The sequence below is a fragment of the Oncorhynchus mykiss genome, chromosome 12 (assembly GCF_057628025.1).
Source record: "Oncorhynchus mykiss isolate SJ-2025 chromosome 12, ASM5762802v1, whole genome shotgun sequence".
Taxonomy (NCBI): Eukaryota; Metazoa; Chordata; class Actinopteri; order Salmoniformes; family Salmonidae; genus Oncorhynchus; species Oncorhynchus mykiss.
Genome location: NC_143033.1, coordinates 45,746,320 through 45,868,215, shown reverse-complemented (window position 1 = coordinate 45,868,215; position 121,896 = coordinate 45,746,320). Strand labels below are relative to the sequence as shown.

General features: G+C 42.3%; 4 protein-coding genes across 19 annotated transcripts; 2 read left to right on the top strand and 2 right to left on the bottom strand.

Moving 5' to 3' along the window:
• Nucleotides 1–436: 436 nt before the first annotated feature.
• Nucleotides 437–13,964, bottom strand: slc35f2 (solute carrier family 35 member F2). 5 transcript variants are annotated; one of them, XR_016485091.1, is made up of 10 exons: nucleotides 11,138–11,264; nucleotides 10,715–10,824; nucleotides 9,423–9,546; nucleotides 9,125–9,297; nucleotides 8,337–8,464; nucleotides 6,269–6,428; nucleotides 4,328–4,581; nucleotides 3,837–3,889; nucleotides 1,700–1,854; nucleotides 437–1,320 (listed from the first exon to the last, which is right to left on the bottom strand). XR_016485091.1 is itself a non-coding variant. In XM_021623894.3 (10 exons), the coding sequence occupies exons 2-10, from the start codon at nucleotides 10,737–10,739 to the stop codon at nucleotides 1,195–1,197; spliced, it is 1,101 nt and encodes a 366-aa protein (XP_021479569.2). In that variant the 5' UTR covers nucleotides 10,740–10,824; nucleotides 11,138–11,287; the 3' UTR covers nucleotides 437–1,194. The 5 variants fall into 5 exon arrangements, 3 of the variants coding, with proteins under 3 accessions (XP_021479569.2, XP_021479570.2, XP_021479567.2); XM_021623894.3 differs by having other exon boundaries at nucleotides 4,425–4,581; nucleotides 11,138–11,287; XR_016485090.1 differs by lacking the exon at nucleotides 10,715–10,824 and having other exon boundaries at nucleotides 11,138–11,273.
• Nucleotides 13,943–57,160, top strand: LOC110537671 (cullin-5). 12 transcript variants are annotated; one of them, XM_021623889.3, is made up of 19 exons: nucleotides 13,943–14,376; nucleotides 15,555–15,664; nucleotides 16,091–16,190; nucleotides 16,478–16,654; nucleotides 17,136–17,277; nucleotides 17,712–17,857; nucleotides 18,531–18,611; nucleotides 22,622–22,715; nucleotides 23,343–23,473; nucleotides 23,630–23,737; nucleotides 23,900–23,964; nucleotides 24,237–24,369; nucleotides 27,390–27,521; nucleotides 29,342–29,465; nucleotides 39,836–40,011; nucleotides 41,679–41,840; nucleotides 51,646–51,764; nucleotides 54,957–55,080; nucleotides 55,314–57,160. In XM_021623889.3, the coding sequence occupies exons 1-19, from the start codon at nucleotides 14,335–14,337 to the stop codon at nucleotides 55,506–55,508; spliced, it is 2,361 nt and encodes a 786-aa protein (XP_021479564.2). In that variant the 5' UTR covers nucleotides 13,943–14,334; the 3' UTR covers nucleotides 55,509–57,160. The 12 variants fall into 12 exon arrangements, with proteins under 12 accessions (XP_021479564.2, XP_090048695.1, XP_090048694.1 ...); XM_090192569.1 differs by having other exon boundaries at nucleotides 13,974–14,376; nucleotides 16,428–16,654; XM_090192568.1 differs by having other exon boundaries at nucleotides 13,974–14,376; nucleotides 16,428–16,654; nucleotides 29,342–29,474.
• Nucleotides 57,161–65,967: 8,807 nt separating this feature from the next.
• Nucleotides 65,968–109,929, top strand: LOC110537669 (calpain-5). Its single transcript, XM_021623883.3, has 13 exons — nucleotides 65,968–66,124; nucleotides 82,863–83,035; nucleotides 90,014–90,145; nucleotides 99,704–99,912; nucleotides 100,585–100,777; nucleotides 103,840–104,033; nucleotides 105,332–105,409; nucleotides 105,687–105,882; nucleotides 106,061–106,183; nucleotides 106,628–106,824; nucleotides 107,313–107,434; nucleotides 108,532–108,668; nucleotides 108,848–109,929. Exons 2-13 carry the CDS (start codon nucleotides 82,871–82,873, stop codon nucleotides 109,028–109,030), a joined length of 1,929 nt encoding a protein of 642 aa, XP_021479558.2. The 5' UTR covers nucleotides 65,968–66,124; nucleotides 82,863–82,870; the 3' UTR covers nucleotides 109,031–109,929.
• Nucleotides 94,891–98,020, bottom strand: LOC110537670 (olfactory marker protein-like). Its single transcript, XM_021623885.3, has one exon. The coding sequence runs from the start codon at nucleotides 96,254–96,256 to the stop codon at nucleotides 95,765–95,767; it is 492 nt and encodes a 163-aa protein (XP_021479560.1). The 5' UTR covers nucleotides 96,257–98,020; the 3' UTR covers nucleotides 94,891–95,764.
• Nucleotides 109,930–121,896: the final 11,967 nt, after the last annotated feature.

Genomic DNA, 121,896 nt, shown 5'->3' with positions numbered 1-121,896 from the left:
TGCAGCCTTTGTCCTTAACTTGTCCAAATTCTAATTGTGCACACATTTGACAATAAATCCATATTTTACAACGATATCTGTAAATTAATTTGAATACAGGGAAGCACCAGCTAATCTGTTCACAATGTGGACAGATAAGACACATTTTACCATGTGTAGATGCAACGGCTATAATGTGGCCATAATCAGAATGTGGATAGGATCAGAAACACGGTATGCATGTTAGCACCACGTACAAATGAGGCATGAGTGGCAATATAAGATAATAGGGACCATTTATAAGGCTATATTTACCTCTTGGGTGCTTGAGCACGCACCTTAAGGTTCTAAATGATTTTTGGTTGACAAAAACTTAAAATAATCAAGACAGTCACTGAGGGATCTAGCACAATAATGATAACAACATCCTCATAGAAAAGAAGAGCCATGACAGATGTAACCAGAAACAAGAGAATATAAAACTTTATCATCAATATACAAAAACACTTTGGCAAAGGCATAATTTCGGCAGACAAACACCGCAAATGTTTCATTTACCTATTAGTTTTCAGAAGACCTGCTGCAAAAAAACAAAAAATACATTGACCATTGTGTATTAGTAGGCTACTATAGCAACCTGGAATCGCACAAATAAATACTGTTTGGAGGAAGTGTCTTTTTGAATGTGCTTTGCAAATACATTGTCCTCGTGGGGAAGAAATATAGTAATCAACACACCATACACTGATTAGTTTAAAAAGGAGGCAGAACACAATGTAAGCCTTTGATAAAATATAATCTAAAATATATAGATTGTCAACCCAATAGCAGAAAAATATTGTGAGGTTGCATACTAGCTTGTCTAATAAAGCAAACTAATGAGCCATATTGTTGGGTACATAGTAGCGGGTAGCTCGCTTTGTACCATGCAGTCTGTCGCACCAGGGTACTTGGCAGCACCTAGGCTTCTATACACCTATACAACTACAGAAAACCCCGTCATCTATGTAGTTGTTGAAAGAATAACTTAAACATAATCTAGTTGGCTACATCTTCGTGCTGTGTTCTTCTGTAACGTATGTCACTGCACGCCTGTTGCTCGTCTCTGTCCCCTCTTCCTTGGCCCCCCTCCCCTCTGCTCCCGCTTGGAGCAGGTCTGTGGTGGTCTCTCCTTTCTGGGGGTCTTTTTCTCCCTCAACAAAGGCAGCAGGGTCGTCAAACTTCGTCGTCCTCCTCGCCGGCGGAGTCCGACTCGGGAACGGGCGTGTAGGTGGGCACAGCGTTGAACATGACGAAGCCCACGGTGATCACCACAAACGACACAATGTACAGGCCTGAGAACTGTGGGTCAGAGGTAGATGTTTTGATTGATCCATTTCACAGACCCTGGATCAGCAGCTATAGTTGCTCTGTATAACTAATTTGTAACACATTTGTGAGAAGGTGCTAGTTAAACATTATGGAAGTCAGTATTTACCTCAAAGATTGGCTTGAGTTGGCTGTATGTTTCATATACACATGACAATGTACATTTCTTTATCTAATCAAACCACAGAATCCTTCTCATTAAACAACAGAAACCACCTTAGGCTTACAATATATGCTTTTGCTCATGGGCGTGGGCCCCTTTCTGTCCAATAAAGGAATTTCTGGATAACAATTTTGGGCACCCCCTCTGGCTCAAGAGCAAACCCACAGAAAAATGTTATATTTAACTCACAACAAAGTAGAAGAGGAAGATGCCACAGAAGAGGCTGAAGAGGTCAGCGGTGAGCAGGGAGAGATTCACTGCAGTGGCACTGGTCATCTTGACCACCAGGGGCATGAAACTGTACAGGGCATACATGCAGAAGGCGTAGGCCGCAAACAGTACGACTGTGGAGGGAAACACCAGGGTTCGTGTTCATTAGGCACCAAATGGAAGAAAATGGTCTGAAACAAAGAAGTGGGGAGGGACTGCCTGGACTTGTCTGGTCCAATCATGAAACGCTTATTTAGTGTTTTCCTTTTCAAAGCATTTTGCAACATTGTGTATTACTGAACATGCACCAGGGTTGTGTCCAGTAAAGAAACAAAGAGGAGAAAACATTTGCAACAGATTGAAATGGAGGAGATTGTACTTCCTGGACTTCCTCAATAAGAAATTCAAAGTTTTGTTTTCCGTTTCAAAATGTTCTGCAATATGTGCCCTACTGAATAAGGCCCAGAATCTCAGAAGGGAATTCTACCGGACAAACAAAGCACTTTCTGTAAAACTATTGCACAGAGCAAAATAGCTTTATACAGAGCATATACAGGTAACTGTCAAGAATAATGGAAACATCCACATAAAGTGTCTTAATAGGGCGTTGGGCCACCATGAGCCAGAACAGCTTCAATTCACCTTGGCATAGATTCTACAAGTGTCTGCAACAATATTGGAGGGATGCAACACCATTCTTCCACGATAAACTCAATAATTTGGTGTTTTGCTGATGGTAGTGGAAAAAGCCGTCTCAGGACCCGCTCCAGAATCTCCCATAATTGTTCAATTGGGTTGAGATCTGGTGACTGAGACGGCCATGGCATATGGCTTACATCGTTTTCATGCTAATCAAACCATTCGTACCCTATGGATGGGGGCATTGCCAAGGTAACAAAAATAATGGCATGCCCAGAATTTATACACATGACCCTAAGCATGATGAGATGTTAAATGCTTAATGAACTCAGGAACTACAGCTGTGTGGAAGCACCTGCTTTCCATATACAGTACTTTGTATCCCTAATTTATTCTAGGGTTTCCATTATTTTAGTAGTTACCTGTAACTAGAGTAAAAGAGATTATTACCCAAATGAAAAAAAAAAAAAAAAAAAACTTGGGCATAATCAACATACCGTCATGTCCAAAATTATTTGCACCCTGAAAGATGAGCAAAAATAAATAAATAATGCAAATACTGAGCAATATTGCATGCTCAAAAAAAAAGGTTTTCAATGGGGTTCAAATCTAGATATGCTTCTGTTTTTTACCGTCAAACCCATCACGTGTGTGCGTGCGTGTGTCGTCTGACCATAGCACCGGTTTTATTTCTTTACTTACCCATTATTCACCTAATACATTTTTTTCACCATTGTTTAGAGCTTGTAGGTAACCATTACCTGTTGTATTAGGTGCACGCGACAAATAAACTTTGATATGTTACGGGCTATTTTGCTTCCACTGGTCCTGAGGCCCTTGTTAAGGTCAACGGCATCATGAACTTGACCAAGTACCAGGAAATGTTTGCCAAAAACCTGGTTGCCCCTGCCAGGATGCTGACACTTGGCTGCAAGTGAATCTTCCAGCAACACAAGAACCCTAAACACTAATCAAAATCCAAAAGGAATGGTTACAATATCAACATTTTGCAATGGACTTGAACCCCATTGAAAACCTGTGGTTTGAATTGAAGAGGGCAGTTTATAAGAACAGGCGAATGATATCAAGGATCTGGAAAGATTCTGTATGGAAGAATAGTCTAATATCCTTCCCAATGTGTTCTCTAATCTCAAACAATTTAGAAAACGTCATTATTTTTTACAAGGGGAGAGTGGTAGAGTATTGAAAACAGGGGTGCCAATAACTTTCACCCCCATCTTTTTGAGATTTGTTGTATTACTTTGTTGTATTATGTATTCCTCTGATCAATTGTATTAGTAGAAAATGTAATTTACACATTTTTGGGATAATACAATATACAGTATTCTTATTATTTATTTTAAAGTATTTTTTGCTCATCTTTATCAGGGTTGCCAATAATTATGGACCTGACTGTATATGATTCTGACAATTGAGTAAGGGGGTTATCAAATATGGGGAGAAAATGAATTCTTACTAATTTTCCAGTTCCATTTAATAGCTGCTACTGCACTGGTTTCCAATATGGCTCTGCAACACAGGACAACAGAAGGTAAGATTGCAAACAGGAACTGTGTCGGTCGACAGACTTACAAAGCACCTTCAAGACCATTCTGATGGGTAGATTTTGCCTAAAATAACTGGTCAACTGATGAAAATGTGATGTCTGGATGCTGTGGGGGAAAGTACCATAATAAATACAATATGTACTGACTGATGTAGTGCACCAAACAAAAAGGTAAATGGATAGTTTGCTTTTTGAAGATAAGCTAGTGCCAGGATTCAATCTGATCGCGGGATGTCGACAATGAGGCAGAGGTCATTTCCAATTGAGCCGACATCTGCAGCATTTACTGTGAATGCATTCTCAGTGAACACAGTAACATTGCCTTTAAAAGCTGCATTGTCTACAAACTGGGTTCAGATTGAATCTTGGCCTAAAACAAAAGGAAAGCTAAGTAAGCTTACATTTGTGAAAGTGAACTATCCCTTTAATACTGAGGGGGAGAAAGGCAGGAAAGACTGTCTTTGAACCGGTTCAACCCTGGAGAGAGGAGAGTCTTACAGCTGTATGCCGCTGATCAGGGTGCCAAACAGGCCCATCATACCCAGGAACTCCCCACGGCTCAGGTTCTTCACCGTGTACTCCTGACAAACATTCGACACTGCATACAGTGCAGCACTCACCAGCACCAGACCGTCCCCCAGCAACACATCACTGGCTAGACGGAGAGAGGGAAGGAGGGAGAGAGAGAGAGGAGAGGAGGGAGAGTATGAGATAAATATAAGGTGAGAGAAGGAGAGAGAGAAAAGACTAATGTTATTTTAGTCAAACAGTCTTTGACATGTTAGTTAGGGTAATTTGCAGAGCTAATAATATGAGGAATCAGCTCTAAGGGTTTGTGATGTGAGTTTAATAATGCCTGTTTATCTTTTCCCGTGCAGTGAACCCTAAGGCCTCTCCGGATCAAAATGTATGGAACTGTTTATGTCCCGAGAAAAGACACTGAGGTACATTTAAAGCTGTTATTCCTCTATGGATATGCCTGACTAAGTATAAAAAGGTATGTCTTCTACATCAAAAGAAGTAGAGAAAAGCCTTGTCCTAGACTATAAAGCATATTTATTGGAGATTAAACTGTCTGGAAAACAGGCCCAAAGTGTTATATCAATAAATTACAATAGGTAGTGTTCTCCCTGGATCAAGGGTCTCCTAGCCAGTAGGTTGACCCCCACTCCCAGGAAACACTCAGGGTATAATATATATTCCTGTGTAGACCCTGACAATAATAACATATATAATATGTAAGGGATATACGCAGTTGTCCCTAGTTACCTCGGCCAAAATGTCAAAATTGGTGTGGTTAAGGTTAGGTTTAAAATCAGATTTTAAGAAGAGAAATAGTAGAAATAGGCTGGGTTTATGACTTTGTGGGTGTGGTAACTAGTGACGACCGATAAACGCCAACATTCTCTACATTACGTAAGGGATAATCAATGAGGGTCTATGCGTTCTATGGAAAATATTGAACGGACGTGGATGGTGTGTTCCACGACACGCTGGTGGAACTAACCTTCCACAGAGTTGCATTATTTTCCAGAGTTGATTATCCCTTTTATACCTTGGCTATAATTAAACACATTTGATGCTGTGGTATATTGGCCACAACTGGCTAAGGGCTGTTCTTATGCACGACACAACGCGGAGTGACTGGATACAGCCCTTAGCCGTGGTACATTGGCCACATATCACAACCCCCAGAGGTGCCTTATTGCTATTACAAACTGTTTACCAATGCAATTAGAGCAGTAAAAATGTGTGTTTTTTCATACCCGTGGTATGATATATCACAGCTGTCAGCATTCAGGGCTTGAACCATCCAGTGTATAACAGACATAAACTGGGCGGTTCGAGCTCTGAATGCTGATTGGCTGACAGCCGTGGTATATCAGACTGTATACCACAGGTATGACAAAACACGTATTTTTACTGCTCTAATTACATTGCTAAACAGTTTACAATGGCAATAAGGCACTTCTGGGGTTTGTGATATATGGCCAATAAACCACAGCTAAGGCATTGCGTTGTGCATAAGAACAACCCTTATCCGTGGTATATTGGCCATATACCACACATCCTCGGACCTTATTGCTTAAATATAAACACAGGTATGAAGCAAAACAACAACTACAACACCAAAAAAAAGTATATACATAAAACACATTTTTAAAAATTAAGCTAAATTGCATGTTTACTGTTCTAATTATGTTGGTAACCAGTTTATAATAGCAATAAGGCACCTCCGCGTTGCATCGTGTTTAAGAACAGCCCTCAGCCGTAGTACATGTATATTGGTCATATTGCACACCTCCTCAGGCCTTATTAAATATCATGAGTAGTGTTCTTACTGGATCCCTGGTCTCTCCCAGCCAGTAGGTCGGCCCCAACCATGGCACCCACCCCCAGCAGACAAACGGCCACAGCCACAAAGTGCACCAGGCGATAGCGTGTCTTCAGGAAGAACCAGGAGAGCACCATCAGCACCGGGATCACAAAGCAGTCCAGCAGCTGCAACCAGAACCACATACAGTATTTTTCAGGTGTAAAAAAAAAAGACACTTAGGGCTGGGTGATATGGTGTGGATTTTACCCCCCTTTTCTCCCCAATTTCATGGTATCCAATTGTTTAGTAGCGACGGACGACGCTAGGCCAATCTTGTCTCATCGCAACAACTCCCATACGGGCTCGGGAGAGACGAAGGTTGAAAGTCATGTGTCCTCCGATACACAACCCAACCAAGCCGCACTGCTTCTTAACACAGCGCGCATCCAACCTGGAAGCCAGCCGCACCAATGTGTCGGAGGAAACACTGTGCACCTGGCAACCTTGGTTAGCGCGCACTGCGCCCGGCCCGTCACAGGAGTCGCTGGTGCGCGATGAGACAAGGATATCCCTACAGGCCAAACCCTCCCTAACCCGGACGACGCTAGGCCAATTGTGCGTCGCCCCACGGACCTCCCGGTCGCGGCCGGTTACGACAGAGCCTGGGCGCGAACCCAGAGTCTCTGGTGCCACAGCTTTTAACCGTATTTTATTATTTTGAATAACAAAATGTCTACAATTGCTTTATGAGTAATGCATGACCCTAGGGTGGCAACACATACATTCTAAGTGATTTCTATGGGTATTTCTTCATTCTGATTGTTTCATACTGTTCAATTCAACCCAAAATATTTTCCTCATAACAATTTCCAAATTTCCTGCACTAATTTTAGATAATTTCCACACTAGGGTTACACAATATGGGCAAAAAAATCTTGCCCTTATTTTTAACCAAATGTTGCATTTGTGATTTGACTTGCGATTTAGATCAAAACAATTGGGTGAACTGTTGGAATCTTGGAAATAGAATGCTTGTTCTAATTCTATAGTTAGAATAAATAACACATTGAATACAGTGTTGTTTGACATGTCAACAAATTAAAATGTCAGGGAGGAGTTATTGTGACAGGGTTGAAACCAAAGCATTGGTCAGTGTTTCCTAGGGGACCCTATAATCTTTGGCTACATTAAAAAGTGTCTTCATGTAGCCAATATAGTCATGCTAAGCCTATTCCACTGATTTAGAAGTTACTGTTGCATAAATATGCTGATTTAGGCTTACACCATCAGTGGTATCAGGTTGTATTAGCTAGCTGCGTTTGCTCTGACTCAGTACATTTATTAGCTAGCTAGCTAGACAACTAACTAGCTATTAGCATTAGTGGCTAAAACAATTTAGCTAAAACTTACTAAGAAAATACAAACAAGCTAGCTGTTTACAGATGTAAGAAACAAACTAAGAGTAATTATAGAACGCTTGAGGGTTTATATTAAGAAGCTATGCGGAAACAATATCGTTGACTGAATGTAAGTGTCTCGTGGTCAAGCAACAACATATGCACTCCATAAGTGACAGGGCATGGGGGGAGGGGGAAGAGAGCGAGAGCGAAAGAGAGGAATGACTCAAGTAGCGTGTAAACTATAAAAATTGAGGTTATACACGGCATGTCACATTTAACAAAACAAAACATTAAAATACCGTTATAGAAGGCAAAGGAAAAACCCAAACTGGTCTGTGCATCAATACCGGTACATCAGTGGAGGCTGGTGGGAGGAGCTATAGGAAGACTGGCTTATTGTAATGGAATTAATGGAACAGAGTCAAACGTGTGGTTTCCATATGTTTGATACCATTCCATTCATTCCATTCCAATGAGCCTGTCCTCCTATAGCTCCCCCCACCAGCCTCCACTGTGTACATTGTAAAATATGGTATACCTCCAAGCCCTAAAGGCACTTGAATATTAATTTGTGGCGCACCTGGAAAAACCAGTCAGGTGACTCAATGTATCACCTGGATCCTAGATACATCAATTAGTGAGTCATTCTTCACTCAAAAAACACAGTATGCAACGGTATTAGTAATTTCTTACCTGTATGCTGGTCAACGTTGTAAACTGGTATGCCTTCACCACTGTGTAGTTTGCCTCCACGTCCGTCAGTCCCATAAGTAAATACCGCCACCATTTTGTTTTTAAAATCTGTAATATATTCCCATCACCTGTTAAAACAGCAAAGCGAGAATCCAGAGTGAGACAAAAAATTTAATATTTTATGAGTTAGCAGGACTGTTGTTTTAGTCTCGCTGTGTAGGCCACGGTTGTGTTCATTGGGCACCAAACGGATGAAAACAGTCTAAAACATGAAAAGACTACAAGGACTTAAAAACACACATTTTCATTTCCCTTGCATGCCGTAATAAACACAACCCATATAATAATCACTATTTTTTATCCCAGTAGGTAGGATTCCCAAATATCCCCAATTAGATTCGGAACTATGTGGCTTCACAAACTCTACTGCTAGTGTATGGTCAGGAAGATCAGGGCCTGTTTGAATACCTCCATCCTGCATCCTCCATTCCATCCTCTCTTCCTTGAAGTAATGACTGATCTTAATTGGTTGAATTGGTGAAAGTAATAAGGTGGCATAACCTTGCTTTCACCTTTCAAAGTATGCATAAAAATATGATATCCTCAAGGAATCAACTGTAGGAAGGATGCATTTCTAAAATATTCTAACTGGCCCCTGCAAATAATGACAAAGGTGATGATTCTCACTAATATTAGCATTTTTGGACCAAAAACTAATGCAAATCAATGTACTCAGTCAATGTACTTTAGCATTAGCATGTGTAGAATTCAGGGCGGTGGTTTCTGACCTTTTCTGAGGCTGAGCGAGGCCGTGTAGGTGAGCAGCAGCAGGATGTAGTTGAGGAAGCTCTGGAGCATGGGCGTCTCCACACCCGCTTCCGCTAGGTACTGGCAGCTGACCGCCGTACCGCAAATCAGCATGGACAGGGCCTGGCCCATGGCGATGGTCTTCAGCAGACGCCTGCCAAGGTCATGTTAACATCAATCAATAAATCACTTAAATGTATGTACTGTAGAATAATATGCCCATTTTGTGTCTGTGCATGGTCTGTTGCGTCTGTGCGTTGTTTGTCTTGTTGTGCTCACCATGTGAAGATGCCCTTCAGCTTGTAGTTGCGCAGCCTGGCACAGGCTGTCCAACAGCTCTTTCCATGTCCACAGTCAGAGCTCTCTGCAGGCTCAGAACCATCCATTTCCTTCTGAGGTATCCCTGAGAACCCCACCAAAACAGAAGGGGGGGGGGGGGGGGAGACAGATTAGGGAAAAAGAGAGAGAGGTGAAACAGCAAGAGGGAACTGAACAGTTTTATTAACAATGTCTGCATCAAAGACCCAGACAAGCAGTGTGCAGTAATCTCCCCTGGAATTTAGGCCTCATTATATTGTGCTCAACTAGGCACTCCAAGGAAGGTAACACTGCTAATTATGTTTTTATCTTTTTCATGCCAGATTAGTACTTTTTGAAAAGGAGATTAGGCCTACGTTTTTATAGACTACAGCTCTCAACTATTCCCAGCCCTTTAATACGAAAGGTTTTTAATCAAGGAAGACATTTCATGCAGTAGCCCTGGTGGTGTGATAAAGTGAGCGGGCCTCGCTTGTTTCAATAGCCCAAATCAGATATTTAAATCTGATTTTAATGTTTTTATTAATGGAAAACATTTAGATTTGTGGATGACAACAACACAAATACTATTGTGCATGGTGTGCAATTGCTCCTCTGTAGATGATAGATATTTAATTAAACTAAAAACAGCAAACACAGGATGTTTACTCAACGGGCTGTCACAATCTGAAACATTCATCAACATCCTGTCACAATATGTTGACCACGTTTCCATCCAACCATTTCATGCGAATGATTTACCTGATACATGAAAAAAAAGTCACGATCAGGCTGATGGAAACATGAAATGCCGGTAAAAAATTTTTTTAGAAATTGCCAACATACAATTTGTTCGTTCGACGTAGTGGGATCTGTTTGTGTCTGTAAAATGTAATAATCTAGAAATGGCGGTGGAAACGCCTTTATGAGTAAATACTTCAAGAGAAGAACAGAGCACCTTAGGTACGTTGACTTACTACTTAGATTTTAGCGGAAAGGGTTATTATAGCCATCATATCGAAGTCAATTTAGAGTCACGCGATATGTTGTGTGGTCCTCCCACTACGACACGGGAAAGCTTGCAGTTTGTTAGGCTACAGATGAAATTGATTAACTTCACAGGGTGATGAATGTGCAAGGTGATTAGCTTCATACCCCTCCCTATGCAATACATTACGAGGGTCCTATTCTGCTGACATGATGATCGATGCCGTTTGACAAATACAAATAATATCGCCCTTATCAATAAAAATCTCAATGTAAATAGACTGTACCTGCGAGCTGTTGGCTAGAGCGCATGTGCCCAGACCTGCAAATGCTATGTGTGTACTACAGCATCACGCGCAGCCTTTTATCCGCAAAGGGCAGTTTGATGGAAACATATCTGGTGGGAAAATGTGCATATTGTTTAATACAGACTTTCAAATATTCCAAAGATTGTCTGTCGCAAATTGGATGGAAACCTAGTTACGGTCACACCTTCCTATTAAAACACGTGGCCAAATAAAGTACCGAACACACAATACTAAGACTTTCAGCCACTACAACATTTTAGACTACAAATGTAACGCGACTACAATGATACAAAATTACAATCATATAACACCATACACTCGCGAGCAAATCTTGCGAGGCATCGTCACGCGCGCCACAGACTAAATATCTAGACATTAAATAGAATATGGTAGTTCATCTACCTGCATAGGTTAAAGTCTCCTCGGCGTTCATTTGAAGCTACGGTTAAATCGAGCGCTCAAAAGACATAGCATAACTCTCGTGGCCAAATACATCAGCAGGCACCTCAATGGGTAAATCTAACCCACTGTTTTTTACGACAGGCCCAAAGGACCGCCTCCTCTTCTGAGATTGGCCAAGAGGCTGTTGTGTCACGTCAATCTCTTGATCAAGCCCATGAGCTTGCAACCAAACTATGATGTGGTGCTGAAGGGAGTCCTTTCGGGCGACAGCGGAATGATCCAGACAGTTTTGATATTTGAGCACCTTCAGCACCTCATCATCACCACCAGATTATATAATATTCTTATTTTTGTAGGTATTTTTTTTTAAACGGCATTGTTGGTTGTGGGCTTGTAAGTAAGCATGTCACAGTAAGGTTGTATCTGTTGTATTCGGCTAACGTGACAAATACAATTGTATTTTTATTTGACCAGAATGTTGCAATATTTAGAGTTTAGACAACACCCATGACAGCTAGACTGCAACATCCATCAACTTCGTGAGATATAAGAACTAATACAAAATGTTAACAAATAAAAAAAGTAGTTTGGGGATCTCATTAAGCAGACTGTGGGGTGTTCTGAGTTCGGACCTGCCCTTGCCTGAGAGAGACATATATATATAAACAAAATGATATCCCATGGTGGAATGATAAGAACGCCTATGTTATTGTGTAGAAACTGATATCTTGCCGTCCTTGAAGCATTCAAAACTTTGTCTTGTGTCGATTTCACTCTCCTGCAGTTCTCTGCGCCTGTTGCATCATTTTTAACCCACTGTTGCCAGTTAGCCCACTATGTGATCAGTAGGCTAGACCTAGGGTTTAATAAGATAATTTCCTCTTATACTGTATTATATATACAGTACCAGTCAAAACTTTGGACACACCTACACATTCAATGTTTTTTCTTAATTTGTACTATTTTCTACATTGTAGAAAAAACCCAGATGAAATAACACATGGAATCATGTAGTAACCAAAAAAGTGTTAAACAAATCAAAATATATTTTAGATTCTTCAGTAAGTAACCACCATTTGCCTTGCTAACAGCTTTGCACACTCTTGGCATTCTCTCAACCAGCTTCACCTGGCATTTTCCAACAGTCTTGAAGGAGTTCCCACGTATGCTGAGCACTTGTTGGCTGCTTTTCCTTCACACTGTGGTCCAACTCATCCCAAACCATCTCAATTGGGTTGAGGTCTGGTGATTGTGGAGGCCAGGTCATCTGATGCAGCACTACATCACTCTCCTTCTTGGTCAAATGATAGTCCCACTACGTGCAAACCAGATGGGGTGGCGTATCGCAGCAGAATGCTGTGGTAGCTATGCTGGTTAAGTGTGCCTTCAATTCTAAATAAATCACAGACAGTGTCACCAGCAAAGCACCCCCACAACATCACACCTCCTCCTCCATGCTTCACGGTGGGATCCACACATGCAGATATTATCCGTTTACATACTCTGCATCTCACAAAGACACATCGGTTGGAACCAAAAATCTCAAATTTGGACTCATCTGACCAAAGGACATATTTCCACCGGTCTAATGTCCAATGGCCGTGTTTCTTGGCCCAAGCAAGTCTTCTTGTTGGTGTCCTTTGCGTGAATGCAGCCTTCATGGTCAAATTGCTGCAAAGAAACCACTACTAGTCTCCTCTGAAGAGTTGATGTTGAGATGTGTCTGTTACTTGAACTATGTTAATGTTACTTGGGATGCAATTTCTGAGGCTGGTAACTAATTAACTTATCTTCTGCAGCTAAGGTAACTCTGGGTATTCCTTTCCTGTGGCGGTCCTCATGAGAGCCATTACCATCATAGCGCTTGATGGTTTTTGCGACTGCACTTGAAGAAACATTCAAAGTTCTTGAAATGTTCCAGATTGACTGAACTTTATGTCTTAAAGTAATGATGGAGTGTCGTTTCTCTTTGCTTATTTGAGCGGTTCTTGCCATAATATGAACTTGGTATTTTACCAAATAGGGCTATCTTCTGTATACCAACTCAAACTCATTACGAAGGAAAGAATATACACAAATGAACTTTTAACAAGGCACACCTGTTAATTGAAATGCATTCCATGTGACTACCTCACGAAGCTGGTTGAGAGAATGACAAGAGTGTGCAATGCTGTCATCAAGGCAAAGGGTGGCTACTTTGAAGAATCTCAAATATAAAATATATTTAACACTTTTTTTGGTTACTACATGATTCCATGCGTGTTATTTCATAGTTTTGATATCTTCACTACTATTCTACAATGCAGAAAATAGTAAAAATAAAGAAAAACCCTGGAATGAGTAGCTGTGTCCAAACTTTTGACTGGTACTATATATATATATATATATATAACAATTTGACTATAGGTTATCATCCTTATGAGTGAATACTCCAGAAAGTTAATATTTGATAATTAAGAATTGATGGAAGTTGAATTGTCATGCAATATACTGTAGTGTAGACCTATATATGAATTGTATCACTGCTTTTCCATTAGCCTATAACATTAAGAAACCAAATGGCAAGTGTATATATGAGTTATTGGCATAAGCCTGTAGAACTAAGACACTGTGTCATACTTTTGAAATGAGCATATGTAAAAATGTAAAATGTAAAAAAAATATTTATAAACGTTCATGCCCTTTTAGGTATGATACCGTAACTCTCGCATAGCATAGTAAAGATCCTTACCTGCCTGTTGTATTTTTTCTGTTTGTCCAAAAGTAAAGTTGGTATGTTATTTCGAATGCGTCAGTGCCGAGCGAGACTAGGACTCCAAAATGATCTAATTTCCTCGGTCGCAGCGCACAGGGAGAGATCACCTGTTGATTTTTCGAGCTATTTTAAATTAAATGTTTTAATGAATGTTTAGACACATTTCACTGCACACAATATATTATTACTTTTTTTCCAGTGTTTCATAGTTTTTAGTGGGTGACATTATTTTTTGATAAGTGTATATTATTAGACTATTTCAACATTAATTTTAATTACACGTATGGATTTTGTTTAGTCTAGCTAAAAAAAACTAAAAAACGGAATATGATGATAAACCATCAATCAGGAAACATGCATTTTTTCTCTCCAGATTTTGTTAAAATCCTTTTAGCAACTACAACACCGTAAATATCGCGAGATTGTTCGAGGGAATAAGTTCATGTTCGTAGTCCTGAACATGGCGACGTCTAATTTGCTAAAGGTAGGAGGCTGCTCAATTCAATACATTTGATTAACGTTACATGAATCATTGTCTGTTGCATAGTTGTGGATATCTTACTCCACGTTGCTAAGCGCACATACCTGAAGATGGCCTTGCACTATAGATGATATGAAGTTGTTTGCCTTGCTAGCAATGAAAGACTGCTGTGTACACCTCTCATTGAGGTTCGTTAGCCTGGTGCTAATTAGCTGCACCAGTAGTCCACACGTACCAGTAGTCCACACATAACTAGATTCGTAACAGTTAGCTAACACTATCATTTAACTTTACATGACTATCGTTTACTAAGGAACTCATTAGTTAACGTATTCACAAATGATCGTCTTTTTCATGAAAACACAGTTTGCTGCTTGCTAGCTAGACATCTGGCACTGATGGCACAGTAACTAGCTACGTTAACTTAGTGTCTGCTCATCCCCCCCCCCCCCCCCCCCCGCTAGCGTTATCTCTACTGTATCAGTCTAGCTAGCGAGCTACAGTACTGTAGTTATGTCTGATAAAACACCGAATCACTGCCTAGATTAGATTTTTCGAGACACCAAAGGTAGGCTAAAGCTACTTGCCAGCAACATCCGATAGCTACCTAGCTACGATAACATTATATATCAGGACACACTGGCGCAAAATTGATTCTACATATATTTTTATATATTTTTGTGGGGCTAGCTTACTGATGTGTGATACAATGTAGGCCTATTTGATGAGGACCTATAACTAGTCATGTCTACTACTACATACAACATTCCCTCACATAAGAGCCTACTGTAGACTGGATGCAGTTACACATCCTGGAAAAACAGATGCTAGTAAATCAGGCTTGAAGCACCTTTCAGATAGTGGGTTGATAACTGATGGCATGGCTTGTCTAACGGCACATGTTGTTTCTAATGTTAAAGTAGGCCAACTTGCCTAGTGCCTAAACATAAAAGCAACCACTGGGATGTCAATGATATCAATTGTATGTCCTTGATTTCTCACATCCTCCCTTCTCATGTGCTTCTCAAAGCACATTGGAGCAGAACATCTGAGGTTCTTGACATATGATATTCCGTTTTGAGAAGGAGGATCAAGTAAATACAATTGCGGTTCACTCTGGTGTTGTCATAACTGCTAGGCAGCCTATAGCCAGAGTTGACACTTCTACCCTTCTCACCCAGAACAAAGGCTCCCTCCAGTTCGAGGACAAGTGGGATTTGATGCGTCCCATCGTTCTGAAGCTGCTCCGTCAGGAGTCAGTCACCAAGCAGCAGTGGTTTGACCTCTTCTCGTGAGTATGGCCACGCAGTCCATGTTCATGTGCTCTGTCATACAGAAGTTGTATTCATTAGTGCACACCAAGTTTTGCAACTGCTATTGTAAACAAGTGTTTCTTATTTGACAAGTCCAGGCAGTTCGCTTCTGTTTGGTTCCTAGTGAATATGACCCAAGAGCCTGTTGCAAAACGTTCAAAAACAAATGTATGGTGTAGAACAGATTGCCTTACTGACAGATATATTAAGGAATTGTGGTGTCGGCTCTATCCGTTATTTTTCGATCTTCAACATTCGGAATGTTTCGCATCACTTAAAATCCTGTCATTTTGTTAACTCCAGGCGTTTCCGTTAATGCCTGTCTCAACGGTTAGACTGACAGATGATTTGAACTACATGTCCCTCTCCTCCAAATCCCTCATCCGATCTCTTGGTTTCCATAGAGACGTCCATGCAGTATGCCTATGGGATGACAAGGGACCGGCCAAGATCCACCAGGCCCTGAAGGCGGACATCTTAGACTTCATCAAGCAAGCACAAGTGGTAGGTAGGCCTGCTTGGTCTTGCTACCATTGAATGAACTGTGCTATTTATTCCCTCGCTGAGTACCACTAGTGCTAGCTAGCTATCAAGCTAGCTGTGACAGTAGGCTACCGAATAACCATGCGGTCTACTAACCTACCCCTGAGAACCAACATTTTCAATGCTATATAATCCATAACAATGCCCTCAACTGCTCTCACGTGTTGAGTAACCAAGCAGACTGTCTATTACCCCCAGTTTTTCAACGCCATAAAGTCCATAACAGGGCCCTGCGCTCTCCCCCACAGCGGGTGTTGAGTCACCAGGATGACACGGCACTGCTGAAGGCCTACATCGTGGAGTGGAGGAAGTTCTTCACACAGTGCGACATCCTGCCCAAACCCTTCTGCCAGCTGGAGATCACGCTCATGGGCAAGCAGGGCAGCAACAAGAAGTCTAACGTAGAGGACAGCATCGTACGGAAGGTGAAGAAATGGGGAGGAAGAAATGGGATGGGAATGCGAGAGATGATCACGTGCTAACTGGGTAGCAACAAGAAGTTGAGGGAAAAAGATCACATTGCAAACAGGGCAGCAGCAGTATTTGGTTGTATTTGTAGTGATATAAGAGAATTTCCAGTTGGCATGAGGAAATGTTGCCGCCTATAGATTCCCTCTTTCCCTGCTCATGTATAATGTACTGTATCTTCTATTACCGTGTAGCTTTGGGGTGGCAAGGGGAGTAGAATGTAGTGAGATTTGGTAACATCCGGAGGATTGTCGGTTAAAATCCCGAGATTGACTTGGACAGAATGTCGTAACAGGAGGGATGCTGTTGTCAAATCATGCCATCACCTGCAGTTGTACCCTTGAGCAAGGCACTAGATTAAGCAAAAAGACAAATGGACATTTTTGAGATATATGGACAAAGTAATGTTCTTCTAAACTTCATTTTATATGCCCTCAGCTCATGCTGGACACGTGGAATGAGTCCATCTTCTCTAACATCAAGAACAGGCTGCAGGACAGCGCCATGAAGCTGGTGCACGCCGAGCGCCTGGGGGAGGCCTTCGACTCTCAGCTGGTCATCGGCGTCAGGGAGTCCTACGGTGAGCAAAACATCACTGTCGTCTTTAGCTGTGAGAGAATGGTGTGTAATGAACGCGAGCCAGATCTTTGGTGTATGTAAACCATACCAATGGATTGATTCACCAAATCCCTGTGCCAAATTGGATTCACCTTCAATGTGAATTTTGGTGTGAAACCCCCAATGACAAATGCAGGCTGTACATGAAAATGTGAGGTACTAACATTTTAGAATTTAGCTATGTAGTGTGAATGACAAAAATGTACTCTTAACCCCACTCCACAAAGATGCCTGTAATTCTCCTGGGTTGTGTTCATAACTCACCAAACGGAAGAGAACCTACTGAAACCGGAAGGGACTGATTGGACTCATCCTTTAAGAAATGCTAATTTCTAAAATGTTGCATGCTAATGAACTTGGACCCTGGTCACCTCCATCCCTGTTTTCCCTCTGCAGTGAACCTGTGCTCAAACCCAGACAATAAGTTGCAGATCTACAGGGATAACTTTGAGAAGGCTTACATGGACTCCACTGAGAGATTCTACAGAACACAGGCCCCCTCCTACCTGCAGCAGAACGGAGTACAGAACTACATGAAATATGTGAGTAGTACTAGGATCCTTTAACTTTTCCAGATGGTTTTCCGGAAACTCTATAGTTAAAGGACTCCTGAACTTCCTGCTTATTCTCTCCCTTTTCCAGGAATTTTCCAACTGGGATTTCTGGAAAACCTGGGAATTTTTGTAAATGTGCTCAAATTTTGCCACCCTAAAAAGGCCCCTTGATCATACACCACACGTCAAGTTATAAGCAGAATTCCAAATGGACATGCCAAGTCCAAACCCCTCAGATGCTTATGTATATTTGAAACATTTGCATAGGTGTAAGCCATATGGCGCAAATCCCATGCTGCCTATCAGATGGCAAGGTGAAGCAATGACCACACTGCTTTAACATATCCGATCCTTTCAGGTCTACGTGAGTGGCTAGGGTTTGTTTTGGATTTCAGTGATCACAGTGGTCGGAAACAATCGGTATGAGACAAGTACTGTTTCTGCAGTTCCCTTGTGGTTTCTCAGTAGGGTTACAAAATAATATTTGGCATCAGGAGGGAATAAACAGGAAATTCAGCAATCTTCCAACTGATTTCTTGAAGAGCTGAGAATTTTGAGAAAGTTACTGGAATTTTGCAACTCTATTTCTCAGCAACTGTCTGTAATCTAGGCTATCCATCTGAGGGGGAACCAACATGTGTATCTCTGTGTGTTCTAACAGGCAGACGCCAAGTTGAGAGAGGAGGAGAAACGGGCGTTGCGCTATTTGGAGACGAGACGTGAATGTAACTCTGTACAAGCAGTGAGTAAACTAAACTCTAAAAATCCAAATAACTTCACAAATCTTCATTGTAAAGGGTTTAAACACGGTTTCCCATGCTTGTTCAATGAACCATAAACAATTAATAAACATGCACCTGTAAACGGTCATTAAGACACTTACAGCTTACAGACGGTAGGCAATTAAGGTCACAGTTATGAAAACTTAGGACAACAAAGAGACCTTTCTACTGACTCTGAAAAAACACCAAAAAGAAAGATGCCCAGGGTCCCTGCTCATCTGCGTGAACGTGCCTTCAGCATGCTGCAAGGAGCCATGAGGACTGTAGATGTGGCCAGGGCAATAAAGTGAGATGTCCGTACTGTGAGACGCCTAAGACAGCGCTACAGGACGGACAGCTGATCGTCCTCGCAGTGGCAGACCACGTGTAACAACACCTGCACAGGATCGGTACATCACACCTGCGGGACAGGTACAGGATGGCAACAACAATTGCCCGAGTTACACCAGGAATGCACAATCCCTTCATCAGTGCTCAGACTGTCCACAATTGGCTGAGAGAGGCTGGACTGAGGGCTTATAGGCCTGTTGTAAGGCAGGTCCTCACCAGACATCACCGGAAACAATGTCACCTATGGGCACAAACCCACCATCGCTGGACCAGACAGGACTGGCAAAAAGTGCTCTTCACTGACTAGTCTTGATTTTTATCTCACCAGGGGTGATGGTTGGATTCACGTTAATCGTCGAAGGAATGGGCGTTACACCGAGACCTGTACTCTGGAGCGGGATTGATTTGGAGGTGGAGAGTCCGTCATGGTCTGGGGCGGTGTGTCACAGCATCATCGGGCTGAGCTTGTTGTCATTGCAGGCAATCTCAACGCTGTGTGGTGCAGGGAAGACATCCTCCTCCCTCATGTGGTACCCTTCCTCCCTCATGTGGTACCCTTCCTGCCACCAACCATACTACTCGTTCTGTGCGTTATTTCTTGCAAGATAGGAATGTCAGTGTTCTGCCATGGCCAGCGACGAGCCCAGATCTCAATCCCATTGAGCATGTCTGGGACCTGTTGGATTGGAGGGCTAGGGCCACCCCCCCCCCCCCCCCCTCCCCAGAAATGTCTGGGAACTTGCAGGTGCCTTTCAAGAGTGGGGTAACATCTCACAGCAAGAACTGGCAAATCTGGTGCAGTCCATGAGGAGGAGATGCACTATAGTATTTAATGCAGCTGGTGGCCACACCAGATACTAACTGTTACTTTTGATTTTGACCCACCCTTTATTCAGGGACACGTTATTCAATTTCTGTTAGTCACATGTCTGTGGAGCATGTTCAGTTTGTCTGTTGTTGAACCTTGTTATGTTCATACAAATATTTACGTTAAGTTTGCTTAAAAGAAACACAGATGACAGTGCGAGGACGTCTCTTTTTTTGCTGAGTCTAGGTCTTGGGTTGTAGGGAGCTTGCCCCCGCAACGTACTGGGCCGTACACACTACCCTCTGTAGTGCCTAACAGTCAAATGCCGAGGAGTTGCCATACCAAGCGGTGATGCAACTGGTCAGGATGCTCAATGGTGCAGCTGTAGAATTTTTGGGGAATCTGGGGACCAATGCCAAATCTTTTCAGTCTGCTGAGGGGGGAAGGTGTTGGTGTGTTCAGACCATGATAGCTCGTTGGTTATGTGGACACCAAGGGACTTGAAGCTCTCGACCCGCTCCACTAGAGCCCCGTCGATGTTAATGGGGGCCTGTTCGGCCCGCCTTTCCTCTAGTCCATGATCAGCCCCTTTGTCTTGCTCACATTGAGGTAGAGGTTATTGTGCTGGCACCACACTGGTAGGTCTCTGACCTCCCTATAGGCTGTCTCATCGTTGTCACTGATCAGGCCTACCACTGTGTCGTCAGCAAACTTAATGATGGTGTTGGAGTCGTGTTTGGCTACGGCAGCGTGGGTTAACAGGGTGTGCAGGAGGGGACTAATCACGCACCCCTGAGGGGCCCCAGTGTTGAGGATCAGCGTGGCAGATGTGTTGTTGCCTACCCTTTCCACCTGGGGGCAGCCCGTCAGGATGTCCAGGACCAGTTGCGGAGGGAAGGGTTTATTCCCTTAGTGATGAGCTTTGTGGGCATTATTGTGTTGTAGTCAGTGAACAGCATTCTCACATACGTGTTTATTTTGTCCAGGTTGGAAAGGACAGTGTGGAGTGTGACTGAATCATCTGTTGGGGCGGTATGCGAATTGGAGTTGGTGTAGGGTTTCCGGAATGATGGTGTTGTGAGTCGTAACCAGCCTTTCAAACCACTTCATGGCTACTAACGTGAGTGCTACGGGGCGGAATCATTTAGGCAGGTTAACTTAGTGTTCTTGGGCACAGGGACTATGGTGGTCTTCTTGAAACATGTAGTTATTACAGACTCGGTCAGGGAGAGGTTGTAAATGTCATTGAAGACTCACTTCACAGAACCGTGCAAACTGGCTCTAACCAGAATAGAAAGAGTGGGAGGCCCCGGTGCACAACTGAGCAAAAGGACAAGTTCATTAGTGTCTAGTTTGAGAAACCGATGCCTCACAAGTCCTCAACTGGCAGCTTAATTAAGTGGTACCCGCAAAACACCAGTCTCAATATCAATAGTGACGAGGCGACTCTGGGATGCTGGCCTTCAAGGCAGAGTTCCTCTGTCCAGTGTCTGTGTTATTTTGCCCATCTTAATCTTTTCTTTTTATTGGCCAGTCTGAGATATGGCTTTTTCTTCGCAACTCTTCACTGAGTCGCCTCTTCACTGTTAACTTTGAGACTGGTGTTTTGCGGGTATTATTTAAAGAAGCTGCCAGTTGAGGACTTGTGAGGTGTCTGTTTCTCAAAGTAGACACAATAATGTACTTGTCCTCTTTCTCAGTTGTGCACCGGGGCCTCCCACTCTTTCTATTCTGGTTAGAGACAGTTTGCGCTGTTCTGTGAAGGTAGTACACAGCGTTGTATGAGATCTTCAGTTTCTTGGCAATTTCTCGCATGGAATAGCCTTCATTTCTCAGAACAAGAATAGAGTGATGGGTGTTAGAACGTTCTGTTTCTGTCATTTTGAGCCTGTAATCGAACCCACATGCTGATGCTCCAGATACTCAACTAGTCTAAAGCACAGTTTTATTGCTTTAATCAGAACAACAGTTTTCAGTTGTGTTAACATAATTGCAAAAGCGTTTTCTAATGATCAATTAGCTTTTTTAAAATGATAAACTTGGATTAGTTAACACAACGTTCCGTTGGGACACAGGAGTGATGGTTGCTGATAATGGGCCCCTGTACGCCTATAGATATTCCATCAAATCTGCAGTTTCCAGCTACAATACAACATTAACAATGTCTACACTGTATTTCTGATCAATTTTATATTTTAATGGACCAAAAATGGGCTTTTCTTTCAAAAACAAGGACCTTGCTAAGTGACCCCAAACTTTTGAACGATAGTGTATATAAAATTGAAAAAAGATTTGATTAAACATTGAATTTGGCCTTACTGCTATTAGCCTGTAGAAACACATTGAATTTAAGATAATTCAAAACATGCGTCCTTTGACTGTCTTCTATATCTGAGAGAGAGCTCCAGGGGAATCACCAGTATACCTTTGATGTGGAAATGTATTTTTCGGCCCGGTACTGGGTTACCGTCAGACGAGCCACGTGACATTTGTGGCGGTCGTAGAGCGAAATGGAGAACACTGAGTTTGTGAGTCTCGTATTTTTCATATAAGTTTGTAGCCTAAACCGTTTGGACACTACAGATGTTTCCGTTCAGTGAAAAAACATTACCTCCCTGCTATTGATATGATTGAGCCTGGTTCCCCTCTAGGTTTCTTTATGTTTTTCTTGACATTCTCCTTCTGCTTGCTCTTTGGGTTCTAGGCCGGGTTACTGTAAAACCACTTTGACAACTGCTGATATTAAACATTAAAAAAAGGCCTCAAATCAATTAGATGTTGAAATACGTGATGAAGAGATGAGTGACCCATGGTTTTTCTATTCCCCCTCAGCTGATGGAGTGTTGCGTGAACGCCCTGGTGACGTCCTTCAAGGAGACCATCTTGGCCGAGTGTCCAGGCATGATCAGGCGAAACGAGACAGAGAGTGAGTACGGCCGGAGCACTCCCGGCACCAAAGGCTCGGCCAGCTCAGGTTTGCAAACCAGGAAATGACCTCACCGTCCTCCACTTCCTGTTTCAATTTGTCCTCGTCAACCAACCAAACGCTGCCTTTGCCCATTCCGTGTGTCATTCAACACGTTGTCATCATCACCCCCCCCCCCAAACATCAGTGTCTGACCATAAACCCACCCTGTATTGTGTATGTCCTGATAGTTTTAACCAGGTGTCTACCTACTTATGTGTTACTATTAACCAATGTGTGCCTTTGTGGAGCATCTGTTTGTTTGGTGTATAGCAGTAAGATCTCGAAGTAGGCCTTAGACTTTACAGTCAAACTGACAATATTATACCACCACTGTGATGTTTATAACTTCAAGGGCTGGTATACTGTACATAGATGAAGCATAGTCCTGAACTAAAAAGCATGTTGACTGGAGAATCAGTCAACGGAAACCAACCTCTAAATACTGGTTATTCAAATCTGGCCATCAATTGCTGCTGCGTACCCTTTGTTTGATACTATAATCTAGAAGTAGAAAACTAGAATCTATAGAGTAGCCACAGTATCTTACCATGGACAGTGTTTGACTAGCTGTCCTCCACCTTATAGAGCTCCATCTCATGTTCTCTCTGATGGACAAGGTGCCTAGTGGCATCGAGCCCATGCTGAAGGACTTAGAGGAACACATCATGTCTGCTGGGCTGGCCGACATGGTGGCCTCCGCCGAGACCATCACCTCGGTGAGTGCTACACATACATAAGCTGCTTACACACACACGCACAGATATGTTACACTAACAGAGATATTAAATACATATTACTTTTGTGATGTATTTACTGAAGGGTGACGGGAACAATCCACTAGTCTTTGTATTTTTCTCTGTGTGCGCGCGCAGGACTCTGAGAAGTACGTGGAGCAGCTCCTCACCCTTTTCAACCGCTTCAGTAAGCTGGTTAAAGATGCCTTTCAGGACGACCCTCGCTTCCTCACAGCCCGAGACAAGGTCAGCACAATGTTTTTCCAGCATTGATTCAACATGGCCAATGAATGTAAGTGCAACGTTCCGTAAACGTTTGTCCAACATTGACACAACGTTGTCAATGAATTTATGCGCTGTATTTGCAGTTGTCACTGTATATGTAACACTTTTTTTTTCTCTTCTTAGGCTTACAAAGCAGTTGTGAATGACGCTACTATTTTTAAATTGGAACTTCCGCTGAAGCAGAAAGGGTAAGAGTTCTACTGTATGCGTTAATTGCTTCACTGAATTCAAAATTGGTACCGGCATACTGTTGAAGGCTGCTACAGTATTTATTGATGTTGCACTTGATAAAACTGTGGGAGCATTCAACAGGGTGGGGGGTAGATCTTTCGTGTTTTTCTTGAATACTTCAAACAAACGTTTTTTAAGTTCCACTTCTGAACTGTTAATTGCTTAATTAGTGAATGACTGAACGTGTGAGTTTACGAGTTCTACTTTCTCTGTACTGTCTGTCTGTCAGGGTGGGGCTGAAGACTCAGCCAGAGTCCAAGTGTCCAGAGTTGCTGGCCAACTACTGTGATATGCTGCTGAGGAAAACCCCGCTGAGCAAGAAACTTACATCTGAGGAGATCGAGGCCAAGCTCAAGGAAGTGGTACGTGTGTGCGCGTAATGATTTGATGACTCCAGCAAGCTTTCCTTAAGGCTTCGGGCCACACGTGCGTACTCGGATGAAGTCGTATGTGACGTACATCATTGTTTATTGTCCTTCAGAAGTATATCTCAAGTCAACAATTTTCAGTGTGTTTTTTTTTTTTGTCAGACAATCATCATCTCTTGTCATTCATCCAGCAGCAGATGACTCCCGTTAAAAGCATTGACCCAATCGGTGTGCAAGCAGCCTTGGGCTGAGGACAGCGGGTTGCTTTCACCTTTCCATCGCTCAAGAGTATGTGAGCGAAGCGAGCCCAATTTGACAGGAGCGAGATTCCCAAAGGCTGGAGCGTCCGCCTTCTCACCCGCTCCAATTTCTCTCCCGTTGCGCTCACTTCAGGAGCTCAGGGCATGCCCGGCCCAGTATGCATTTGTAGTCTACTTGTGTGCTGCTAATAGACCCTTGCTTTAGCTACTGTCATGGAGTTTGATAAATATTTTCACAAAGAATAAATAAAACACACAGGTGCTAAATCAACGTGGCTTACAAAGATGAGAACCAAGAGAGGGAGTGCGGTGATGTAGTGTCTGCTGTTATGTGTGAGGCTTGGATGCCACGGTGCTAAACTGTTAGATTATTGACTGGATGGCATTGTTCTTCGCAAGATATGGCGGCAGTTACACGCTGGCTACATGAAACAGCTAAAGAATCATTGTGGAGTCTGAAAAGACACTTCTCCCAAAAGTATGTGCTCATGCTGAAATAACTGTCATTGTAGCAAAGTGTTTATAAACATTTTGTTCTATTATCTATACAATAGGCCATATTCCCACTTTCAATGAGATTTCCGTTTTGATTAGGTTATTTTGCCTAAAACCTTTGTCTGCCTATATAAAAATAAAAAAACTCTGCCTTTCTGCCCAACCTGGCAAGAGTGGCCAAAAAGGGGTGTTTAGCATCTCCAGTGGTTCTGCAAGTGTGGAGAGGATATTTTCCGCTGCTGGCCGGCTCTCCAGGCACCATCGGGCATGAGCCTGAAGTCCCAGACTGGCCAAACTCTTGTTTCTAAAAATGAGTTCCAAAAATTATTTCAAAGACAGTCATTTTTAATTTCATATGTGTTTAATTGTGCAATTTATAGACTATAATGATTTTAATACAATGTTTACAGTGCATTCGGGAATTATTCAGACCCCTTTTTTCCGCATGTTATGTTACAGCCTTGTTCTAAAATTGCTTAAATAATTGTTTCCCCTCATTAATCTACACAATACCCCATAATGACAAAGCAAAACATTTTTTTGCCGATGTAAAAAAAAAAGACATGCCTTATTTACATTGGGGCGGCAGCGTAGCCTAGTGGTTAGAGCGTTGGACTAGTAACTGAAAGGTTGCAAGATCGAATCCCCGAGCTGACAAGGTACAAATCTGTCTTTCTACCCCTGAACAAGGCAGTTAAACCACTGTTCCTTGGCCGCCATTCAAAATAAGAATTTGTTCTTAACTGACTTGCCTAGTAAAATAAAGGTAAAAATAAAAACCTTTGCTATGAGCTCCGGTGAAACCCTGTTTCCATTGAGCATCCTTGATGTTTGTACAACTGTGGCAAATTTTAAATTAATTTATACCTGTAAGGTCCCTCAGTTGACAGTGCATGTCAGAGCCAAAAGCAAGCCATGAGGTCGAAGGAATTGTCCGTAGAGTGCTGAGACAGGATTGTACCAAGGCACGAATCTGGGGAAGGATACCAAAAAATGTGTGCAGCATTGAAGGTCCCCAAGAACACTCCATCATTCTTAAATGGAAGAAGTTTGAAACCACACACTAGAGCTGGCTGCCCAGCCAAACTGAGCAATTGGGGGAGAAGGGCCTTGGTCAGGGAGGTGACCGTGGAGATGGTAGAACCTTCCAGAAGGATAACCATCTCTGCAGCACTCCACCAATCAGGCGTTTATGGTAGTGTGGCCAGACGGAAGCCACTCCTCAGTAAAAGGCACATAACCGCCCGCTTGGACTTTGCCTAAAGGCACCTATAGACTCTGACCATGAGAAACAAGATTCTCTGGTCTGATGTGTAAATGTGGTATTTGAGTTTCTTTTAAAACGATTTAGCGACCATTTCTAAAACGTTTTGCTGTGTCATTTATGGGGTATTGTGTGTAGATTGAGGTGGAAATAATGAGGTGGAAATAATGAATAAGGCTGTAACGTAACAATGTGGAAAAAGTGAAGGGTTCTGAATATGTTCCTAATTAACTCTAAATGCTGCACGCTTTATGTCCCTACCAGACAATTGTGTCGCACTCGCAAAAGCTTCACAATGCATTTCTTTGTAGGCTATAGCCTGGAAATAATTGAAATAATGTAGCTGTAATTGTTCCTCCTTAGGCTCCCTGTCTGGCTCCTGACCTATTTAGTGTTTCTGACGTTTAATACGACACATTTGAAACTGTTCGCTCCTTACATCGATGTTTATTCAAATCCATGTTTCATTTCAATACATTTCAAAACATTTGGGAGGTCCAGGTAGTCACAAAAATAGATGGGTGTTTGTTAATGTGATTTTAATGGAAGAAGCAAATTTGGAGTGGCTTTTTTCTTTTTTTGTGAGCGTGGAGTGGTTTTTAGCGGAGCAGTAGGAAAGGACATGAGCGATGACATCCGTTCACATACAATGCCTCGCTCACCCCCCCCCCCCCCCCCACACACACACACCAAATAAGGGAAAACAAACGAACAAACCTGGGAGAGACTACCTGAACTTGTCCAATAAACTCTTGTTTTAGTTTTTCATTGCAAAACATTTTGTGCTACTGTATGCACTAATGAATGTGGTCCTTTGTAGCTCAGTTGGTAGAACTGTAACGCCAGGGTAGTGGGTTCAATTCCCGGGACCATCCGTATGTGAAATGTGTGCATGCATGACTAAGTCGCTTTGGATAAAAGCGTCTGCTTATTGTCATATATTATTATATATATATGACCCTGATTGCACGGTGGTGTTCTGTGTTCTCCTGCAGTTGCTGGTGTTGAAGTACGTGCAGAACAAAGACGTGTTCATGCGCTACCACAAAGCCCATCTGACCCGACGCCTTATCCTGGACATCTCCGCTGACAGCGAAATCGAGGAGAACATGGTGGAGTGGCTCCGGGTACGACCTGTGGGTGGGTGTAGGGCTGTTACGGTATTACCGGCGGTCACCGGTATTACCGGTACCATATTACCGGCGGTCACCAGTCACGACCTTAGTCAAATTCCATGTGACCGTTTAGTCATTGTAACTAGGCTGCTCTGATGGTCATTATAAGACTACCTCACTTGCTAATTGCCAGTCGCTAATGGCCTGGTACTCGGCACACTATTGTCCCTCTAATCACTGATATCAATGCAAATGCTTAATGAGAGCTCATGTTGCTCAACATTTCTATAGGCTGTGCAATTGCGTGACAACAGAATTGATGGCCTCTTAAAGAGTGTTCCATCAGCTTTCTATAGGCTAGGCCTACTATCTATTTCTAAACATTCCTAATATTAAGCACATTGCTTCACTTTACAACAGGAGTATAGCCTACCTGGCTGGCATGAAAATGAACCATGGGAAAAGTGTCCTCCATAAGTGCAGAAATGACATGTATTTTTTTTTTTCTCCAATGCCCCTGTTCCGATAAATCAAACTAATTTCACACATTTAGTATATATAAAGACCAGATTAAGTTAAGAATAGTCTGCTGGGTGACAATATTATCACTTGTGAATGATGCCCAGCATGTGCACTAAGGCAAGAAACAGCGCATTCCTGTTCCTAAATTATAGTCGCACAAGTCATGTAGCCTAGCCCATAGGCCTATATGGTTTGTATCAACTAAAGTGGCCAAATAACTGCAAACGTAGCCTATAGGCCTAGGACCCCTGGAACACGGTGAGAGCCCAGAGCCTGAATAAAGCTGAATAAAAACAACTTTGTCCATTATAATAGGCTTACGAGAAGGGGAGACACAAATAGAATATGACCTCCATCCAAACTGGAGGTGGAAATGATTGTCCACAAACAAACTTAAGTAGCACTGACCCAACAAAGATGGATAAACCATTTGTTTTCCAAACTGTTTTCCCACAATTTGTATTTTTGAAATATTGCGATATGCCTGGCTTGGCCTCTACTTTTCGGACAGTCGCCACTCGACAATAGTCTGCTCAAATTGCCTTTCCTTCCGACCTATAGCCAAAACAATTAATAAAAAATAAGCTAAATACTCTGACCAAATCCTGCTTTAGTAGTGACTTCAAATATATATTTTTAAATTTATTCCGTGTGTATACAAGCGAAGGCTAATTAGGCAATATAATTAGGGAAAGCTTCCCCTAGCCTTATGGTCGCGCCGCCTATGCTTGCGTATTAAAAACGTTACTGCGTTCGCTATTTGAGTGCAGGCTACGGATTACATCTTTTTTTGTGGGCCACTAATCAACTAATTCCACACATTTGTGCACTCTGCACAGGAAACCGAGTAGAGTTCATGCCTTTCATGCAACTTTTTTCAAATCATCATTAGTCCCATCATGCCGCCTTAGGCTATATAGTCTGCTCTTTAACACATTCTAAATTTTTGAAGTTACATAAATAACTCTAAATTAAGCATATAGGAGGACCTGTTTCTTTGTTAACCGCATGTGCGCACTCCCTCACAAATGTTGGGGAGAAAATGTCCTATTTTATTCAGCTATGTTCAATTGTATTCTTCATACTATAATGCCACGGAATTCTAAGCAAATCTTGTCTGCTAAATGAGTGTAGCGCACATCCATATGGCATAGCCTACCACAGCCCTAGACGGGTACTTGCATGTGTGCCGGTGTCTTATGAGAAGGGAGATACTGTGTGTTTGCACATGCTGCCTGTTTGTGCATTTGTTCCACCTCACATACTTAAAATTATACCACGTCGCCAATGTCCCCTACCCTTGATTGCAGGAGGTAGGTATGCCCGCTGACTACGTGAATAAGCTGGCTCGGATGTTCCAGGACATCAAGGTGTCCGAGGACCTCAACCAGAACTTCAAAGAGTGTCACAAACACAACAAGCTGGCCCTATCAGGTAAACCAGGTAGCTGTATGTAACTAACTAATATAAACTCTATAATTATTATGCCATTTAGCAAATGCTTTTTAACCAAACCGACTTATAACAGTGAGTGCATACATCAGGGTTCCCCAATTGGCGCCCCGTGTACCGATTTTTGGCCCGCGGGTGGTTTAATTGCCCTGATAGGGGGGGCCCCAAGTTTTCTGAGAAAAAATGTAAGCAAGGTTTAAAATCATTGTTTGGGTCAAGTATTATATCTGTTTGGGGTTCTTGCGGTCAAATGATTTGTAATTATGTTCTGGCCCCCGACCATGTGCTCAAGAAAATAATTGTCCCGCGGCTGAATTTAGTTGATGATCCCTGGCATACGTTTTCGTATTGCAGACCTGCTAACCTGCACACATGTTGCATACCATGCACGCAATTTGAGGTCAAAGTAAGCTGGTACGAAAACTACCCTTTAAAATACTCAAATAGGTTTCTATTTGGCACATTGTGTTTGACTCAACCGTCTGAATTTGGAGCTGAACCTATCAGACAACTTAGGAGAGGAGACAATCCTTAGCTCTCCACTGCGGCCCTCGTACTATTTTCCTCCCTCCAGCTGCATGGCAGGAGCTTATTTATTACGGAAACCGTTTACCGTAATGAACGGAAGCAAACCAAGTAAAAGAAGGGTTTCTCTTGGTCAAATTCAGGTAGGTTCCTCCCCATCCCGTTTGCTACCATTTTTAGAAGATTTTTGCAACCGAATCAGCGTAATTATTTCACCCCACCACTCCCCTTCGTCCGCTGATACCACTGATGTTAGGGGAAAAAGGTAGGGAAAATGAACTGTTTGCCAAATACATTTTCTAAAATTGTACAGTGCCTCCAGAAAGTATTCACACCCCTTGACTTTTCCACATTTTGTTGTTGCAGCCTGAATTTAAAATGGATTCAATTTAGTGTTTTTGTCACTGTCCTACACCCACTACCCCCATAATGTCAAAATGGAATTATGTTTTTAGACACTTTTACAAATGTAATGAAAAAGTGGGAATGTCAGTAAGTATTCAACCTCTTTTGTTATGGCAAGCCCACAGATTCAACCACAAAGACAAGGGAGATTTTCCAATACCTCGCAAAGAAGGGCACCATTTGGTAGATGGGTTAAAAAATCAGACATTGAATATTCCTTTGAGCATGGAGAAGTTATTAATTACACTTTGGATGGTGTATCAATACATTGTCACTAGAATGATACAGGCGTCCTTCCTAACTCCGTTGCCAGAGAGGAAGGAAACTGCTCAGGGATTTCACCATGAGGCAAATGGGGAGTTACATTTTTTTTTTTTTTTTTAATTCAACCAGTTAGTGTTAAATGGCTGTGATGGGGAAAAAACTGACACTAGATCGACATTGTAGTTACTCCACAATACTAACCTAATTGATAGAGCGAAAAGAAAGCTTGTACAGAATATTTTTTTTTAAATGTATCCTGTTTGCAACAAGGATTAATGTAATACTGCAAAAAATGGGAATACAAACTGCTGTGTTTGGGGCAAATACAACACATTATGGAGTACTACTCCATATTTTCAAGCATAGTGGTGGCTGCATCATGTTATGGGTAGGATTTTAATTGTTAAGGATGGGAGTTTTTCAGGGTCAGCAATAAACGGAATGGAGCTAAGTACAGGCAAAATCCTAGAGGAAAGCCTGGTTCAGTTCTTGTTCCACGTGACACTGGGAGATTAATTCACGTTTCAGCAAGGCAATCATCTAAAACGCAAGAAGACGGTGAATGTTCCTGAGTGGCCGAGTTAGTTTCGACTTAAATCTATGGCTACAAAATAACAATGGGCAAATGTTGCACAATCCAGATGTGGAAAGCTCTTAGAAAGCTTTTGCCCAGAAAGACTCACAGCTGTATTCACTGCCTAAGGTTATTTCTAACAGGGTCTTCAAAGTGGCACTGCATCGCAGTGCTTGAGGCATCACTACAGCCCCGGGTTCGATCCCAGGCTGTTTTCACTGGGAGACCCATGAAGCGGTGTACAATTGGTCCAGCGTCATCAGTGGGTTTGGCCGGCCGGGATTTCCTTGTCCCATCGCGCTCTAGCAACTTTGTGGCTGGGCTCCTGCAAGTTGACTTTGAACGGCAGTTGGAAGGTGTTTCCTCCGACACATTGGTGTGGCTGGCTTTGGGTTAAGCAAGCAGTGTGTCAAGAAGCAGTGCAGCTTGGCAGGGTCGTGTTTTGGCTTTCAACTTTTGCGTGTGACTAACGTGTTGATTACTTATTTAATCAAGAAACAGTATAGTGTTTCATTTGCATTACTTTAAAAAAAAATAATAATAATAATTTTTACAAATATTAGACAACTTTGACATTTAGTATTTTGTGTAGGTGGTTGACAGAATGAAATCTATTTGAATGCCACTTTAACACAAAGTATTTTGATGTTTGTGCCTTTTTTAGCTAAGGCGTCATTGCGACTAAGGTAGTTAGCTACAACATTTTAGTAAACTAAGCGACAACGCTTTGCCTGCACATGCTTTCATTGCCGCAACAGTAGTAGGTGCAAGCACATTGACGAGCAAGGGAACCTGTGGTGTTGCGGTAGTTCAGTTCGTCACTGTGTGGATGGAAGCAGAGTTGTTCTGCTAATACCTTCCTTCACAGAAAGTTATGTTACACTGTTAAAGATTAGTAGGCCTATGTTAATTTAATCAATTGATCTGTCCTCTTGATATAGAGTGCATTCGGAAAGTATTCAGACCCCTTTTTCCACAAGTATTCAGTACTTTGTTCAAATCACCTTTGGCAGCAATTACAGCCTAGAATCTTGGGTATGACGCTACAAGCTTGGCACACCTGTATTTGGGGACTTTTTCCCGTTCTTCTCTGCAGATCCTCTCAAGCTCTGTCCGGTTGGATGGGGAGCGTCGCTGCACAGCTATTTACAGGTCTCTCCAGAGATGTTCAAGTCCGGGCTCGGGAAGGGCCACTCGAGGACATTCAAAGACTTGTCCTGAAGCTACTCCTGTGTTGTGTTGGCTGTGTGCTTAGGGTCGTTGTCCTGTAGGAAAGTGAACCGTCGCCCCAGACTGATAACCTGCTCCAGAGCACTCAGGACTTCATCAAGGATCACTGTGGGCTTTGCTCTGTTCATCTTTCCCTCGATCCTGACTAGTCTCCCAGTCCCTGCCACTGAAAAACATCCCCACAGCATTATGCTGCCACCGCCATGCTTCACCATAGGGATGGTTTCAGGTTACCTGCCAAGCGTCACGTCTGCATTCAGGCCAAAGAGTTCAGTCTTGGTTTCATCAGACCAGAAGATCTTGTTTCTCTTGGTCTGAGTCTATAAGTGCCTTTTGGCAAACTTCAAGTGGGCTGCTTTTTACTGAAGAATGCCTTCCATCTGGCCACTCGACCATGAAGGCCTGATTTGGTGGAGTGCTGCATCGATGGTTGTCCTTATGGTATGTTCTCCCATCTCCACAGAGGAGCTCTGTCAGTAACCATCAGGTTCTTGGTCACCTCCCTGACCAAGGCCCTTCTCCCCCGATTGCTCAGTTTGGCCGTGGCGGCCAGCTCTTGAAAGATTCTTGGTGGTTCCAAACTTCTTCCATTTAAGAATGATGGAGGCCGCTGTTCTTGGGGACCTTCAATGCTGCACACACTTTTTTTTTGTTGGTACCCTTCCCCAGATCTGTGCCTCAACATAATCCTGTCTCGGAGCTCTATGGCCAATTCCTTTGACATCATGGCTTGGTTTTTGTCTGACATTCACTGTCAACTGTGGGGAACTTTTGATAGACAAGTGTGTGTGCTTTTTTCCAAATCATTTCCAATCAATTGAATTTACCACATGTGGACTCCAATCAAGTTGGAGAAACATCTCAAGGATCAATGGGAACAGGATGCACCTGAGTTCAATTGAGTCATAACAAAGGGTCTGAATACTTTTATGTAAAAGTATTTCAGATTATTTTTTATACATTTGCAAAATATTCTTTAAACCTGTTTTCCCTTGGTCATTATGGGGTATTGTGTGTAGATTAAGGAAAAACAATGTAATCCTTTTTGGAATAGGGATGTGACAAAAAAATGTGGGGTCTGAATACTTTCTGAAAGCACTAGCTGAATGTCAACAGTAGTCTGCTAATGATGTGACAGTCGGTTCACCATTGACGAGGCATATTGAATATGTTGTGTGAATTCTTACACAGGGACACTGAAAGTCGATATTAAATAAATCATAGTTGTCAGCATGTTGGAGAGGTTCCAACTCAATACACCGTAGTACACATGTCAATCAAGAGCTCTGCCTGGGCAGTACAGTTGTATTGTATACGGCAATACACAGACAAGTAGTTATATTTGCGTAATTCATTAATTATTACTGTTTTCTTCATCCATACTGTTTCATAACATGTGACAGACCAATATCTCACGAGGCTTCTTCTCTCTAAGCTGAGACCTTGAAACTGAGATCTTTCGTTTGTTCTCAAAACAAGGTCTGTGCGTACTGCCAAATTGCAGTTACTGATAATGAGGATTTGTACAGTCAGCCACTTGCATGAAAACATACTTTTTTATAGAACAGCACATGAATAGAACACAGAAATGTGTTATAAGAAAAGCGCAAACAAACTGTTCCATTACATTCCATCCTCTTCTCGTGTGTGATAACCATTACATTTTAATGTAAGCATTTAGATTTGAGCTTCTATATCAAAATATTTTACACTCTAAAGTAAGGGAAATTAGAACAGAAAAAAAAGAAATTTCAAACCCTTCATTCTGGGTTGTACAATCCAGTTAGTATGGTAATACTATAATCACAGGAAAGGTTCCATTAATAAAGTAGGAGTGAGTATCAAAAATGTGCATGCATGCACAGCGGATCTGTAGATTGAGGTGAATAAATCTCTGTTAACCATTGTTTCAATTTTTCTTACCACATTCGGGTTGCATTTACCTTTTTGTTTATCATAATTCTGCTAAGATCTTCAAAAGGTTGGTGCTTGCTCATCAGCGCAGTGTTCCACATAATGTAAACAGGTTAAAGGTTTAGATGACCTTACCCTCAACTTGTTAAAAGAGAACCTTCAATCATTACTCATCGTCCCTATCTACAGTGGGAAATGGGGGCTCATCCAGAGTTGCCATCTGTTTCACCATCCTCTGGAGGAACAGAAAACATGATAGCTGTTGAAATCTCATCAGCCAGAGGCACAGATCCCCTTACAGCAAGTTAATACAATTTCACAGGGAAGCGAGAGAACACTTGTTATAACAGTTTCACACCAACCTTGATAAGAATGAGATTGGGGCGAGGTTAGCCCAAGCTACAATCCTGTCTTGTTTTTTAGGGCATAGCTCTGTCTCTAGGGGCCTTGCCTTTTCTAAATCCATAATTATTGATATGTTATGAAAAACACATTTATAACGACAGTGCTTCATGTAGGTTCAATCACTTTTTCATTTTAAGATCCTCACTTTTCTCATCACTTGTGGTAATGACTGATTAGGCTAAGAATGCATTGAGATAAATTACTCTACATTTTGCAGTGTGCAGACCTCCACAATCAACCTGATACCCCAAATAAACAATTTTGGACAAGCCTAAATCAATTACGGGCATGGTTGAACACCTCTCTTCATGGATCTCATTCCTTTTAATGGCACATGTTCAAAGTGGATGCCCCTTGATAATGTCTCTCACCTGATCAACGCCACTGTCCTTTACAGTCATGGTCTTTGTCCATTTTCCTACTAGTACACCAGCAGCATAAGTGTAGTTTGGACTGGATCTCTTTCCATGCTCACTCCACATGGACCCATGTCGCACTCCTGAGAGAAAAAGCATGAGAAGAAGGCAGTTGATAGCTTCGGCTGCTGTGTACAGGTTGCTGGCTTGGACTCAGGTCTCACGGTAGAAGTGAAGGACCATACTGAATGCCATTTTCAGCCGGTTAAAGGGGATGTTGAGGTTCACACTGTTCTCAGCCTAATTATTTTCCATGCATCTAGATCCCATCTGTGGTCACCTTCACCATAACCTTGAGAGAGGACAAACCAGAACAACCGTTTAGTTTAGAATGACAACACACAGTTAGTTGTCTTATACTTCCCTATCATCTTGGTGATCTCACTGCGGCGTTACAGGTCAGGGAGTCAGAGGGCTAAGCCTTATGGAGAAATCCCGATCATCCAGCAGACAATCTGGTGAGATCTGTTATTGAAGTAGGACAAAAATTAAGAAAGGAAAATCAACAGCAAGACATATCCCTCGACGTGGGGAAAACTTCAATGCATTTGAAGTAAATGTCATCCATTACCAACATCTCTTTTTCTCTTTTACAGGCAAGCATGTGAATAATTTTTTTTACCGCATACTGCATATTTACCGAAGGGCCCCAGGGGACTGGTAATTCCCCCTTTTGGACACTTGACTCGCATCGTGATTCATGCATCCAAAAAGAACTGCTGCCTGTTAAATTAAAGTACCAAATCAGATTATTTTGGATTTATCTCTTGATGAATCCCATAAGATAATGGTAAAATAGACTAGTCAGCTCTCTGTCCTTCTCGTGGTCCGACTCGGATAAGACTATTGATGAACTTCTAAATTATTTGTTTTTACATAGCCCATAAAAAAAAATTATCCTGTTTTCCTCGTGAAGGTGATCAGGCCTCACCAGGAAGACGGAGGTCAGAACAGAGGTCAGTCAGCCCTATTAAGTGAGTTTGTTTTCCTGTACCTCAACCATTATTTTTAGACATTTCAAACATTTTGTCTTATCAGGTTTACCTTGGGTTTTTCAGAACATTTCTTTGAATCAATAGAAATGACATGTGTGCAACCAAAACTCTGACAATAGAAATGTTTAATTGGGTACAACATCCTTTCCAACCCATGAAAAACCAAATAAAAAGACCCCACACAGTATTAACCACTAACAAATATTAATTAATAGGTGGGTTCTGTGTGGGTGCTGGCATGTACAGTTGGGCAAAAAAGTATTGTCAGCCACCAATTGTGCAAGTTCTCCCACTTAAAAAGATGAGGCCTGTAATTTTCATCATAGGTACACTTCAACTATGACAAAAATAATTCAGAAATTCACATTGTAGGTTTCTTTTGAATTTATTTGCAAATGATGGTGGAAAATAAGTATTTGGTCAATAACAAAAGTTTCTCAATACTTTTAAATACCCTTTGTTGGCAATAACAGAGGTCAAACGTTTTCTGTAAGTCTTCACAAGGTTTTCACACACTGTTGCTGGTATTTTGGCCCATTCCTCCATGCAGATCTCCTCTAGAGCAGTGATGTTTTGGGGCTGTTGCTGGGCAACACGTTCGCGTTTTGTCCAGTAATCCAAATGCACGGGCACTAAGTCCAGATGAAAAGTTTTTAAAAAGTACAATAAAAGTTAGTAAAAACATGCCAAATGATGTTTAAAATCAATCCTCTGGTTGTTTGTCATAAATAATCAATACTATTTCAACCGGACAAAAGCTTCGTCAATAGGAAAGGAGAAACAAGAAAGGCGCGTTCCCGATCAGGCGCATGGCTGATTGTCTGGAAATTTCCACTGGCCACTGATTGAAAGTGCTGTATCTCCCTCATTTTTCAGCGTAAAAGCCTGAAACAATGCTTAAAGACTGGCCACATGTAGAAGAAGCCATAGAGATCGTGAACTGTGTCCTAAGTCTTTGAATGGTGGATAGGCTTTCAATGGAGAAACAGCCTTTCAAAATAATAGTACTTCCTGGTTGGATTTTCGCCTTCCATATCAGTTCTGTTATACTCAGACATTTTTAACAGTTTTGGAAACTTTAGAGTTTAAAAAAAATCTAAATCTACTAATTATATGCATATCCTAGTTTATGGGCTTGAGTAGCAGGCAGTTTAATTTGGGCACGCTTTTCATCCGGAGGTGAAAATACTGCCCCCTGCCCAAGAGGTTAACAGCTGGTTCCGGGTTCGAGTTAGGCACCTGCCTCAGGAAGCCTTTCAAAGGGAGAGCTACAGAATCATTGATAAACATGAAGAAGAAAAAAACTTGGTAGCGCACATTCCATTGGTCTTGGAAGAAAGAAAATAAACACTCTTTTCACTGCTCCATTTTAATCAGTCCTAAAAATTCTTAATCATCGAGTTTACTGCATCTTGGCCAGGAAGTCTCAAACCCATGCGTGTACAGAATTATACTTCAGACACATCTGATGATACGGTGTCCTGTATAGATGAATTGGGCACCTTCTAAAGTAAACAACTCTCTTGTAATTGTGCTCTTTTTGACATACAATTCTGTACGAACTGTCCCATATTTCCCCACTGTGTGTGTGTCTCACAGCCTGTTCGAGTTCAGTGTGTACTGGCGGCTATCTATTGTTCCACAGGAAGGTTATCTCTAATCCAAACAACAGATGACTTAAACACGAGAGCAGTGGACCAGGCCTTGGAAGAGTGAGCAGCCTCTAATCTAACATCAGTCCCAATGCTCAATTCCTCTCTTACTCTTTCAAATTACTAAAATATTGCATTATTGGATTGCTATCTGAAAGCCAATTACCATTCACTTTGTTACTTTCACTAATCTCAATCTGTTTCCTTCAATAAAATCCTCTTTCCAGCTGAAAAAACACATTCTCAATCACTGCTCCTAATACACATGGATCAATCTTCTGCTTTTCTCTCTACTGCAAGGTTTAAAACAAAAATTACTTTCTCCATATTGGAAGGCAATTTTCTTTTCAGTATACCTTTTTACAGAAGTTACTCTGGTAATAAATATCTATGGATATTCACTTTCTGCTCCAATATTTATTAAATGTGTATTTTTAAGATTCAGACGCAAAGCTTTGGAGGGATCATTATGTATTAACTGGATTGGCACTGTTTTAGTCCTGAGTCGTGCTCCGCCCATAATAAGTCTGGCATCTGAGACAACAGGGAAACATGCCGTCTCCATTTTGCGTATACAAATTAGTTTAGAACGTCATTTGGGGTGTCTAAACTCCATCGGGAGCACAATAAATTGTAGCCTTAAGTTTAGTTAACAGAAAATCATGTTCAAAGGACCACTGAACAGAATACCTTTTACTCCACTTAGTATGTCTACGTTTGGGGGTGCAGGTTGTGGATGTTTCTATTCATGCTTCTCATGATCATAATAACCCATTATACTCAATATTATGTTACTTTATCTCTAGTAACCTATTATGCATTTGTGCTACATCCTCTTATTATCCAAATATCAATCTTCCAGCTTATCCCATATCTCACAATCACACAACTTTCACATTCAAAAGTACCTGCCCCCTTACACTCTAACTGGTTGTGCTACTTTTAGGTGCAATGACTCCAACCAAACATTTCCTGTAGTTGTTGAACGCTCATGTTGCTGTGGAGGAATTTGGCCCCCTCTTCCATGCAGAACTGTTGTAACTCGGCAACATTTTTCGTTTTTCAAGCATTAACTGCTCGTTTCAAGTCCTGCCACAACTCAATTGAGATTAGGTCTGGACTTTGACAAGGCCATGCTTTTTATCAATTTTCATGTAGACTTGATTGTGTATTTTGGATCATTCTTGCTGCATGCTTCACTTCAGCTACAGCTCACAGACCGATGGCCTGACATTGTCCTTTAGAATTCTCTGATACAGAGCAAAATGAATGTCCTCCAGAAAGTTATACTTTTGACTTATCTGTCTATAGAATATTCTTCCAAGAATCTTGATGATCATCCAGGTGCTTTTTGGCAAATTTGAGTCTACCTTTTGGATGACATGGGTCCCATTATGCCTGGCGAAGACCAAACACTGCATTCCACAGTAAGAACCTCATACCAACAGTCAAGGATGATGACGGTTTTGGGATGCTTTGCTACCTCAGGACCTGGACGACTTGCCCTAATTCTATAGAAGAATGTCAGACCATCCATCTGGTGAGGTTGGCAGGTCTTGTATTTCTAGTTCAAGCAGGAATCAGACCTGTGTACCTGTACATCAAACATTATACCCCCAAAATGTATGTGGCTGGATGAGACCTAGTGAAAAGCAATAAAACTACTATTGATACAGTCCTTAATGTTTTTTGAATTTTGCTTGGAGTTTGCACTATTCCACTGGCTCCACTACCAGTACCCCCAAAAAAGCACAGCTCAAGTACTTGAAAGTGTGTTTATTATATAATTAAATAGAAAACTGGAATGGACATGGGCTTTTCATCAACGTATCGAAAAATGACATATCTTGATCAGGGAATCTTTCGTTCTAGAAACTGATCAAATGTGGCAAATATATTGTATAAAACAATGAATTAGTAGTTATACTAGTGTGTGTGTGTGAAATGTAATCCCCTTTGCCCTCTTGTGCAGCGGACTCTGTCAACATCAAGATCCTGAATGCGGGGGCGTGGTCGCGGAGCTCCGAGAAGGTGTTTGTGTCACTGCCCACCGAGCTGGAGGACCTGATCCCTGAGGTGGAGGACTTTTACAAGAAGAACCACAGTGGCAGGAAACTGCACTGGCATCACCTCATGTCCAATGGCATTGTGAGTATAAAGCACCCGACCCCCCCACACACACACACACAAACACAGGAGTGCCTAGGAGGTGGGTCAGCCTCTTGCACCTTCACCCCTCCAGCCTCCTCTCTGTCCAGACCATAGAGTTTAGAGGTCGACCGTTTAATCGGAATGGCCGATTTTAATTAGGGCTGATTTTCAAGTTTTCATAACAATCGGTAACTGGCATTTTTGGACACCGATTATGGCTGATTACATTGCACTCCACGAGGAGACTGCGTGGCAGGCTGACTACCTGTTACCTGAGTGCAGCCAGGAGCCAAGGTAAGTTGCTAGCTAGCATTAAACTTATCTTATAAAAAACAATCAATCTTAACATAATCACTAGTTAACTACACATGGTTGATATTACTAGTTTATCTAGCTTGTCCTGCATTGCATATAATCGATGCGGTGCCTGTTAATTTATCATCGAATCACAGCCTACTTCGCCAAACGGGTGATGATTTAACAAGCGCATTCGCAAATAAAGCACTGTCGGTGCACCAATGTGTACCTAACCGTAAACATCAATGCCTTTCTTAATCAATACACAAGTATATATTTTTAAACCTATATATTTAATATTGCCTGCTAACATGAATTTCTTTTAACGAGGGAAATTGTGTCACTTCTCTTGCGTTCTGTGCAAGCAGAGTCAGGAAATATGCAGCAGTTTGGGTTGCCTGGCTCGTTGCGAGCTGTGTGAAGACCATTTCTTCCTAACAAAGACCATAATGGATTTGCCAGAATTGTACATAATTATGACATAACATTGATGCTTGTGCAATATTTAGACTTAGGGATGCCACGCATTAGATAAAATACTGAACGGTTCCGTATTTCACTGAAAGAATAAACGTTTTGTTTTCGAAATGCTAGTTTCCGGAGTTGACCATATTAATGACCTACGGCTTGTATTTCTGTGAGTTATTATATTATAATTAAGTCTATGATTTGATAGAGCAGTCTGACTGAACGGTGGTAGGCAGCAGCAGGCTCGTAAGCATTCATTCAAACAGCACTTTCCTGCATTTGCCAGCAGCTCTTCGCTGTGCTTCAAGCATTGTGCTGTTTATGACTTCAAGCCAATCAACTCCCGAGATTAGGCTAGCAATACTGTAGTGCCTATAAGAACATCCAATAATCAAAGGTATATGAAATACAAATGGTAAAGAGAGAAATAGTCCTATAATAACTACAACCTAAAACTTCTTACCTGGGAATATTGAAGACTCATGTTAAAAGGAACCACTACCATATGTTCTGAGCAAGGAACTTAAACGTTAGCTTTTTTACATGGCAAATATTGCACTTTTACTTTCTTCTCCAACACTTTGGTTCTGCATTATATAAACCAAATTGAACATGTTTCATTATTTGAGACTAAATTGATTTTATTGATGTATTATATTATATAAGTTAAAATAAGTGTTCATTCAGTATTGTTGTAATTGTCATACCGATATATATATATATATATATATATATATATATATATATATATATATATATATATATATATATATATATATATAAAAACATCGGCCGATTAATCGGGATAGGCTTTTTTTTGGTCCTCCAATAATCGGTATCGGCGTTGAAAAATCCTAGTCGGTCGACCTCTAATAGAGATCCTATGTAATTCTATCCAGATCACATTTAAGAATGAGGTGGGCCAGTACGACCTGGAGGTGACCACATTCCAACTGGCTGTGCTGTTTGCCTGGAACCAGAGGCCTCGGGAGAGGATCAGCTTTGAAAACCTTAAGCTGGCCACGGAGCTGCCTGATGCCGAGCTCCGACGCACCCTCTGGGTAATGCACGGTGTCAAAGGGTAGATGGATGTCAAAGGGTTATCTATCGTAAGGACTAGGGTTGCAAGATTGCTGTAACATTTTCAAAATGACCATGTTTTCCCGAAATCCAAGTAGGATGGTTTCTGGATTGGTGGCATATCCTTGCTCTATTCCGGGTGTCTTCCATCCGGGATTTCAGGAAAACCTGTTTTTTATTGATTTGATATGCTACAAACACTGAAACCTCCCTGCAGTTTCCATGTGACCATAACCATTAGTACTTTCTAAAATGTCTAGCTGTGATGGTTTGACCTTATCGGTTCCGCTTTAAATGACGTTCAGCTTATGAAGTCTTCATAAGCACTATATGTGTTACAAAGCTATAACTGTATGTCATGCTTCATACATGTGGCATAACTTACATAATCACCCATGTGACATAACCCAATATGTCAAATATGATATAAATGTGCTTTATAAAGAGGGGGCATATTGTGCTGATGGATGGCATACGCTCTAAAGTGCAGAGGTCTGGTGGACCAACACATCAAACTTGGGTCTTCATTATTGGTTAGGTTTAAAATACAAATGATGGAAATGTGGAGGGTTTAGCCATAATTTTGACTGTCACAACACAGTCAAAAAATGACATACTTTACCCAGGTCACTCGCACTAAGGCCAACTTTGAATGGTTGATATCCCAGGCTTATGTGTTGTGTGCAATATACCTGGGGACGACATTACACCAAGAAACACTTACCGTGATGAAAGCCCACAACCTAAAGAACTTGAACGTGGCTTTCTTCTGGAACTAAGTTAGATGTTCCTCAGTGCACACAACCTAAACGAGCCATACCGTGCGGTATTGGGCCCAGCCATGTCTTTGACACATTCACCCACTCCCTTGCTGAAAGATCAGCCGCAAAATGTTGCTACAATTCGTATCGGGTTGTCATCAAGCCCCGTCTCCAGCATGGGAACAGAAGAGGAATACCTGGTGCTGTAGTTAGTCTCAGGTCAGATTACTCAAACATTTTGGTTCTGACTCAAACGCAAGCTTTGCAGGTCCATTAACCCATTGAAATACCTACAGTAACCTGTGGATCATGATAACCTTCATAACTCAGCATAACATTTTAAGTAGTATCCTGCAATACTTTCTTTGAAGTGAGGCACCTTTGGTCATTCATAACTCATACATAAAGGCTTAGTGATAATTTGAGTTTACATCACTAACAGCTAAAACAAATAAACATTAAAGACATATTTAAGCCATACTTTTCCTATTTGTAATTTTTTTTAAAGCTACAAATACATTAAGTTTCAAAGTACAGCAATGCAATTACATTCAACATTACACAGGGCTGTGAATAGTGTAGCTTGTCCCTGAGCTGGCAGACAATAATTATTGCGCCTCTGCCTGCTGGAGATACTGCATGTTGGTTCCAACCTTAAACATAACTACAAACAAAGTTAGCAGGTCTGTTAGGAAATGCCTTTGTCACACCATCTGGATAAGACTGTGCTGCAACACAAACTCTAAATGGGGAGAGGGGAAACTCCATCCGATTTTGTATTTTTATATTCCTCTTTCACTTAAAAATCTAATGTGACGGAGATGTGGCTGTATCTAGGAGGATTTTTAATTCGCTGAGCCTGCTATTTATTTAAAATAATGACAGATTGCGTACTGTACAGTAGCTAACTCAACTACTACAAATTACAATAAATAAAGGTTGTGTTTTTCGCTGTCCAGTGGCACCACAAGTGGGCACTGATCATCACATGATCAGCATCTCGTCAACAACACTAAAAAAGTTATTCTGGGTCACGGAATTTCTAAGAATTTCGAAAATAAATGTCCCCCACGTAATAGTAAAGTGTCAACCTGTATTTATTCATGATATATGAAAAATAATTGTCTAAACATTACCAATGATTCATATTTGTTCATCTTTAAGTGACATTTGCATTAAATGTGGGTTTTAAAACATGTTCCAAGGTCACACAAATACCCCCAGTGCGAATCACTGTATATGGAGTACATATGTTTACCAACCGGCTTGATTCGGTCTTATGTTGCAAAATTTGAAATGGTGTTTCATACATTGGATAAAAGTAGAGACTCAACTAGAAAATGGTATTTTATAAAGTGCAGTTGAGGAACAATGGGAATGTCATTTTGCTTTGAAAGTTGATTAACTTGTAACCTCACTTTTTTGAGAAAATGGCCCTTGAATGTTTTCATGACTACTGGAGAGCTCTTCTGTCTACAACCATTCAACATCGTTCACACCCTCTTAATCTTTAGACCTGCCCATCTCTTTAAGAATTCACATGTGAGGCTATGTACTAAATAATCAAATATTTCAACACTAAAGGCTGGCTTATACTAAGCGTGTTTGAATATAATTTGGAGTGCCATAGTGTGCTCTGGGCGTTGTCTGACTGTCCGTTCGTAAATTCAGAGCGCTTCGCTCTGAGCGTTCAGAGTGCACACTGGACGCTCTGGCCGAGGAGTAGAGTTGATCCGAGCGTTCTGACCTAACAGCAGTCAAACACCCAAGCTAACTGGCTAACATTGGCTAGCTACTTCCAGACAAATGAGAGAACCAATCTGACCATTTTACTCACCCTAGCAGAGCTGGTTAGGCTGTATGTTATCCAAAGCGATGGTGACTGCAACTGTGCTGCTGGCAAAAATGTAATGTTTTTTTTTTTTTTGCGAACGTTATAACTAGCAATGCAAATAGCTCTGCAAATAACTAGCAATGCAAATAACTAGCAATGCAAATAACTAGCAATGCAAATAGCTCTGAGATACGAATAATATTACTACACGGATCACACGTAATGTTAGCTAGCTAACAGTACACTTTAACTTGACTTTCTGACAAAATTAGAAATGTTTAATATCTAAAAATTCTTACCCTTATACATTGATGAACACTTCTCCCTCTCTGTCACAGATGCCATGGTTGCCCTTAGTTTGAAGATGTAATCTGGAGACTTCTGTGTGTTCTGTTTAACTCTAGCTGCATATTTGCAATTAAACGCCTGAATTTTCTCCAGCTCTCATACACTCTAATTCCACTGATTTCAACACTCGATCCTCCAGAAACTCCCGAGTGGTGCAGCAGTCTAAGGCACTGCATCCCAGTGCTTGAGGTGTCACTACAGACACCCTGGTTCAAATCCAGGCTGTATCACAACCGGACGTGATTGGGAGTCCCATAGGACTGCACACAATTGGCCCAGCTTCGTCCGGGTTTGGCCGGTGTAGGCCGTCATTGTAAATAAGACTGACTTGCCAAGTTAAATAAAAGTGGAGAGCAACACTTATGCAGTTCTACTACGTGATATCTTTCAAAAAAGCAGCGTTAGAAAGGATTACCTACTGACCTGCTCATATTATAGACCGAAGCGTGCTACATGGCAGACCAATCCAAACTCATCTCTCGACATGTCCAGCCCACTCATTATCTCAGCCAATTATGGTTAGCGGGAAGGTTGCTGGCTTTTTCCATGGCTAAACCAACTAGGCTCGTAATTTAACAATTTTAGTATTTACAGATGGCATACACGTTTGTTTTTAAGGCACATGAAAGTTAACATGTTCCAGAAGGCATCTTTGACAAACGCAATTTAATAAAAATACAACTTTACCTTCAAATGGCGCTCCTGTGAAGTAGTGACTTTCGACGTACGCCTACTTTGCTGAAACAAGTCCCATATTGGCTTAGCGCCAGCAGCGGTGCGTGGGTAAAATTACTGGGCAAGGCAAGACGATACTATTTTACTTCCTATTTTGTGATATTTGCATTGTTTGCTCTATAACCCATTCATTCATACGCCACCGTGATATACACACAGTGGAGGAATAAATTCAAATACGTTTGTTTCATCACAAAACCGGAAAGCAACATCTCTCCTGTGAAGAGCAATAACTATTCTGTGTGCTGCTGTAAAAGTATTGTATGTAATACTGAGTAGGGTCTGTAGAATGTGTATATGGTGTAATTTCACGGGGCTCTGAATAATACAGCGTGTTGCTGGCCTTTTACCCCACACATTCCATTGGCTGCCACAATGCGAATCCCTGTATTTGGAATACATAATCATCATGTGGCTTACTGCACTACAGAAAACCCGCCAACCAAACAGTGGAGGGCATGCTCACTGAATTAAGGGCAACTACACCCCAAACATTTTTCCCAGACTTCAAAAGTCATCATCCCCTGATGTGGTTTAAGCATTCTTGTGAACATAGAATTCAAATTGTTTTATTATTTAGTTTGATAAAAAAAGAAATAGGTGGGAAATCCGAAACTTGGAAAAACTAAACAGAGAAAACGGAGTTTGGGGGGGAAACCAAAGTAGGCAAAAAATAACAAACTACTATGTTTTTTGCAGTGCATGACTGCACTTCAGAGTGTTTTGGTGAAGGTTGAGGTCAGGTCCAATATTGACTATGCACCAAAGCGGTTAGGCCATCCTATTGGTTGGTTTCATGAGCTGAAATAAAAGATTCCAGAAATGTTCCCTATGCACAAAAAGCTTACTAATCTAAAATGTTTTGCACAAATTTGTTTACATCCCTGTTATTGAGCATTAGTCCTTTGCCAAGATAATCCATCCACCTGACAGTTGTAGCATATTAAGAAGCTGATTAAACCGCATGATCATTACACAGGTGCACCTTGTGCTGGGTACAATAAAAGGCCACTCTAAAATGTGTGGTTTTGTCACACAACACAATGTCACAGATGTCTTGAGGGAGTGTGCAATTGGCATGCTGACTGCAGGAATGTCCACCAGAGCTGTTGCCAGAGAATTGCATGTTTATTTCTCTACCATAAGCCACCTCCCACGTTTTCAAGAATTTGGCAGTATGTCTAACTGGCCTCGCAACCGCAGACCACGTGTAACCACACCAGCCCAGGACCTCCACATCTGGCTTCTTCACCTGGGGGATGGTCTGAGACCAGCCACCTGGACAGCTGACGAAATTGTGGTTTTGCACAAACTAAGAATTTCTGCACAAACTGTAACAAACCGTCTCAGGGAAGCTCATCTGCGTGCTCGTCGTCCTCACCAGGGTCTTGACCTGACTGCAGTTCGGCGTTGTAACCGACTTATGTTGGCAAATTCCCACCTTCGATGGCCACTGGCAAGCTGGAGAAATGTGTTTTTCACGGATTCATTCTGGTTTCAACTGTACCGGGCAGACTGCGTGTATGGCGATGTGGGCGAGCGGTTTGCTGATGTGAACGGAGTGCCCCATGGTGGCAGTAAGGTTATGGTATGGGAAGGCATAGGCTATGGACATCAAACACCATTGCATTTTATCAATGGCAATTTGAATGCACAAAGATAGTGATGAGATCCTGAGGCCCATTGTCGTGCCATTCATCCGCCGCCATTACCTCATGTTTAAGCATGATAATGCACGGCTGAAAATGTCCCAGTTCTTCCATGGCCTGCATACTCAGCAGCAATGTTCCCTCTCTTTTAGGCACTGAGCAAATTTCAGGTCTGCTGAACGCTAACTTGAAATTCTGTGCGACTTCCAGCGCACGTTTGCTATGAACTCTGAGGCTGTACTTGATATAAGTTAGTTTTAAGTGGCCATTTGATCATACACTGCTCAAAAAAATAAAGGGAACACTGAAACAACACAATGTAACTCCAAGTCAATCACACTTCTGTGAAATCAAACTGTCCACTTAGGAAGCAACACTGATTGACAATACATTTCACATGCTGTTGTGCAAATGGAATAGACAACAGGTGGAAATTATAGGCAATTAGCAAGACACCCCCAATAAAGGAGTGGTTCTGCAGGTGGTAACCACAGACCACTTCTCAGTTCCTATGCTTCCTTGCTGATGTTTTGGTCACTTTTGAATGCTGGCGGTGCTTTCACTCTAGTGGTAGCATGAGACGGAGTCTACAACCCACACAAGTGGCTCAGGTAGTGCAGCTCATCCAGGATGGCACATCAATGCGAGCTGTGGCAAGAAGGTTTGCTGTGTCTGTCAGCGTAGTGTCCAGAGCATGGACCAGGAGACAGGCCAGTACATCAGGAGACGTGGAGGAGGCCGTAGGAGGGCAACAACCCAGCAGCAGGACCGCTACCTCCGCCTTTGTGCAAGGAGGAGCACTGCCAGAGCCCTGCAAAATGACCTCCAGCAGGCCACAAATGTGCATGTGTCTGCTCAAACGGTCAGAAACAGACTCCATGAGGGTGGTATGAGGGCCCGACATCCACAGGTGGGGGTTGTGCTTACAGCCCAACACCATGCAGGACGTTTGGCATTTGCCAGAGAACACCAAGATTGGCAAATTCGCCACTGGCGCCCTGTGCTCTTCACAGATGAAAGCAGGTTCACACTGAGCACGTGACAGAGTCTGGAGACGCCGTGGAGAACATTCTGCTGCCTGAAACATCCTCCAGCATGACCGGTTTGGCGGTGGGTCAGTCATGGTGTGGGGTGGCATTTCTTTGGGGGGCCTCCATGTGCTCGCCAGAGGTAGCCTGACTGCCATTAGGTACCGAGATGAGATCCTCAGACCCCTTGTGAGACCATATGCTGGTGCGGTTGGCCCTGGGTTCCTCCTAATGCGAGACAACCTCATGTGGCTGGAGTGTGTCAGCAGTTCCTGCAAGAAGAAGGCATTGATGCTATGGACTGGCCCGCCCGTTCCCCAGACCTGAATCCAATTGAGCACATCTGGGACATCATGTCTCGCTCCATCCATGCTTTAGTCCAGGTCTGGGAGGAGATTCCTCAGGAGACCATCCGCCACCTCATGAGGAGCATGCCCAGGCGTTGTCGGGAGGTCATACAGGCACGTGGAGGCCACACACACTACTGAGCCTCATTTTGACTTGTTTTAAGGACATTACATCAAAGTTGGATCAGCCTGTAGTGTGGTTTTCCACTTTAATTTTGAGTGTGACTTTAAATCCAGACCTCCATGGGTTGATAAATTTGATTTCCAGTGATAATTTTTGTGTGATTTTGTTGTCAGCACATTCAACTATGTAAAGAAAAAAGCATTTAATAAGAATATTTCATTCATTCAGATCTAGGATGTGTTATTTTAGTGTTCCCTTTATTTTTTTGAGCCGTGTATTATAGGCCTACCATAAATGCATCCCGTAACATTTTCACATGGAAATAGCTGTTCTATCATTCAGTCTACAGTTGCAGCCAATGTGTAGTGTTTAATGTAGGCCTACATTCTGTGAGACTTTTGGGGGGAAAATAAAACAGGGAGGGCTTGACATAAACAGGTTCATCATCTTGTCCTTCAGACAAAGAGGTGACCGACAATGTTGTGGTGTTTGATGCAAGAAACCACTTTACAAAATAAAATGCAATATTATTCATACCATTTATTACAGAGAATCAGACAAATTATGCTACCCTCTGCCTATTGGCTACTTAGCTTATTGAAGTTTGTCTCAAAATACAACACAAAATACACAAAAAAATGCTCTTTACCTGATTTGCTTTTCTAGAAAATTTACATATTTTGTGCTCTTGTAGGAAGCAATCACTTACCTATTGCTGACTACTAAGTATCTATAATTGGGCTAGTAGCTCAATAACTAGCAAAGAACATGAAAAAATGTGCACACGTGGCTACATGGAGCTCTTGCGGTTATCTCAAAACAAGCGCATCTACTCACAACCGCTCATGTTGTAAACACAGTCCAGTTAAAAGTAAATGGCACATCCATATATGGCAATGGTCTATTTGGATATAGGCCTACTGCAGCTCTGATTGTTTAGGCCGCACTGGTCTGTATAGAGTACGGACTGAGTAGTGCGTGTCAATGCAATAGAATCCTACTCTGATATGTTCTGGCTACAACAAAATCTCTTACATAGTTCTTTGTTTCGGTATGTTGCATTGAAAGTGGCTAATATTGTGTTGATTCGATCACAATTGCTATAGTAAATGGAAATGAAAGATAGCGTTAGCAGGGAAAACAAGCTGATATACCTCCAGATTTCTTTTTAAACATGACTTGAAAAACAAAAGCCTTTGCAACATTAATAACAAAATAAAATTATTTGTTTTTAAATTGGTCACATGCGCCGAATACAACAGGTGTAGTAGACCTTACAGTGAAATGCTTACTCATAAGCCCCTAACCAACAATGCAGTTAAGAGAAATGCCTAAAAATAAATTAAAGTAACAAATAATTAAAGAGCAGCAGTAAAATAACAATAGCGAGTTAGCTTACTGCACAAACCTCATTGCTACAGTAATATATGTGCCCAATACATTATCACCGCATATTGGCTTTGCTACTAATGCATTGTTGTTCGAGACACTTAAAAAATATATATATATTTCACATTTCAGGTAGGCTATATGATCACACCGGTAATAGATTCGTTGTTTATATTACTTGTGAAGCACAGTTGAGTGAGCATACATTTTAAATAGTTTGCTTTTTATTTTACTGGACTGACGGTATCTGCATCTGATGGTCAGTCTCTGCGGAGGGAGAGAGCAGCAGACTGAGGGTCCGCCTCTCAGCATCCCTCCGCTCTCCCATATCTCCACTGACTAAAAAGGGACACTGTCTTCAAGCTGATGGGGCAACTCGAGTCGCACCGCATTATTTCTGCCTCATGCACAAATTCATGTTGTTCCTATGAACAGATAAAATGAAAAATTCCTCTAAAGACCCAAGCCACTAATGATAACACACGCCTATAGATACACATTCGTTACTGCTGCAGAACTTGTAGCGCTGAGTGGAAATAGGATATACACTGATTTTATGTCTTATAATAGTGTTGAATACAAGGTAATGACAGTGCTGAACTCATAAAAACAGCATCTCTTTGCTGTATTTGTTGACAGTCTCTAATCATGGTTTTAAGCATTTTGAAATCTCAGTATCTTTGCTGTAGCTTGCTTTTGATGCTCTGGATCAACATGTACGACGGCGTGTTCCCGCCAATAGCAAGGCACTTCGCACAGTCATTAAAGAGGAGTGGGACAACATTCCACAGGCCACAATCAACAGCCTGACCGACTCCATGCAAAGGAGATGTTTCACTGCATGAGGCAAATGGTGGTCACACCAGATACTGAATGGTTTTCTGATCCGCTACTTTAAAAAAAAAAAAAGGTATCTGTAAGCAACAGATGCATATCTATATTCACAGACACGTGAAATCCATAGATTAGGGCCAAATGAATTTATTTCAATTGACTGATTTCCTTATGAACTATAACTCAGTAAAATCTTGTTTCATGTTTATTTTTGTTCAGTGTAGAAATGTTTTAAAGTAATGTAATATAGTATATACAATTTAGTAGACACTTATCCTAAGCAACTTACAGTAATGTGTGAATACATTTCTACGGATGGGTGGTCCTGGGAATTGATCCCACTATCCTGGCATTGCAATGCTCTACCAAGATACATGGCAGGGTTATAAATGCTTTGTGAAGCCTCAATTTGATATGATTTTATAAGGCCTTTAATCGGTTCTTATTCCACCCTTTTATAAAGCACAGGTTTGTCATATTTGACAGTGGGTTGTCACATTTGAAATAGGTAGTTATGCCACATTTATGAATCCTTTTTAAAGCATAGATGAAGCCTTTAAAATGTGCACTTCATTTAAAGCGGAACCCTGTTAACTCTCAATCTCTATGCTCCTCACAGCTGCAAAACAAATATCCACTCATTTTAAGTTTACTCTAGTCTCTCCTTCTCTCCTTCCTTCCATCACTCTCCTTTTTTCTCCCTTTTTCTTCTCCCTCTCTCTCTCCTTTTCCTTCAGTCCCTGGTAGCGTTCCCCAAGCTAAAGCGGCAGGTGTTGTCCTACGACCCAGTGGTGGGTTCGCCCAAAGACTTTGCAGAGGGCACCCTCTTCTATGTCAATCAGGAGTTTTCACTAATGTAAGTGTTCCCTAATGTGTGACCAGATGGGGTTTGCAACCCGGCTCTCCACCGCCACAGAGTTGGCTCTCTGGGCTAGCTTTACTTACATTGCCTTCAGGAAGTATTCATACTCGTTGACTTATTGTACATTTTGTTGTTACATCCTGAATTCAAAATGGATTAAATATACCCCATAATTGCTCAATTAAAAATATTTTTTTGAAATGTTAGTACATTTACTGCAAATTAAATAGAGATCTCATTTACATAAGTATTCACACCCCTGAGTCAATTGTTAGAATCATCTTTGGCAGCGACTACAGCTGTGAGTCTTTTTGGGTAAGTCTAAGAGCTTTGCACACCTTTATTGTACAATATTTGCACATTATTGTTTTTCTAAATGCTTCAAGCTCTGTCAATTTGGTTGTTGATCATTGCTAGACAGCCATTTTCAATACTTGCCATAGACTTTCCAGACGATTTTAAGTTAGAACTGTAACTAGGAAACTCAGGAGCATTCAATATTGTCTTGGTAAGCAACTCCAGTGTAGATTTGGCCTTGTGGTTTAGGTTATTGTCCTGCTGAAGGGTGAATTTGTCTGAGTGTCTTTTGGAAAGCCGACTACCAGGTTTTCTTCTAGGATTTTGCCTGTGCTTAGCTCTATTCCGTTTATTTTAATCCTAAAAAAACTCCTTAGTCCTTGCCGATGACAAGCCTGCCATAACATGATGCAGCCACCACCATGCTTGAAAATATGAATATTCTTTACAGTTTTACTTCAGTGACTTATTGGAAACAGGATGCATGTTTTGGAATATTTGTTTTCTATAGACTTCCTTTTCACTCTTGATTTAGGTTAGAATTGTGCACTAACTACAATGTTGATCCATCCTCCGTTTTCTATCACACTCATTAGTCACCATTGGCCTCATAAAATGTTATTGGTCACATATTTAGCATATGTTATTGCGGGTGTAGGGGAACGCTAGTTTTCCTAGCTCCAACAGTGCAGTAGTATCTAACAAATTATAAGGCCTTTTAAGCGTTTCTTGTGCCACCTTTTATAAAGCACAGGTGTGTGTGTGTGTGTCATGGTGAAATCACTGAGCGGTTTCCTTCCTCTCTGGCAGCTGAGTTAGTAAGGATGCCTGTATCATTCTAGTGACTAGGTGTTTTGATACACCATCCAAAGTGTGATTTAATAACTTCACCATGCTCAAAGGGATATTCAATGTCTGCTTTTTTATTTTTACCCATCTATGAACAGGTGCCCTTTGCGAGGCATTGGAAAACCTCCCTGATCTTTGTGGTTGAATCTGTTTGAAATTCACTGCTCAACTGAGGGACTTAACAGATCATTGTATGTGTGTGGTACAGAGATGAAGTAGTCATTGAAAAATCACACAGTGAGTCCATGCAACTTATTATGTGACCTGTTAAGCACATTTTTACTCCTGAAGTTTAGGCTTGCCATAACAAAATGAATACTAATTGATTCAACACATTTTTCTAAATACATAATTCCACTTTGACATTATTGGGGTTTATCTGTAGGCCAGTGACACACAATCTAATTTGAATCATTTTGAAATTCCGTTACTCAACAATGTGGAAAAGTAAAGGGGTGTGAATACTTCCTGAATGCACTGTATCTTACAGGTTCTAGACTTGGAGGTTGTCCTGTATCATCTAACTCAGCAAAAAAAGAATGTCCCTTTAATTCGTAGAAATCCAAATAACTTCACAGATCTTCATTGTAAAGGGTTTAAACACTGTTTCCCATGCTTGTTCAATGAACCATAAACAATTAATGAACATGCACCTGTAAAACGGTCGTTAAGACGCTTATAGATGGCAGGCAACTAAGGTCACAGTTATGAAAACTTAGGACACTAAAGAGGCCTTTCTACTGGCTTGGAAAAACACCAAAAGAAAGATGCCCAAGGTCCCTGCTCATCTGCGTGAACGTGCCTTAGGCATGCTGCAAGGAGGCATGAGGACTGCAGATGTGACCAGGGCAATAAATTGCAATGTCCGTACTGTGAGACGCCTAAGACAGCGCTACAGGATGGACAGCTGATCGTCCTCGCAGTGGCAGACACACGTGTAACAACACCTGCACAGGATCGGTACATCCAAACATCACACCTGTGGGACAGGTACAGGATGGCAACAACAACTGCCCGAGTTACAACAGGAACACACAATCCCTCCATCAGTGCTCAGACTGTCCGCAATAGGTTGAGAAAGGCTGGACTGGGGGCTTGTAGGCCTGTTGTAAGGCAGGTCCTCACCAGACATCACCGGCAACAAAGTCGCCTATGGGCACGAACCCACCATCGCTGGACCAGACAGGACTGGCACAAAGTGCTCTTCACTGACAAGTCACTGTTTTGTCTCACATGGGGTGATGGTCGGATTCGCGTTTATCGTCGAAGGAATGAGCGTTACACCGAGGCCTGTACTCTGGAGTGGGATCGATTTGGAGGTGGAGAGTCATGGTCTGAGGCGGTGTGTCACTGCACCATTGTACTGAGCTTGTTTTCATTGCAGGCAATCTCAACGCTGTGCGTTACAGGGAAGACATCCTCCTCCCTCATGTGGTACCCTTTCTGCAGGCTCATCCTGACATGACCCTCCAGCATGACAATGCCACCAGCCATACTGCTCGTTCTGTACATGATTTCCTGCAAGGCAGGAATGTCAGTGTTCTGCCATGGCCAGTGAAGAGCCCGGATCTCAATCCCATTGAGCACGTCTGGGACCTGTAGGATCGGTGGGTGAGGGCTAGGGCCATTCCCCCCTGATATGTCCGGGAACTTGCAGGTGCCTTTCAAGAGTGGGGTAACATCTCACAGCAAGAACTGGCAATCTGGTGCAGTCCATGAGGAGGAGATGCACTGCAGTACTTAGTATCTGGTGTGGCCACCAGCTGCATTGACTGTTACTTTTGATCCCCCCCCTTTGTTCAGGGACACATTATTCCATTTCTGTTAGTCACATGTCTGTGGAACTTGTTCAGTTTGTCTGTTGTTGAACCTTCTTATGTTCATACAAATATTTACATATGCTAAGTTTGCTGAAAATAAACAGTTGACAGTGAGAGGACGTTTCTTTTTTTGCTGAGTTTAGTATGTGGCACAAAAAAGACCCACTAGTACCACCTCTAAATGTTGTGTGTGTGTGTGTGTGTGTGTGTGTGTGTCCAGAAAAAACTCCAAGGTCCAAAAAAGGGGGAAGATTAACCTAATTGGCCGGCTTCAGCTCACCACAGAGCGAATGAGGGAGGAGGAGAACGAGGGAATCGTCCAGCTCAGGATATTGAGAACACAGGTACTGTATAAGGGCTTCCCCATTTAAAGGTCATTGCAAATAAGATTTTGATTTCACATCCTTGTCTCTTTCTCAAAGCACATTGAGGCAGAAGATCTGCGGTTTCTCCCCTTGGCTCTTCTCCTACAATGCATTTTGAGAAAGCAGCAAGGACGGAGGATGCAAGGTATCAAGGGAATACAGTACAATTGAGATTCACCCTCTCTTTCTTCTCCTGGTCTCTCCCTTTCCAGGAGGCCATCATCCAAATCATGAAGATGCGCAAGCGGATCACCAACGCCCAGCTGCAGACAGAGCTGGTCGAGATCCTCAAAAACATGTTCCTACCTCAAAAGAAGATGATCAAGGAGCAGATGGAGTGGCTCATTGAGCACAAGTACATCAAGCGGGACGAGACGGATCTCAACACCTTCATCTACATGGCGTAACGGTGGTGATGACATATAACGGTGGTTCTTCAGGCCTGATGGACAATAAAATATTTCCAGGCCTGACCGTCTTAGAGAAAAATAACATCTTTGTATCGTGGGGGTTCAACCCTGATGGACAATAACAATATTTTCAAGTTGACCTTTGATAATTTGTTTATCTATTCATGTGGGGAAATAAAGACTTGATTTAGGACAGAGTTACAGAAATGTATAAAAGGAGGAGTTTGTGTGGGGAAAATGAAAGGGTAAAAAAGAAATGAGTTTGAGCTTCTCAGCAGGAGTCCACACCCACCGAGTGTCAGTCATCGTTTTTGTCTAAGAGGCATTTCCTTGTCTGTAGACGGGACGTGGATGGTGGTTGTGAAGGTTTGTCTTGGTTAATGTGGCGTTCGCCTTACTTTCAACCAACCACCACACAGACTGCACCACCTCCCCGACACCATCCATAGACACCACACCACTATTGGAGTGGCGATGGTTGTTAGGTCTCTCTAATGACATGGAAGGAAGAACGGTAGGAGGTCTGTTTTCCTCCATATCTACAGTCCCAAGTTGTGCCTGGCCAACACTAGTCGCCGGACCTCTTCAACAGAACAAGCTGTGTCCTCTGGCAACTGTCTGAGCCAAGCTGTCGGCCATGTTTTTGTTTGTGGTGAAGAACAAAGAATTAATGCCGCATTCACGTGCTAGTCGGAACTAGGAAACCCTGAATCATTCGACTAACTGTTTGTAGTTATACAGGTGCTGCGTTAAGCAAGTTGAAATGTCAGAGTTTCTTAGTTCCGACTAGCATGTGAACACTGCATTAAAACGTGACGTCGTTCCTGGACTTTCCCGGACCTAGACTAACAGTAGTCCCAGATTTTTAAAAATATTCTCAATGGAGAATCTTCATTGAAAGTGCACTTTATTCCAGAACTAGGTTTAATCTGGGGTGGGGAAACTGGCTCCACAGTATATATTGTAATTCAGAAATGTTCACAAGAGAGACTGACACATATTTTCTGTTTTGACTGATTTTAAAGTGCAGACTGTTTGCTTTAATTTGAGGGTATGCTCATCCATATCGGGTGAACCATTTAGAAAATACATTTAAAGTAGTAGTCAACAGTATTTGGTCCCATATTTTTAGCACACCGTGACTACAAATTGTTGGATGCAATTGCAGTTTGTTTTGGTTGTGTTTTTGATTATATTGTGCCCAATAGAAAGACATTATTTACCATGCATTGTCATTTTGGAGTCACTTTTTTTGTGAATGTTTCTAAACACTTCTACATTTAACGTGGATGCAGATAATAATGAATAAATCGTAAATAATAATTGAGAAAGAGGCACAATTATTTGTCCAAATACTTTTTGTTCTCTGTAATGTGGTGACGATGTACAAAAAGTGCTGTAATTTCTGAGCGGTTTACCCAATATGGATGAAATTACCCTCAAATTAAATCTGATAGTCTGCACTTTCACCTCATAGTCATTGTATCATTTCAAATGCTGGAGTACGGATCCAAAACATGTCAATGTCCAAATACTGTATATAACCTTCTCTATACATGGTTCCGATGGTAACTACTACAGTACAGAGCTAAAGGAGTGTACAGAAATGTAATGAAACGATGAAATAAACAGCACCTTATTAAAAAAAATATGACCGTCAAAATCAACGTTGTCATTCGACCCTGGGCTACTTCCCAAAGCAGGAAAAAGGTGCAAGTAACTACATTTTCTAGCATATGTCTATTGCTAGGCGGCATTAAACTTCGGGAATTCTGATTCCGTCGCTGTCATTATAAATGGTGCTAAATCTCTGTTGCGGTTACAGCTGGTTTGTAAAAGAATGCTGATGTTGAGTATGGCCTGGTGGGTGAACGAATCAAATAAATTGTGTCATGCTCATTGCAAGTTTATTTATTTAGGAATTTGTCAAATGGAGTCCTTTTGAAAATATTTTTGAAAGTTATTGTTAACTCATGTGGAGCCAATTTCCCCACCCCAGATTAAACATAGTTCTGGAATAAAGTGCACTTTCAATGAAGATTCTTCATTGAGAATATTTTTAAAACAATCTAGGACTAATGTTAGTCTGGGTCCAGGAACGACGTCACGTTTTAATGCAGTGTTCGCATGCTAGTCGGAACTAAGAAACTCTGAAATTTCGACTTGCTTAACGCAGCACCTGTATAACTAGAAACAGTTAGTCGAATGATGCAGGGTTTGCTTTGTGAACTGAAAAACTGCTTGCTGCAATACCCACTTCGAATCCCGTGTGTGCAATATGGTTTATAGCCTAACTCTAGACAAGAAGCCTATGGTCGGGATGCGTCCTTTATAATCTCTCTTTCCTCCAGAAGTTTGCTCTCATTCACTACTCCCCACAAATGTAGACGCATTTAATTGGTGTTGGCATGGGCTAGACAGAGTTTCCGTATAGCAGTAATTTCCAAGTCCATGAAGGAAAGAGAACAAGTATACTCTTCGAAAAACAGTAGTGCTAATTGGGGGACACACCTGGTCCCTTGCGCTATAGGTTCATTCCAGTCCATGGGTTAATCTTTTTACACAGTATTCTTATCTGTTGCACATCTTGACCACACGAGTGGGGCAGAGTGCAGCCAAAATTTTTCAATTCAGTGATGTGATTTCTTACCAACACTCATCCATTGCATTTATCAGACAACATTAATAGCGTATTGAAGACATTTCGCGCATAATGTTTTAAAGTCTGAGCAGACCATCACAAAATTAGCCCGTTTAATAAGATTTGCACTTGCTTTAAGTGTGCGTTTGGTGTCAACACCGACACCGCACATGCTCAGTCCGCAGCTCCTTGTAGGCTCCTCCCTGGCGTGCACTTGGAGAGGGACATATAGAAAGCCAAAAGGTTCAAATCGTCTTTCCCAGAAACATGCAACACTTGTGATTAGTATTTTTTTTCAAGTGTCAAATGTAATTTTCTTTACATGTGCATTTTCCACTTGTCCAGTGTGCTTTTACAGGTGATTTGAATGCTTGTAATGATAATTTTCACTTGCTTTTTTAAAGTGTCAAATGTCATTTGTGCATGTGTTTTTTTTTCACCTGTCCTGTGTGCATTTACAGGTGATTTGAACGATCGTTATGGTCAAATTTTACACATGTTCATTACACCTGTCCAGTGTGCATTTGCAGGTGATGAGAACGCTTGTTTTGGTCCATTTTTGCACGTGTTTATTACACCTGTCCAGTGTGCATTTACAGGCGATGTTAACGCTCTAACCCAGAGACTCGCTCTAGTTACTGGGTGGGATGACGCCCTGAAGGCCACCAGAGGGCGCAAATACAGCCAGCTCCCTTCCCCAGTGATATGGGGAGAGGGCCAGAGAGGACTGAGGCTTTCCCAGGGATGGGGCCCAGACCCCCGTAGAGGGGTGCTTACCCCCTCCCATGGCCACCAGGGGGCACCAGTATATCCAGCCAGCCCCCTGCACCAGGCCAGGGAGATGAGGGGAGAGGGCTGAGGTCGACCGAGGGAGAGGGGGGTCACCCCCCAGAGAGTGGGGCCAAACCCCGACAACGGCAAACAGAGGGCGCCAATACATCCAGACAGCTCCCTGCCCCAGGGATATCGGGGGTGAGGGCCAGAGAAAGCTGAGGCCATCTCAGGGAGGGGGGATCGACCCCTGCCCAGGGCCATCGGGGGCGACACTACATCCACCTATCTCCCTGCACTAGGGATATTGGTGGAGAAGGCCAGAGAGGGATGGGGCCAACCCAGGGAGAGGGGGGCTGACCCCCGCCCACAGCCACCAGGGGGCGTCACTACCTCCACTGCACCAGGAAGAGAGTATGGGAGACTGCCAGAGAGAGATGGTTCAACCCAGGGAGGAGGGGCTGACCTTGAAGAGAGGCCCCGACCACTGCCCGTGGTCACCAGGGTCACCACCTAAATACACCCGGAGAAAGCTGGGGCTGACCCAGAGAGCAGGAGCTGACCCTGATGTATTCCATATTTCCCACTTCCTCACCATACAGTAGCAACAAACTATTAGAAACGGTGCTAATTTCATTCAACCTTTTAAAAATTGTAGTATTTACAGTAGACATTTCCATATCATAGTCTAGTCCAAAACTAATGACAATGTTTCAGAATGTAAAAAATAACAGTACAAAACATACATAATTTTAGCAAACATTGCATTAGAACAACCACTAGATACACTCTTAGAGAAAAAGGTTCCAAAGCTTTCTTCGGCTGTCCCATTAGTATAACCCTTTTGGGTTCCATGTAGAACCATCTGTGGAAAGGGTTCTACATGGAACCCAAAATGGTTCTCCTTGGAACAAAAAAGGTTCTACCTGGAACCAACAAGGGTTCTTCAAAAGTTATCCTATGGGGACAGCCGAATAACCCTTTTAGGGTCTAGACAGCCCCTTTTTTTCTAAGAGTGTAGTTTTATCAGAGACATTTTTAGGAAAAGCAGCTCATTTAGCAAGCGCATAAAATGTCTATCGGATATAAATAGCTAGTAGTTATTGTTCTATAGGCTTTCCTCCTTGCTAGTCTGCAGGTGCTTGAGTACTTGATTATGTTGTGGCTGTAACATTTCCTGGACATTCCATAAGTACAACAACAACTAGAACTAACAACTTTATCAGATATACATTTTCAGGAAAAGCAGCTCATTTAGCAAGCCAATAAAATAATGTATTGCATTGGTTCAACCTTGAAATCTAGCCACTCAAGACAGAGATCTTACCTTTTTGTCTCTGTAGCGGTTTGCTCTAACCTCATCTGGGCACTGCAACAGCCAGATAGAAGCAGCTGCACATCAGATCTTATTCCCCATTCTCTATTGTCTAGATTCTACAGGGAGGTAGCCTGTTCTCCTAAAACATGAGCTACTAGCTAGCCAACTTGAGCAAATACATCTCAGCTTGCTAACTAGCAAAGCCAACCAATTACACAACAAATATACACAAAGTAAACAATTACTTTCCAAACTAATGTTAGTCTCAACCAAATTACAATTACAAAGACCTATTGCTACATTCCACAAAGTAACAACCATTAGTTACAGGCAAGACAGAAGACTATTGCTAGCTAGCTAACCAGCTATGCTATTTCAATGAAAATAAGATAGCTAGTGAGCGTCAACTTTGTAGTTGTAATGCAACATGGAAACACTTTTTTAAATTTCGCCTTGCTGTATTGTTTACATTAGTAAATGTAATTTACAAATTTTAACTATTTGATCCATATTTAGCAACACCCCCCCCCCCCCCCCCCCCCCCCCGAGTAAGCAATTCACCCTGACCAGACGGATATCAAACAAAGTCAAACTCCTGGAAATTGACAAGGGAGGGCCTACAAAGTGGTACTTTCAGACCCTTGAAATTGTGCTAGTTACTACATAGACGTTCGAAACGTGTGCGGTAGCACAATTTCATGCGTCTGAAAGTACAACATTCATGCTTTCTAACCGATTGGTGTACATTTTTAAACTTAATTCTTCCGCATGTCCTTTTTGCGTGAACAGGTGAATAAAACAGGACTTCTTAATTTCACACATTGTGAGCATTTTTACACTAGATTTTTTTCACCTGTTGTGTTTGCATTTCCAAGTGTAGGAAACGCGTGTCTTCTGTGAAGTTACTTTTCAAAGTAGGAATTTCCCTGTTGAAGGACAATTATATGGTTGATTTTCTCTTTTCCAAAAGCCATAAAGCTTTTCGTAAAGCCTTTAAATTTAGAAAAATATAACTGTTTTAATATACAGTATATATAAATATAGAAGCCTACTGATTGATTCCTTCAAGCAAGCTTATGATCAAAAAACATCGATGGAGGAGCTCCTTCGCTAACGTTACCTATCTGTAAGTGTGCTATTTTATTTCCAGATTTTAGATATCATTTTATACATTCCATCGCGTTTTACAACTAGTACTGTATAGCGTTTATGAATGTGTTTTTCTCTTCTATAAGTCCGCTAGCATGTTGTGCTAACTAGCTTCTCTTACCATTCTATTGTATGTTAGCTAGTTAGCCGGTTATCTTTCTTTTGTACTGACTAGCCAAGAGGATGTTGTACCTAGTTTGTTTACTAATTTCATAGTAAAGATTTCGCCCTTTTCTGACAAGTTATTTGCCATTTCATGCCACCTGTCAGCCCAACAACTTGTGATAGAAATGCATGGCGCCATCGTTATGTTACTGTAACTGACTTTGTTATCTATTTAATTCCCAGTACGTTACGCTTTTGTTTTTCATTTATTTCTACTTGGAAAGTTCCAGGTTCATACAAGGAGAACAGATTGCTATGTTGTTGTGTGCTCCACTATAATAAATGGTCTTTTCACATGTCATAAATACAGTGGATGGTTACAGGGCATTCCTTTCTTCTTTCTTGACATGTGCTTATAGCTCAAGGTATTTAATCTCTGTCATTGTGTTGTACAGCAATCGGCTTCAACGTGGAGACTGTGACTTGCAAGAACCTGAAGTTCCAGGTGTGGGATCTTGATGGACAGACGAGTTTCAGGTAATTATATGAATACCACGACAAGCCTTTCATGTATATGCATAAACACATAGACATTGTTGAGTGTAAAAGGAAGACTGAAGCTTCCTCAAGGCATCACAACATGCCATACATTATTTTGCCACATCTCTTTGTATAAATGGTTTGGCCTTACTTGCCTCTGCTCGCCAGTCTTTCCCCTAAACCTTCTTTCTCTTTCCTCTATCCCCATTTTTGTACCCCAAACCATGAGCTACTGAGCTAATTGATCAATTCAGTTATTGACTTAATTCAACACACCTGGTCTTCCAAGGTCATTTAAATAAAAAACAATGTGCCTGCAGCACTCCAGGACCAGGATTGCCAACCTCTGACATACTGTATCGGAGGGAACACACTGCTTTCATTTTGAGATTTCTGCAATACAACCCAACAAAAGTGGCCACGCTGTTGATCCCTCACTTAAACCACACACACATACAAACATTTGATTGAAGATTACATTATATGCCGGTACTTTATTTGAAATCATAAATTACATTACATTAAATCACTTTTCGCTACACAGCTAGGCTGCCCATAACAGCTAAAACAGAGCAGTACTTCACCAGTTGCTTTGCTCTACTCTTAGATAGGCCTTCAATCTGGAGGACACATACACGTAAGCCTATGTACGTGGCCAAGACGGTATCCACTTGCACTTATATCCAAGGCAGTCCGAGCATGATACAAGATTATCTTATTTCAGATGCTTGTCAGCAAAGGCCTGATCCATTTAACAGTGAAATAGCAGTGCAGCCCCCCTCATCATCATCATCATCAAACCAGCTTCCGCTTACATAGTAATGTTTATGGAGGTGTGTTTGCTGTTGGTGAGGCTACATTTCTCACCTCAATGGCTATCTGGTCATTGAGATGGTCATGTCTAGTTGTATACTTGTCCTTGTATGGACACCAACCATTCAACACACTCCATTGCATTTGACAGTGTGTAAGATACAGAATGGCTAATGTTTTGCAGTGCACCAGAGTGCTACAACGTGTTTTTTAGAAGAAAAACAATTTAAGCACAAAAGCACAATTCTGGTAAATGGAGACAGTGGTCAGCATAGTCCAGCAGTGAGTTTTCCCTGCAGCCTTAAGCTCGACCAATGGTGCCACACACACAGTTGTTTAATATGGCGTATTTGTCTTCCCACTAACATGCCATTCAGTAATATAAAATGAAGATAAATACTGGCCAGGGTCGAGTGTATAGAAAAATCTGCAGTGACATTCAAGTATGAATGTAGTGTATGACGAATGATTTGTTTTACATTACGCAATTAACATCAACTACTACTGAAAAACAGGAATTATTCTAAACTTTCCTGTGTTTTCTGTGTTGCTTTTTTCACAGGGAAATGCACGAATAGTCACCATGCAGTATGTCTGAAGTTGGGAAGCAGCCTCAACTGGGAAACACAAATGGGCTGTTCACACAAGCCAACACTTTTCGAGTGAAACTGTGGTATCCAGTCACGACCATATTCTGTAATAGTCAGATTCAGTAATAGTCTGTCATGAATTGCTTTGTCTTGAAATCCATTTTCCTTACCTTATCCTGACAAGGATTTTTTGGAACCTTTAGATAGAAATGTATTGTGTGGAACAAACAAGCCTCACTGACTGTAGAATAACAAATCATGTCAGCCTTATTTATAACATTTCTATTGGCAACATTTGCCTACTGAAAGTGCCCCTGGAAATCGAGGGGTACAATCAGGGGTGTATTCATTACACAAAATCTATTGCAAAACGTTTAGTCTGTCACAAAACGTTTTGTAACAGAAACCGTTTACTGCCGATGCTGTTCAGTTCCATTTTGTTCTTAACTCCCTTTCCTCTACTATTACTTTTCCTAGCTTCCTTTCCTCGTTTCCTTTCCTATTGTTTGTGTTTCCTTTCCTGGATTGGGATTGGGATATTTTAAATTGCTATTACTTTTTTTTACATTTGTGAATGATGTATGCAAGGTGGCTGACTGTACATAAAAAAGCAATTTTATGTCAGTTCTAAATTTAAATTACACTTCAATTGTTGTGGCAATGAGGGCTTCAAATAGTGATCAAATAAAATAAGTGTATTGGTCGCATACACAGTTTTGTACGTCAAAGAGCATTTGGAATTTTACACCAGTGACAAAGTGTACACACTACTTTTTTCCCCAATATAGTGATTTCTTTTTAATAAACTCAGCAAAAAAAGACATCTTCTCACTGTCAACTGCATTTATTTTCAGCAAACTTAACATGTGTAAATATTTGTATGAGCATAACAAGGTTCAACAACTGAGACATAAACTGAACAAGTTCCACAGACATGTGACTAACAGAAATGGAATAGTGTGTCCCTGAACAAAGGGGGGGGGGGGGGGGGGGGGTCATTAAGTACTGCATTAAGTACTGCAGTGCATCTCCTCCTCATGGACTGCACTAGATTTGCCAGTTCTTGCTGTGAGATGTTACCCCACTCTTTCACCAAGGCACCTGCAAGTTCCCGGACATTTCTGGGGGGAATGGCCCTAGCCCTCACCCTCCGATCCAACAGGTCCCAGATGTGCTCAATGGGATTGAGATCCGGGCTCTTCCCTGGCCATGGCAGAACACTGACATTCCTGCCTTTCAGGAAATCACGGTACCACATGAGGGAGGAGGATGTCTTCCCTGTAACGCACAGCGTTGAGAATGCCTGCAATGACAACAAGCTCAGTCCAATGATGCTGTGACACACCGCCCCAGACCATGACAGACCCTCCACCTCCAAATCAATCCCACTCCAGAGTGCAGGCCTCAGTGTAATGCTCATTCCTTCGACAATAAAGGTGAATCCGAACATCACCCATGGTGAGACAAAACTGCGATTCGTCAGTGAAGAGCACTTTGTGCCAGTCCTGTCTTGTCCAGCAACGGTGGGTTTTGCCCATAGGCAACGTTGTTGCCAGTGATGTCTGGTGAGGACCTGCCTTTCAACAGGCCTACAAGCCCTCAGACCAGCCTCTCTCAGCCTATTGCAGACAGTCTGAGCACTGATGGAGGAATTGTGCGTTCCTGGTGTAACTCTGGCAGTTGTTGTTGCCATCCTGTACCTGTCCCGCAGGTGTGATGTTCGGATGTATCGATCCTCTGCAGGTGTTGTTACACGTGGTCTGCCACTGTGAGGACGAACAGCTGCCCATCCTGTCTCCCTGTAGAGCTGTCATAGGCATTTCACAGTGCGGACATTGCAATTTATTGCCCTGGCCACATCTGCAGTCCTCGTGCCTAAGGCACGCTAACACAGATGAGCAGGGACCCTAGCCATCTTTCTTTTGGTGTTTTTCAGAATCAGTAGAAAGGCCAATTTAGTGTCCTAAGTTTTCAGAACTGTGACCTTAATTGCCTACCGTCTGTAAGCTGTTAGTGTCTTAATGACAGTTCCACAGGTGCATGTTCATTAATTGTTTATGGTTCATTGACAAGCATGGGAAACAGTGGTTTAAACGCTTTAGAATGAAGATCTGTGAAGTTATTTGGATTTTATGAATTATCTTTGAAAGACAGGGTCCTGAAAAAGGGACGTTTCTTTTCTTGCTGAGTTTATTTATACATTTTCAATATTTTATAACGTATATAATGGCCTAGCTTACTGCTTGGGCTTATTAGTCACCCATGAATAATAATAAAAAATGCTACCTGTAAATGTGCACTGGACAGGTGTTTAGAACACTTGTAAAAATGACATTTGACACTTGAAAAAAGCACGTGAAAAATGATCATTACGAGCGTTCAAATCACACGTAAACGCACACTGAAGTGGGAAAAAACACGTTAAGAAAATCTACATTTGACACTTTTAAAAAGCAAGTGAAACATGATAATGACAAGTGTAGACATGTTCCGGGTAAAACGATTTGAACCTTTTGGCTTTCCATAGGGGAGAGCGAGATTGCAAGCGGTTCGGAGGGGGGTGCGTTGCTCAGGCAGGACCGAGGAGGAATCACAGCAGCCCCGGCTGGGACTGCCATACCTGACCCGCTGGATTCCCGGAGGAACAGAGAGAACACGTCGCCCAAGGGAGAGGAGCTCTGTTCAGGTAACAGTAAAACAACACCGCCTCATTTGCATTAGGGACCTCGCGGCAGATGCCGCTTTTGTAATCCGTGCAATACGAGTGAGTGTGGTTGAGGAGGTGATGGGAGGCGGGAACCGTAGTTGGAAGGAAAATACAGTAGGCTAGTCATGCGAGCTGCTCGCTGCTCGTTGTGTTGTGCTCAAAGCAGGGTGCATATACGAGAGACATGATCAATTACCAACGGAGTTAGCCTATGCCTCGCCGTCCGTTGGGAGCATTGTTTGACCCGTCGCGTGCACTGCTGTGGGATACCACGCGCGAAGGAAGTCTTTCAATATGTGGTTATTAGCTAGGATCTGCTCTTTCCACAATTGGCAACAGAATAACAACATCTTATCCCACCAAACAATAGACTACTGCAACCTTGATTTGTAGCTACAGTTTGCCACTAATGCTATAACCCTATGTTCTTATTTATGCCTTCCAGAAGGGCTTGCAGTAGAGTGGTGCTTATTTGATCATTTTGATATTTCAGGAGAATGCATTGCTAACTTGCTCCTTCTGATATGTGAGGACCAAGTTGATAATTGTCTGGTTTTAAGACCAACACCCACGCGGATACTGTCCTCTCCTTGCCCGACGACCCTGCATTTAATTCCGTTGCTCTATCGACTGCTGGTTGGCCAGAGCGATGTGGATGGATAGGCAGCTGTGTCCAAATTATAGGCTCTTATTATTACCGTTACGACCGTCTAAACCTTCAATCTTTCACCTAAACAGTTACACAGACATGAGTAAATAGCCTACTGTTATAGGCAGACAAATGGTCAGATAGATCTAGGTCAGAACACTAACAGTCCATTGCGAAATAAGAAATGTCTACAGTAGGCCTGATTGCCTTAAATTATGTCATATGCAAGCCATTTGTAAAACTATGTGTAATCTGATTCTTAAATGTAGGTCCATGTGACACAACTAATATAGCCTACTGGATGCTAGCTCTCTCTCTCTCTCCTGTAAGAAGCCTTGCCTATTTGTCCCCCAATGCAGCTTCCCAACTCCAGTCATCGAGTACACCCAACAGTAGGCTACATATTTTTGTTGTGGCCCTGGACAAGCATACCTTGACAAGTTGTATCATGTGTTTTTGTCTGGGGTTACAATTGTGCTCTTGGGGGTACTCAGGCACCGAGGTTGGGAAACACTGCCATAATGCACTCATCTTTTGTTATGACTAATGCATCTGGCCTATAAAGGCCAGCCTATTAGTTATAGCAAATTATGATGCATGTAGGCTGATAGGTTAAGAGAGTGACGGAGGATGACGAAACGGAACGTTCCTATGGAAATGAATTGTATAGAGCGCAAATGATTGTCTGTCAGATAGAAATAGGAAATTGTGTCGTCTCTATTCATTCTATTTCTATATGCAACATTCAGGGCCCGGTTTCCCAAAAGCATCTTAAGGTCATAACTAGACGGATCCATCTTTTACCAATTGTACATCATAATTATATATTTATTTTTTTGCTAACCATATCCCTTTTCTGACTTTAACTTAATTCTCCTAACCTGTTACGTTATTATCCTGCTGCGTAAGTTATCCTATCTGACGTTAATTTGACAAAAGCTGGATCCCTCCTAGTTTTAAGGCTAAGTTAATCGTTAGAACCTTCATAGGAACATCGCTGAATCTCAGAGCTCTTTCCCAAAATCATCCTTCCTAAAGTTGCACATGAAAACACTTGTTATTTACCGACTTCCTCAGACCACTCGTAGAACAGCTAAGTTCGTCGTTAGATTCGTTTTTTCCCTACTGCTTCACTTTATATGCATTACCGCTAAACATAGAATCAATATTGTATCTGTCTCTTTGTGAGCGCCAATAACTTCACAACAAAGATGACTACAAATACAAAGTTGCCAATGTCTTTGCAATTGTAACAAACAAATAAAGGACAAAAATATGCTCAAAATAAAAACTGAGATGACTGCAGTTAAAGATAAATAGCTTGCCTACAGTATAGGCTTCATATTAATATTAAAATCAATTTCATGTTCATTCCATTTCTTTTTCTAGTTGGCTACTGTCTGTAACTTTTGTGTAGCCTGACAGGTGCGCAATGATGTGCCAGATCTTAATTTTATGCATTATTATAGGGTCTTAATATTTTCAGCCATAGGTGATAATATCTCTGTAGGAGCTGATCCGTTGTCATTATTGTGGAATAGTTCTAATGTTAAGGTAAGATTTGAATGGAGAAAGGCAGCGCTGCAATCAGCTTTCTTTCGATCCTAGCAGTATCAATCTAATCGGTATCGATGCGTTCCTCAACACACACACTTAGCAAATGTTCTCTCTGTGTGGTGTTTTGGGAAACACTGTTTAAATCTTCCGCGTTGCAGGACAGATGTATTGTTAAAACACTCGTAAGCCTAAGTTCCTTCGCTATCAGGAAACTGGGGCCTGAACTTTTCAGGTTCCTGAATACACCACTGATGTCAGATGCATGGATCGGCCAACTTCTAGCTTGCTAGAGGAGACTGCAGAGAGGAAGAAAGTATGGCATAATGCTGCTGGCTGGGATAGCCCTCCTCATAACACATTCAGGAGGGGGTGAGGGAGAGGGGGAAGGCCCTGCCTGCCTGTGGTGCACCCCTCCACCAGCCAACCAGTGTAGGTATCCCCTCTTTCAGTTTTTTCTCTGCACTACCACACAGGGAGATGGAGAGAGGTGTAATCTCTCTCTTTTGCACATTCTTTTTCTGCACTACCACACCAACAAAGAAAAAGAGGATCTCTTTCTCCCACGCTCTCTTCTTTGTCTTTCTCTGCACTACCACACCACCAAAGAGGGAAGTGTGTGTGTGTGTGTGTGTGTGGTACTGTTCCTCCAGATCCATGGGTGTAATCAGGATGTTGGCAGTCCTCATCCTAGAGACAATCACTTTGTCTGTGTCCTATCAGAAGAGCAGACATGTGTCCCAAATGGCTCCTTATTTACTGTACTACATTTAAGGGCCCTGTTCAAAATGTCTGAATTGCATTATTTATATTATTTGATACTCTAGTAGTCTCATTAAATGAACCCTTGCAATGACAAACCATATACTGACTTTGTACATTTTTTATTTTCAGATGATTATTGATTTCCAAACTGACGTGGAAATGTGTTGTACGTGTTGTCTGTAGTGTAATATCAAAATTCTGGATGATTCATATTGACTATAGAACTAGAAACGTCATACACTACATGAACAAAAGTATGTGGACACCTGCTCGTCAAACATATAATTCCAAAATCATGGCCATTAATATGGAGTTGGTCCGCCCTTTGCTGCAATAAAAGCCTCCACTCTTCTGGGAAGGCTTTCCACTAGATGTTGGAACATTGCTGCGGGAACTTGCTTCCAGTCAGCAACAAGAGCATTAGTGAGGTCGGGCACTGATGTTTGGCGATTAGGCCTTGCTCGCAGTCTGCGTTCCAATTCATCCCAAAGTTGTTCGATGGGGTTGAGGTCAGGGCTCTGTCCAGTCCAGTCAAGTTCTTCCACACTGATCTCGACAAACCATTTCTGTATGGACCTCGCTTTGTGCACAGGGGCATTGTCATGCTGAAACAGGAAAGGGCCTTCCCCAAACTGTTGCCAAGAAGTTGTAAGCACAGAATTGTCTAGTATGTATGTATGAATGTATACTGTAGCATTAAGATTTCCCTTGACTGGAACTAAGGGGCCTAGCCTGAACCATGAAAAACAGCCCCAGACCATTATTACTCCTCCACCAAACTTTACAGTTGGTACTATGCATTGGGGCAGGTAGCATTCTCCTGGCATCCACCAAGCCCAGATTCATCTGTCGGACTACCAGAGTGATTCATCACTCCAGAGAACGCATTTCCACTGCTCCAGAGTCCAATGGTGGTGAGCTCTAAACCACTCCAGCTGACACTTGGCATTGCACATGGTGATCTTAGGCTTGTGTGCGGCTGCTTGGCCATGGAAGCCAATTTCATGAAGCTACCGGCGAACAGTTCTTGTGCTGACGTTGCTTCCAGAGGCACATTTGGATCTCGGTAGTGAGTGTTGCAGATTATTTTTTACGTGCTACGCGCTTCAGCACTTGGTGGTCCTGTTCTGTGAGCTTGTGTGTCCTACCACTTTGCGGCTGAGCCAATGTTCCTCCTGGACGTTTCCACTTCACAATAACAGCACTTACTGTTGACCGCACTAATCCTAGCAGGGAAGAAATTTGACGAATTGACTTGTTTGAGGGGTGGCATCCTATGACGGTGCCACGTTGAAAGTCACTGAGCTCTTCAGTATGGGCCATTCTACTGCCAATGTTTGTCTATGGAGATTGCATGGCTGTGTGCTCCATTTTATACAGCTGTCAGCAACGGGTGTGGCTGAAATAGCAGAATCCACTCATTTGAAGGAATATACACATACACTATACTGTATATAAAAAAGTATCACCAACATTTCCAAAACTGAGACAGGCCTACAGTATATGGTTCTATGTTGCAAGGCTCAAATGGTACTTTGAAAAGCAAAGTTTTTCTGTATGAAGAGTTTTAGTATTAGCTAATTAGCCTTTTGGAGGCCCTGAGTGAGATTTTGCCATTGGGTGTAGAGAAAATGTTGCAGTTTTGAAGCATTTTATAATAATTTTTTAGCCCCTTTTCTCCCCAATTTCGTGATATCCAATTGGTAGTTACAATCTTGTCTCATCGCTGCAACTCCCCAACGGGCTCGAGAGAGAGAGAGAGAGAGAGAGGCGAAGGTTGAGTCATGCGTCCTCCGAAACATGACCCGCCAAGCTGCGCTGCTTCTTAACACAATGCTTGCTAAACCCGGAAGCCAGCCGCACAAATGTCTCGGAGGAAACACCGTTTATCTCACAACTGAGGTCAGCTTGCAGGCGCCCGGCCCGCCACAAGGAGTCGCTAGAGCTCAATGAGCTTAAGAAATCCCCCAAATAAAAATATTTATTGGTCTGATGTGATTACAGTTTTTCTCAATTGCTAAAACACAATTTCTGAAACCTTGCTCCATTTCCTGAAAACATTAAACACAAAACCTCATCTTCAAGAACTATTTACATAACCTCTGACTCCTCTTGCAAAATGAAACATTCGCCTCAAAACAGTTTTACCTGTGTTCAAAATCAAACACTGCTCTCAAATCAGAAACAAAGTGATCAAAATGATATACACTCTCAAGCAGTCAGTAAACAATACACCGAAAAATAGAAAACACATTGTTCAAAACATACAATTCTCAGGGAATCTAAAAAAATATTCAGATTTTCCCGTCATTGTCTTTTGATGAACGAAAACATGTTCTATCATAGTAGCTCAAAATTGATCAGAAATTACTACTCTGCTTTGCTCTTTGCAATTTTGTTTTTTGTTCTTCCTCCTCCTTGTACCCCTATTTTTACAGTACTGTAACCCTGCATCTCACAAACTTGTCCTTTGTCTCTGTGATACTGTAATTCTTGTTATTTGTTGATATGAACCTGCAACCAGTCAATCTATTGAGCAGTCAATACTGTTAATAAATGGAAAGCACAATGTTCAGGGCCATACAATTTGTCCATTGTACAGTATACAGCCTACAATACACTGTACTACAGTATCCATTCTCAGACTTTCTCCTTCCCACCTTCAACAACCTGTTTGCTCTCTGAACTGGTTGTGTCGCATCATTTGAAACAGGTTAAATCAATTTTGAGTGGTTGTGTTCAATCAATGACATGTCTTCTATTTGATTGTTGCCACTTGTGTTTACCAGTATGGATGACATGTGCATTAGAGTGCAGAATGTGTTTTGAGAATGAGAATGTGTTTAGAGTTTTACTGAAAAGTCTAAGTGAGATCTGCAAATTGTGTTTTACCATGTGAAATGGTTTAAGGTATTGACAACAGACTGCATAATTAGCTAAATGAGTGCAGGCAACTGAATACTTTGTTCAGCCAATGGGTTTTAGTGTTTTAGCAATTGAGAAAAACTGTAATAAGGAGCATCCAGATGATGCACTTGATGAATTTATGACATTGCTTCTACCAATTATCGATAAACATGCACCTGTTAAGAAACTGAATGTTTGAACTTTAAAGGCTCCATGGATTGATGAGGAATTGAAAAACGTTGTGTTTGAAATAGATGGGGCAAAAGGAGTGGCTAATAAATCTGGCTGCACATCTGACTGGTTTACTTATTGCAAATTGAGAAAATATGTGACTAAACTCAACAAAAAGAAGAAGAAACTGTATTATTAAGCCAAGATCAATGGTATAAAGAATGATGGAAAAAAAACTTTGGAGCGCTTTAAATAAAATGATGGGGAGAAAGACATCCTGGGGCCCTTGTTAAGTTCAAATTTACTTTACCAAGACCCTGGACATTTTAGCCAAAAACCTGGTTGCAAGTGGACCTTCCAGCAAGACAATAACCCCAAGCACAAATCAAAATAAATTGTTAATTGACCACAAAATCAACATTTTACAATGACCATCTATCTGTCTTAACCCCATTGAAAACCTGTGGTTTGAATTGGGGAGGGCAGTCAATAAGAGCAGACAAAGGATATCCAGGATCTCGAAGGCTTCTGTATGGAGGAATGGTCTGAGCCCTCCCATCATTTATTCCAGTTTCATAAAACATGTTATTAAAAGGCTGTGTCGTAATCCTGGCAAGGGGAGGGTAATACAGTATTGAATACAGTGGTGCCAATAAATTTGACCTCTCCTCCCCCCACTTTTTTTTCCTTACTTGTTAAACAAAATGTCTTTCAATGAACATTTGTATTAGTATAAAATAATATAATTTCCCAATTTTCTTTTAGCATACAATATATAATATTTGTATTTAATTTATACAGTATTTTTTTGCTCGTCTTTATCAAGGGTGCCAATAATTATGGACCTGACTGTATATGTAATAAAGACATTTCATTCTCATAGTAGTCTCGCCAAGCAGGTCTCGTCATCACAGAGGTTAGAGGATGGTACTGTCTGACTTAGATGGAGATCCAGAACTGCTGGTATGCATTTGATTTGAGACAACAAATATGGCGTCAATCATTGATCATCACATTTTGTGCACTGATTCATTGTCATGTGGCTTGTTCTGAGTGAGATGGATTGGAACTACACTGAGCAAAAATATAAACGCAAATGTAAAGTGTTGGTCCAATGTTTCATGAGCTGAAATAAAACATCCCAGAAATGTTCCATATGCACATTAGTTCTCCAAAATAACGTGCACAGATTTGTTTACATCCCTGTTAGTTAGCATTTCTGCTTTGCCAAGATAATCCATCCATCATTGACCTGACTGCAGTTGAGTGTCGTAACCTTCAATGGCCACTGGCATGCTGGAGAAGTGTGCTCTTCACAGATGTATCCTGGTTTCAACTGTACCGGGCAGATTGCAGACAGCGGTTTGCTGATGTCAATGTTGTGAACAGAGTGCCCCATGGTGGTGTTATGGTATGGGCAGGCTTAAGCTACGGACAACGAACACAATTGCATTTTATCGATGGCAATTTGAATGCTCAGAGATACCGTGACAAGTTCCTGAGGTCCATTGTCGTGGTATTCATCCGCCGCCATCACCTCATGTTTCAGCATGATAATGTGCGTCTCCATGTCGGAAGGATCTGTATACATTTCCTGGAAGCTGAAAATGTCCCAGTTCTTCCATGGCATGCATACTCACCAGACATGTCAACCATTGAGCATGTTTGGGATGCTCGTCATAGACTTGTACGACAACGTGTTCCAGTTTCTGCCAATTTCCAGCAACTTTGCACAGCCATTGAAGGGGAGTGGGACAACATTCCACAAGCCACAATCAACATCCTGATCAACTCTATACGAAGGAGATTTGTCGCACTGCAGGAGGCAAATGGTGGTCACACCAGTTACTGACTGGTTTTCTCATCCAAGCCCCTACTTTTTTGTGTGTGTGACAAACAGTTGCATATCTGTATTCCCAGTCATGTGATGTCCATAGATTAAGGGCCTAATTTATTTATTTCAATTGACTGGGTTCCTTATATTATTTGAAATTCTTGCATGTTGCGTTTTATATTTTTGTTCAGTGTAGATGGTAATTGTATATGAACTACAAGACTGAGCTCAGGTGCATCCTGTTTCCATTAATCATCATTGAGATGTTTCTACAATTTGATTGGAGTCCACCTGTGGTAAATTCAATTGATTGGACATGATTTGGAAAGGCACACAACTGTCTATAAACGGTCCCACAGTTGACCATGCATGTCACAGAAAAAACCAAGCCATGAGGTCGAAGGAATTGTCTGTAGAGTTCCGAGACAGGATTGTGTCGAGACAGATCTGGGGAAGAGTACCATAAAATGTCTGCAGCATTGAAGGTCCCCAAGAACACAGTGGCCTCCATCATTTTTAAATGGAAGAAGTTTGGAACCACCAAGAACTCTTCCTAGTGCTGGCCGCCCAGCCAAACTGAGCAATCGGGGGAGAAGGGCCTTGGTCAGGGAGGTGACCAAGTACCCGATGGTCACTCTGACAGAGCTCTAGAGTTCCTCTGTGGAGATGGGAGAACACTCTCAGAAGGACAACCATCTCTGCTGCTCTCCACCAATCAGGCCTTTATGGTATAGTGGCCAGACGGAAGCCACTCCCCAGTAAAAGGCACATGACAGTCCGCTTGGAGTTTGACAAAAGGCACCTAAAGACTATGAGACACAAGATTCTCTGGTCTGATGAAACCAAGATTGAACTCTTTGGCCTGAATGCCAAGCTTCACGTCTGGCACCATCCCTATGGTGAAGCGTGGTGGTGGTGGTGGTGGCAGCATCATGCTGTGGGAATGTTCTTCATCGGCAGGGAATGGAAGACTAGTCAGGATCGAGGCAAAGATGAATGGAGCAAAGTACAGAGAGATCCTTGAGGAAAACCTTCTCCAGAGCGCTCAAGACCTCGGATTGGGGCGAAGTTTCACCTTCCAACAGGACAATGACCCTAAGCATGCTACCAAGACAGCACAGGAGTGGCTTCGGGACAAGTCTGTGAATGTCCTTGTGTGACCCTTCCAGAGCCCGGACTTGAGCCCAAGACCTGAAAATAGCTGTGCAGCGACGCTCCCCATCTAACCTGACAGCTTGAGAGGATCTGCAGAGAAGAATGGGAGAAACTCCCCAAATATAGGTGTGCCAAGCTTGTAGCGTCATACCCAAAAAGAATCAAGGTTGTAATCGCTGCCAAAGGTGCTTCAACAAAGTACTGAGTAAAGAGTCATGAATAGGTATGTGAATGTGATATCAGTTTTTATTTTTTTGCATTTTTTTTTATATGAAAGTTGTTTATGCTTTGTCATTATGGGGTGTTGTGTATAGATTAATACATTTTAGAATAAGGCTGTAACGTAATAAAATGTGGAAAAAATCAAGGGGTCTGAGTACTTTCTGAGAACACTGTATTTTACAGCAAATGTCATGATGAAATAATTAAAGTATAATTGATCAAATTGTCACGAGGAGGAGCATTGGTGACCTTTTAGAAAATGTAATAAATTGAAAATGAGTAATTCATTTCAGAAAAATAACTTGCTTTTCTATCATCCACCTGGACATTTCCAACGATGACATTTATGTAAAACGTGTTGATTAATTAATGATGAAGTAAATGATGTGATGAATATATTATTTTTTATGCAGTGACAAGGTAAACTAACCATTTCATTGATGTAAATGCTTCAGGTGACGAGGTCACACAACACAGACAGGCAGGTGTGGAGACTGGGACAAGTTTCTATAGGATCAGAAGAAGAAAGAAAGATCTAAGGATTCATAATAGCAGGATCTAACCCAACTTGCATCTTGTTGGTCTCATTTAAAGAGTGAATACAAATGTATTGGGGATTATAATAGATTTGTTAAGGTGACTAGACCTCTAATTCACACACAGAACAAGAAAATATTTCCTGAAGAAAATGTGCTTGCTTTAGTTGTCAACGTGTTTTTTTATAGTAGTGGAAGACGTTGGCACACTGCTCCATTGGTAGTGTCTGACAATACCTTGCAGGCTATCCAGTAAAACCACACTTGTTACAATAGGCTACGAAGTAAAGCTAATGATGCTAATATTTTTGAATAGTAACATGTTTATTATGCCTACCATTAGCCTGTAGACCTATTATTCAAATTCATAAACTTCTCTCCAATCAATTACATATTAGCGTTTGACCTATTAACTGTTGATCGCTGCTAAACCAAATACATGACCGTGTATGTTCTCAAACCTCACCCCCGAGCTCTGGCCATCGACCCATTTGTGCTCGTCTTGCATGGAAAAGAGTGGGCGTGTGCCCGCATGGGGGTTTTCCCTCTGCAGTCTCGATCGAGACTGGTCTGCACCATCTGTGTCATGTTTTGGCTCCAACTGCAACCTCTTTATTTCCCCACGTATTCAGCTGATAAATGCAATCAGTGAGTCTGAATTGAATCAGCTGCCTTCGTCAATATTAGGGGTAGGCTATTTATTTTATTATGACAATATCAAATGTCGTATTTATCCATCTGTGAATAGGCTATTGAAGGCAGCTATTGAGGGCAAACCGAATAGTTAGCCTCTCAAATGGTGGTGATGGCCTCCATTTGAAGTAGATTTGTACCAGATGAAAACACCTCTGTAAAGCAAAGTTGATTTTGAGAGAGTAGAAGTGTTGATCTAGGATACGGCTCCCCCTGTGCATGTGATCTTATTAACTGTGATTTAAAAGCCAAAACGTATCCTAAATCAGCATTCCTACTCTGGAAGCGCTTGATAAATACCTTGCCCATTCCTAGTAGGTGGTAGGCTTTTGGAAAGGTCCCCAGCTCTGAGAGCATATGGCACTATAAGTCCATAGGCTGTGGCTGTGTCCCAAATGGCACCCGATTACCTATAAAGTGTACTACTTTTGACCAGGGCCCATAGGAACTATAGAAAATAGTGTGCCATTTATTATGCACCCTGTGAGTCCATATTAATAAATGGAGAAAAGCAGAATGTGGACATGAATAATTCACTGGTTTAACGGTCAGAGCTCGAAGTTGGGAGCTTTGACAGCCAGCAGCTTAAGTGTTGTGATTTTGATTTGGCATTTTGATTTTGATTTGGCATTCCTCCATTTTCTGTGATCCCGTGTTGCCGGAGACCACTTCAAGATAACTTTTTTTTTTAAATAAAATGCCATAAGGTGTAAAGAATTTTGTTTTAACGGCCGTATTTCCTTTGATTAAATGTTTTATTTCATTTTGATTCAGTGTTGACTTTCATGTGCTTCTGTTGCATTACATCTCCATGTCAGGATGTTTTTTTTTGAAAGACCAAATGTTATGTATTTGCTTTTGAATATGTCACAGCAGGTCAGACTGGGCTTAGAGGAGTAGGGTAATGTTGCCCCCTAGATGCTGATCTTAGGTAAGTTTAGCATTTTCCCCACTAATGGTTATGGTTAGAATTGGGAGATAAGAAGCTGACCCTGAGTCTGTATCTAGGGGAGTCTTCACCTTGGAGCAAAATTTGAGGCTAAAAACCTAAAGGATAGGGGGAAGTATACTGTTTGGTCTATGTGCTTCTGTATTCTACTTCCATTCTTCTCATCGTGGGTCTTTTAATCTTGCGGTTTGTGTTTCTGGTTCTTTTCTGGCAGTTATTGAAGTGTGTGGTGTGTTTGGTCTGAAGTTTGCCTCTAAAAGGCTTCTGCCATCCATCTTTTCCATGCTCCTGTGGAGAACGATCTGTCTGTGATTCAGTTTTTCTTGCGTATTCCTGGCACATTTGAGACTGACAGTCAACATCAGACAGAGACAATGTTACATCCTTAAAAAGACAAGTAGTCTAACTACACACACACACACACACTCCTCCTCTTCCCATTCTGGCCCTCCATAAGATCTCATTACTTGTCTTCTTCCCCACAGGCAAAATAACAGTGTTTTCTTTAACGTAGTTGCCATGCAGAAAATCCTTCCCATTGGTTAATTTCCCAATGGCCTTTAGATTTTGTTGTTGTATGATTAAAGCTGATTTAAAAAGATAAAGAAACCAGCTGTTAACTTAAATAACTATTTTTTTTAAATAATATGAAAAGGCACCTTCTTTCAATGAGTTGTCAATGAACTGAGGAGTAGAAGCTATTTATTTCAAAAGTTTATTTCAAATTGCTAAAGTGATTTAAAATCACTTCCTGAATTGACCTCAGCCTTGATAGATTTTCCTTTTGATTAGCCAACTCATTCTATGTAAGCCTGTTGGACCTGTGTGTACTGTGTAGGCAATTTGGCAGCCATTTTGTGTCATCACAGGCCAGTAGAAAATCATACGTTTCAAATTAACCTAGAACAAAACATCCTGCTTGGTGTCTGGTTATGGAGATTTGTTAAGTTCTTGGTCTCCTGTCACATCGTATGGCGAGGTCATAAACAGCTCGTCGATTTGTGGCTCCAAAGACATTGGCTTGTTCCCTCAACAGCTCAATCCCTCTCTCTCGCTCTCTCGCTCTCTCTCTCTCAATTCAGTTCAAAGGGGCTTTATTGGCATAAAAAACATGTGCAAAAGCAAGTGAAATAAACAATATACAAAAGTGAGAACACTTAACAATTAGAATTGAACAGTAAATATTGCACTCAAAAAGGTTTAAACAATATGCACATTTAAAGTGTTATATTATTAGCTATGTACAGTGTTAGCAATGTGCAAGTAGTAAGGGAAGATAGATAAACAGTTATATATTAGTGGTATTTACAAAGTTGTTTGTGCTCCACTGGTTGCCCTTTTCTCATGTCAACAAGCCACAAATCTTGCTGCTGTGATTGCCTAACAGATATTGAGCTTATCAATGTTTGATTTGTCTTCAAATTCTTTGTGGGTCTGTGTGATCTGTGGGAAATATGTATCTCTAATGTGGTCATCCATTTGGCAGGAGGTTAAGAAGTGCAGCTTGGGGCCCATAGGCAGACCTGCCCCCCCTAATTCTTCCCAAACAGACTCTGTGTCTAGGATGAACAATTCATCTCTGTGGCTGGGCAGATGGTGTTATCGTCCCAGCTTGAGTCTGGAACCTTGGTACTCCTTCACGTATCTCACCGGTCTTCTTATCAGTCAGCAGAGACCTTGAGATTAGGGAGTCAGTCCACTACATAATTGCTCTTCTCATACACAGGGAAAACACATTTCTATTTAACAAATGAGCCATCTATTCATACTAAGATAATATAATGATATGAAACATATTGAGAAAATATGATGAAACCATATTAAGATATAAGACAGTGCTATAGGACACTAAAATATGATTTATCAGCTCGGAACACATAGCTCCTATCCCACCCTTATGGACAGGCCCCCTGTTTACTTTCCCGCTGACCAAATACCATTGTACATACAGTACCAGTCAAAACTTTAGACACACCAACTCATACCAGGGTTTTTCTTTATTTTTGACTATTTTCTACATTGTAGAATAATAATGAAGACCTCAAAACTGTGAACACATATGGAATCATGTAGTAAACAAAAAAGAGTTTAACAAATCCAAATAGATTTTAGATTCTTCAAAGTAGCCAGCCTTTGCCTTGACAGCTTTGCACACTCTTGGCATTCTCTCAACCAGCTTCACCCGGAATGCTTTTCCAACAGTCTTGAAGGCGTTCCCACATATGCTGAGCACTTGTTGGCTGCTTTTCCTTCACTCTGTGGTCCAACTCATCCCAAACCATCTTAATTTGGTTGAGGTCGGGGAATTGTGGAGGGAATTGTGATGCACCACTCCATCACTTTTCTTCTTGGTCAAATAGCCCCTACACAGCCTGGATGTGTGTTGGGTCATTGTCCTGCTGGAAAAACAAATGATAGTCCCACTAAGCGCAAACTAGATGGGATGGTGTATCGCTGCAGAATGCTGTGGTAGCCATGCTGATTAAGTGTGCCTTAAATTCTAAAATAAATAACTGACGGTATCACCAGCAAAGCACCATCACACCTCCTCCATGCTTCTCGGTGGGAACCACACACGCGGAGATCATCCGTTCACCTACTCTGCGTCTAACAAAGACCAAAGGACAGATTTCCAACGGTCTAATGTCCATTGCTCGTGTTTCTTGACTCAAGCAAGTCTCTTCTTATTGGAGTCCTTTTAGTAGTGGTTTCTTTGCAGCAATTCAACCATGAAGGCCTGATTCACACAGTCTCCTCTGAACAGTTGATGTTGAGATGTGTCTGTTACTTGAACTCTGTGAAGCATTTATTTGGGCTGCAATTTCTGAGGCTAGTAACTCTAATGAACTTAGTCTCTGCAGCAGAGGTAACTCTGGGTCTTCCTTTCCTGTGGCGGTCCTCATGAGAGCAAGTTTCATCATAGTGCTTGATGGTTTTTGCAACTGCACTTGAAGAAACGTTCAGTTCTTGAAATGTTTCGTATTAACTGGCCCTTCATGACTTAAAGTAACGATGGACTGTCGTTTCTCTTTACTTATTTGAGCTGTTTTTGCCATAATATGGTCTTGGTCTTTTACCAAATAGGGCTATCTTCTGTATACCACTCCTACTTTGGCACAACACAATTGATTGGCTCAAACTCAAAAATTCCACAAATTAACTTTTAACAAGGCACACCTGTTAATTGATATGGATTACAGTTGACTACCTAATGAAGCTGGTTGAGAGAATGCCAAGAATATTGCCAAGCTGTCGTCAAGGCAAAGGGTGGCTACTTTTGAAGAATCTCAAATATAAAATATATTTAGATTTGTTTAACATTTTCTTGTTTACTACATGTTTCCATATGAGATATTTCATAGTTTTGATGTCTTCACTATTCTTAAATGTAGAAAATAGTAAAAAAAATAAATAAAGAAAAGCCCTTGAATGAGTAGGTGTGCCTGAACTTTTGTCTGGTACTGCAGATCATTCCATCTAACCCATAAAACGTTCATCACTACTTCTAGGCTACTTACAGTATTTATTATAAACATACGAGAACTTGCTCAAGTCAATCTGTCACTTTCCAACAATAGTCAAGGATTTTCTTAATTTTGGGTCAGTCACGGTGGTCAGGTATTTCTGCCACTGTGTACTCTCTGTTTGGGGCCAGATAGCATTCCTATTTTCTCTGTGTTTTGGTTGATTCATTCCATTGTGTCAAATAGTTATCTTTTTGCTTTCTCATTTGGTTGGATCTAATTGTGTTGCTGTCCCGGGGCTCTGTGGGGTCTGTTTGTGTTTGTGAACAAAGAACCAGCTGGCTGAGGGGACTCTTCTCTATGTTAATCTCTCTGTAGGTGAGGGCCTTGTGGTTGAATGTGTGGGCATCACTCCCTTTTTAGGTGGTTGTAAAATTTAACTGCTCTATTCTGGTTTTGATAACTAGCGGTTATAGTCCTAATTCTGCTCTGCAAGCATGTTTTGGGGTTTTGCGTTGTACACAAAGTATATTTTTGCAGAATTGTGCGTACAGTCTCATTTGGGTGTTTGTGCCATTAGTGAATTATTGGTTTGTCTGGCTCTCTCCCTCTCGCTCTGTGTGTGTGTCTGTCTGTCTGTCTGTCTGAAGTTTTGTTTCTAATTGTTCCTAATTGACCTCAAAGGACTTAATATTTGCTAATGTTTTCTACCAAACACCATTCTTTTGTAGCTGCAAAGATATTTCTGCTCTGTTTTTATGGACTCTGTTTACAATGGTGCTTGAGGCACAGCTGTCAGTCAGGCTGAACATCTGTTTGTGGTTTGTGATATACAGTGCATTCGGAAAGTTTTCAGACCCCTTGACTTTTTCCAAATTTTCTTATGTTACCGCCTTATTCTAAAATGATAAAACAAAATCTATCTTAAAAACAATACCCCATAATGACGAAGCGAAACGTTTTTGTTTTACATTTTGGCAAATTTATTGACAATAAAAAAAACATAAATACCTTACTTACATATGTATTCAGACCTTTTTACTATGAGACTCGAAATTGAGTTCAGCTGCATCTTATTTCCATTGATCGTCCTTAAGATGTTTCTACAACTTGATTTGGAGTCCACCTGTGGTAAATACAATTGATTGGACATGATTTGGAAAGACACACAGCTGTCTATATAAGGTCCCACAGTTGACAATGAATGTCAGAGCAAAAACCAAGTCACGAGGTCGAAGGAATTGTCCGTAGAGCGCCCAGACAGGATTGTGTCTAGGCACAGATCTGGGGAAGGCTACCAAAACATTTCTACAGCATTGAAGGTCCCCAAGAACACAGTGGCCTCCATCATTGGAACCACCTAGAGCTAATTTTTTTATTAATTTGCAAATATTTCTAAAAACCTGTTTTTGCTTTGTCATTATGGGGTGTTGTGTGTAGATCGATGAGGAGGGAAAAAACAACTTAATCCATTTTAGAATAAGGCTGTAACGTAACAAAATGTGGAAAAAATGAAGGGTCTGAATACTTTCCAAATGCACTGTATAGTAGGCTAAATTGTATTTTACTTTGTTTGCTCTGAGCTTAAAGCAATGGTGGAAGTTGAATACACTTTTTCCAACCACAGACATTTGGTAGAAACACCCAATTCTGAATTGATTGTCCAATAGTATTTGTCAATAGTGTAGCCTACCCAAATAAGGTACAATTTTATAAAACTGACACATGCTAATCTTCAAGGATATCAGAGACTTGTTGGTAGGAGGTCAGTTCACGTCACTAACAGAGCCCGCTGTTTTTTGTGTCTGGTCCGTACAGGCTGTAGGATGTTCTCGTCAGTGAAGGCCTTCGAGGGGCAGCAATACTCCACCCTGAAGAGGCAATGCCTTGCCAGTGGCCTTCTGTTTGAAGACCCACACTTCCCCGCCTTGGACGACACCCTCTTCTACCAGGGCAACAGGATTGGACGCGTGCACTGGAAAAGACCCCAGGTGAGGGAGCTATCACACACACTAATACTACTACTACTTCCTACACTAATATATATTTTAAAAAATATCAGTTTTTTTTTTAGGAAATGTCCTTTTTAAAATTTAATTCATGGTTTATTTGGAAAGGGACATATTCAAGGATCTGATGACAGGACTCAAGGCTTTGATGAAGGCGATTTATGCCGAAATGTAAGCCTTTTGTTTGTTTGTTTGTTTGTCCCATCAATAAATCTATCCGATTTACAGATGACAGCTTTGCACACTCTTGGCATTCTCTCAACCAGCTTCAGGAGGTAGTCACCTGGAATGCATTTCAATTAACAGGTGTGCCTTGGTAAAGTCCATTAGTGAAATATCTTTCCTTAATGCGTTTGAGCCAATAAGTTGTGTTGTGACAAGGTATGGGTGGTATACAGAAGAAAGACCAAGTCCATATTATGGCAAGAACAGCTCAAATAACAAAGAGAAACAACAGTCCATCATTACCTTAAGACACGAAGGTCAGTCAATCAGGAAAATTTCAAGAACTTTGAACGCTTCTTCAAGCGCCGTTGCAAAAACCAAGCGCTATGATGAAACTTGCTCTCATGAGGACCTCCACAGGAAAGGAAGACCCAGAGTTACTTCTGCTGCAGAGAATAAGTCCATTAGAGTTACCAGCCTCAGAAATTGCAGCCCAAATAAATGCTTCACAGAGTTCAAGTAACAGACACATCTCAACATCAACTGTTCAGAGGAGACTGTGTCAATCAGGCTTTCATGGTCGAATTGCTGCAAAGAAACCACTACAATAGGACACCAAAAAGAAGGAGAGACTTTCTTGGGCCAAGAGACACGAGCAATGGACATTAGACCGTTGGAAATCTGTCCTTTCGTCTGATGAGTCCAAATTTGAGATTTTTTGGTTCTAACCGCCGTGTCTTTGTGAGACGCAGAGAAGTGGAACGGATGGTCTCCGCATGTGTAGTTCCCACCTTGAAGCACGGAGGAGGAGGTGTGATGGTGTGGGGGTCCTTTGCTAGTGACACGGTCTGTGAGTCTCTGAGCAGCTAGAAATGAGATGTGTGGTGCGGCACGGCATCCATTAGTTATGGCAGTAGCCGTTCCATTCACAATCTTCCTTTGTTGTCATCACATTACTCATTTTTTTTTCTCTCTTTTATGGTGGTTGTTTTTTTTTGATGGTTTTGATGCTTCTTTGTGTTTCTTGTTTTCCGGGGTCACTTTCAGGCAATTTCAGTTGAGGTATTTCAGTATTCAGGTATTAAGGCAAGATGCTAATGGTCTGAAATATGTCTTCCCCAATACTTCAAGCAGTTGAAATTTCACGGTTTTAATGTGTAAAAGATAGTGAGAAGAGGTGAGTTAAAAGTGAGTGAGTTATTAGAGTACACATCCGAAACATCAATTTATACTTTTTTAGTTTGTTTACAATCTGTATTTGAAGGGATACTTCGTGATTTTGGCAATTAGTCAGATGGAACTTCCCAAGAGTGGATACCATTTTTATGTCGGTGTCAAGTATGAAGGAATTTAGTTTCTTGAGCTAACTAGCGTTAGCGCAATGACCTCTAAGTCTATGGGTATCTGCTAGCATGGGGAGGGCTAGGGGATTGGAAGGGCGGGGGGATTGGGGGGAAAGGATGGGGAGACTCGGATGGATGGATGGATGGAAGCGTGGGAGGGTGACTGATAAGCTTCTTCGGTTGCTGGGTGGGATGGGTTGGGGTTATCTTTGTATGCATGTCTTTGATTGTTTTGTACCTGTAAACACCCCCTCTGATTAAAAAAAAAATAATAATAAAAAAAACGAAATAAAAAGTTGGTCACAAAAAATATATTAAAGTACAAACAGCATTTAGTGCTACGTTTTTTAAACGGCACTTGGGTATGTTTATGACCACAAGTCAAGACAGTGGAGCATGCAGACATAAATAAGAGGCCTCTATAAAATGCTCCTCTCTCTCCCCTCTCGGTTCTCTGTCTCTCTCGGCTCTCTACTGCAATCCCTCTCAGCCTTCTCTCCCTACTACATCCACTCTGGACTACAGATTAGTTGTGGTTATCTATGACATGACTGACAAGCAATAAAAAGACAGCTCATTTATCTGGGCTCGCTTTGCTGTCCTCCCAAGCCAAACCTATCTGGGCTAAATGAGCTCCCTGATCGTTGTGGCAGTTTTATTGATCTTGTCTGACCGCCATCGACTAGCCTGGTGCTATGACTGGCTGCTGGGCGGCGACTGATTTGGTCACATAGGTACTATGAAGCGGAGTGGCGGCTCTTCAGTACGAGGTAAATTATTTGGTTAGCCATGACACTTATTTCTTACCCTGTAGGGAGACAGACAGATCAGTAGGCAATATTTTTTTTTACAGCCGGGCCAATCCACCCAACAGATATTGGAAGTGAATATTGGAAGTGAACATACTCCTCTGTAAAATAGCCTGTTCCAGCTAGCACATAACGTTCTGAGAACCATATGTTTCTTAGAGCTAGGTTATTTTGCATACAGCCTTCCAACAACTTTCTGGGAATGGTGCAGGATAGTTGCTTTGAAACATTCTCAGCACATTTAAGGAACTTGACAAAAAAATATTACTTCATTATTTTAACAGAACGTTTCCTTAAAGTTCAAACATGGTTACATTTAACATTTTGGTCATGTTCTAGGAACGTTCTTCAGCTGCTTCGACATTGGGAATGTTCTCAAATTGCTCAGAGAACGTTAAACAATGTTCTGTGCGAATTTCAGTACATCAGCATAACGTTTCCTCATGATTCTATTTAAAGTCATGGTCTCAAATTGTTTTGTAATGTTCAGAGAACGTTCTGAGGATGTTATTTATAAAAAAATAATAAATTCCATTCTCACTGTTAACAAAAATGTCCATTAAAAACCACAAGAATGTAGTAACGGTCAGAGAATGTTCTAAAAATGTTATTAAAAATGTATACCTACCGTGTGTTGGCCGCGCCCACTAATTGGCCACACCTGGTCTTAATGAGTGCTTATTTTCTTTTGAAATGGGGTTTGTTTGCGTAGACTGAAATGAACAGCTTTGTATGAGTTTTAAAAAAACATGGCATGCTAGCTCCATCCTGGAGGCGCAGTGAACTAATTCCATAGATAGAGAACAGAAAATGATAGGTTTGAATCCCACTGACGCCGTGCCACAATTAAGCAATAAGGCCCCAGTACAATATGGCCAATGTACCACAGCTAAGAGCTGTTCTTAGGCAAGACGCAACGTGAAGTGCCTTCATACAGCCCTTAACCGTTGTATATTGGCAATATATCACAAACCCCCGAGGTGCCTTATTGCTATTATAAACTGGTTACCAATGTCATTAGAGCAGTAAAAATACATGTTTTGTCATACCCGTTGTATACGGTCTGATATACTATGGTTGTCAGCCAATCAGCATTTCAGACTCGAACCACGCAGTTTATAATAAAAAACGAATGTGTTTGCATGATTAATGCCGAAGCAAATAAATTTCCATGTGTTCCATCTGTGCTTGGAGTTCAAAACATTTAACCCAAAATAAGCTAGCAGAAAGCTTTCAGGGAATCATAGTAAAACGGTTTTAGAAGCTCCCTGCAACCCAAAAATGTATGTTCCCAGAACAGGTGACATTTTCTCTTCCGTTCTCAGAATGTTTTTTAAAGAAAGTTCAGTTTTACCGGTCAGGAAACGTATGGTTTCGTTCCCTGAACCAATAGGAAACCAAAATGGACGTTCCCACAACTTCCAAAGAACCAAATGTGCTAGCTGGGGTGGCTAATGCAATGGAATGTCTTTTTTGTAATGTCAGTTGAATCAACAAATCACAGCCCATGTTGATGGGTAGGTATGCTTCCTGTTTTTACTTCCTGATTTGCTCCTATGGGTACACACGCAATGGCTGCCAGTCCACCCATTATGCCGTCATCGACTTGAATGGGGACACCCGTTCTATTCATTATATTTCTATGGCAGCACATGTAGAGAAAATGTCTATCTAACAGTTATTACTTCCATAGTGGCCTTTGAGTAATAGGAGTGGTGAGAGGGATGGTGGAGAAGTCTCCAGGGGACTCTGCAGTGGCAGTGCAGTGGTGGGGTTCTCCTCTCCGCTGATGAAAAGTTGGCTTTTGCAGCAGCAGATTACTGACCTTGGGTGTGGTGTGGACACAGACACACACGTGCACACATGCATGCAATGCACACACACTTTTTTTTCACAAACATTCCGTCTTTCTCCCTCTCTCTCATCTTCAGTCCATTCCTCCCTCTCTCATCTTCAGTCCATTTCTCCATCCATCTCTCACCACCAGCCGACACTTCAGAGTCAACGTTGAACTGTATTTACGACCTCATCTAAACCCATTTCAGTAGAGCGGTATTGAGCTGTATTGATTGACAGTCTTGTAAAGAGGTGACTGGTGACTGGGACGGGCAATGGAACATCCGTAACGTTTTGTTATGAAACGGGTTTGTAAAACGTGCACCTTACATCGGATCATCTTCAAACGTTCTCTGTGAAGCTAACTTTCATCGAGGTTTTCTATGGTCTGCAATTGGTTTCTCACCTTTTCATCGTCAGCGTTATGGTATGTGTAACATCCATAACGGACGCATTCACCATATTGTGTGTGTGCTTGCTTTGAGATGTATTCTTCAGACCTTTACTGGTGCAATTGTTGATATCTGGAAAATGAGGTGCTCTAGCGAAGATTCTCTTGGAAAATATATGCTGAAATGCATTTGTCATATATGGCAGTAATATACTGTACAAAAAATATAAACGCAACATGTAAAGTGTTGGTTTCATGAGCTGAAATAAAAAGATCTGAGACATTTTCCATACACACAAAGAGCATATTTCTCTCATGGTGTGTACAAATTTGTTTACATCCCTGTTAGTGAGCATTTATCCTTTGCCAAGATAAGATCCATCCACCTGACAGGTGTGGCATATCAAGAAGCGTATTAATTAAACAGCATCATCATTATATAAGTGCAACTTGTACTGGGCACAATAAAAGGCCACTCTAAAATGTGCAGTTTTGCCACACAACACAATGCCACAGATGTCTCAAGTTGAGGGAGCTTGTGATTGGTATGCTGACTGCAGGAATGTCCACCAGACAGGAATGTCCACCAGACAGGAATGTCCACCAGACAGGAATGTCCACCAGACAGGAATGTCCACCATTCCACCTGATGCCAGATCATTTAATGTTAATTTCTTTACCATAAGCCGTCTCCAACGTTTTTTAGAGAATGTGGCAGTACGTCCAACTGGTCTAACAACCGCAGACCACGTGTGGTGTGGGTGAGCGGTTTGCTGATGTCAATGTTGTGAACTGAGTGCCCCATGGTAGCGGTGGGGTTATGGTATGGGCAGGCATAAACTACAGACAATGAACACAATTGCATTTTATCGATGGCAATTTGAACGCACAGCGAGAGCGTGACGATAGCGTGATGAGATCCTGAGGCCCATTGTTGTGCCATTCATCTGCCGCGATCACCTCATGTTTTGAGCATAAAACTGCACGGCCTCATGTCGTAATATTAGGAAGGTGCTCCTAATGTTTGGTATACTCGGTGTATATATTAAGATAAAGTATCTATTAGGGTGTGGTGCCTGGCTGTGTATACTATTCAGCCTACCTAATGATTATGCAATCCTAAGGTACTATGCCTTCTGCTGACATTTTAAAGCATTTCAAATGACAACAAATGTGTTATGATAGATTGCCATGAACACATCTTTATGATTTAAATGTTTATTTCAGACTCTGTAGCATCCATAACGGAGGGTTACCCAAGAATGACAAACTCCCAGACTTTTGATAATACAGTGCCTTGCAAAAGTATTAATTCCCCTTGGTGTTTTTCCTATTCTGTTGCATTACAACCTGTACTTTTTATTTCGATTTCATGTAATGGACATACACAAAATATGAATACTTTCGCAAGCCACTGTATGTTCAGTCTCCCCAAAAAGCTTGTCCATTTCATGTAACATCATAACGCTTTTCATTTGCCTTATTTCTCCAATATGCCAATATTTAGGAGTCTGCATTTTTGGGTATCCGCTCCCCCCAAGGGGTGCTATAGGCACCCAAATCAAAAGTGTCATATCTATTTTGTTTGTCCAGTCTGTGAGACATTAAAGTTTGAGTGCAAATGTGATTTTGCTAATGTAACGTCCATAACTCTGGAATTGCCCGACCCTGTAGATCCTCTTGTGTCGTCACATAATTCACCACAACACCTCTCAGACCTGAGACAGACTTATCAGGGTCGAGGGCTCTCTCTTGCTCTCTCTCTTGCTCTCTCTCTTGCTCTCTCTCTTGCTCTCTCTCTTGCTCTCTCTCTTGCTCTCTCTCTCTCTCTCTCTCTCTCTCGCTCTACCTCATTCCGCTCACTCACTGGAACTCTCTCTCTCTCTACCTCATTCCGCTCACTCACTGGAACTCTCTCTCGCCCTCTTTCTTTCCCCCTCTCTCCTGTCTGTCAGTAGAGGCATGGTGTGTGTGTGTGTGATGGATAGAAGTGGAGTGTTTTGCAGAGCCTCATCTAAATTCCCATCGATTAGGAGCCGTAATTAACGAGTCCTGGCCATGCCTGGCAACTCACTCCATCCATCTGTCTTCTCTCTTTCTTTCCACCCTCCCTTTCTCTTTTTTTTCCCTCTCCCTTTTTCTCTCCATCTATCCATATTTCTCTCTCTTTCTCTGATATATCATTTCCTCTTTTTTTCTCCTTCTCTCACTGACTCTCTCTTTCTCGCGCTCTCACTCTTTCTCTTCATCTTCACCTGTCTATCAATCCCTTTTTTCCGTTCTTCCCTTTCGCACTGACGAACCTCGCATCTTTTTGGGGTTGATAGGCCTCATGTAACCTTTCTAACTCCCTTTCCCTCTCCCCTGCCTCCCCCTTCTTCCTTCTCTCTCACTCTCCCTCCTTTTCTCTGTGTAGGAGCTCTCTGAGGACCCTCACCTGTTTGTGGATGGGATCAGTGCGCACGACTTGCACCAGGGCCAGCTGGGAAACTGCTGGTTTGTGGCAGCGTGCTCCAGCCTGGCCTCCAGAGAGTCCCTGTGGTCTAAAGTAAGTGTGTCTGTGGGTGGGGAAGGTCGTGTGCGCACGTGTGTGACGTGATCTTAAACAAGAGATGCACACTCTTAACTATAACACACACACACACACACACACACACACACACACCACAATACCCATTAGGCCCCATTACCTGGTGGTGAAGGGATAAACAGGGGAAAGCTCCTCTCACCAGAAGCATCATTAGGATAAATCAACACCTATCTCTAACACTCTCAGTAGAGTTGAAGTACACTGCCATGGTCCTTTGTGGCATCCTTCAAGCTTAGAACTCAGTCTGGTGTTTAGGTAAAGTATCAAAGCAGACTTTTCTGGTCCTCCCGGTTGTTTTGAAAGAATGAATGTGTGGGTATCTAGCATTCTTTCATGACACCTTCAAGTTACTGGATGTGTGTACCATGTTGTAGGTTTAAAGCCCTATTAGTTCAGGACTGGTATATGTCGGTTATGAAATTATTATCCCAGCATGTCCGTTTTTTCCAGTGGACCATTCGGACGGGATTAGTTTTACCGAATGAAGAAAATGATATATAATTCAAAATGTCATGTTCTTAGTGTAAAGATGTTTCCGCTTGTCTAGGGAAAGCCTAATATTGGCTTAATGGCCTACAGTTCTGAGAAAGCCAAAATAATAATGCGTATCAATAAGAACCATGAATTGTAGTCTATGCAGATATTTAATTACCTGACGTATTTGGCATTTTGTGAATTAATTGGCACAATATCGCCCTCTTATTCTTTTGAAAGAGAATTAGGCACGGGAAAAGTTGATATGTGACAAAACAGTAAATTGATTTGTAGGCTACTTGCGTTAGACACAACTTGACGGTGGACGTAGATTTACAAATATTAGAAATTTGTACATTTGACCCCCCCCAATAATATACCATGATGAGTTTGATTGATTTGAAAAACATTCTGCACTGTAAAGCTCTGGATTTATGTGGCTTTGCACCACAGTACTCCTAATTTTATGATTGGATCCCCCTGCTGCCAAATGCGCCCGATCCCAAGAGGCAGCCGGCCCATTGGTGTTAAATGGGAAAAGAGTTGAGAACGGCTTGTAAGGAGATTAGAGAAACACACAATTTTTCCTCTTAACCTTTTCATTGGTCTGCGATGCATTGGTTTGGCCTGCAGTAACAGTTCAGCAGCACGCACAACCCACTCTCTCTCTTTCTCTTTGTGGTGTTTGCTGAGGACAGGTATTGACAAGCACTACAATGTAAACATTTTTTGAAAGTTTAAAACTAGGAAAAGTTCATGAACATTTCATAAATGTATTCCTGTTGTTGTGTAACTAGCGACCCATTGGTGAAGATATAATATTGTGTAAAAATAGTTTTATACAGAGTAAAACCGTATAACGTTAGCTAACGTTAGCTATCTAGCTAGCTAAACCAGCACCAAAGCTAGCACACTATCTGGATCTTTTCCTTTTATTTTTTGTTTAAATTTATTTTTTACTTTTACCCCTTTTTCTCCCCAATTTCGTGGTATCCAATTGGTACTTACAGTCTTGTCTCATCGCTGCAACTCCCGTACGGACTCAGGAGAGGCGAAGGTCGAGAGCCATGTGTCATCTGAAACACGACGCAACCAAGCCGCTCTGCTTCTTGACACAATGCCCACTTAACCCGGAAAACAGCCACACCAATGTGTCGGAGGAAACACCGTACAGCCCGCCACAGGAGTCGCTAGAGCTGGATGGGACAAGGATCTCTAGTGACACAGCTAGCAATTGCGATGCAGTGCCTTAGACCACTGCGCCACTCGGGAGGCCAATCCTTTTCCTTTTCAACAGCATTTTCAGATGAGCAGCACTCAGTGAGGTAGTGTTCACCCTGGTGTAAAAGTAGCTAGTGCCCTTAATGGAGGTGCCAACCCCAAAGAGGAGAAAAGTGCAGGAAATAGTAAATTTAATGAATGCTAGCTAGCTAGCTAGCTAAGCACACTGTACAATTCATAATAGATTGGTAGCTATAAATAATTTAGGTAATAAAATCAGTCTAATTCGTGTTAATAAGCTAACCCCATCATTGCTAAGGCCAGTCATTTTTGTCATATGATAATGGTATTTGGTCATGATTATGACAGGGGTCAACGACAGGCAGTAGAGAGCGTGAGAAAGAGAGCACCGCTGATGTTGAGGCAGGGAGATAACGAACAGGTAATCAGGTGAGAATTCAAGTTATAAGGAACTATCAGTTCAACTCCTCTTCTTTGCTGACTTGAAGCCCAAGTGCAACAAAACAGTTGATGACTGCATTCTGAGTTGATTTGTTTGTCATGGCAAGGGTCAGAGACAGGCAGTAGAGAGAGTGTGCGAGAGAGCACCGCCCATGTTGAGGCAGGGAGAGGACGAACAGGTCATTAGGTGAGAATGTATTTATTTTAAAATATTTTTTTAACTAGGCAAGTCAGTTAAGATCAAATTCTTATTTTCAATGACGGCCTAGGAACAGTGGGTTAACTGCCTTGTTCAGGGGCAGAATGACAGATTTTTACCTTGTCAGCTTTGGGATTCGATCTTGCAACCTTTCGGTTACTGGCCCAGCTCTCTAACCACTAAGCTACCTACCTGCCACGGTGGTTATAAGGCAATTTACGTTATAAGGCACTATCAGTTCAACTCATAATCTTTGCTGACCACATGCTATAACAAATGTTTTTGCCTGTATTCTGATTATATGCCCTCGGACCCCCCGAGAGTGAACCCATTGACCCCCACCCCCCATATGCAACAAAATTACGCTCTTGCCTGCATAACACTTGGTTTTAAACATACATTTGCTGTCATGTTCTTAGCCTGTTAAACCCTGCAATATCCCTCAAAACACAGTGATGACGATTTGCACGAGATAAGTATTATTAGAGGAGCTGGGAGTTTGCCAAAAACAGTAGGTTTTTAGGGCTGGGATAATATGAGAAAAAATAAGAAACGTGCACACTGCTCTTGCAAGTATCACTGGTCTTCATTAAGCTTTACGTATCGGCCTCGAGGCATGGGATAATAACCTTCCTGCCAATTAAAAATGACTGACATAGCAGATTCGGAGGGGACTAAAATGACAGATGTGGTCATTTGTGCTCGTGCACATAATTACATTACCTGAGCTCCCCCAGTAAAACTAATCCCGTCCAAATAGGACTTAAGCTTTGTTATAAGACATTATAAAGGCTTGTACTTGCTTATAACAATTTAGAAAGCATTATACCTGCATGCTTTAAGTAAAGTGTTACAACTCAGTAATTAGCTTTTTGTTTTTTTATTTAAAATGTACTGTACATAAAGATGTGTTGACAGATTTGGAAAGCTTGCGCTATTTCAGCTATTTTGTTTTCAGGACCACAACTACTTCTATCACCAGAGTGAGGATGAGGAATTAATGATTTACATAGAAATTACAACCCAATCAACTTTGACCTATTGAAGATAAAGGCATGTTGTCCAACAGTACAACAAGATGAACTTGATGCGTGTGTGACCATGCATTTCCATGATGGAAGCAGTGCAGTGATGGTTTAGTTACACCAGGCATGGGGCAGCGGTACATACAACAACCAAGAGGTAGATCCCCCAGGAAGCTGGTATGTGCAAAGGACTAATTAGCATTGGTGCGGTGTGTGTATGTGTAGTGTGTAGGTGTAGTGTGTGTGTGTGTGTGTGTGTGTGTGTGACCGGCAACTGTAAGTATGAGAGGGAAGAAGTGTGATTGTGAGCTGATGTTATTGAATAAGGAAGAAAAGGACAATGGAGACGACGTCAGATTAATAATTACACTCTTAGACTGCAGGCCATTCTCTTAATTGAGACTCGGGAGACTGTCAGTGTACTCTGCTGCTATTGCTTTTCCATTACTGACAAAAGGAATGGCGTTTGAGAATAATTTGGGAGAAAAGTGGTCAACCGCAAAGAGAGAGAGTCAATCTAGTTCTAAATATGTGTATGTGACCAATACAATGTGATTTGATTTGAGAGACAGTCAATCTAACAGGTGGCTGGTTGTGATTTCAGGCGTTGATTTATGCCTCTGTGGTGAATGAGTGGGTGACTAGGTGTGTGTGTGTGGGAGGGGGGAGGGGGGGGGGGGTGTGCACAAGCTTGTGGTGCCCATCTCTCCTTCTGTTTTCTTTTTTTCTTTCTGCCTCTCCTACACACCAACATATTCTCTGTTTCCTTTCCCCTCCATCTCTCCCTCTCCACTCCTCAGCTCTGTCTTTGTGGTGGCCTCGGTCCATAATCATAAAGCCTTTCAGAGCTTTGATTTAGGATCAGGTCCCCCCCTCGTCCATGTATCTTATTCATAATGATCTAAAAGGCTGAACTGATTGTAGATCAGCACTTCTGTTCTGACATGTTTATGAATGCGGGGTGACCTTTGGGAGGGAGGGAGTTTAAGTGCCGGTTGCTGTGGAGATATAATCCCCCTCTCTGACGTTTGTCATTCGGGCCGGGGCCAGACGGAGATGGATGAGGTAATAGGAAGCCAGTCTTGTGTCGTGTTCATTAGGGCACACCATAGCAAAAAAAACATCACAGGAAATCTTTAAACGAGTGTTTCTTCTTGGACGAGTCCAGGCTGTTTTTGTCAGATGCCAGTAGAAAAAAAATTGATCCGTAAGTACACACACACGCAGACACAGGCAGGCAGACACCCAACACATAAACATCTGAAAAACATCAGAGCTGACGTTGTGGAGCTAGTCTGTTAGAAATGCCACAGAGAGAACCGTTTGGTCTTTTTGTTACGATTTATTCAAATGCACATCAGTTACACACACGTAGTCATTCTCTAATTAGTCACGTTATGGTATCAAACAAACCTTACGAGTAATGAATAATCACATATCTAGACTCGACTGACTGTAGCTACAGTACGGCTCTGAATGCTCTACAAAGATTTGAAGGAAACATGATTGAAGACTCGGGTTTAAAATTCCACTCACAGGTGAAGCACTTACTGCATCTTTAATAGTAATTTCAACATCAGAAATGCTCCAGTCTTTTGATACACTAGACTAGTATTACCTGAATCCCTACAGAAAGTCTACCTACAGTAGAAAGGGCATATTGCAATCCAAAAAGGTTTTGTTTTTTGTTTTGAGGCCGGTCGTTCTATGCTAAAATGGAAGACAGGAAGATGAAGAGATGGAAGAGAGTGTTAGAAAGGAAGCGATTGAGTCAAGGGAGTGGAGGGTGTCGAGGTGTTATCCTTCCTCTACCCCCAGAGGACGTGAGTGGTTGTGGTCTCTCCGGTCGGTCGATTTGTGTGTCCTGTCCCCTGTGGTACAGCATTCTAACAACTACTGCAGGCCACATAAAATCGCCCAGATTTGGATCACAGGTCGTCATTTTGACCCGTGCTCTAACCCTAACTTTACCTCTAACTCTAAGAAGAAGTAGCATATGTAGAAAATGACTGAAATTCTAAACGAAAAACAAAGTTGTTCTCAGACGAGGACTGGTTGAGGTGGAAAAACATGAAGAAAGACAACAAAAAGAGAGATGGCAAACGTACTTGCTCATAAGGCCAGAGGATAGTCAAATTAAATAAAACATGTCCGCCTAGTACCTTGCCCTCTGTCTGCCATTTCCTCCTACAGTCTTTACTTCTGGTCCACCTGGAAGCTGATGGAGCATTCAACAGCGTCCGGACCAACACCCTCCTCAAATGCCAGCAGGAAGTACATTGTTTTCCGCACCTTCGCCATCTCGGCGATCCGCTCGCCAAACTCCTGGGCGTCTGCCTCATACTGGTGCACGGGTGTGTCATCGCCGTCGCTCTCAGCTCGCCAGAACACCCCCGCTGGCTCCAGCAGTTGGCGGTTCATCAGGTGGGTGAGGTCGGGCGTCCAGAGCTGTGAGGTGGCAGTCACGGTGAGGCGGCCTGAGCGTACCAGCCTCACTCCCCAGTGGGCAAAACGCAATGCCTGCTGGGAGAAGTCCAGGCGGTAGATGGCCTCGTGTGGTCGGAGGAGGCGCTCGCCGTCCTGCCTCTTCCCGCCACGCTGCTGCAGCGACTGGGCCCGCTGACGCATCACCTCGGTCAGATGGGCGTCGGGCCTGAAGGGCAGATCCAGAGTGACTTGGGAGGCCATGTTGGTTTAGGTTCAAGAGTGTGATGGGTCGATAGGGGGAAACGCTTTGACTGGCTGAGTCCTCAGGAATCCTCACTCTCTCTTGGTCACGTTCTCTCTCTTTTCTTTCTCTTTTCTTTCTCTGTCACCGGGTCAGGTAGGCACACGCATGCAGCTCTTCTTTGGACTGTGGTCTCTTCCTCCTATCTCTTTCTACCTCTTTCTTTATTGAGTGCAGTATGTGTGAGTGGAAGACACTTGTGCACACCCACAGCACCCTGAGATGAGGGGCGGGCCTTGCCGTCTTGTCGTTCTTGGTTGGCAAGATGAGCTCTAGGCAACCTGAGCTAATGACATCTGCAGTAGCGACGCGGGGATTGCCCTTGGAGGAACAGGGGACAACTGTGTGTTTGTCACATATTTGTTTTGTCTCACATTTGTACCGTCGTTGTGCTCGGCTAGCGTAGGCTTGCTCTCTCGCATACTTTACTTAACTAAGTGTGACCGAAATCAGAGATTTTCTTTGTCAGTCTGCCAAGTAACCAGTGCAGGCTGGTGTCACTGGAATGGAACGGAATCAAACACATGGAATGTGTTTGATACCTATTCCGTTAATTCCATTACAGCCATTACAATAACCCCGTCTTCTGACTTCTCCCACCACCAGCTTCCACTGCTCAACTTTAACTTCAGATAGAAATAGAAAGAATAGGAAATCGTGTCAGCTTTATTCAATCTGACGGGAAAACATATACAGTCGTATGAAAAAGTTTGGGCACCCCTGACAATTTCCATGATTTCCATTTATAAATAATTGGGTGTTTGGATCAGCAATTTCATTTTGATCTATCAAGTAACTGATGGACACAGTAATATTTCAGTAGTGAAATTAGGTTTATTGGATTAACAGAAAATGTGCAATATGCATCAAAACAAAATTAGACAGGTGCATACATTTGGTTACCCCAATAGAAAAATCACATCAATATTTAGTAGAGCCTACTTTTGCTAAAATAACAGCCTCTAGACGCTTCCCATAGCCTCTAATGAGTATCTGGATGAAGGTATTTTGGACCATTCCTCCTTACAAAACATCTCCAGTTCAGTTAGGTTTGATGGTTGCCGAGCATGGACAGCCCGCTTCAAATCATCCCACAGATTCTCAATGATATTCAGGTCTGGGGACTGAGATGGCCATTCCAGAACATTGTACTTGTTCCTCTGCATAAATGCCTGGGTAGATTTTGAGCAGTGTTTTGGGTCGTTGTCTTGTTGAAATATCCAGCCCCGGCATAACTTCAACTTTGAGACTGATTCTTCAACATTATTCTCAAGAATCTGCTGATATTGAGTGGAATCCATGCGACCCTCAACTTTAACAAGATTCCCAGTACCGGCACTGGCCACACAGCCCCACAGCATGATGGAACCCCCACCAAATTTTACTGTGGGTAGCAAGTGTTTTTCTTGGAGCGCTGTGTTCTTTTGCCGCCATGCATAACGTCCCTTGTTATGACCAAATAATTCAATCTTTGTTTAATCAGTCCACAGCACCTTATTCCAAAATGAAGCTGGCTTGTCCAAATGTGCGTTTGCATACCTCAAGCGACTCTGTTTGTGGCGTGTGTGCAGAAAAGGCTTCTTCTGCATCACTCTCCCATACAGCTTCTCCTTGTGCAAAGTGCGCTGAATTGTTGAACGATGCACAGTGACACCATCTGCAGCAAGATGATGATGTAGGTCTTTGGAGGTGGTCTTTGGGCTGTTTTTGGGACCGTTCTCACCATCCCTCGCCTCCGATATTTTACTTGGCCTGCCACTTCTGGCCTTAACAAGAACTGTGCCTGTGGTCTTCCATTTTCTCACTATGTTCCTCATAGTGGACACTGACAGCTTAAATCTCTGCGATAGCTTTTTGTAGCCTTCCTCTAAACCATAATGTTGAACAATCTTTGTTTTCAGGTCATTTGAGAGTTGTTTTGAGGCCCCCATGTTGCCACTCTTCAGAGGAGAGTCAAAGAGAATAACAACTTGTACTTGGCCACCTTAAATACCGTTTCTCATGATTGGATGCACTTGTCTATGAAGTTCAAGGCTTAATGAGCTCACCAAACCAATTGTGTGTTCCAATTAATCAGTGCTAAGTAGTTACAGGTATTCAAATCAACAGAATGACAAGGGTGCCCACATTTTTCCATAGCCTATTTTTCACATCTGATTTAATTTCATACAACTTAATATTGCTACACTAAAAATCTTTGTCTGGACAATTCCCCAGTACTCAGCTTTTATTAGAAAATGAATGGCATGCCACTGTGATCATTTTCTGTGACGACAGAGGGGTGCACAAACTTTTTCATACGACTATGTTCTACCTGATATATTTCTATCTGCAATGTTCAGAACATTAGGCAGAGGGAGGATGGGGTTTCTGCTGTTTCTGGCCAGAGTCCAGTTTATCCTTTGCAGAGAGAATAAAGTTATTATAGAGCTTTATTATGTTCTGGATGAAACCCTAGATAGATACCCCCCCCCCCCTCCCTCCCTCGTTCTCACTCTCTCTCTCTCTTTCCTTCACCCCCCTCTCTTTCTCTCTATGTCACTGGCTTCCTAAGGGCTCTCACATGACTTGGGGTTTCTATGGTGCAGTATTGTTTTTTATCCTCTCCTCTTAAAGGAGCTGCTACACACACACACAGAACAGCCCCTTGATCTGCAGAACAAAGGTTCCATCAGAACCACCCTGCCAGAACTGACCCATCGACCAGGGCTCTTAGTCCACCACTCCCCAGCATGTACCTCCAAGGGCAGTGGAGGAAGAGTGGTTCATTTCCAACAAGTTTAGCCCTCTGCGCTCCGCAGTACACCTTCATTATGTGACGTCTCATTACTACACTTCCTGTTTAGCCCTGATGGCTGATGGGTATTTCGGGTGGGTGGGCGAGGGGGCTAAGTGCGGTCTTGTTTGCCCCCCAGCCAGCCCATCGCAGTCCGAGGGGGAGCCCCCGGGAAGGGGATGACTGGCTGGTACTTCATTGCAGCTCTAATCATTCCCCGTCCCTCTGTCCTGTTCCATGTATTCTTCCTCCTCTGCATGTATACTTGCCAGAGCCCAGGTGATACGTTACATTTATTCCCTTAATCCTCCGGAACGCAGCGGGCCAGCCGGGGGTGACAAGTTGGAGACAAGAGGTATGTCCAGCAGGGATCACAGGCTCACTCACAAGAGGGTGTGGTATTTACGAGTTCGGCCGACACGCGGCTTGTTCGTTCGGCTTGCATAACTCTGACTCTCTTTTTCCTCCCCCTCCTCCCTCTACGCGTCCTGCCTACCCACACCCACTCCCTCTTTCACCCCCTCCGTTCTTTTCCCAACCTTTCCCTTTCTCTTTCCCACTTTCATCTCCATCCACCCCCTCCTTCTCCGACCTCTCCCTCTGCTCCACTCCCCTCCCTCCCTCCCTTCAGGTCATCCCAGACTGGAAAGAGCAGGAGTGGGACACGGAGACACCCGAGTCGTACGCCGGGATCTTCCACTTCCGCTTCTGGCGCTTCGGAGAGTGGGTGGATGTGGTGATCGACGACCGGCTTCCCACGGTGGACAACCAGCTGGTCTACTGCCACTCGGATGACAGCAACGAGTTCTGGAGCGCACTGGTGGAGAAGGCCTATGCCAAGTTAGTCAATGAATCAATCAATCTGTCAATGGCTTTATTGTCCAAATTGGGAAATGTGTAGTACAGTCTGGTTGGAAAATGTTTTAAACGTTCCATCCATCAAGCAATCAATCAATCAATTTGTTGTCCCAATTGGACAATGTGTAATACAGCCATGGTAAAATACAACATTAAACTGTAATGAACACCTAGGGGCAGGGATAAAGAGATACAGTACTGTAGCAGCCCCAGTAGCCCTGGGGAATATCATCTAGAATAGGATAAAATTCTACTGTATGTTTTACTCTCCCAGTATTTGAGGAATGCAGAAAAAATCTTTAGAACGAGGATGCACTCACTCACTCAGGTAAATAAATATTTCCAATTGGTAACGCTTTACTTAATGCCTGTAGGTATAATGCTTTATAACATCTTATAAGCATGTATAAGCCTTTAATGTCTTAGAATTAGGCTTATTATTGTCTGTCACTATTTTAACTGATTCAAGATACTGTATCTACTAGCCACTGTCTTTATGATTTGAGATGTGGAGTCACATCTTGAGATATGGAGTCAAACAAGAGGTTCAGGTGTCATTCTGTTGTCAACTGTGCACTGTAGATAGAGAGATATTTGACTACAGATTAACTCATACATTTATTCCTCCTCCTCTTCCTCGACCTGTCCCTGCAGAGTGTACGGCTGCTACGAGGCCCTGGATGGCGGGAACACGGCGGATGCCCTGGTGGACTTCACAGGGGGTGTGTCGGAGCCCATGGACCTGCTGGAGGGCCAGATGGCCACTGACGAGTTGGCCCGCAACCAGCTGTTTGAGAGGGTGCTGAAGGTCCACAACCGGGACGGCCTCATCAGCTGCTCCATCCGGGTGAGTCACTCAGGGGGAAGAGCTGTACTAGGCAGCCATTTTGGATCAGGGTCAGCCAGGGGGTCAGTTAGGAGATCTAGGTCATGTTCAATACAAAACATGAGAAAAAATGCTTTGAAAACAGGGAGGTACTGCCTGTACTTCCTGTTTTCCATTGCACATTTTTTTTCTGCCTTGTGTTATTTGGAACACCAAAAAATTGCAACATAAATCGCAAATTACAGGGTTTGGCAATCACCATGATAATGTGCCATCCCGTCTATTTCGAAAGTTGTGGTTAGTTGGCTCATGCAAAGTCTACATTTGCGAGAGGAAAATGTAATCCTTTGTGATTATCCATCTATCTATAATCTATCAATGTAATCATACAAGGCTTTCTCTCTGCTGATGAGACTTGAATTTGTATGAGTGCATATACACTTTCAGAATGCAAATACCGTCCTCTTCTCTATCCATCCATCTACCTGTCATCCTCAATCTGCTTGTTGTTTATCTGTCCATCCGTCAGTCCGTCTATTCATCTGTTCATCAATACGCAACATCTGCTGTTGGGAGCTCCATTTGTATGAGTTCCACTCTCCCCCGGGCAGCCACTGACTGCGTCCCATATGGCAACCTACTCCCTACAAAGTGCACTACTTTTGACCAGAACCCTATGGGCCCTTGTTGAAAGTAGCACTCTGTAAAGGTAATAAGTTGCACATTTGGAACACAGGCACTGACTTTTGATTGTCTGTGCTCGTCCACTTCTGCACTAGAACTAATTTACAGTCCAACATTGTGTGATTCCGAATCAAGTACACTAGCTCAACTGGCAGCGATAGGCGTTTTATATTCATGAGTTTTCATTAGGCTCTATTACGGAACAATAACAACCGAATGGACACGGACATGAAAAAAAATAATGGCTAAACAAACACGTCAGCTAGACGAACGGACCTGACCGCACCGAAAACCGTAGTCCTTAATTCCTCGGACATGACCCATGACTTGGTGGTTGTTGTTTGGCTATGGTTGTAACGTCCTGGCAACATTATAAAAATGCTTGACTACGCATAGGCTTTTTGTTGTGAGGAGGTCTGATTTAGGAATGCAACAAAGGCATCTTAAAAGCCACACTCATGCATCTCTCCCCAGACTCCAAGCCTAATTGCTTTTTGTCTTCTCCCCCCCCTTCGCTGTTTTTTGTAAGCATGGTTTGAAAAATGTTGTGAGTGTGGTAGCAAATGCTCAAAGCACGTCTTCCACAGAGCCTATGGGCCGAGGCAGAATAAGGTAGTGACCTATTTTTTTTTTTTTTTAAATGATGTTCAGGCCGAATTCTATATATATTCTTGCCACCTCTCCGTCTTGATTATTGACCTGCCGAACATTCCCCATTTATCTAATCAGACATCATTTTTACCAGTAAGAAGAGGTATTTTGATTGATTTAATTGATGACAATCGTTAGTTGTTTTTTCTCATTAGACTCAAATTAGACTCTGATTTGTAAAGAATTTAATCGTAACATTTGCTACAATTAACCCCTTACCTAAAATTTGGTGGTATTTTATATGGTATTTACACACATTCACATAGTGATATGAAATGTCACTTCTTTACATCAAGTACAAATAAGATAATATCTTAGAGAAATGAAAAAAGTAATTAATTCATTTGAATGCTAAAAGTATCATGTAAAATATTTGCATTTTGTTTACTCCGCTTTTGGTCAATATGACATGGCTAAAATCTAAAATGAAAATATTTTTTTGTCAATTTAGTATATTTTCATCCAACTATCAGTTTCAAGTCAGAAATGTTTTCAATTTATGGGGTGGCAGGTAGCCTAGTGATTAGAGTGTTGGACTAGTAACCGAAAGGTTGCAAGATCGAATCCTTGAGCTGACAAGGTAAAAATCTGTTGTTTTGCCCCTGAACAAGGCAGTTAACCCACTGTTAACTAGGCTATCATTGAAAATAAGAATTTGTTCTTAACTGACTTGCCTAGTAAAATAGAATTGCCTTTCATTTTTACCATTGGAGACAGACATTTCACTTCCACCACTTTCTGTTGAATTGTGAACAACTGGTCCTAGAAACGTACAATGTGTAATCTGATAGCTAAGATATGTACAGTATGTTTGCATATTATTATTCATATTATTAATCTACCTCAAATATTGTTTTCATACTAAGCAAAAGCCTAGCTCTCTGAAGTCCAGACGACTGCTTTCCCGTTGGGCCAGGTGTGAATGTTCTGGTAGCCAACCTACTCAACCAATTTGAATACAATGGGAAGCCCATACACAGTTGATGGCCCATCAGCAGGCAATTAAGTATGCTTAAGTTGAGAGCCTATGAGGTCTATGAGAAGGGTTTGTGCATGCAGGAACGGTCATGTATGTTTTTTTTATGTAGGATCCCCTGGGTCATATTTAGTAGGCACCAAATGGAAGAAAATGGACTGAAACGGGGAGGGACTAAATGATCTCATCCGACATGGATGTCGATTAAGGCAGCCCCCGCACCTCTCTGATGCAGAGGGGTTGGGTTAAACGTGGAAGACACATTTCAGTTGAATGCATTCATTTGTACAATTGACTAGGTATTCCCCTTTCCCAATAAAAAACACTTGTTTTTGTTTTCCGTTGCAAAACATTTTGTTACGTTGTGCACTAATGAAAACGACCCTGGTTTCCCTCATTACCTTCCTGTCTTCTTTATCCTTTTTTCCCCTTCTGTCTCCTTAGTAGTTGCTCCCTTGCTGTCGTTGCATCACACTTTGTTTGTGAAACGGGCTCATTACATCTGGGCCTTGTGCTCAATGATACTTTGATGATCAAGTAGCAAGGGACAGCACCAGCCATCTAGGCCGCAAGCTCAATTCAAACAAATCAATTTTCAGTTCAACTTGACTGGGCCTTGTTCATCATACAAAAAAATGTCTGAATGCACATTGAACACGCCCTAATGAACACAACCCTTGTCACAACTCAAGCACTTTGAGCTACATTCTGTGTATGACATGTAAATACATAAATATTTCTAAATTAATTAATTGATTTAATTGTCTCATAGGCGACCACAGTGGAGGACATGGAGGCACGGCTAGACTGTGGCCTGGTCAAGGGCCACGCATACGCAGTGACGGACGTGAAGAAGGTGCGTCTGGGCCAGGGCCTGCTGGCATTCTTCAAGTCAGAGAAGCTCAATATGATCCGCATGAGGAACCCCTGGGGAGAGAAGGAGTGGAGCGGGCCCTGGAGCGACAGGTAAATACACAACACTGCCTCCTCAGGCCTGGAAGTGGTACTACACAACCATAGTATTAGATGTATAATTCTTATTCTAATTTGATGTACACAACACTGCTTAATGAAAGCTTCTCCTATTCAGAGTGCCTTTACTGCCTCGAAACGACTAGACCGTGTAGGAGTAATGAGGTGGAGAAAGAGGTGTCCTCCATCTTCTGAAATGGAGGGGGGTTGATAAATGCCATAAATTAACTGTTGTACATGTATACGTGTGAATGTGTGTTTTTGTTTTATTTATTTATTTTAAGAAAAACAACAATGTGGAGGGAAAATTAAGGGTAGGCTCTACATTTGTTTTTTACATTTCAGTAATAATGCAGAAGAAGGAGACACAAAAAGTGAAAGCCATTACAATGTCATTCCGAGATCTGCAGGGGTGCTGTTAGTACAGTGACTATTATATTGTGGAGTGAATTCTATTAACTCAACTGTTTGGAACTGAGTTAATCAGATGTGTACGAGTCGTATTGTTATACATAAACTTGGTTGAATGGTAAAAAAATGTAAAGAAGAATAATAATAGTTATTATTTTTGAAGGCACATGTTCACACGTTTAAGTCACCTTAAAGTTTTACAAAATATATAGAATCCAAAAAATATCTAACGTAATAAATCAAATCACACGCTCAACAGTTCATTTATGGCATTTATCATGTAATAGGATGGGGAGAAGACTAAGAGCTTCTCTCTTCCTCCTCCTGTTGTGTCCTATTGTTTATCGCTAGGTTGTATGACATAGCACAGATTGTAGGGCTCGCTCATGAAGGCAGCTGAATTATTGAGTAGGTAAAGGAGAGAGATGTTACTTCTTAAAGGGGAAGTGACTGAGTGGTGTTATTAAAGGAGTCGTCTCCTTTCATTCATATAGTCATAGGAATGCATGTATAATACATCTGGGGTTTGATCACAATTGGAGAAATGTAATTTTATTGTTTAATGTGGAAGTTTGTCAGAGTCCCACAGAAGTTGTGGAACTGGCAGTAATTTCATAGAAACAGAAGAGAGGTTTATTTTCATATGCACGTAGGCACACACACAATTGCTATGTATTGCCGATACCTACAATTCTTACTTCCTGGGGTAAGTCTTCCTGTTTTAATCTATGACTGCTCCTGAGAAAATTGCTGTCCGTTGTCATGTGGTGCTGAACTTCGGGAATCTCCAATCCAAAGGGTTTTTCAGTGGTGTGTTTGCTCTGTAATTTCCTTTGTGTCATACTGTCGAACATGAGGTAATTTCATGTCTGTGCCCCCAGCTCAGAGGAGTGGAAGAAGGTGAGCAAGAGTGAGAGAGAGAAGCTGGGCGTCACCGTGCAGGATGACGGAGAATTCTGGTGAGAGGGACCAACATACACACACACACACACACACACACACACACACACACACACACACACACACACACACACACACCCCATTAAAACATTAGGGGCCATTTACCCACACACAGATTAAGCCTAGGCCTGGACTAAAAAGCATGCTCCGGACTATGCTTAATCTGTATCCGGGAAACCAGCCCTAGTTAATTCATCTGTATTTTATTAACTGATTGAGCGGCACTTTCCTAAATATACTGTCCCTCCCTCTTGCCCTCCCTCCCTTCCACCCTAGGATGACGTTTGATGACTTCTGCCAGTACTTCACGGACCTGATCCTGTGCCGCCTCATCAACACCTCTTATCTGAGCATCCACAAAACATGGGAGGAGGAAGTGATGAGGGGCTCCTGGGTCCCCCGCCAAGACCCTCTGAGGAACCGCTCTGGGGGATGCATCAACCACAAGGCCACCTTCCTCCAGAACCCACAGGTGGGGTGCATGAGGGTGGAGGATGTGTGGAAGTGGGTGGATGGTGGGAGGCTGGGTAGGAGTGTTTGTACTGTGTAAGTTTATTTGTGTTTTTCTGTTGGTGTCTCTGCATGTACTGCATATTCTGTATTTGATTTGAGGAGATTGATCTAATTAGTGTGTTTATGTCTCTCTGCAGTATGTGTTTGATGTGAATAAGGTAGAGGATGAGGTGTTGATCGCCCTGCAGCAGAAGGAGAGAAGAGCCACCACCAAAGAGGGCAAAGGAGATAACCTGGCCATAGGCTTCGACATTCACCGGGTATGCGGGCACACACACACACACACACACACACACACACAGAGAGATGAAGGCACACACACGAGAACAGACTCACCGAGTTTAAGAGACACACACCCAGATGGACACACCCAGATGGACACACACAGATGGACACAAACAGATGGACACACACAGATGGATACACAGGAAGATGAACACACTCTGTCGCTCCACATGAATTTTTCCTTTTGCCTCTTCATGCTTTACTTCATGGTATTGCCATCTCTTTACTTCCTTGCTACTCATAACAAAATATAAGACTTAAGGATCCTGGTTCAGTCCCTGCATGTGCCATCTTTCCACCTCCTATATCTGTCTCCCTGCTTCTGCCTCTATCCTTGCTCTGCCTGATGATGCCATATCTACCTTGAACGTCTCCCTTTAAAATGTGACCCTGATGTCATGTCCCCACCCGTCCTCTAGGTGGAGCTGAACAGAAAGTACCGCATGCACACGGCCCAGCAGAAGGTGGCGGGCTCCATCTACATCAACTCGCGCTGCGTCTTCCTCAGGAAGGAGCTCAAGGAGGGTCGCTACGTCATCATCCCCACGACTTTTGACCCCGGGCAGCAGGGCGACTTCCTGTTGCGGGTCTTCACCGACGTGCCTTCAGACTGCAAGTAAACCAGCCGGCCGACATACAGACCCACCCCCACACCCCTTCCGTTTAACCTCCTTACCTTTACAAAGGGATAGTTCACTGGGATCATAGAATTGAATAGAACCGTATTGTTTTGTACCTCTATGATAGGGATGGCCTAATTTGAATCAGTTAAAATTGATCAAATAACAAACCTCATTTTATAGAAACCCATCAAATTCAACTGGTGTGTATATTAAAGGGATATTACATTTTGGTATTTTACAACACTTGGGGTTCAAGTATTTTTTGCAGTTTACTACTTACTTCAAAAAAGTGAACGATCCCTTTAAGATGCACACCAGTTGAATTGTATGGGTTTCTATAAAAGGATTTTTAGCTTGTTGATAAAGTTGAATTGATTATCTAAGTGGACCCAGAACCCTTTTCACGTAATTTGTCATCCACTGCCATTACTCTCACCAAAATGAATGACACCCATATTCACTTTCTTTCCCTACCCAACAGAGAGTTGAACCTAGATGAGCCCCCACAGACGTGTTGGACGGGCATGTGTGGTTACCCCCAGCTGGTCACCCAGGTCCACGTTCTGAGTGCTGAGGGACTCCAGGGCCAGGACTCTAATGGAGGTAAGTTAGTAAGGCTGCAGTAGGAAATAGTAGGCCTACAGTAGGAAATAGTAGGCCTACAGTAAAGTAAGCTACAGTATGCACCCATGTCGATGGGAGGCTTTGGGAGCTGACTTGCATAGACCATTTTCACACGCGCTATACTAGGATGGCCCGGTTGTATCTCCACCATTGTTACTGGACCATGCTGGAAAGGATGGGGGATATTTGGAGGGGAAAGGTTCTGGTCGACACAATAAACTCTTCTGCCGATGGGTAACTTGAGTTTAAGTGTGAACTGTACATTTTGTGCGAGTGTGTATGTGTTTTTCCGTGCCCCAGCATGTGTTGCTAGGTGAACTCTTCTGGTCATACACAGAGCTGCACTGTCTCATTCCCAACAAGAAGAGGCACCCGGCCAAAACACAAGGAGGTACATCGGCATCACCTAGTGGCTAGCGGCTTAGCTACAACTAGACATATTGCACAGTTAATAGTCCAATAGGCTTTGGCTCAGCCCAGAAACAGCCCCTAGCCCCTAGCCCCTAAACCCCTTCAAACTCAACTCTGGACCTCAAAGCCAGTTCCACTACATTTTTACATTGTTCCCCTCTAATCAGGGAAGGATTTAGACCTGGGACACCAGGTGTGTTCAATAAATTATCAGGTAGAACAGAAAACCAGCAGGCTCTGGACTTCGTAGGGCAAGAGTTGAATACCCATGTCCTAACCCTTAACCCCTAGCTTCATGTAGATCGAAGAGGATTGGATAGATATAAGCAAAATGGTAGTAGTTCCACAAAGGGCTATGTCTAGGAATACTTTTTTCCAAATGGCTGAAACCTATCCCCTCCCTTTCAGATTTATAGTCTTCTATAGTTCCTTCTCCCCATATCCTCTACCTACCTAGTAGCAACTAAAGCCCTTCTCCACCTACCTGTCGGAGACCTGTCTACTTGCTGGTTGGTCTGATGGCCAGATAAGGATTGGATTCATTTAGACCTCGAGTTGGTTTTGGCCTGCATAGTTGAGTACACATGCACACACACGTTTACACTTCCCATGCCGATACAGAGATTGACAGCTGTCCCCCATCCTTCCTTCCCTCTCCCTCCCAGCCTTGGACCCGTACGTCATCATCACCTGTGAGGGAGAGAGAGTGCGCTCGCCGGTGCACAAGGACACGCGGAGCCCCAACTTCGATGTCAAAGGCCTGTTCTACCGCAAGAAGCCCAAGGAAGGCATCCACATTGAGGTAAGCACAGACGGAGAGGAGGAACTATTTTTTTTGTATCTGTCTGTCTGTGTTCATACAGTATGTATCCCTCTATCTCTTGAATGTTTAACTTTTTGAAAATCACTTTTCCTATATTTCCCCTCTCTCCCGCTTTGTCTCTTTCTTCTCTGCTCTCCTTGGACCTTGGACCATAATAGATCTACAATAAGAACGTAATTGTGGATACCTTCCTGGGTCAGGTGACCCTGTCCAGTGACCCAAACGACCGGCAGGAGCAGCACACACTCCACCTGCGCGACAAGGGCAACCGCCAAGACAACGACCTCCCGGGCACGGTCACCGTGCGCCTCATCACCTGCATCACACTCATCAACATATGACGTCACAACCACCGCCGTCGCCGCTCTCGCCATGAGATGTCGAAGGAGCTTGACCTTTGTCATCTTGACGACCTTTCGCCCCCCCTAAACCGAGCATGTCAGTTAAACGGTTAATCCCCCCCCACCCCTGCTCCACCCTACCCAACACCCCCTTCAACATATACACACAGCTTTCTTTCTTTCTTTCTGACTCTTTCTCTCACTCTCACTGTTACACACACACACACACACACACACACACACACACACACACACACAGGCCATGTCTGAGTTCCAAATAGTAGGCTGATTGGGTATGCGAAAATATAAAGTTTTATAGTATGTGAAATATTGAACATTTGGTTTGCTTTAAATGCCAGGATGTCATACTCATTTAATCTTTCCATCTAGTAGAATTCACTGCACACCATTGAGGAAGAGAAGTGTATTTTCAGACCCACGTAGGTGTGACAGCAGCCGATAAACCGCTGATAATCAGCTACCAAAATGAAAGAATGGTGGGAAACAAAGCAATTGTGCGTTAGATGTCTCATTCTCAGTATGGGTGAGCCTGGTATGTTTTTTTTTTTTAAGCTTACTGCCTACATATACTAAACAGTACATTCTAAATAGTATGAAGTATGACTAGTACACAGTATGTATATCGTTTTAGTAAGTAGTAGGCAAGACTACTCTCTCTACATGCCTTCAACTCTCTCTCACACACACACACACACACACTTTTAACATGCTCCTGCACCCCTCATGCATCTGCCAGCGTCTCTAAGGGCTATACATCGCCTTAAGGCTGAGTGGGTCCCTTTAGGAGCCTGTGACCAGCCATATGTCGGGTGGGAGGGGGGTCATTGTATTGGGTGGTACACTGGGTGTAGCCTTGCCTCCTCCCCCCTCCATCACATCTTTCCCCTCTTCCCACTCCCATCCCCTCAGAATACGCTACCCTTCGCTTCTACAGGCTGCCATGGACAAAATAGAGTTTAGCACGGCAAAAAGATTCTGCCTGCATTGCACACGCCCCATTCCCCGTTTACACACAAATGTTTTATTTAATTTACCTTTATTTAACTAGGCATCACACTCTTAGCTTAGCAACCGGCGCTTTTGATATGCTCCAGTGGAGTGCCATGTTCAAGTGCTTTACGGGACCAAAGACGGACCAGGCCCTCCCTCCCTCTCTCTTTTGCCGAAGGCAGTTGCCACCGTGCCACGTCAGTCGGTCATCTCTATGGCAACGCCACTGCCTGACGCTTCCTAAGTCATGGGACTCCTGTCAATTGACCTGAATCGCGTGAACTGAGAGACACAGCAGCTGTTGTCCCTGTGTGTGTGTGTGTGTGTGTGTGTGTGTGTGTGTGTGTGTGTGTGTGTGTGTGTGTGTGTGTGTGTGTGTGTGTGTGTGTGTGTGTGTGTGTGTGCGTGCATTCGTACGTGTTATGCCTGCGCCTTTGAACATCATGCACCTCGCCTGGCTCTGACAGGCTCACGGACACGGCTGGATGGAGGGATGAGCAGAAGAAGAGAGAGAAGAGGCAGGAAATCCATCAGTCGACTCCTGCCAAAAACAGCGTGCCATAGCCTTGTTCCTGGCTCTGACTCTGTTGTGACTCGATACCGCTATTCCCGACCGGAACACAGTTTGGATTAGCATCATTTTAAACTATTTGAAATGGTAGTGTGGAAAGAGTGGGTTTTTGTCTGGCCAAGACAGAGACTATCACATCATTCAGAAGCATCACTGGTACAGTCCCCAAAACCGTTAGCATCTCTGTTCACGTAGATGATGTCGCGCTTTCTCTTTTGACCTGCTTTCCACAGGCTGTTTATCTCCCTCTGACAGTGGCAAGCGGCGGAGAAAGAAGATATACAAGGAGATTCAAGCCCCAAACGCTACGTTGTCAAGTATCTTTTCAAAAGTGCAATATGATTGCAGAGACTTTTCTAGGGCAGGATCTGACGTGGGATCCCACGTACGTTAAGAATCATTCCAGAGACACTTGATTTTTTTTGAATGTAATGCGGAGAGCTTTCGACCGACCGATCTCTCGCTTTCTCTCTATCGAACCATCAATCCCTTTTACTTGTTTATGTGCTTGTTTCAACGCCTTTTCTTTTTTTGCATTACTCGGAACAACAACGGCATTTATTGCATTTGATTTATTTATTGCATTATCACAGTTTATATATTTATTGAATTAATGTGTCTCGCATAGATCATTTTTAATGATATGTTCATGGCCTTGTATTGTTCTTCCAGTGTTACTATTTTATATTTTCTTTCCATCTTCAGTGTGGGGAAACAAATGGTTGTGTTTAAGAATCAGCATGTTTACACTATTGCACCTCATATCAATGTCATATCAAGATGTTTAAAAGGGTCACTTTTTAAGGTACTGATCAGTGACATCCACCATTCATAACCATATGTTTTTACTATTTACTGTCATTCGTGGCTTCAAATGACGAAAATGCCATTCAAGTGCTGTGTGACGTATGTATTTCCTTCTATGTTGTTCAGTTGCAGACTAAGACAGAGAGACTAAACTGGTTGCTAAAAAAAACCTCTGAAAGGGATAGTTCATGCTAAATCTATTTTTGTGTCGATTTACTCTTACCTTGAGTTGTGTCTGAAGGCCCATAGCGACAGAATCTGCCAGTAGTTAGCATAATTAGAATCGTCCAAATTCATTCATGTAAACAGCGGTGCCGATATTGGCAGAGCTGCTTTGCAAGCTGAAACTTCAAACTGTCTTGTTATAAGGCAATATGTTATACAAGTAACATATAGTAACAAAAACTGAAACAAAAAATAGAAACAAAAATTGGACAAACAATTTAGTAAACTGAAATAAAATAATTCAGAAAAACATTTTTAAAACTACATGACCAAAAGTATGTGGATACCCGCTCGTTGAACCTCTCATTCCAAATCATGGACATTAATATGGAGTTGGTGCCCCTTTGCTGCTATAACATCCTCCACTCTTCTGGGAAGACTTTCCACTAGATGTTGGAACTTTGCTGGGGGGGACTTGCTTCCATTCAGCCATAAGAGGTTGGGCACTAATGTCGGGCGATCAGGCCTGGCCCGCAGTCAGGGCTCTGTGCAGGCTAGTCAAGTTTTTCCACACCGATCTCGACAAACCCTTTCTGTATGGACCTCGCTTTGTGCACGCGGGTATTGTCATGCTGGAACAGGAAAGAGGCTTCCTCAAACTGTTGCCACAAAATTGTAAGCACAGAATCGTCTAGACTGTCATTGCATGCTGTAGCGTTAAGATTTCACTGGAACTAAGGGGCCTAGCCAGACCATTATTCCTCCTCCACCAAAGTTTACAGTTGGCACTATGCATTCGGGCAGGTAGCGTTCTACTGGCATCCGTCAAGCCTGTAGCTAACAGGGAAGAAATCCGAGCGTGAATGTGAATATAGGCCTGCCACACATGCATAATGCTACTTTCTGTCCCTAACACACATTTAAACTGAAATGAAATAATATACAATTATATAGAAATTATTTTATCCAACTCAAAGTAAATTTAAAAAAAATAGTACATTTGTCTGAAGACGAGCTGAAACTAAACTGAATTTGAAATAAAAATCTATAAACGAAAACAAAATCACAACTATAATAACCTAGATGTTTTGTCTCTATGAAGGAAACGTTCAAGTTACTCATAATGGCTGTAATTTAGTCAGGATCATTTTGAGATGATAATGAAGTGATAATGCCTGAGAAGCCGGTGTTTGGGGGATATATTGGCACGGGTGTTGTTAGGCCTATTCATACGATTCAGTTTCACAATCTTGTTGTGACCCCCACAGACAAACAATGTCTTCAGTTAGGTAGTTTGCCTTATCGTCCTTATCGTTAGCTATTGCTAGTGGCAGTATTACAGCGTCTGTTCTGACCATATCTGAACCAATAATAGTCACCAGGACCAAGGGGTTGTATCACATTGTGGTAGACCATCGCTCGTCTTTTTAACTCCAGACAAATATGTGCCACAGCGGTGTCAAAATGGACGGGAGGAAAATACCATTGTACTGCAGTGTACTGTTGGTTCAGGTTCTGCAGTAGATTAGCTTTGTTTGCCACTCTTGTGGACATACAATAACTAGTTAAACATTGTGGGTATTGTCAAGCTTTTCTCGTTCCGATATGCTTTTTTTTGTGTGTCTTTGCCAAACACGCGTGCTGGTTGAGATCTTATTGCGTTAACATTGCACGTTCTTGTCATTTGCCAGAAGCATCACTTACTCAAGGTACGATTGGTTTACCCTTGGTGAGCGGAGTGTCGATTCGGTGATCTGATTTTTCTGGCTCTGTATACATTTTTCTGATGGTCCATGGCAAATGTTTTAAGGACACAAAACGCATAAGAATGTTCAGAACTTTGGCCAGTTTTATATCAAACCAACAACACCAATGCATGAAGCAAATGACTTCAAATCAGCTTGCACAGTTTGATTTTCAAAGATATTATATTTTTTATTCAAAGTGTTGTAAACAGTGTTACTACTTTCATAAATTGAAGGCTTCTGTTGCATACTTGCATGTATTTTACAGATTCTGAACATTTGAATTCAGCATCCCAAACAGTATGTACTGTATATGAAAAGGGGCAGCAGCCAAAGTGTTTGTCCACTACATCAGGACTCCTATTGTGGCAAATGTAGATATATGGTGACGAACAAGGAAGTAGCACAAGGTCCCCCGTGGGCCGCAAACCCCAGTCGCCTGATCTTGACACAAACACCCTTATTGGAGATCCCAATAAGGATATCCCCACTGGAAGAGATTGTTAGGCACCTATCAAGGATAGGATCGTTACACTCTTAAGTTCATCATTACCCCCTCTGTTTACAGGACTTACCTTCGAAAGCCACGATCACTATCCCACTTCTGACGTCCAGTGTGATAAATGTGGAAGTTGTGCTAAGTCTGTAGTGGGCTGTGAACACCAGTTGCCTAGCCTAAAGATGAACACCCTATCCACAATTACAATAGGGCTATCCCAGTTGGGAGGGATTGTACTGTGCTTATCAAGTCCAGGGTCAATACAATATATTCTTTACATTTCAGACGCAAGAGCATATAATAGTTGAGAGACATTTTTAAGCAATGGTCCGCAAGAATACTTGTCAGATACTTATCCAGTTAAATTTGAAAGCAAAACAAATTGTTAGAGATGGACAACATAAAAAATGTGAGGAATACCGAAAATAATTGATTGCAGAGAGTGTTTGTGTTGTGTTTACGATTTATTTGGATTATGTGTTTTATTAAAGCCTGTGTAATGGCCAAACAGTACTTTCTATGTTTCAGTTGAATACAGACATCACCATGGTGCAATGATTTACCTATGTTAGCTCAGTTAGCCTCGGAGCTACCTGGCGTTTGTTAGCCTGCATACCGCTGCATGTGAACTTTAAAGGACATTGGTCATGAAACGTCATACATGTTTATGCTAGGTGTTACGTCATCTTTACGATAGCATTATGTAGATTATATGACATTGCTCACTCAAATTTGCCAAGTCATGAGACACCTTCTGTGGTGGCCATGTTTCCAAAATGGAGTCTGATACGTTCGACGAAGGAGCTTGTGATTCTCTTGTACTTTTCTGCGGATGTTTATTAACTCGAGGCTGGAATATACTGCATGGTGACACTTATAGAAGATACTAAGGTCTTTATAACGAGTAGCCTATCTTTTATCAATATTTTATACTCTTGTTAATTTTATATATCCAATTAACCTTGTGTTCTCTACGCTTAACACTGATATGTTTACTGATCGCTAGATATCAGAAGGCTGTATCTTATGTACTGTATGCTTATCTGAGTGTTCTTAGGTTGTCTTTTTTTGTTACCGTGCATGTTTGTTTGATTTCATTATCGGTTACACTGTGGTTATTTTATAGTTATGATCTGGAAATCATTTATTTTCATTTTGTATTTTATGTCAACTTGTGGCATGACTTTCAAATAAAACATTAAACCTGATTTTTATTTTCAATTGTATCTGTCAGAAATGGCTGCCAATGTGTGTTCCAGGGTTGGGGTCAATTCCATTAAATTCAGGAAGTAAATTGAATCTAACTTTGGTGTAATCACGTCTGTCTCATTATACGGTTAGTAGTTGTCGTTTTAAAAAACAAGACCCTCAGTCTTCACATGGCATTATCAACTGGCACATACACATAGTCCCCAAACCCACCCTATTCATAAGCCAGGAATTACACAACTGTGTTAACCCTCCTTCTCCTCCTTATACATAGTGGGGTCCAAAATTATTGACACCCTTGCACATTTTTATCAAGGGTGTCAATCATTTCAAACCCCACTGTAACGTGTCTTCAAAAACTATTCATACCCCTTGAATTATTCCACATTTTGTTTTTACAGCCTGAATTCAAAATATATTAAAAATAAAAAAAATCTAAGCCATCTTCACAAAATACCCCATAATGACAAAGTTATAAAAAAAATGAAAATGAGGTAGAGAAGTATCTAACTTACGTAAGTATTCACACCCCTGGGTCAATAATTTGTAGAAGCACCATTGGCTGCGATTACAGCTTTGAGTGGTCTTTGACATCTTGATTTTCTCCCATTCTTCCTTTGCAGATTTTCTCAAACTCTGGTAAATTAGATGAGGAGCGGCAGTTAACAGCAATCTTCAGGTCTTTCCACAGATTTAAAATGGAATTCAAGTCTGGGCTTTGGCTGGGCCACTCAAGGACTTTCACATTATTTTTCTTTAGACATTCCAGCATTGCTTTTGCTGTATGCTTGGGGTCATTGTCCTGTTGGAATGTAACCCCCCCCCCCAGTCTAAGGGAATTTAAACTCTAAAGCAGGTCTTCATCAAGGATTTGCCTGTATTTGGCTCCATTCATTGCTCCTGCTAACCTTACCATTCCCCTAGTCCCTGTTGCTGAAAAGCATCCCCATAGCATGATGCTGCCACTACCATACTTCACATTAAGAATGTTGTTAGACTGGTGATGAGCTGTGCCTGGTTTTCTCCTGACATTGAGCTTTGCACTTAGGCCAAAGAGTAAAATTTTGGTCTCATCAGACCATTGCCTTATGCTCAGTCTTTCATGCGCCTTTCTGCAAACTCCAGACGTGCTGTCATGTGCCTTTTTCTCAGGATTGGCTTTCATCTGGCCACTCTCCCACAAATCCCAGGATGGTGACGTGCTGTAGAGACTGGTCCTTCTGGCAGGTTCTCCCATCTCAGCTAAGTCGCTCAGTAGTTTTGTCAGATTGGTAATTTGGTTATTGGTCACCTCCCTGACAAAGGTCCTTCTTGCCCAGTTGCTCAGTTTGGTTGGACGGCCAGCTTTAGGAAGAGTCTTTTTTGCTTGTCATACCCAATTACGATCTTGTCTCATGGCTGCAACTCCCCAACGGGCTCGGGAGAGGCGAAGGTCGAGTCATGCGTCCTCCGAAAACATGACCCGCCAAACCGTGCTCCTTAACACCCGCCCGCTTAACCCGGAAGCCAGCCGCACCAATGTGTCGGAGGAAACGCCATAGAACTGAAGACCGAGGTCAGTCTGCCTAACCCGGACGACGCTGGGCCATTTATGTAAAGCCCTATGGGATCAAACCCGGGTCTGTGTTACAGCCCTATTCTAAAATTGATTACATTGTTTTTTTTCTTCCAACAATCTACATACAATACCCCATAATGATGAAGCAAAAACAGGTTTGGCACACGTGTATTTTGGGAGTTTCCATCACTATGCTTCACAGTAGGGTTGGTATTGGCCAGGTGATGAGCGATGCCTGGTTTCCTCCAGATGTGCATTCAGGCCAAAGAGTTCAATCTTGGTTTCATCAGACCAGAGAATCTTGTTTCTCGTGGTCGGAGAGTCCTTTAGGTGCCTTTTGGCGAACTCCAAGCGGGCTGTCGTGCCTTTTCCTGAGTGGCTTCTGTCTGGCCACTCTACCATAATGGTCTGATTGGTGGAGTGCTGCAGAGATGAGAGAACCTTCCAGTAGGACAACCATCTCCACAGAGGAACTCTGGAGGTCTGTCAGAGTGACCATTAGATTCTTGGTCACCTCCCTGACCAAGGCCCTTCTCGGCCGGGGGGCCAGCTCTAGGAAGTCTTGGTGGTTCCAAACTTCTTCCATTTAAGAATGATGGAGGCCGCTGTGTCCTTGGGGACCTTCAATGCTGCAGAATATCTTTTGTACCCTTCCCCAGATCTGTGCCTCGACACAGTCCTATCTCAGAGCTCTACGGACAATTCCTTCGATCTCATGGCTTGGTTTTTGCTTTGACATGCACTGTCAACTGTCGGACTTTAAATAGACAGGTGTGTGGCTTTCCAAATCATGTCCAATACATTTAATTTACCACAGGTGGACTCCTATCAAGTTGTTGAAACATCTCAAGGATGATAAATGGAAACAGGATGCACCCTAGTTAAATTTCGGTTCAAGGCAAAGGGTCTGAATATTTATGTAAATAAGGTATTCGTGTTTCATCTTATTAATAAATTAGCAAAAATGTCTAAACAACTGTTTTCACTTTGTCATTATGGGGCATTGTGTGTAGATTGAGGAAAAAAAATATTTAATCAGTTTTAGAATAAGGCTGTAACGTAACAATGTGGAAAGAGTGAAGGGGTCTGAATACTTTCCGAATGCAATGTATGCCTCCTCACAAATCTCTGAGATTTACTGACAATTCCTTGGACTTCAAGGTATAGTTTCTGCTCTGACATGCACTGTCAACTGTGGGACCTTATATAGACAGCTGTGTTTCTAAATCATTACCAAACAATATAACTGGCCACAAATGGACTCCAATCAAATTGCCGTGGCATCTCAAGGATGATCAAAGGAAATCGGATGCACCTGTGCTATATTTGGAGTGTCATAGCAAAGGCGTGTGAATACTTACAGTACCAGTCAAAACTTTACACACTCATTCCAGGGTTTTTCTTAATTTTACTATTTTCTACATTGTAGAATAATAGTGACGACTGCCACGAACCGGCTCAAAGTCCGTAACAAAAAGGGAGACAACGTGGAGACAAGGAATAACAAAATATGTGTATTACCTGAAGTAAACAAAATACAATTAACAATGGTCTGTGTCGTCCGTAATCAGTAGTGTAAGTAAGTGTTTGCATGAATGTGATAATGAGGGGTGTTGAAAGGTGCCAAAACAAACAAAAGGCCACAAAAATGCCATCAGTGTGTCCGTATGGAGAGAGTCTCCTCAATGAATAGGGAAGAGGTGTATTTTTCCTGGGACACACCTGGGCCCAGGTGTGTCCCATGTCGCTGATGACCCTCCCAGCTCCGCCCACCGACATCCTATTAAGGAAAAGAAGGAGCAAAGAGAAAGAATACGGCAAACAGAGTGGGAGGGTCGTCACAAGACATCAAAACTATGACAAAACACGTGTAATCATGTTGTGACCAAAAAAGTGTTTGAACAATATATATTATATTTGAGATTCTTCAAATTAGCCACCATTTGCCTTGATGAAAGCATTGCACACTCTTGGCATTCTCTCAACCAGAATTGCTGCTTAGAAACCACTACTAAAGGACACCAATATAAAGAAGAGACGTGCTTGGGCCAAGGAACACAATCAATGGACATTGGACCGGTGGAAATCTGTCCTTTGGTCTGTTTAGTCCAAATTTGGGATTTTTGGTTCCAACCGCAGTGTCTTTGGGAGATGCAGAGTAGGTGAACGGATGATGTCCGCATGTGTGGTTCCCACCGTAAAGCATGGAGGAGGTGTTGTGATGTTGAGAGGGTTCTTTGCTGGTGACACTGTCTGTGATTATGCTACCACACCATCCCATCTGGTTTGAGTTAAGTGGGACTATCATTTCTTTTTCAACAGGACAATGACCCAAAACACACCTCCAGGCTGTGTAAGGGCTATATGACCATGTAGAAAATAGTTTAAAAAAATAAAAACCCTTGAATAAGTACAGTGGGGAGAACAAGTATTTGATACATCAGAAAAGCAGAACGTAATATTTGGTACAGAATCCTTTGTTTGCAATTACAGAGATCATACATTTCCTGTAGTTCTTGATCAGGTTTGCACACACTGCAGCAGGGCTTTTGGCCCACTCCTCCAGATCCTTCAGGTTTCGGGGCTGTCGCTGGGCAATACGGACTTTCAGCTCCCTCCAAAGATTGTCTATTGGGTTCAGGTCTGGAGACTGGCTAGGCCACTCCAGGACCTTGAGATGCTTCTTACGGAGCCACTCCTTAGTTGCCCTGGCTGTGTGTTACGGGTCGTTGTCATGCTGGAAGACATCTTCAATGCTCTTACTGAGGGAAGGAGGTTGTTGGCCAAGATCTCGCGATACATGGCCCCATCCATCCTCCTCCATCCTCCTCATACAGTGCAGTCGGGCCTCCCGGGTGGCGCAGTGGTTAAGGGCGCTGTACTGCAGCGCCAGCTGTGCCATCAGAGTCCCTGGGTTCGCGCCCAGGCTCTGTCGTAACCGGCCGCGACCGGGAGGTCCGTGGGGTGACGCACAATTGGCCTAGCGTCGTCCGGTTTAGGGAGGGATTGGTCGGTAGGGATCTCCTTGTCTCATCGCGCACCAGCGACTCCTGTGGCGGGCCGGGCGCAGTGCGCGCTAGCCAAGGTTGCCAGGTGCACGGTGTAGCCTCCGACACATTGGTGCTGCTGGCTTCCGGGTTGGATGCGCGCTGTGTTAAGAAGCAGTACGGCTGGTTGGGTTGTGTATCGGAGGACTCATGACATTCAGCCTTCGTCTCTCCCGAGCCCGTATGGGAGTTGTAGCAATGAGACAAGATAGTAGCTACTACAACAATTGGATACCATGAAATTGGGGAGAAAAAGGGGTAAAAAAAATAAAAATAATAATAATAATAATACAGTGCTGTCTATGCAGAAAAGCATCCCGAAAGAATGATGTTTCCACATCCATGCTTCACAGTTGGGATGGTGTTCTTGGGGCTTACACATCCTTCTTCTTCCTCCAATCACGGCGAGTGGAGTTTAAACCAAAAAGCTCTATTTTTGTCTCATCAGACCACATTACCTTCTCCCATTCCTCCTCTGATTATCCAGATGGTCATTGGCAAACTTCAGACGGGCCTGGACATGCGCTGGCATGAGCAGGGGGACCTTGCGTGCGCTGCAGGATTTTAATCTATGACGGCGTAGTGTGTTACTAAAGGTTTTCTGTGAGACTGTGGTCCCAGCTCTCTTCAGGTCATTGACCAGGTCCTGCCGTGTAGTTCTGGGCTGATCCCTCACCTTCCTCATGATCATTGATCCCCCACGAGGTGAGATCTTGCATGGAGCCCCAGACCGAGGGTGATTGACCGTCATCTTGAACTTCTTCCATTTTCTAATAATTGCGCCAACAGTTGTTGCCTTCTCACCAAGCTGCTTGCCTATTGTCCTGTAGCCCATCCCAGACTTGTGCAGGTTTATCCCTGATGTCCTTACACAGCTCTCTGGTCTTGGCCATTGTGGAGAGGTTGGAGTCTGTTTGAGTGTGTGGACAGGTGTCTTTTATACAGGTAACGAGTTCAAACAGGTGCAGTTAATACAGGTAATGAGTGGAGAACAGGTGGGGTTCTTAAAGAAAAACAGGTCTGTGAGAGCCGGAATTCTTACTGGTTGGTAGGTGATCAAATACTTATGTCGTGCAATAAAATGCAAATTAATTACTTAATCATACAATGTGATTTTCTAGATTTTTGTTTTAGATTCCGTCTCTCACAGTTAAAGTGTACCTATGATAAAAATTACAGACCTCTACATGCTTTGTAAGTAGGAAAACCTGCAAAATCGGCAGTGTATCAAATACTTGTTCTCCCCACTGTAGGTGTGTCCAAACTTTTGACTGGTACTGTTTGTAAATGAGATATGTCTGTATTTCATTTACAAAAAAATATATATAATTCTAAAAACATGTTTTCACTTCGTCATTATGGGGTATTGTGTGTAGATGTTATTTTTCACCCATCTATTTAAATTAATTTTGAATTCAGGCTATAAATCAAACGGTATGAATACTTTCTGAGGGCATTATATATTACATTACAATGTGTTTTGTGGGACAATAGGTGCAGGATGGAGGAAGGTATTGGGCGGAGGAGAGCAGATATGTATCTTGCATCTAGCCCTGCGTCTAAGCAACCAAGTGACCAGCCCTGTCTGTTGCAACTCTGACTAGTCTGGCACCATCTACCACCCCATGACATCTCAGTCCCCAGCCTCTTTCTCTTCCCCCCTCCTTCCCCCTTCTCCCTTCCGACCGACTGGTCACTGTGCCTGTGTGGCGCACTAAGCCCGCCTCCCTGCTAATGGAGATCAGCGGTCTAACTGAATGAGCGAGAGAGGGGCTGTAGTCACTCTTCTACCAGACAGGTACCTCAGAGAGAGAGAGAAGGAAAAGGGGAAAGCATGTGACAGCGTGAGAGAGGACAAACAGAGACCGAGACTGCAGCAAGTGGAAAGATTTCAGGAGAGCTTTTCTTTTGGTCACCCTGCTTCTTCCCATTGATTCATCTGCTATCTGGCTGTAACCAGTTACCTGGACTTACCAGAGTGGAAGAGAGGGACAAGGAAAGAGTAATGAAGCGAGGAGACAGAGGAACTGGAGTGTCTTGAGTGGTAAGTAAGGAAGTAAATGACGTAAAGCAGTCAGGGCTGAGGGCTTAGCTGTCCCAGGGCACGGTGTTGGCGCCTTTCTTCAGGCATTAGTTACCCAAATCCTCTTACGGCTTGCTCGCCGCTCAGCCAGCTCAAGCTCACTGCATGCTCCCTCCGTACCAGGCCTCAAAGGGGACCATTTATACTCTGACTTAGAGAAACAGAACGTGA

Excerpts from the sequence above, each read along its gene's own strand:
- slc35f2 (XM_021623892.3), bottom strand. The coding sequence starts at position 11,168 with ATGAACGCCGAGGAGACTTTAACCTATGCAG. Across the intron at positions 6,429-8,336 it reads CAACGTTGACCAGCATACAG|CTGCTGGACTGCTTTGTGAT; the intron begins GTAAGAAATTAC and ends TTCTGGTTGCAG. Across the intron at positions 4,582-6,268 it reads TGGGAGAGACCAGGGATCCA|CCAGTGATGTGTTGCTGGGG; the intron begins GTAAGAACACTA and ends CTCTCCGTCTAG.
- LOC110537671 (XM_021623886.3), top strand. The coding sequence starts at position 14,335 with ATGTTCGTAGTCCTGAACATGGCGACGTCTAATTTGCTAAAG. Across the intron at positions 17,278-17,711 it reads CGGCGTCAGGGAGTCCTACG|TGAACCTGTGCTCAAACCCA; the intron begins GTGAGCAAAACA and ends TTCCCTCTGCAG. Across the intron at positions 17,858-18,530 it reads TACAGAACTACATGAAATAT|GCAGACGCCAAGTTGAGAGA; the intron begins GTGAGTAGTACT and ends GTGTTCTAACAG.
- LOC110537669 (XM_021623883.3), top strand. The coding sequence starts at position 82,871 with ATGTTCTCGTCAGTGAAGGCCTTCGAGGGGCAGCAATACTCCACCCTG. Across the intron at positions 99,913-100,584 it reads GTGGAGAAGGCCTATGCCAA|AGTGTACGGCTGCTACGAGG; the intron begins GTTAGTCAATGA and ends CTGTCCCTGCAG. Across the intron at positions 108,669-108,847 it reads AGGAAGGCATCCACATTGAG|ATCTACAATAAGAACGTAAT; the intron begins GTAAGCACAGAC and ends GGACCATAATAG.
- LOC110537670 (XM_021623885.3), bottom strand. The coding sequence starts at position 96,256 with ATGGCCTCCCAAGTCACTCTGGATCTGCCCTTCAGGCCCGACGCCCAT.